Below are 139422 nucleotides of genomic sequence, written 5' to 3' on the forward strand. Positions count from 1 at the left end.
CCACTGTTTTCAGACACCATGGCGGTTTAGATTTAGTGTTGACAATAAGCAACATCCAAAAAATAAAAAGGATTACTACAAAGGGATCCTATGAATCTATACTATCTCAATTTAATAAAATTATGAATAAAATATTGTTAATCTCGATTGATATTTTAGAAAAGTTTCATAAAATAAAATATTTATAAATGGTATTTTGTGATATTCGAGTAAATATTTATACATGAATATTTTAAATGTGAGTTGGGTATATGGATGAACTGAAATTACTTCTGAATGAGAGAGATTTTATGGTTACGTTGGTTAAGAAAGATATTAAAGAATTGAAATTTATTATTCATAGCAACATGATGCACTTTCTCTTTTTTGTTGGTTCGGTCATACGAACTTCAAATTTAAGTGTGTTGTAACAGTCCAAGCCTACCACTAACATATATTGTCCGCTTTGACCCATTACGTATCGCTTTGACCTACTACGTATCGCTGTCAATGTCAACCTCACAATTTTAAAACATGTCTACTAGGGAGAAGTTTAATTTCCACATCTTATAAGGAATGCTTCGTTTCTCTTTCCAACCAATTTGAGATCTCACAATCCACCTCTCTTGGGGCCCAGCGTCCTCACTAGCACACCGCTCGGTAACTGGCTCTGATACCATTTGTAACAGTCAAAGTCCATTGCTAATAGATATTGTCCGCTTTGGCCCGTTACGTATAGTCGTCAGCCTGACTGTTTTAAAACGTGTCTACTAGGGAGAGGTTTTCACACCATTATAAGGAATGTTTCATTCCTCTCTTCAACCGATGTGGAATCTCACAATCCACCCCTTTGGGGGGCCAGCGTCCTTGCTGGCACACCGTTTGGTAACTGGCTCTGATACCGTTTGTAATAGCCCAAGCCCACTTCTAATAAATATTGTCCGCTTTGACCCATTACATATCGATTTCAGTCAAAGATTTTAAAACACATCTATTAGAGAGAAGTTTCCACACCCTTATAAGAAATGTTTCGTTTCCTTCTTCAACCAATGTGGATCTCACATATGTTTTGTTTGAAACAATTCTATGTTTGTTGACATCTTAAAAACATTCTTAGAATCATGTGAGCGACGTCAGAGCATGCTGAAACAACCCAATATATGAAAATACTTTTCACTCTTGAAAGAATGTGAGTGAAGGCAAATCATGCTGAAACGACTCGTATGGGTCGATAAGGATAATTTTCACTCTTAGAAGCATACTGAAATGACTCGTGTTGTTTGGTGAGGATAGTCTTCCCTTTTAGAAACCCTTCAAACAAATCGGTAATGTGGGAATACCGAGACAATCAAACACTAATGTTTCGTCAGTTATTTCTGGAATAGTATAACGAAAAATATCTATCCATGTCTTAAGTGGATATCAAACAAATTAAATGAATTTAGGTGAGTGTACTTAATTCACCCGATTGAGTTGGGACAAATGGTTTTCTAAAATTAATTGCAAATGCTTATGAATTACATTTTCCCGAGAAACAAACAGATGATAAGCTGCATACCCAAGAAGGCATCGAAAATCAAAATACTCTTTGTTTCATAATAAAGATCTTTGTGGTGCTCATTCAATATCAATCCAACCATATCTATATATCTATGGAGATGAAATTTATGGTTATTTTTAGATGTTTTTTTGAAAAAAAAAACACTAAATTGATAAAAATATTCTCAAACTTTGTATTTGTTTAAAAAATATCTTTAAATTTTCCAAACTTTGAAGAAAATCTAAGAAATATCTGTTAATTTTGGATGGAAAATTTTAAAAAAAATTCTTACTATCAATATATGGACGAAACCCGTCTATCGACATCTCTTAGATTCTCTATGAACATTTTAAGATTCGTTTAGAAAGTTTGAGTACTTGAAATGTAGTACTAAAGTGAACCTATTTTTGAATTTTTTTTATGGAGATTTGGTGATTTATTGTTGTGTTAAAAGTTCAAGCTCACCGCTAGCAAATATTGTCTGTTTTGACCCATTATATATCGTTGTCCCACCTCACGGTTTTAAAATTTTGTCAGAGAAGTTTCTAAACTCTTCTAAGAAATGATTCGGCGTTCCCCTCTTCAACCGATGTGGGATCTCACAATACTAATGTGTCTCATTTCTGTTGCTCTACCCTTTTAGTCATTCCAAGATATGTAGGGGAAAATGAATGGTAGACAAATATTGAATGATTATTGGTTAAAAAATTAATTTTTTTGTTCATTAGAAATAAGAAGAAAAATAAAAATATATATGTGGCTATAAAATATTATTATTTTTCTTCATTTTAATGATATTGAGATTAAATAGAAAAATCCCACTTTTCTAAATTTGGGTCTCATCCTTGCAAGTGGAAAAGAAAATCCAAAATTCAAAAGGAAAAAAGCGTTGAAAAATAATCATGAAAGTGAAATGATATGAAGATGTTTTAAATTTGCAATAAATTTTGAATTGATCGAACAAGAACCCTCCCGCTTCACGACCTAAACCCGAAGCTTTTCGAGTGGGGATCTTCTTTTTTGTATACAACCCTAGAGAGTTGCAATGAGGTAGAGTCCTTCCAATCCCTTAATATTAGAGGAAAAGTGGAGACGGAGGAACCTTGCTCGGAAGGGACCCTCTTGTATCATACTTGACTCGAAGTTTGTAAGTTGAATAATATGAGAATTCTTAGTATTAGATATAGTTGAAATTGTTCGTAGTTTAATACAGTAGATGAAACAAAAAGTTACCAATAAGGGTCATTGGCTTGAGGTTGTGTTTAACTAGTAAAAAGTCTATAAATAGGGGACAGGGCAAGAGAGGATTTGGACGGGAACTGAAACATGGAATATAATCTCGTCCTCGACCCCATTTATCTAAGGGAGGAAAAAATATTTTCCACTCAGTCGTCTCTCATTTTTCACGGAGAATCTACTCTTCATGGGTCTACACAAACACCGATTCCATGGATAAAATAGATATTTATAGAGAAGTCATAAGATAAAGAAGGTAAGAGTGTCCTCACATGCTCACATCGATACACCAAGAACATAGTATTTAAAGACTTATAATCTTATTGAACATATTTGATCCCATAATTTGAATTTAACTTATAACGAGTCTATAACGTTTGTAGATGGTAATCTAAAAGGTCATCAAGTAGAGTGGATCAGGCAACATGTCCAATAGATGCATTGAAGCTAGGGGTATGTGTGGATGTTCTTGGAGGGTTGATGCATATTGGGTTAGGGAATCCAGTAGAAAATGCATGCTGTCCAGTGCTTGGAGGGCTGTTGGAAGTTGAAGCAGGCATAACTAAATATACCGTTCGTCACCTGATAGATTCAAACTCTTGCGTGGAAACCCTATGTACTTAGCAGGCACATGCCTTAACCACTCAGCCAAAGTGACAATTGTTTTTAAAGAAAAAGTACATGATAAAAAAGACAACTTATTATATATAAATCTGATAAGAATATCTTTCTAGCAACGCAGGCATAAACCAAGTTCAAGCATAGAGAGGCAACATGACCTCACACAAAGAAGAAGAATCCCATAGCAAAGCATGTAGGAGAAACTTTGATGAGGGAGATGCCAACGAACCAAGTACAACTCCTTACAGATTTGATGAGACTCCGCAACACTGAAATTAGCTGGAAGCCATCAAAGAGACCTAAAAGTCAATCTCAGCCTACAACACAGAGTTGTAAAGAGTCGATTGACAGAGACGTTACCAATTGAGTGGGGGAGGATGTCACGGTCATGATTGTCCAAAGCCTGTTGTCTAATGTCCTAGTCTTGCTTGTTCGAGTCGGTTGATAGAGATGTCAACTAATTGAGTGGGGGAAGATGTCACAGTCATGCATGTCCAAAACGTATTGTCTATGGCCTCATGACAGGTATCCTGGTCTTGCTTGTCCAAGACATGTTGTCTATGGTTGCATGCTCGTTTCAAACCCCTTTTACATGCTTTCATCCTAGATACGTCTTTACAATTTATCACTTCTTCCGGCCCAAGCCGTGGTATTCGTTTCTTTGCTTATAGTCAAACATTCATTTCTTCAATTCTTCAAACCGGTTTCCAATATATTTCTTCGCTCACATTTTCTAAACCTTTTCTCGTAATGTGACTTAAGGCCCACATATGTCGACGTTGTTCGTGACGTTCGAATTTCTCAAGGCTAACTTGTTCGCTATCAAAAGAACGCAATTGTCCCAAAAAAATATATGATAAAAATGAACTCGGCCAAAGTGACCTTTGGCTTTGAAGAAAAAATACATGATAAAAAAAGACAACTTATTATATATAAATATTTGTATTTTTTATCTAAAAAGTGTATATGCTCTCTTCGTCGCTTGAGAGATTCGAACTCTCGCGAGGAAACCCCATGTACTTAGCAGGCACACGCCTTAACCACTCGGCCAAAGCAACATTTGGCTTTGAGGAAAAAATACATGAAAAAAGACAACTTATTAAATATAAATATTTGTATTTTTCATAAAAATGTATATACTCTATTCGTCGCCTGAGAGATTCGAACTCTCGCAGGGAAACCCCATGTACTTAGCAGGCACACGCCTTAACCACTTGGCCAAAGCGACATTTGGCATTGAAGAAAAAATACATGAAAAAAGACAACTTATTAAATATAAATATTTGTATTTTTCATAAAAATGTATATGCTCTATTCGTCGCCTGAGAGATTCGAACTCTCGCGGGGAAACCCCATGTACTTAGCAGGCACACGCCTTAACCACTCGGCCAAAGCGACGTTTGGCTTTGAAGAAAAAATACATGATAAAAAAGACAACTTATTATATATAAATATTTGTATTTTTCATCTAAAGAGTGTATATACTCTGTTCGTCGCCTGAGAGATTCGAACTCTCGCGGGGAAACCCCATGTACTTAGCAGGCACACGCCTTAACCACTCGGCCAAAGCGACATTTGGCTTTGAAGAAAAAATACATGATAAAAAAGACAACTTATTATATATAAATATTTGTATTTTTCATCTAAAGAGTGTATATACTCTGTTCGTCGCCTGAGAGATTCGAACTCTCGCGGGGAAACCCCATGTACTTAGCAGGCACACGCCTTAACCACTCGGCCAAAGCGACATTTGGCTTTGAAGAAAAAATACATGATAAAAAAGACAACTTATTATATATAAATATTTGTATTTTTCATCTAAAGAGTGTATATACTCTGTTCGTCGCCTGAGAGATTCGAACTCTCGCGGGGAAACCCCATGTACTTAGCAGGCACACGCCTTAACCACTCGGCCAAAGCGACGTTTGGCTTTGAAGAAAAAATACATGATAAAAAAGACAACTTATTATATATAAATATTTGTATTTTTCATCTAAAGAGTGTATATACTCTGTTCGTCGCCTGAGAGATTCGAACTCTCGCGGGGAAACCCCATGTACTTAGCAGGCACACGCCTTAACCACTCGGCCAAAGCGACGTTTGGCTTTGAAGAAAAAATACATGATAAAAAAGACAACTTATTATATATAAATATTTGTATTTTTCATCTAAAGAGTGTATATACTCTGTTCGTCGCCTGAGAGATTCGAACTCTCGCGGGGAAACCCCATGTACTTAGCAGGCACACGCCTTAACCACTCGGCCAAAGCGACATTTGGCATTGAAGAAAAAATACATGATAAAAAAGACAACTTATTATATCTTTGTTCGAGCATTCTAGGTCTCTATTCATCTTAGGGCGGCAAAGCTTCCAAGGTTATGGTCATTGTTGGTTGATATCAATTAGGAGGTTTACATTGATGCCTATAATGCTTGCTCTGATCTCGCTACAAAGACAAACAGCAGCTTCAAGGTCAGCTAGCCCTTGAATCAAATTACAATAAGGAGTTTCAGGATGAGGGTAAGCACTCTAGCACATGCGTCTATCTAAAAAGTGTTAAAAGATCATCACTAGTTCAATAGAGTCACGAACCCATAAAGATATTTTAGAAATAAATATATCTAAATATTTGAAGAATAAATCGTCTAGCTTCTAATTATAAATACCCTATAACTCTCCACCCTACTATGTTTTTAGTCCCAAGCAATCTCAAACAAAGCAAAGTAGTTTTTAGAGGGTTTTATAATCTCTTATTGATTGACCTTAATAAAGAGTGATCATTACCTAGATTGCTGCCGAAATCGAGCATTCACCCGAGCAAGGACACGGGAACCTGGGCTTGGCTTTGGCCTTGTTCTAGGGTGAGAACATGTGCCACAAGCAATGAGAAGGGAAAAGGAGAGAAGGGAAAAGGAGAGAAGGTTGGGATAGAAGAACAAAGAAATCAAACAAGATCAGATGCATGGACAACTTTGTCAGAATCATCAACGCTAAATTCATCTTAACAAGACAAATGATGCACCAGCCGAGAATCAAACTCGAGTTTGTACCGTGGCAGAGTATTATTATACCACTAGACCACTAGTGCTCGTTGAATATCTCATTTATTTAAATAAAGCATAATTTAATTATTTAAATTCGATAAGAATCTTAACCATTTTATTTTATTCATACAACTTTTAATCATATCAATCAAATTTTGTAATTTTCACTACGTTAAGAATTTGTTTTGTTCCCCCTTGTCCCGTTGACAAGACACTTCGTCACATACTCAGTAACGTTATGATGCATGATCAATCATAAACTACATATAATTACAAAGAAAGCACAAATACTTTTTTTACTACATTTTTCACTTTTTACAAAGTTAAAATACATGAGCTATATATAACCTCAAAATGAAACCCTTCCACTTCCCCTTCCCCTTCCCCGAGTCATTCCCGAGTCATTTTGGTGTAGCCATAAACATCAGCAAACTGATTCTTTTGAGAAAGCAAGCGATTTAGATATGGAAAAGTGGGCATAGACAAAGGGCATCACACCCCATATGTTCATTTTATTTATACACACTGATAGCCATTTTTGATATACCAGACCAGAAGCATGTTCAACCAAGTATATTCAGTAAACTGTAAACATATTCAAAGGTATACAAACTACCCAATACCTGCACCGCACTGAAATGCTGTGTTTTTAACAAAGAAATGCTGCACTTGAGACAACTCTTACTATTCTTCTATGAACTCGCACCAAAAACTCGGATTCTCTGTTCTATCGGAACCCGACAACACGGGCATGCTGCTTTACCCTTTTTCCCGTAACTATCACTGCAACTCGCACACAGAACTTGGTGAGCGCAAGGTAAGAAAACAATGGAGACCTCACCTCTCATACATATCATGCATTCGCGGTCGTGGTTGACGCCTTCCTCCGTTGATTCCTCATAGCTATCTAATTCCCGAAGCATTTTCGCGATTGTTTCTCCCTGGGGTTTTACGCCCTCGGAATTCCCTCTAGGTGTGTTACTGGAGGGTTGGTGTGAGTCAATAGATTGTGCAGATGCCTTTAGACGCAAAAGTTCTTGTTCAAGCCTTTGGAGATCATCCTTGTGGCGCTGGAAATCTATCTCTATCTTAAGTCGTAATGCCTCGAGCTTTCTTTTACTACTCGCCTCTGCTGCCTCTTTACGAAGTCTTTCGTCTTCCACTTGTGCCATGGCAGCTTCCTTAGCATTCAACTCCTGCCTCCACCTAGCCTGTAAATACGTCATCATTTGCACAGTAGATGATAATGAAGACTATATGAAGCGATTTCAGACTCGAGAAAATAATCATCAATAAATAACGTGCTATTTGTTAATTGCCAAATGATGAAGGAAGGGCAAGGTGTTTGATTGAACAAGGAATGCAGGACAAATTGACAGCTACAATTCAACTATCTTAAGAATAACTTTCATAACTCCATCTCAGGCAAACATTTGATTGAACATTTAAAAGAAAAAAGAAAAGAGTGATTAGAATCAAAATTACCATATACTATATGCATAATACAGAACAAACAAAAATGCAGATTCTTTGACAAATAACTAAAGCAAGGGTATGAACATCACAGAAGCAGAATCACTATGGTTCCGTGAGTCGGAAATTGGCTGAGCGATAAAAATTATAATAACAAGTTTCACATGGCAGTTCCTGTAACAGCTCAAGTCCACCACTAGCAGGTATTATCCTCTTTGGACTTTCTCTTTCGGGTTTCCCCTCAAGGTTTCTAAAACACGTCTGCAAGGGAGAGATTTCGACACCCTTATAAATAATGCTTTGTTTTCCTCTCCAACCGATGTAGGATCTCACAATCCACCCCCCCTTCAGGACCCAACGTCCTCCCTAGCACTCATTCTCTTCTCCAATCGATGTGGGACCCCTCAATTCACCCTCTTTCAGGGCCCAGTGTCCTTGCTGACACACCTCCCCGTGTCCACCCCCCTTTGGATCTTAGCCTCCTTCTTGGCACATCACCCGGTGTCTGGCTCTAATACCATTTGTAACAACCCAAGCCGACCGTTAGCAGATATTGTCCTCTTTGGACTTTTCCCTTCGAGCTTTCCTCAAGGTTTTTAAAACGCATCTACTAAGTAGAGGTTTCCACACCCTTATAAAGAATATTTCGTTCTCCTCCCCAACCGATGTGGGATCTCACAGTTCCAACTTGGAACTTGTAATGAAACATTATTTCATGTGATATGAAAAACAAGCAAGAATAAAGAACAGCCTCGTAACTGTAATGATTTTGAATCATAGCCTTCAATGTTCAGTTGTCAACCTCAGATGACACAATCAGCAAAAAAACTAAGACCTCTTGGGTTATATGACAATGCAAACCTTGGATTATGGAACTATTTTCTGACAATATCAAGCCCACAGCTCCCAATCCAGTTGGGTGGTCAGAAAAATAGTAAATCATTAGGATGAAAGAGGGGTAAACTGACCACTAATCCTATCCTAAATGGAGCTGACAGCTGATTTACGACACCATGCTATTATATGACTTGTGTTGATTCATTGTTCATTGTTTGTGTAAATATATAACTATTTCTAACTTGAATATGCTGTTTTAATTGAATATCAAACAACAGGAATGGCCTAGAAATTAGGACAGTGTAAGAGGAACAGGAAAGAAAGATGATTTCTTACCTCAGCCTCTTTTTGAGCTACCTTGATCATCTCCATTTCATCTTGCAACCTTGAAATCTTATCCTTCTCCTCTGCAATCTGCTCCTGTAATTTTGTTTTTTGCTTTTCCCAGGCCAATAGTCTCTTTAAGCTTTTTTTCTCCCTCTTTGCAACCTCCAAACAAGTTGTGACAGACTCGGAGGCACTTAACTTTAAAGCTTCCATCTCTGCTCTAATTTCTGCATTTTCTGTCTCAAGTCGTCGTACTGTTGAATTTGCACGGTCCACCTGACCACTGGCCTTTCTCAACGCATTCTCCATCTCAGATAGCCGTTTCATTGTTGTGTCCTCCAAAGTCGGTTTGCCATTTTTCATGCGTTGGGTCTCTTCCCTTTCTATCCTCAACGTTTTAAGCTCCGTGAGATCATGACTCAGTTTCCTAGCAGCTTGCATTGCCTTTTGATGCGCCCAATCTTTCCGCTCCTTCACTTGTCTCTCAAGCTCTTTAATCTGATGCAAGAGATTTACAATCACTTCATCCTTTTTATCGTCTGCCACAAAATCCAAATTCTCATAAATCTTCAAATCGCGAAATTTATTCAACATTGAATTTACAGCATCTTGGTTCTTTGGAATCTGGGACTCCTCACTTTTCTCCACTGGAACTACCGAAGCACCTTGTACGACAGGGGGAATTTCACTTGGCAAGACAGTTGCACAAGCTTGAGTCTGTGCTGTAAGGTGTTTCGAGTTTGCTCGAAAACCAGCAGCAAATGCAGCCACATTCCTCTTCAACAACGACTTCATTGAAGGAGAAAGATTAAACCTCTTTGGACACTCAATATCTCTATGTAAATCCATATCAGGAGAATAAGACAGAAAACCATTAGCAGAGAATTCAGAACCTCCACTGTTTCCAAAACCTGAACCACCATGAAATTTACAAAGAGATGGTTCCAAAAATCCCACTGGTTGGTTACTAACATTCTCACCATTGCCACCAGATGCGTCACCATTAACATTACTTGGTGCTGAAGGAAGCACCGGAATTTCCATGGTGCTTGCCCGACCGACATGAAGATCACTCATAAGCAAACACCACATAGCATCTCCTTTAGTCAACTGTGGCCTAACTTGTTGCAACAAACATACCATACCAGCCAAAGAATACTCCTGCAATTGCCTTATATCAGAGAACGCAGGCTCAGGATCATCCACAACCAAATTAGCATTAACATTATCAATAGCAATACCATTACCATTACCGATGGGTCCAATACCAACACCATCAGCAGAAGCGGCCGCAGCAGCGGCAGCGGCAGCAGCAGAAGCAGCTGCAACAGCCTCGCTGCTAGCACTATCAGAGTTGTTGTTACCATTCAAAAACGACAGCGAATTATGCAGCACATTTGTTAGAACATCCATGGTACCATAGCAATGCCCATTTTGCAAAATCGCCCTCATCGCAGCATCCTCATCATAACCCAATGCAACAAGCTTAGAAATAGCTTCAGTATAAACAAATTGCAAATTCTTCATCAAAATTTCCTCCAATTGCTCCTCCGTACAGTAACCCCATCCAAGATCATCCAAGCTGGAACCGGAATTACAGTTTGAGGTAACAGCGTTATCCTGGTTCGAATCGTCAAGCCCTATATGATAATCCAACGGCTTGGAACCCGATTCAAGTACAGATTTGGGAAGTGAAGCTCGTTCTTGGTGACAACACGGATCGAATTCGGGTTTTACCGATCGAGGCCTCCGATTCGTACGAACATGCTTATCTCTCACCGTGCAACCCATTTACAATCGTTTGAAAATACGAATGAAAACAAGGGAAACAAAACTCAAAGAAGAGATTGAAGAGTCGTGGAGATTTACAGTCGATTGAGAAACTGATAGTATTTCAATCAAAATTGGAACGTAATTAATGAAATTATTGATGAATAACCAGAGAAACTCACTGGGTTTGAAGAAGATCGGCGATTGATTTGGTGTGAGTTGCTGAAATTGAAATGGGGGCAGTGCGCAAGAGAGAGAAAGGTATATAATGGGGAGGATGAAGAGAGAAGAGAAAGGACATGCAGAAGAGCTTATTCCGGGTCGGGTATGCACAAACCCTCTGTCCAAACAAGTAAATCAGCAAGACCAAGTATGACCAATTGTGGCCGTCTTATTTAATAATTTTGGATTCTAATAATTTTAGAGGAACAATATCAAAAAAGTGAATTAAACCATGGTAATCGTCTCTCGTAAGAAATCGTTATAGCAAACATGAGCTGGAATGAACAATGACATTGAGTTTCGTTCATGAGTTCGAGTCAGGTAGCATTCAGGTCTTCAGTAATGTCTCGTGAAGCTCAATATCGTTGTTTGGTCCAAAATCAATGAGAATGAAAAAATTTATACTTCTAATGTCTTGTTTAAGGAGAATTTAACCTGGTTTAGGTACGCTCAGTTTAACATGCATATTATCGATGTATCAATTTGTTCTCTACGTCTTGGAAAATTAGAGTAACTTCTTGGTTGAATAAGATGCATGCTTTAATCAGTTGGGTGTTCATGAGGCGTCGTAGGAATGAAATTTGGATTAAAATTGGATTTCACGACATAGAATGGATCAAAAAAACTGAACATGTTTCTAATACTGATAGCAACCCCCTTATTGATCAGCCCCATCCGGGAATACTCCTCTTGGTTTCCAAGTGACAAAGAAAGAATAGGAGAAAAGAGTGTCGTATTCGTATGGGTCATGTTAATTTCTAACCTCTCAATTAATGACAACTTAACCAAGTCGAGCTATATTCGTTTTAACAGACTTTAACCGGTTTAGATGTTCACAAGGTGTCATAGGAATGAAGAGGACTACTTCTTCATGCCCACTATATTTTTCATTAAATTTTAATTTTGCGACATGGAATGGATCAAAGAACTGAACACGTTTCCAATACCAACATTAGTTCCCCTCCCGCTCAATCCACCCCGAGAATACTGCGTGTGATTTCCAAGAAGTGAATAGAAGAAAAGAGGGTAGAATTTGTATGGTCACATTAACTTTTAGCCTCTCGACGATTGACGATTGACGACAACTTAATCCATGGGTCACCATTGGGTAGGATTTATAAGTGTCGACCCACTATGCACTATGCCTGAAGGCTGGCCCAAATAGACGAGGCCTTAATGCGCTTGAGCCCATGGCCATCGCTTAACACGACGTCGTACGAATCATTCTTGGCTGCCTCACTTGGTCCAGTGCTCGTCGTGCTTGGAGGGAATCAGAGGTTTTTCGGAGCAGAAAGCTCCATTTCATCACTCCACAGTCTCCCTGTTTGTCGAAAGTAAACACTCTCAACGTTCATAATCTTCTTATGTTTCCAATTTCTAAGTTCCTTTCTGGATAATGAATCATGATCAAGGCTACTGCTCAATCTTGGGTTCGATTGAATTTCTGATTCACTGTCTTCTTCCACTTCAAATTCTCATGTTCTTCCTGTGTTCTGGGTTTCTCTTCTTCACCGATACTTTTTGCTTTTGATTTTAGAATATAATGAATGAATGTTTCTTATACCAACTTGTTTTCAGCTGGGTGTTGTCGGGATTATACAATTAAACATCCTTTACAATGATTAGATGAAAAAAAGAGGAAAAAAAATCCCTTTGAGTTACTGTAGTTGTCTTCAATATGACTTTGATTGTTGCTGTGCTTAACTAAAAGCCATTTGTTTCGTTCTAGTTTGATAACCATTGAAATTTGATTAAGATTTCAGAATCATGTTCAAAATATGATAGATGTGATATCCCCATCGGTTGGGGAGGAGAACGAAACACCCTTTATAAGGGTGTGGAAACCTCTCCCTAGCAGACATGTTTTAAAAACCTTGAGGGTAAGCCTGAAAGGGAAAGCCCAACGAGGACAATATCTGCTAGCAGTAGGCCTGGACCGTTACAAACGGTATCAGAGCCAGACACTGGGCGATGTGCCAACGAGGAGGTTGGGTGGGCCCCCAAAGGCCAGTGAAGACAATGGTTCCTGAAGGGGGGTGGATTCTGACATCCTACATCGGTTGGGGAGGAGAACGAAACACCCTTTATAAGGGCGGGGAAACGATGGATTTGGTAGGGGTCCCACATTGATTGGAGAAAAGAACGAGTGCCAGCGAAGACGCTGGGCCCTGAAAGGGGGTGGATTGTGACATCCCACATCGATTGGGGAGGAGAATGAAACACCGTTTATAAGGGCGTGGAAACCTCTCCCTAGCAGACGCGTTTTAAAAACCTTGAGGGTAAGCACGAAAGTGAAAGCCCAAAGAGGACAATATCTACTAACGGTGGGCCTACGCAGTGACAATCACATAGTACATGTTACAATTACTAGAAAAGATTACATATTACATGTTATTTTAGAAGCATTCTTTTCGTCGAACTCGAAATAAAATTGTTATCAAATTGAGTCTTAGCGGTGTAATTTTTCATTTGAAGTCCCATCAACCTTTGTTTCCAGCATAGGCCAGCACAATGGAAGACAGTAAAAACCATTCTTCTGAAGAAACTACAAAGGGGTTTGCTAAAAGCACCAAAGATCAAAAACTAAATGTGTATGTGTGGGACATGGATGAAACTATCATCCTGCTCAAGTCTTTGTTGAATGGGACATATGCTGAGGCTTTTTGTGGTTCAAAGGATATTAAAAGGGGTGAAGAACTTGGCAAAATTTGGGAGACGCAGATTCTTGATCTGTGTGATCATCACTTCTTCTATGAACAAGTAAGGTTGAGATTTCTTTCCATAATCATGTTCAAACAACTCCACGATATAATGTCTCGAAAGTTGAAGTCCTTGTTACATTTTTATGCAGATAGAAAACTATAATCAACCGTTCATTGATGCATTGAGTGAATATGATGACGGCCGGGATCTTTCCAATTATGATTTTGACCAAGATGGGTTTGATCCACCATATGATGATGGAAACAAAAGAAAATTGGCTTTTAGGCAACGTGCTATAGCCAATAAGTACAAAGAGGTATCAGGAAATCGTCGTGTTTGTATTTTCATTGACTTTTTTCAGCATCGGGATGTTTTCTATACTAGAAAGATAATGATGTCTAGGCTTTGCTCCTTTTTGCTTTCAACTAGTCATATAACTTATTGTCTGTTTCTTACTGTTTGGAGCTCTTACTTTTTGATGTAGTTTCAATGTTATTCTAGATGGGTGCTGTAAAAGTCTTTTAGATGTTCTTCTACACATACATTATGGGGGAAAATTCAATATTTACCACTGTACTTTGACTCATTGAATCAGTTTAAACTTCAGCTTTCAATTTGTTAAATCCTAAAGTTGAATAGGTGGTGAAATCAATGCCTTCAATTAGTTAAGCTTCTATCTTCTTGAAAATTTCTGGTTAGTAATGAGTATTATGAGATCTCATATCGGTTAGAGAGGAGAACAAAACATTCTTTATAAGGGCGTGGAAACCTCTCCTTAGCAGACGCGTTTTAAAAACCGTGAGGGGAAGCTCGAAAGGGAAAACCCAAAGAGGACAATATCTACTAGTGGTGGGCTTGAACTGTCACAAAAGGTATTAGATTCAGACACCGAACGGTCTACCAGCAAGGATGCTGAGCCTCGAAGGGGTGGACACTGAGCGGTGTGCCAACAAAGACACTGAGCACCGTAGGGGAGTGGACACCGAGCGGTGTGCGAGTGATGACGTTGAGCCTTGAATAAGGGTGAATTTGTGAGATCCTACATCGATTGGAGAGTGGAACGAGTGCCAGCGAGGAAGCTTCTCTCGAAAGGGGTGGATTGTGAGATCCCACATTGGTTAGAGAGAGAGTGAAACATTCTTTATAAGGGTGTGGAAACCTCTTCCTAAGAGACGTGTTTTAAAAACCTTGAGGTAAAGCCCGAAAGGGAAAGCCCAAAGAGGATAATATCTGCTAGCGGTGGACTTGGACTGTTACAGTATTCTTGTGGTTGGACAAAAGTAATTTTGTGATTATCGATTTTTCTAGTTATATTTGATGTTTCTTAACTGGATAAGAGCATGTGGTTTGATTTAAAAGAAATACTAGATTTAATACGCTACTATATCATGTGCTTATGCATTTAAACTGGATGTTTATGGATGTGGAAAAGGTAGATAGCTACCGTCAAATGGATCTTTAACTTTTGGTTTTTCCTTTTGAAGATGTGCATCATCTTTTTCTTATCCCAAAGAACACATTTTAAAAACTGTTTGCTTCTCCAGGGCCTGCAGAATATCTTTGATGAGCAGAAGCTGAAGTTCTGGGAAGAGTTATATGAAATGACTGATGTCTATACAGATAGATGGTTCTCCTCAGGTATTCTACTCATCGTGATGTAGCTTTGAACCGTTTGATGCTCTCTTTTGATGATTTTGATGTGTGAACCGTTTGATGCTCTCTTTTGATGATTTTGATGTGTGCTATATACCCTTACATACTCGAACAGTTCAAGTATTTCATTTCCTTTTATGAAGGAGATAGGCAATGTCGTGTAAAAGGATTACAATTTCAGTAGACTACATTATCCTAAATTGTTGAATTTTGCATTGGAAATAAGCACTAGCATTTCTTGCCGCTACTCCCCATTAACTCCAAGGTTTTTAAAACGCGTCTGCTAAAGAGAGGTTTCCACACCCTTATAAGGAATACTGTTGTTCCCCTCTTCAATCGATGTGGGATCTCACAATCCATCCCCCTTCGAGGCTTAGCATCCTTGTTGGCACTCATTCCTCTCTCCAATTGACGTGAGATCTCATAATCCACCTGTCTTTGGAGTCCAGCTTCCTCGTTGGCACACCACTCGATGTCCACCTCCTTCAAGGTCTCAGCGTCCTTGCTGGCACACCACCTAGTGTCTGGCTTTGATACCATTTGTAACTGTCCAAGCCCACCATTAATATATATTATCCTCCTTGGGCTTTCCCTTTCGGGCTTCCCCTCAAGATTTTTAAAACGTGTCTGCTAGGGAGGGGATTCCACACCCTTATAAATAATGTTTCGTTCCCCTCTCCAACCGATATGGGATCTCATAATCCACCCCCTTTCGGGGTTTAGCATTCTCGCTGGCACTTGTTCCTCTCTCCAATTGATGTGGGATCTCACAATCTACCCACCTTCGGGGCTCAACATCCTCGCAGGCATACCGCCTAGTGTCTGGCTCTGATACCATCTGTAATAGCCGAAGCCCACCGCTAGCAGATATTGTTCTCTTTGAGCTTTCACTTTCGGGCTTCCCTTCAAGATTTTTAAAATGCATCTACTAGGGAGAGGTTTCCACACCCTTATAAAGAATGCTTCGTTTCTCTCTCCAACCGATTGCAATCGCACTTGAGGAAATCTTGCATAGTAGTTGACACATGGGTGCAATCTTGCATAGTAGTTGACACATGGGTGCAATCTTGCGTACTAAACTATATCTGATATTTGGACAATATTTTTAATACCACCACCCACCGTTCTCTATTGTACTTAATCCTCTAGCTAAAGTTTCTGTTGCTTCTCTATACACCTGCAAATGGTCACTCTTATTTTTCGCTATTCAAGCACGAGCTTTCTTGGAGGAGTGTGCATTTTCAGACGAACCACCACTCGTGTCTGCTGATCGGACACGTAACAGTACTTCTAGAAGTTCTCAACATGTTAATATCTTGGTGACTTCTGGATCATTGATACCCAGCCTTGTGAAATGCTTACTATTTCGGCTTGATCATCTAATAACACCCGGAAATGGTGAGTCACTCCCTTTTTAATCTCTTTTTGATGTTTCCTTCAACTTATTTACAAAGTTGTCTTAATTATCGACTTCAAATCGGTTACTTTCCAGTTTACAGTTCGTGGGAAGTAGGAAAACTACAATGTTTCAAATGGATCAAGGAGCGTTTTAACAAGACGAATGTTCGTTTCTGCGTACTAGGCGACGGATGGGAAGAGTGCGAAGCTGCACAGTCCTTGAAATGGCCATTTGTTAAGATTGAGCTGCAACCTGGAAGCCCTCACAGATTTCCTGGTCTGTCTTTGAAAACACTTGGCTTTTACTTCTCTGTTATTTATGGTAACTCTGATTCATCAAGTGATGAAGAATAGCTCACATAATCGGTAACAGATAAGCTAATCATTTTCCATGCTTCATCTCTGTGTTCTTATGAAATACAAGAGTTAAGTATTATGGCTGTCTTTTATGTTCAAAGATGATATGCATAATCACAATCATTAGCCGGCCATAATAAGTCTGTATTTTTCTTCCATACTGTACTGTACTACTGCTTGTATTGATCAATATTCAGTGGCTGTAATCTTTGTTCTGAGAATGCAAAACTTGGTTATCTTGAGCTGTTGTTTGCATTTGGGATGAGCTAAATTTAAGCTTCGAGGTTTGTATAGTTTTCTTGAGAACTCTGCTTTGATTTGAATGGTTTCTTTGGAGTCAACTTATAATGAATGACTGTCTTGCCTGCAACTTCATGAACTCATTTTGTGGATCATTGTGGCCGTTACTTCCCTATTAGTAGTCGAAGCTCACCGCTAGCAGATATCATCTTCTTTGAGCTTTCACTCGAGGTTTTAAAATGTGTTTGCTAGGGAGAGGTTTTCACACTTTTATAAAAAATACTTCGTTTCTCTTTTTAACCGACGTGGGATCTCACAATCCGCCCCCTCGGGGCCAGTGTCCTTGCTGACACTCGTTCCCTTCTCCAATGGATGTGGGATCTCACATCCATATGCTCGGTTTAAGATTAAAACATCTTAGTATTCAGATCGACTAACCTAGTAGGCAACAATTCACTCGTCTCAATGTTTTAGTTTATTAAGAAAGACAAAGATATGTTATTATTGGAGCGAAGCTATGAGACAGATAGGGAGTTGAGTGCCAAACCCAAATCCCCAAGCTTGATATCAAGCAATATTAGTAGAAAAGAAATGTGCACCTTGTTAATATAAATAGTAACTTTCAATTGTTTTAAGTCTTTCTTAGTCATTATATCTTCAGATCGCTCATAAGTTCATTTATATATTCCTCTTCTATTGTGTATCACATACCAGAGTAGAAAGTTATGATATTAAAATTTAAATTTTTGAAAATTGTATTAAACATTATATTATATTTTTATTGAAATATTAGTTGAAAAATTCCCTTGGTAGAATAATGGATCAACAAAACAGAGAAATAACAACACGTGGGACATTAAAGGGCATGCATGGCTGACAAATGGCAACCAACGTGTAATGCTTTTAAACCCTTTTGATCACTATAAAATCTGTCTTTTATCATTTTCGAATGATTGAAAATTGGGTTTTTTAGTGCAAGAAATTGACACTTAGAACGCAAACATAATGCAGTCTGCAATGGAGAAGCTCAGCAATATGGGAAGTGTTGCCAAAAAGAAGCTCAAAATTTGTAGAGCCAAACTCAACGAGAAGGTGCAGAAAGCGTCGGCAAAGACGGCGGAGGAGAGAAAGATTGTGGAGGAGAGGAGGAAGGCGGCGGAGGCGGAGACGAAGCGGGAGCTACACGAGGCGAAAGCTCGACATGCTGCTCAAAAGCTAAGAACTAGGCAGTCACATGTACTTGGCCACCGTTTACACCATCAGCCACCGGTGGAGGAGGGCAGCGCCGCCAATGTTCCGGCTTATCCTATAGCTAGCCCGGAGGGCTACTACCCTGGACATAGAATTTAACCTTTCTAGAACTTATTGATGTAATTATTGCATTATTGGGTGATTAAGAATATGTACTATTATGAGTTACTACGTATTATGTTAAAGATGATCGGTATTATGAGATCTTACATCGGTTTAGAGAGGAAAACGAACGACGTGTTTTAAAACTGAAGTCAAAGTGGATAATATCTAATAGTTATGTACTCGAGATGTAGCAGGCAATGAGTTATATTAAAAATGATCGGTCTTGATTGTATTCATTTTCTTCATTTGGGTCTTTTTCTTTGTCTAAAATATAATTTAATATATTTTAAAATATATTTTATATGTCGATAATGGTAGGTAATTTCTTCTAATTGGTTGATAATTTCTTCTAAAGATGTTGATTTAAATATAATTTAACTGATTAAATTAAAATATAATATTGAGAATAGGATTAAATTTTCAATTTTTTTTATTTGAAAAGTTGATAGTTTTGAGATTTTGTTGGACAATTCAAGGCCATAATTATTACTTGATTTCTTTAGGTACAAGTTTAGTTCGTCAATTACTTCATTAATCTTCATCTTAGTTGGATAATTTCTTTTATGAATAGCATTTATATTTAATCATATGAAACATTGGTTGAAGCACCAAGTTCGGATTCGACAAGACGTAGTTGGATGCCGGCGCTCGACTCAAGTGCCCTTCGAACATTGAAATTGAGTCGATCTTTAGTTCAACCATTTGTGATCTAATTTGAGTAGTAAAAGATATCTGGATCGGTTAAGTAATGTGTTGTTTGGTTATCAAATAATAGAGTTCTAAAAGGGATAGATATTCCATATTTTACCATCTATTTACTTTATACTAAATTCAATTTATTAATGGTAAGATATTAGTTGGTATTCATTTGTGAGATTCTACATCGGTTGGGGAGGAGAACGAAACATCCTTTATAGGATGTGGAAATCTCTACCTAACAGACATTATAAAAAATCTTGAGAGGAAGCCCAGATCAATAAGCAGGACAATATCTATTAGCAGTGGGTCTGGACCGTTACATATATGTTCATTTTTAATATACGATTCTGAGGATCCGACGAAATTTGGAAATAGCTATCAAATCACAACTCTATTGGATGGCATATTTGGGAAGCTTCCAATAATTAATAAAACCAATTGTCTTCGTACCAACCCAAGTGCTTGACAAACTACTATGCCCCTTGTCTTTTCAAAACCATGTTCTCTAGTTTGTGTGAATGGAATATAGTTAATACCCGTTTGGTTAAATATCGCTATCAGCTTCACAATTTTAAAATGTATCTATTATAAATAGGTTTCTACACCTTTATAAAAAAATGTTTTGTTGCCTCACGATTTTGTTACATTGCTAGTACACCGTCCGATGTCTAACTTTGATACTCACTGCTAACATATATTGTTCGTTTTGGCCCATTACGTATTATCATCAGCTTCACGATTTTAAAATGTATCTATTAGAGAGAGGTTTACACACATTTATTAGGAATGTTTCGTTCTCCTCTCCATGTAATTTTTTTTTTTACCATTTTGATGAATTTTCGTTTGAAGAATTGTTAAAATAGAGTAATAGTACACATTTAATGAATTATAAAACATGTTTGTTAGAAATTGATAAGAAGAGACGTTTTTTTTTGTTGAGATTATTCAATTTTACAAAATTACTCAATGGTTGAATAATGACTTTATGGATACTTCAAAAATATTAGGTGAATTAGTGAAAATTAAATATTTTTATGAGTCTCAAATTCAATTCAATAAAAATTAAAATTTAGAATAAATGAATCGTTATTATTCTAAACGTAAACGTAAATGATTCATGTGACACTCGAGTAAATTAGGAATACATGAACGAACCGATACCATATCTGAATGAGAGTGATTCTATGGATATGATGGGTAAGAAAAGCTTAAAAAGAACCTGAAGTCACTGCCTATACTAATAAAATGCATCTTTCTTTTCACTTGCTCAATCATAGGAATTTCATAGTTAAGTGTGTTTTGCTGAAAGCAATTTTATGATGTGTTACCAACTGGGTCATTAGGTGCTGAATTCGTATTCTGAATCTTAATTCGATTTCTAGACTTGGGTCGTAAAAATAGAAAATATATATGGTCGTTGACACAACAGATGAATTAGAATTTACACATTGTATTGTAAAAATTTTAAAAATGTCAAGAAAGTATGAATGTTATACCAAACGAAATATGTTAGGAGTAGCAAATATGAAATAACAATAATTTTGGGTTACAACTTCAACAAAAATACAACTATCGTAACTTCAATTTCATGGTCTCCACAACATCGTCGTGATTCGTACAAGTGTGTTTTACCTTTACCTAAAAATAAGAGTAACGCGTGATTTAAGTATTTTAAGAAATACTCGGTGAATAACTCCTTGTTGAGGTTAAGAAATGCATGCACAAGCAATCATTATGAGACCTATTCTTTTATAAAACATCATAGCATCACTTTATGTTTCGCTTTCTAATCTAGATAAAATTGGATGTGTGATAGTTCCTCGGACACCGCTCAAACATAATTCAATGTATATCAGTCGTTGAATAACTTATTCATTTTGGTTGAAACTTGCTAATTGAGATAATTAACCTAATTTGGTTATTAACAAGTTAGGTAATGTTAACATTTTCCATTCATGCTTATAATTGAAAATTTGATTCAATTGTAACTAATTATAACGTATGAGGTAAGTTTATGTTTAAGTTTTAACTAACTATAACGTTTATTTTTAATTATAACGTGGCTTGAGTATTTAAAAATACTGAATAAGTAGGCTGTAATCGAGAAAATGCAAACACAAACGTAAAAAAAATGTATATGAATGAATTGAGATCATTAAACGAGAACAATTTTGAAGTTATGACTAAGCAAGACTTAAAAGAATCGGAAGTTACTAGATATATCAGTAAGGTGCCCATTTTTTTTAACCGTCAAATTATAGGAACTTCAAAATTAAGTGTATTTTCCTTAGAACAATTCTAAGTTGGATGATACTCTGAAGATTTTTGTTGTATGTGAGTGAGGACAAAACATGTTGAAAGGACTCGTGTTAGTTGGTGGGATGATTTCACTCTTAGGAACAAAAAGTAAGTAATGTGATTATATCGAGGGGATACAGAAAAATATTGTGACACGCAGGTGCCGAATATGAATTCTAAATCCTGATTCAAATCTTGGGCATTGAACATTCCCCATATTATAAAAATCGAGAGGAAGTAGACATAATTTTTACGAAATTTCAAATTTCAAATAGCTATCAAATCACGACAGGGATGGCATATTCGGGAAGCTCAATAATAATACCAATTGTCTTCGTTACCTACCCAAGTAATTGACAAAACTACAATGACTAAAGACAGTCTTTTCAAATCCATGTTCGCTTCTAAAATTTCGATGTAAATTAATATTTTTAAAAAATAAATGGTTGAAATGTATTAGTTATATTATATTCTCGTTCGTGGCATTTTTCTTGATGAATGAAATAATGAATTTGTCCACATCAAAATCATGAACATGTCGATATCAAACTCATAAACGTGTACGAACATCAATAGAAATTTAATACCTTTTCTATGCTTGATCCATCCTTATCTTGGTGTCTACTATAGCCCATAGTTTTTTTTTATTCCAATTTGCAAACCAAGTTCTTGCCTTGTTTCACGTGTTTTATTCATCTCTATTAGACCATATAACGTTGAAGAACATCGTATTTTCACTTTTCACGAAAAACTATGCCAAATCCATCACGACTTCAACTAGGTGACATAATGTATGTACTTCTTTGCCTAACTGTGATGTTAAATTTCAATCAATATTCCGATATTACGATATTCCTTCAGTAGTTTTTTTGGTGATTAATTCAAGTATAACTCAGGTTTAGAATTCAGATTTGGCGCCTAATGGTCTTGAGATTTCCCTACATCAACCGTAAGCGGACTCAAATTCTTAACTTTTCAAAAACAAAACCGAAAAAATATAACCCAATACAACGTTTATATTTTGATATTTTGAGTAAGATAATTCTAATGGGTGGGATTCTTCAATTATTTGTACACCGCTATTTTAAACTTGGAGATTAAACAAAATGCACAATAAAAATTCCACGTCATATTTTGAGGACAACATTATCTCCGCGTGGCAGAATTTCATTGGTTGACAGGATATCCCTCCGACATCCTCACCCTCTACTAGCTAAAATAATCCTGAGCTTTCCCGAAAAGTCACTTTCATGAGTGGACCCCACATCCTAATCTTCCCACCGTCCGATCTGCCATCAGGTTAATCGGACGGCTAAAAAGCAATCCCCACAGTTTATCTCTCTCGTTAATCCCCGTAATTCGATCAGTCAACAAAGTTCTGAGTCTCGAAACAAGATTCCCAACTCAATGAAGAAGACGAAGCATTCTCTGTTTCGGACTTCCAAAAGACCCGAAATTTCAGTTTAAAAACCCGGTTCCCGACCCGTTTTTCACATAACCAAAAAAAAGAATGGAGCTTTCGATTTTCTCTGTATCTTCAAACACTTCAACGATGTCGTTTGGTGCAAGAATTGGGATCTGTTCCACTTCAACCTCGAGGATTTCCCATTTCCCGGTCAGGAAGCGCGCCGTCGGGAGGGTTCGGTTGCCGTCCGGCGTCAGGGCGTCAGCGGAGCCGAGGAGTGAAAGATTGGAGGAGGGACAGACACGTGGGAGGTTCACCGGACCAGCCATGGAAATGACCACACTGGATGCGAATTTCAGAGAAACAGAGTTCCCTGTTTGGGAGAAGATTGGTGCTGTTGTGAGGCTCAGCTATGGTGTTGGTGAGTCAAAATTGATTCCTTTAGAGATTTAAATTTGTGGGTTTCTTTTATTTTTATGTTTTTCATGGAGATTTGGATTGAAATCTGTGTTTTTGAGTTTGTTCTTGGTGTTCTTGAAGGGATTTATGGTGCAATGGCTCTGGCTGGAAGGTTTATATGTTCAATATCTGGGATTGATTGGATGGGCGGGTTCCAACCATCTTTGGATGCTATTTTGGGAGGGCTTGGCTATGCTGTCCCTCCAATTATGGCCCTGCTCTTCATACTTGATGTAAGCTTATTTCTTAAGTGAACATGTTCTTTAGCTTGATTGGATTTGGATAAGATGTGTATGTTTTGAGTTTCTTGATGGATGGAGTTTTCATTTTCTTACAAAAGTTGTTTGGTTGGTTCTGATTTTTGAGTGGAAAATATGAACAATGTAGGGATTGTCTTGTAATGGTTTTGGTTTGGAAGCTTTTTTGGGTTGTAATCTGCTTTTGGGAAGGTTTTTTGATGCTTCTTAGGTTTCAAGTTACTGTTTAAGGTTTTGAAAAGTTTTGTCCAATACTGAAAAGAACTTTTTCTGATGACATGAAATTGGGATTGTATGTAGGATGAAGTTGTGAAGTTATCGCCACATGCTCGTGCAATTAGAGACGTTGAGGACGAGGAGCTTCGAAGCTTCTTTTACGGAATGTCTCCATGGCAGGTAAATGGTTTAATCGGTGAGATCCCATATAGGAGAACGAAACATTCTTATAGGGTGTGGAAACCTCTCCCAAAAAAACATGTTTTAAAAACGGTGAGAAAAAGCCCAAAGAGAACAATATCTGCTAACTAGTGGTGGCCTTTTGTGGTTACAAATGGTATTAGAGACAAGCACTGGACGATGGTGCCAGCGAGGAGGTTAAGTCCGAAGGGGGTGGTCACGAGGCGGTGTGTCAGCAAGGACGCTGGCCCCAAAGGGGGTGGATTGGGAGGTCCCACATCGATAGAAGAAGGAGACGAGTGCCAACGAGGACGCTAGGCCCTGAAGGGGGCAGTTGGGGAGGAGAACGAAACATTCTTTATAAGCATGTGGAAACCTCTCCCTAGTTGACGCGTTTTAAAAACCTTGAGGGGAAGCCTGAAAGGCAATATCCGCTAGTAGTGAACATAGGCCGTTACATAATCTCTCTCACTTGCTAGCTGCACAAGGAATGAGAATGCTTTTGTTTACTTTGTGTTCCAAATTTTGCAGTTCATTCTGATCGTCGCAGCAAGCTCGGTCGGGGAGGAGCTCTTTTACCGAGCAGCCATTCAGGTTCGTTCTCTCGATACTAGACATTATTCACCAGTTCTATATATGCAATTGTTGGATGCTGATTGAACATTTCTCTTCCCTTTCTTAACATTCTAGGGAGCACTTGCTGATATATTCTTAAGAAGTACTGATATTGGAGCTGATGTTCAAGGAATGGCATCTCTGGTATGCAAAATTGTCCCTTTTTATCTCTTCAGTTCTCGTGATGATATCGGTTTTCTCGTCGTATATAACTTTGTACCATGCTCCTTCGATTGTAGACCGGCGTGCTGCCTCCATTTGTGCCATTTGCACAAGCATTTGCAGCTGTTATCACAGCTGCTCTTACAGGTTCACTCTATTATGTCGCTGCATCGCCGAAAGGTTGATATCATATCATATCAAATCAAATTATTTAAACGACACTCGGTTTTCAATTTGGTTGATAGTGAATTCCTTGTTTTCTTCTCCAGATCCTACTTATGTAGTTGCTCCGGTTTTGCAATCTCGTTCTAGTCGCAACGATCTTAAAAAGCTTTTCGCAGGTTCGGTTCAATCGTAGTTCACTTCATGATTGTGCTATGCATACTTGAGAAAGTTGAACAAAATGACAATCTCTCTATTTTCAGTTCATCATAAGAACGTTCTTGCTCGACATTAATATCTTTTTCGTGTAAACGTCTGCAGCGTGGTACGAGAGAAGACAAATGAAGAAGATCTACTCTCCGCTTCTCGAAGGACTCCTCGCTCTCTATCTCGGTATCGAATGGATCCAGGTAAGAACTTTCCTAGCGAAGCTACACAATGTATTAGTTTCATGAGGCAAGAAACTTACTTAGTATGTGTTTTGTGATGACGTTTTCAGACTGATAACATTCTTGCTCCGATGATCACGCACGGGATATACTCGGCGGTGATATTGGGACATGGACTTTGGAAGATCCACGACCACCGGAGAAGGCTACGACAGAGAATTCAGCAGCTTAAGATGGAAGGAAAAGGCTCAGATGGTTTGTGAAAGGGAAGGGGAAGAGTTTATATAGAGAGCAAAAAGAACATGTAAATTATAGGTTGGCAGAGCCAAAATTTTCCATCTTAGATCACAAGTTGTTCATACAAGAATTGAAGTATATATTGTATGGATCAAGAGACTTAAACGTGTGAATATGAAGAAAGTTATAGTTGTAGAAATGTTTTTATAGAAGGTAAGAAATTGTAAAGATATTGTCTGTTTTGACTTACAGTTTTAAAACGTGTATGCTATGGAGAGATTTTTATACCCTTATAATAAATGTTTTGTTCTCTTCTTCAACCGACGTGAGATATTATAATCCACCATCTTGGGGATGTTGACACATCGCTCGGTGAGTGGCTTTAATACCATTTATAACAACTTTAACCCACTGCTAGTAAATATTGTCCGCTTTGACTTGTTACGTATTGTTGTTAGTCTCTTGGTTTTAAAACATATCTATTAGGGAGAGGTTTTCACACTTTTATAAGAAATGTTTCATTTCCTTCTCCAAACGACGTGGGATCTCACGAAAATTTAATAAATCATTCGACATGTGAGGGTGGTGGCTTTGACTGGTGCCCCTTTAAGAACCCTGGTACACTTCGATTCGTGGTAGGGGAGGGCTTTGCCTTGATTTTTTTGGAGAGCACGATATCACCTCTTCATCAATAAAAAAGGAACACACAAAGATTCGATCTGACCCAAAGAGACAAATTACCATGTGTATTAAAAAAAAATTGTCAAGTACAAGTGACAAAGACGTAAAAAATTGGTTCTTAGTCAAAGCATAAAACTCATCTTCATTTCAAATTCATGGGGGTAGACAAACATCTTTTTGGTTCCTGAAGTAAACAACTGATTCTTAGTCAACTCGATTAGCTTCCTCTGCTTTCGGTGGTGGGTCAACCACTGATACAGACAAAAGCTAGATAATGTCTCTCTAACTAGCTCTACCCGAGTCAGAGGATCAATGATAAATAGGATGGTTCTTCGATTTTTTGTTTGGATTGTTTTCCAATTCAAATGGCATCTAAATGGATGTGGATTTGTAAAAATATTAGAACTACAAAATAAAATAAAAGTGATATAAAATCTAGACTAATTATGTGATAGCCTACTCAATAAACAGGGTTGAGATGATTAATTAAGTTGATAAATGTATGTAAAGTTTTGATTTTTTTCACCACTTTCTAAAAATTCAAATCCCAACAAAGTTACATATCTGATTTGTGTGTGTTTCAACATTAAGATTTGCTTGTCATACACACTCCTAGGCTTAAGTTAGAGAGGAAGAGTTCAACAAGTTTACGATTTAGAGAATGAATGATAAACTTCTTTCCCGTTACTTCATAACGAATTATTTTTAGGAAATTTAACTTAGAGCTCCTAAATCAATATTTTGAAAACATTTCAGGTTTACTCGTGGTAGCCTCCGTCTTGGTCGAGGTTGTGCACATAAATTTGGGGCTTGGGCTTAAATTTTACTCTACTCGAGTACTATTTGGCCCTTACCCATAGTAGCCTCAGCCTTGGTCGAGGTCAAGTATATAAATTTGGGCTTTGGGCTCAAATTTCACTCTACTTAGGTCACTTTGGTCCTTACCCTAGTAGCCTGTAACCGCCTAAATCCACTACTAGTAGCTAAAATTTAAATGGCATGTTCTAGTTCATGTGGCTGATGAGCAGGGCCCTCGAATGATGATGGGCTAGTTCTTCACTAAATGATCAAAGCTTTCTTACTCACTAAGAAAATGGAAGAAATTAAACATAAAAATGGAAGGGAAGATTGTGATCATTACCCCAAGTGGCTCCTTTAAGAAAGGAATAATCCAACCTTTTTCTAACCCTAGGAGGAGAAGGGCTATACTTAATTCAAAAAGTATTGAATCTAAATGTTGGGAAAAGCAAAAGAAATAGGTTTAAATATTATCGGGTCCATAAACTTTCGGCTCCCTTCGTTCATTTTTGTTCGTGTACTTTACAAATGTTCATTTTAGTTTCTGTTCTTTAACTTTGTATGTATTTATAAAGTATTCGTTTGAATCCTTGATATCTTTCAAACGGGATCGTATTTATCTCTATTTACAAAATTTCAATACAAATTTAGGGTTATATTTTAAGAAATTTAGTAAATGAAATGATATCGTGGAATGAACACAAGTTAAAATGATATTAAAACAAAAAGAATAGTGATGTGCATGGTGATATCAAGGCAGCCATGTGAGGCCTAAAAAGCAAGTATGCCTTGTCTACTTGAGCAATATGACAATGAACTTCTATCCCATACTTCAGTGTTCTTTCCCTCCTATTTCTTAAACTTCCAAAATTCTATTGTGTTGTTGATGTCATTTGGTCCAAGATTTTTTTGAGTCCTCTCGACAAGAAATATATGTTCTAATGTATTCTATTCGATCTTGTTTCAATGATTTAAAATATATGAGAAAAGATTATATACTTTTAAGACATCAAATATGTTATTAACAGATATTGTCTGTTTTGATCAGTTACGTATCGTTGTCAACCTCGCGATTTAAAAAAAGTTCATACGCTTATGAGAAATGTTTCGTTCTCCTCTCGACCCGATGCGGGATATCACAATCCACTCCCCTTAGGAGTGGCTCTGATACAATTTATAACAACTCAAGCTCACCGCTAACCGATATCCTTCGTTTTGGCACATTACGTATCGCTGTCAACCTCACTATTTCAAAAGCGTTTGATAGGGAGAGGTTTCCACACCAATACTTCGTTTTCTCTTCAACCGACGTGAGATATTACAATCCATCAAGAATCTCAACTGCACCCGAGGTAGTAGGGTTACAATTTGGCCAAATGTTTCGAAATTACATGTTATTTTTGGCACACCATTTTTGTGGTTCCCATCAAACAATATTCACAATGAAGAAGTAAAAAAGTAGGGTTAAAAGAAAAGGGATTTCTCGATAGCACCAATAGTAGATAGAGAGAGAGATGAATGGTCGAAGAAAATACATAATTTAATGTACGGACACATCGTCTTCTCTGCAAGTTGGAACACCATTAATGGAGGAGATTACAGGCTGTTCCACATGCTCCATAAAAACGACAACTCGATCGTTATCAGCCACGTGGGTTGCTTTTAAATTGCACTTTCTTTCGGGGAAGAAAAAAAAAAAAAAAAAAAAAACCCACCACCACCACCACCACCACCACCACCTTACTTTATTTTAATAATAATTTCTGATTAATTAAGATTTTAAACACCATACGAATCTAATACCCCACCATGATGGGTTTTCATTGTTTTGTCGTGTTTTGAAACCCACCAGCTTTGAATGAAACCAGGAACAATTTTTGGTTCATGTTCTTCCCTTCATTATTTCCTAAGTCAAACTTGTTGAATATATATAATTTGTGGAAATTTGTGGAAATATTAAATCTCTAACCTACATGTTTGGCTTATCGTTTATGCTACTGAATCTAAGTCGAGAATCTAAGTCGAGAAGTTTAGGGTTGGAAAGTCTGAATTTGTATAATACGTGATTGGATGATACAAACAATAAAGGAACAAAAACATGAATTAAAATGAGTGATAGGATTTATATTTATGTAAGTTTGTCATATTTATGCTAAGTTTGTGTAATGACTCGAAGTTGAAAGTCACATATTTTTTCTTCGTTTACATGCTTTCTAAGAAAAAACACGTTTATAATAACTTTCTATTTTTTATAAGTCTTTTTTAATTATCCTATTTTCAAGATTGCTCTCATTCGGATGTAATAATCGTGATTCATTTATGTCTTCCTCCTTAATTTGGGTAAGATTTTTGAATGAATTCATTATAGAATGAATATTATAAGTTAGAAACACATCGCTGCTGACGTTGATGATAGCATGTTGAAATTCTCATGTTTTTAGAGTTCATATTTAATTCATATGACCCCATAAACAAGTACCAACTACAGATAAGATATGAGCGGTTAACGGATAAGAGTCTAGAGAAAGTGGCATGCTGGGTTAGGGTTTGATGAACAAATAGTCACGCCTCTAGTTTTAGTATCGACCCTTTTTTCGTTCCTAGGTTATACATTCTAAATGTGAAGTCATCGAACATGAATAATTATTATGTTTTATAAAATTAATGACATGACATGTATATCCATAAAATTGAAAATTCATATCAACTTACTCTTATGACTTGACTTTTTAGCTAACCTAATCCAAAATAGATGGTCTTTGCGTTGGTTTTGAAAAGAGGGTATTGGTTGGGTTTTGACACTTGAAAATTGCAAGTTGTTTGAAGAAGTATGTAGTAAGAGTTAATATCTTGCCTATTGCTTCAAGAAATGACGTATCTTTTGGCCTTTGAAAATCATATTATCAACTCTTTCCTATCAAAACAACAACTCGATCCGGGATTGTTCGCAAGACGAGCAACTTCTCATGAATTTGGTGGTGAAAGATGAATCGAACTACAGGGTTCTTCTCCCAAATTGAAGTCGTGATTTGATTTCTTATCATCCATGGATGTAAATGTGATACCCGAGTAAAAAAGAAGTACATGAATGAATTGAGATCACATCTAATTGAAATGTCTGATGATAGGATGACTAACAAAGACTTAAAGAAAATGAAAGTTACTACTAATACTAATAAGGTGCACCTTCCAAGTTAAATGTGCTTTGTAAGAAGCAATTTTACGTTGAATGATCTTAAAATTTTTCTAAGATGCATTGAACGATAACAAAACATGTTGGAAAGACTCATGCTAGTCTCTTAGAACAAAACATGCTGGAAACACTCGTGCTAGTCTTTTATAACAAAACATGCTGGAAACACTCGTGCTAGTCTCTTAGAACAAAACATGCTGGAAACACTCGTGCTAGTCTCTTATAACAAAACATGCTGGAAAAACTCATGCTAGTCTCTTAGAACAAAACATGCTGGAAACACTCGTGCTAGTCTCTTATAACAAAACATGCTGGAAACACTCGTGCTAGTCTCTTAGAACAAAACATGCTGGAAAGACTTGCTAGTCTCTAAAAAAAAATGGTTCACATTTTTAGTATGTGTATCAACGACATTTCTTAACCATCATATCTTCAAAATCACTGTGATTCATATGCAGTCTCTATTCAATCATGTATTCCTCATTTACTTGGATTTTACTATATTTACCTCATTTTCCCTTATAAAATAATTTTAACCCATAAAGTAAATTATTGTCAATTATTTACCGGACAAAAGAAAGTAACTTTAGGCATAATTATCAATGGCAATAGAATGAAGTAATTTTCAAATGTTTATTTATTTGTTAATGAGTACCTTTTTTTTTATTTATTTAAATTATAGTGCTATCATATGTTAATTTAAGTCTAGATTGATATAAAACAATATCTAAGGCCAAACTTAATATTTTACAATATCTATGAAGATTTACTGGGATCCTACAACTTTTATTGGAAAAGAAAAAGAAAATAATATAATCACTTCCTCATTAAATACATATTTTGACCATATATTAAATATATATAAGCTATAATAATGCATTTAATCCTCTCATGTCAATTATATTATAAAGTTCAGGATATATACTATTTTTAAATTTATTGTTAATGAAAAAAGTAAAGGGAATTACATGTTACTTTTATAATTTAAACTAATAAATAGCTTTCTGCCCTTTTATTTATTTATTCATTTATTTAAACATATAAAATAAATTTATATATTTAATTGTTGATAATAATCTTAAAATTAAAAAAGAGTCCCAAAAGTGATATTATGTTTTTTTTTTTTTTTTAATATTTGAGACTTCTATTGGTCAAAATACAAAAGTTTTCTTTAACATAAATGATATAGTTATACATATATACATTGAAAATGTAAATTAAAAAATTAAATAGATATTTAATTATTAATTATGGCGATTAACACTGAACTACAGACGCATCTAAGTGAGAGCAATCTTGAGGATGAGATGACTAGAAATGGGTCACTGCATTCCTTTTTTGTGACTCAATTGTAGAAACTCTATAATTAAGTGTGTTTTTTTAGGATGCATGTGCGTGAGAACAAAGCATCCTAGAAAGACTCGTGTTGGTTTATGGGGATAATCTTCACTCTTAAGAACAAAGAATAGGTAACATGACCATATCATGGGAGATTCATGGAAATGTAAGAACCATCAAATGTTGAATCCAAATTTCGAATCTTGGGTATGGATCGTTACAGACCTCTTTCTAAGAATAAGTCGATCTCTTGAAAATTTTCTTTAGAAGGAGTAGTTTTCACCCACAAAAACACTTTAAGAAAAGAGGGTAATAGTAACACAGTAGAGAAAAATGTCAAAGCCATCACGTATCAATCTGGATTCCAAATCTTGATTCAAGTCCTCGACATGGAACCCTACTTCTGTCTTGATTCGTTCTAGTTTCGAGGTTAATGATTCAACCAACCCATATACCATTATTAACTAAATTGATGTTGTCATGGACAAGGCCAAATTGTTGTTAACTTATTGTTTTGTTTTTTAATTACATTCATAACGACAAATTAGCCGCTTTTAATTGGTCTTCCAAAGGGATTAATTGAAAGAACAAACCTCTCGTGGCCTCTCAATTATTTGAGCAAAGTCAAATTAGACAAATAAACAACTTGCAATTAATTAAATATTTTAAATTTCCCTAATCGACAAAAGTTTACATATGCAATTATTTAATGATAAATAATTTCCAACAAACATGAATTTGCAAAATTATATGGTCGTAAGCTTCACAATTTTAAAAACGTGTTTATTAGTAAGAGGTTTTCACACTCTTACAAGGAATGCTGACTCTAATACCATTTGTAACGGCTCAAGCCCACCGCTAGTAAATATTGTCCGCTTTAGCTTTTTACGTACCGCTATAACCTCACGATTTTAAAACGCATCTATTAGGGAGAGGTTTTCATATTCTTATAAAGAATGTTTTGTTTCAATCTCCGATGGATGTGTTGATTTATACTTTGTAAAGAAGATTACCTTAGCTTCCTATAAAAAATTTAAGGTTTTTTTTTTCTTTTTATCAGACTCGTCATTTTTATACATCTCATGGGACATGACCATTAGTGATGGACTTGAACCGTTGTAGAATTTTGTTGTGTTTATGCGATGAAGTGATGTTGTGAATCTCCACAGCAAATGTATTGCAATTGTTTTATTAATAGGTTGCAAAGAGATTTCAATCCCATTTCTCTCTTTCTCTCTCTCTCGCTCTCTTCATTATATTAATCTTTGTCTTCGACAATTCTTAAAGGTTGTCTTAAGATTATCATGAAGGGACAAGAAAGTGACCGTTTGTGTTCTTTATTCTTTTTTGTTTTTAAGACACAACCCTTCATTCATATCCAAGGCATGCCTTCTCTGTCGAGAAATTATTAGAGGAATTGTCACTGAGTGACTGTATCAGATCTCACATTGGTTGGAGAAGGAAATGAACATTCCTTGCAACAGGGTGAAAACCTCTCCCTAACAAACTTATTTTAAAATCGTGAGGCTAACTACGATACCTAACAGGCCAAAAAAGATAATATCTGATAGCGGTGAGCTTAGGCTATTACAAATGGTGTTAGAACCAGATATTGGACGGTGTGCTAACGAGGACGTTGGGTCTCCAAGAGAAGTGGATTGTGAGATCCCACATTTGTCAAGTATTTCTCATACATAAGAATTTGAAAACCTGTCCATAACATGGTGGATAATTATTTAAAACATTAATTAAATTGACAGGTAATTACGTTACATGAACCTAACGGTTGAAGTTCTATACATGGTCATAGAAACTTTTTTTTTTGCTTTCCTTTTTAGACTTCCCCTCAACGTTTTTAAAATGCGAGGGAGAAATTTTCACACTTTTATAAAAAAATGTTTCATTTCCCAATCTAACAATCCACCTCTTTTCGAAGCCCAGCATCCTCGCTGACACTCGTTCCTCTCTCCAATCAATGTAGGATCTCACAGTACAGGAGTCGCAGCTATGTTTTACTTAAACGCAAGAAAGGTTTTTTCACGAATACACGTAACTTTGCATATCAAGGATTTGGATAAGAATTCAAAATTGAAAGAGGGTCGAGCACTCCAATGATTGTTAAATCAAAATGTGTTTAGGTAGGGAGAGAGAGATGGATAGAGAGTTGACATGTGATGTAGACATGAAGGATATGGTTAGGGAGAGAGTTGGTGAAGTAAGAAGAAAGGGAGATTGGGGCACACACTCTTAAGTCAGGAAGGTTGAAGGTTTTAGGGTTCCCTCGTGAGGTTGTCTTTTTATGAGATGGAAGGAAGTAATAAGTGAGCTATGAATCCAATCCAATCCAATCCAATGGAGAGAAGAAAGAAAGTAAGAGAAAGTAAGGGTATGGGTACCATAAATTTCAGAGGGGGCTTTTTCAAGGACACATCTCCGACACTAAACATCTCTCTCCCTCTCTCTCTTCAACTTTTACCTAATCCAGTAGAGAGAGAAGAGCTTGTTTCCATGGTTTGCTGACCGTTGACTGTCCAATCAAAACAATTCATTTGCAACTCACGCGCTTCCCCGCGAGTCTACTCACACAACACAACATAAAATACCATCTTAATTTCTTCCCTTCCCTAATATTTACTTTTTAACCTTTGTTTGCTTCTTTTAATTATTATGGTAAAAAGTTTCTTTCATACGGCTAGAGATAGAAAATACTTTTTTGTCCCCATTCTAATTCAATTATATACTGTGAAAACTTCTCCCTCTTAGATATTGTCCGTTTTGGCTTGTTACGTATCGTCGTCAGCCTTACAATTTTTAAAACATGTCTACTTGAGAAAAGTTTCTATACCCTTGAAATGTTTTGTTCTCTTCTTCAATTGATGTGAGATCTCACAATCCATCACCCTCTTGGGGGCTTGATGTTCTCGCTGATACATTGCCTTGTGTTTGGCATTGATACCATTTGTAACAGCCTAAGCCCATCGCTAACAGATATTTTTCGCTTTGACCTCTTACGTATCACCATCAACCTCACAATACTAATGAGAAATTTTCTCACATTTGTCTAAATATTCGTTCCATTCTTCAACTGACGTGGGATCTCACAATTAATTTTACATAATATATGACTAAAATGTGTGTTTTTTAAAATATTGAGGGTGGAAAAGAGAATTGAAAGAAAATGACCCAAATGAAAAAAGAAAAAAAGGGTAATTGGTGGCAAGTGGAGAATTTTATAGGGACGATGACAGAAAATACTTCTTCATCCCCATCCTATCCACCACTAACAGGTATTGTAAAACGTATCCACTAGAGAGAAATTTTCACACCCTTATAAGGAACGTTTTGTTCCCTCTTTATCTGATGTGGGATCTCATAATTCACTCCTCTTAGAGGCCAACATCCTCACTGGCACATCACATGGTGTCCGATTTTGATACCATTTATAACAGTTAAGCCCACCGTTAATCGATATTGACCCGTTACGTATTGTCACTAATCTCACAATTTTTGAACTTCGTCTAGGTATTATAATGAATGTTTCGTTTTCTTCTTCAACCAATATATATAAAGACTAGAAAAGGACCCAAATAAAAAAAAGAGAAAAAGAAAAGGGCCATTAATTGGTGGGAAGTGGCAATACATTCCCCAAAAGAAAGTGGTGGTAAGCAAGGAGGTGTCATTAAAGGAGCCCCCGGGATTCAAGGGGACTGAACCTTTCTCTCTTTCGTCTCTAATTCAATCTCCCACACGCAGACAGAGAGAGAAAGAACAGTTCCCAATGAACCCTTGCCTTGCCCTGCCTTGCCCTTGCCCTTGCCTTCCCTTGCCTTGTGGCCGACAGCTATAGGCTGCCTTCGCCTTTCACACCTCTCCCTGCAAATGCATATCTTCTCATCTCACCCCGCACGTGACTCTCTCTCTCTCTCACTTCCTAGATGCATGCACATTCCTCATTTCTATATACTATCAAACTTACAGCAATTATAGATAGATCCAAATCACTCCTTAATTTCTGTTTAATCCTTCTAATCATCTTTAATAGCCTTAAAAATAGCGTTTAAAAGTTGATTTTGAGTATAATAAAAGTGGTTTTAATCCTCTTCAAACATGTTTTCACTTCAACTGTGTCCTTTAATTTAGTTTCTACTTATAACGATTCATGCCCAAGATTCAAATCATCGTTTGGATTAAGCTCATAATAGTTCCGACATTCTTTTGCGACATAGTTGAGTTACTTACTTTTCGCTTTTAAGAGTAAAAACTACTCTCACTGACTCAACACGACTTCTTTTAAAATGCTTTGTCTTCACTCACATGCATTTTATGAAAATTTTCAAGAACATCCTGTTTCTGTGCCTCTCCTCCTTCTCTCTCCCTCCTAAACCGATTATCAAAGGAAAAAGCCCACTCAACATAGATAGCAGTTTTCATTTCCTTTAAGTTTTTCTTAGCTACCTTATCTTCGGGATTGTTCTCATTTAGAGGTAGTTTTAGTTCATTTATAGACTCTTCTTTTACTCGAGTGTCACAATAATGGTTAGAGTATATTGATTGACGTTTTAGTATAGAAGTTATTAATTTGTAAATTTATAAGCCTTTTTTATGAACTTTTTATATGGGTATTTAATAAATAATTAATTTTATTTAAAACGAATCATGAGTGATTTGAAAGTTGTTGAAGCATAAGTTAATGGCTTTTTAAAAGATGGTAAAAGGATAACTCTTTTCTAAAAGTTATTTTCTTTAATTGATTCTCATGAATGTCTTGTTTAATAAAATAGTTGTTCTTGTCCTTTTTCACAAAACTTATATATCATCCTTAATTTATATTTATTCTACCAATTTTCAATCACAAATTTTTAATTTCATCCCATCAAATAGTAAATTTAGAACCTTGTGTTAAATGAACACGACTTTCTATAATGATATGATATTGTTCCGTTTGAATATAAGCTCTCGTACCTTTGCTTTAGGCTTCCCAAAAAGCCTCATACCAATAGAGATAGTATTTCTTGATTATAAACCCATGATCATTCTCGGCTGGTACATCAAAAAAGTTCCACATTGACTAATTTAGGGAATGATCATGGGTTTATAATCAAGCAATACTATCTCTATTAGTACAAGCCTTTTTGGGAAGCCCAAAGCAAAGTCATGAGAACTTATAAGATGACTAATATAGTGAGGTTAATTTTCTAATTTTTAATCATTATCGATACTTTGAAATGACGAAACTAAGCCTATTTTAATATTTTTTTTTTTTTATTTTTTTAATTGATTGCAATGATTGAATGGGAAGAGGATTACTTTTAAAATAATTTACTTTAAGAAAGCTAAATAAATAATCGATGTAAAGTATAAATTAATTAATATGTCAAAAAAATTTAATGAAGGACATTTTAAAATATTAGAACTCCTATGTAAATAGAAGCCTTGTTTTAAATTATATAAAATTAACTAATAATTAACATAAAATTCACGTGGTCGAGTTAGAGATATTTTCTAGATTTAATTATTAGTAAATGAGAGATACATAAATAAAACGAGACCACATTTAAATGAGAACGATTATAAGAATAGGATGACTAAGAAAGTCACTACATATACCAATAAGGTGCACCTTTCTCAGCTCAATCATAGGAACCCTATGGTTAAGTGTGTTTTGTTTAGAGCAAAACAAAACATGTCGGATGTTGGAATGACTCGTGTTGGTTTGTGGGAATAGTTTTCACTCTTAGAAGCGAGGAGTAAGTAACGTGATCATGTCGTAGGGGATGTAAGAAAATGTTCAAGTCATCATATGCCAAATCTGAATCTCGAAAAAGACTTAAAATTTTATTTTTAAGAGTTTATGAGAGACCATATCATAAATTAGGGTCGATTTTGAACCTATCCCACTTCAAATAAGTTGCTACCTAACCCGTGGTTAATCAGATACTTCCGATCACCGAATTTTTTTAACACTCTTATCATTTCTAATATAGCAACGGTTCTAAGTTCTCTAGTATAACACGTATCATTTCGAGTATTATTAAATGCAATAAAAAAAGGGTAAATATATTCTTAATTAAAGAAAAAATAGAATTTTTTAATCTTATATTAAAATTATTCCAAATCTAAATAAATTAATTAGAGTACGGACATATACTTTATGGTACTAAATTTAAGATTATTTAACTCTGCGTTTATATTAAGTAGATCTAAGTGTTTTTTTTTTTTTTTTTTTTTCCAACAAGATTTTCCAATCGTTGGTTCTTCTTTTTATTTAATTATGGGACCCTTATCATTATAGTTTATTACTTGCAATGTGTTATATATTAACATTTGTATGATTGTAATGCTATTTGATATAAGATCTAGATTTTAACAATTTTAATTTAGAAATAGCGCGTCAGACCATTCGACATAGAGTTGTTTCAAGATCAGTATGCTTAATTTTGGAGTTCTTATGATTGAGCCACTCCAAAGAAAGATGCACATTATTGGTATATGTAGTAACTTTCAATTCTTTTAAGTTTTTTTTTAACCATTATATCAGTGTGTCTTGGTTCATTCATGCACCTTCTTTACTCGAGCATCACATGTTCACCAACTTATGTCTTTGTTTGTCCCTAGACGACATCCTACAGGGAGAAGTTCACTCCGAGAATTGTGTGCGTTTAAAAAGTAAAGACTTTTTGGTCTTCTTTAAGTTTTCTCTTTAAAGGCTTCCGTTCAAGATTTTAAAACGTGGGTTCTAGAGAGAGGTTTCTACACCCTTAAAAAAAATGATTTGTTCTCTTCTACAACGAAAGTGGGATAGAATAAAATTGTTTATCTACTCACTATTTTCATTTCATGCTAGATGCGTTTGATATCCCTAATTAAGATAAAGGGTGTCTTTTAACACCAAAATCAAAACAAAATCATTAGGGATAAGATTAGATATGGTATAAGATCAATTAATTTGAATGGGTTGCAACTAAAACTTGGAATTAAGGGTTTGATGGTTGAATTTGAGAAGAAAGAAGCATCCAAAGAAGGTTATTAGTTGGGGAAAGGCCGTACTAGATGGCCACTAGGATGAAACAAGACAAAAAGCCACCTCCCACTTGTCATGTTTCAATAAAAACCCAAGCTTTTGGTCAAACTTGTTCCCATAAACCATGGGTTTAGCCTCTAAAGCTTTCAAAGTTCCAAGATTGTCATCTTCATTAAAATCATTTCATATGCCATCTTCGTTCCCTACAAAAACGTTCAACCAAAATGACCTATAAAATGGTTAGATCCCACGTCATTGAAGTGGGGAACTAAATATTTCTTATAAATGTGTAGAAACCACTTTGTAGAATACGTATTTTAAAACCATGAGACTGACGGGTGATACGTAACGGGCTAAATGGGACAATATTTGTTAGCCGTGGGTTTAGGCAATAAATGATATCAGAGCCAGACATTTGATGGTATGCGAGGACCCTAAGCCTCCAAAGGGGGTGGATTGTGAGACCTCACATCGGTTGGAGAGGGGAACAAACTATTTCTTACAAGAATGTGCAAACTTCTCACTAGCAGATGCGTTTTAAAATCGTGAGGCTAACGACGATACGTAACGGGGCAAAACGAACCATACATATTATATTGAAACACAATAATTCAGATCTTACATTTCTGAAAAGAATAAAAAAAAAATTAATCATAAATTTAACGATTAACAGAGTACTCTGCAAAAAAAGATCTAATCACATGAAAGAAGAAAAGAAAGATTCAGTTTTCGATTAATATGATTAACCTCAAGAGAAAGAATGCCTCAAACCAGACTTTTTTAGATATCCCACAATTAGATCCAATTGTTCATGGAAATCGTAAGGTGCTGCACTTTGACCTAACCCAGAGCGAATTCAATAAGAAACCATATGATTTAGGGATGAACAAAGAACTATATGCTCTCTATCGTTCAACAGTGGGAATAGATGCGAGCGCAACCCAAAATAAGAAAGGAATTGGTGCAAACGCAATGTAGCTTTTAATCGCAGCTTGTTAACTTCAATAATCACGACGCTCAACCTATTTTCGAAGTTTGAACCCTAATGGTTTAGTTCATCATCATGGCTATCATTTCAAATAAGAAAGGATGAGAATTAATTTGGTTACATTGCCCCATCATACACTTACAAATCTAACCCTAATTTGAGAGAAGAAAAGAAAAGTACCCCAAAACACTACTTTACTTTGAAGCATATATATATATATATATACACACACCATCGCGTTTGTTCCACGCTCAACAACTGAGAGTAGTGTTATTAGGACGTGAAGACCAATAAGAAACAAGATTTATTTAAAAGAAAATTTGGACCAATTAATGATTTTTGCATATAAATATTCATAGACTGCGATTTGAGTTTCTTCCTCCATTTTCTCTTCTCTTTCTCTCTACTCCACCATTGTTCTTATCATCAAGAACCCTCCATTTTCTTCATCAATTCCATCTAATTTTCCATTTTTTTTTTTTGTGGGTTTTCATAAAAATCTAATTTTTCAAAAGGGTTTTTTTTTTTTTTTTGGGGGTAATTTTCTTTTGGATGTTTTGATGGCTGGATTGGATTTAGGAAGCCGATATCTAAATCACCTTCAAACGGGTGTAGATGATCCACTAAATCGCGGTGGTCATTTCTCCTCCGGCGACCACGACGACGACGACGATCCCCACCAAACCCTAGGTGGTCCGGGAGATGTGGTTGGCCGCCGCCCACGCGGCCGCCCACCAGGCTCCAAAAACAAGCCAAAGCCGCCAGTAATCATCACCCGAGAGAGCGCCAACACACTACGTGTCCACATCTTAGAGGTTGGCAGCGGCTGCGACATCTTTGATTGCATCGCTGCCTATGCTCGCCGGCGGCAGCGTGGGATCTGTATTTTGAGCGGTAGTGGAAACGTCACCAACGTCGGCCTCCGTCAGCCAGCGTCGGCAGGGGCGGTGCTAACACTTCAAGGGAGGTTTGAGATTTTGTCACTGTCCGGATCGTTTCTTCCGCCGCCTGCTCCACCGGGTGCCACTAGTTTGACAATATTTCTCGCCGGAGGACAAGGGCAGGTGGTGGGAGGGACGGTGGCCGGAGAATTAACGGCGGCAGGGCCAGTGATTTTGATTGCAGCTTCTTTTACTAATGTGGCGTATGAAAGATTACCACTTGATGAGGAGGATCAGCAGCAAGCTCCGACAGGCAGCGGCGGAGGCGGCGGCGGCGGAGTGAGTAACAACAATAACAACAACCCATTTCAAGACCCATCAAATTCAGGCCTTCCATTCTTGAATTTGCCACTTCATATGCAAAATGTTCAACTTCCACCCTTTTGACAAAGCATTCAAACCCTTAAAATTGGACCAAATTTAAGGGTTTGATACCAAAAATCAAAGCAAGAACAGCCCATCAAGGTAAGCCATTGAATTTTCATATGAACATTTCTTCTTCTAATTCTTCTTCTTAGGAATCTTTTCTCAAGTAATTATGTAATGGGTGTTTGTAAAAGAGCTAAGAAACAATTTCCTATGGATCAAGAAAGAGATTTCTCTATATTATATGTGGATTTTTCAGCTAAAGATTCAATCTTTTTTATTTGGGGTTTAATTTTTTTGAAGTAAAAACTAATAGAATAATATTGTTGTATGGGATTGTGTGGGATTGTGTTTTTCTTTCTCTAACTCCTAGGTTTTGTCTCCATGAACAACACCAATTATAAATTTATGTTTGGTTTTTGACAAAATTGGTCGTGTTTTTTTGTAATACCTACGAAAGTAAAATGTAAATTAGAGCTATCTACACTTTATGTTGGATTCCTTTAGCTTGAATTAATGATGTTTAGGTTAAAAGAAGAGACTAAGGCTACCCAAATATAGGTAGCCAATGAAAGTAAATGATGAAGAGGAAATTAATGAAACAACCTTAAAAAATGAGAGTAGTTAAGTTGTTTGGTTTTTTCATTTCTTAACTATAATGGCTAAATCTAGGGATTATTTGGATAAGAGTGGTTGTTTTTCTTCTATTTTCCATATAACTAAAGCTTGTTTATCAACCTTTTGTTTGTTTTATAATATATGTTTTTTAAAATTTATTAAATTGCACGTTTGGTTCGGGAACTTTTTGATTTGTGTTTATCTGGTTGATGAACTTTTAAAAATGTCTAATCGGTACACTTCTCTTTGATGTTTTCTAAAATTTACTAACCTATGAGATATTTTTTAACGTTGAACAACTTATTAGACACAAATCCAAAAGTTAGAGAGATCTTATTATAAATATTTTAAAATTTCGGGACTAATAGACCTAAAAACTAAAGCTTTTTTTGTTTTAATATTTTAAGCTCGATTTTATATTGAATTTATATCCGTGTTTCAGGTACAGATATTTTTCACTAATTCGAGCATACCTCAATAAATAAGACATAAATTGTCGTCTTAAACGTTGATGGTTCGATTACCAACCTCGCAACGAAAAAAAAATAAAATTGTTTTACAAAACGATGTGAAGATGAAAATAAACGATTCACAAAGGCATCAATTCTCCAAAAATTATACATTTTTGTTCATGAAATTTAACTACAATTATACCAAGTATTTTGGAATGTGAAGAACAAAGTATATAATATCGCATAAATGTTACATGAGTTAACAATCAAAGCTTAAATCTTTTCTTAAAAAAATTGGCTTAGCAAATTGAAATTAGATGCATATGTTTAACTATTAAAGCTTAGTGGTTTGAATGCAATTCATATAAACATTGAGCTAAACAATAGAATACCTAAACCCATTGCTATATTCGAGTCGATGAAGAACGGTTTAATTTTTTTATTTTTTAGGTATAACTCGAGTTTGAGAGTTTAAACACTCAGCCTTGGATAAAAGATAACGCTTCAAGTACTACTAAATCATGTTTGTTTTGTTAAATTAATTAATTTTTTTCTCGGTTAAGCTACATACACAACTACACAACTAAGTAAGTGAGGTATAACTCAATTCGAGCATAGTGATACCAATTATCATTTTAATGATTAATGGTTCATCGTCCTAACTTTTAGTCAATATTAAATGCTCGTATAGTAATCAAATTTTTATACAAATTCAAGATCATTCTTAAATATAAATTTAATTGGATCAAAACTCACATATATTCTCAAGAAAACAAAAAAAAATTACAATTATCGATTGCTATTAGTATGAGGAATGAGAAGCGAAAGTAAAAAGTATTTTTTATTTTAAAACGTCACATCATCTTTCAGATTGTAATTAACTAAAATTATTCAAACGTCACGAGTAAAGTTATTCGGTTTGAAAACTAGGGACCAAAATTGTATTTTTTTTTTTTTTTCTTAGAAAAGTATTTAAATTTATATCGGAACTTTAAAATAAAATAATAAATTTTTAAAGACTATTATTATTATTATGAAACTCATACCTTATAACTTTTAATTTTGAAAAATCAAATAAAAATAATCCAAACCCAATTTGTTATTATAATATTTATTTGTTTTTTTGGGGAATATCAAATCTATTTTCATTCCAACCTTTTCTTTTTTTTTTAAAAAAAAAAAAAAAAAAAAGAATAATACCTTTCCCTAATTTCAATTATTTTATAATGAAGTTTTCGTAATATTATACTCATAATTGAATTTTTTTTTTAAGAAATTGGCTTAGAATTTAAACCTTGCATAAATAAAGACAAAAACAATGGTAAATAAATAAATAAATTTGCAATTTTGAAAAATAGAAAATTAAAAAAATAACTATCAAATAAAATATTAATTTGTAACGAACTCCATTTTTTAATTTAATTTTTTTAAAAATTAGGATATTATAATTCTTTCCTTCTTTTACAACTTCCCATAATTAATATTTATTTTACTTTTTTCACTTTCAAATCTTTCCGACACACCTGCCTTTTTGGTTGCCCAATCATAGTAATTTCATAACTAAGCGTGTTTTGTTTGGAGTAATTTTTTTTGTTTGCTATGTTAGTGATGACAAAACATGCTGGAAAAACTTGTATTATTTTAAAAATGAGGAGTAAATAATGTGACTATATCGTACGAGATGTACGAAAATATCGGGACTATCAGGTATCGAATTTGGATTCTGAATCCTGTACATGGGTTGTTACCTCAATAAACTTCGGGTTATTTCCAATTCTCGTTCATTATTAATTATGAATATTACTAAGCATTCCCGCAACAATATTTATCGATACTTACCACTCAACCATAGCAGCTTTAGTATTTCTAGAAAGAGTGATTCAGAAGGGAAGAACTTGCATCACTATAGCTTAAACGAAATGTAACTTAACAATAATTGTAATAACCCAAAAAGAAAAAAAAATTGTCTCACATCGCTTAATTGTAAAAATGAGGTCCTTTGCTTCCTTTCATCTTAAACGATTCGAAATCAGTCGGAGAATACATTTCTAATGGCTCCAAGCTGGTATTTCAACTGATTCGGCTTGGATCTCATACATTCGAACTCTTTCCCACTAGTTTCAACTCTTAGAAAGCATTTAAGATTAGTATGACTATATTTTAGCTAGTTTAAATTATTTTAGGCAAAATTAGGTGAATCAATTACCCTAATAGAATTCTAGTTTATGATCGTAGGATTTCTTTGGTAGAATTAAATTTCAGAGAGAACGTTAAGCTAGTATCAAGAGGTCGTAATAGTTTCAGCCTAGGCTAACCAAGTAAGTAGCTCTACTATCGGTTTGGTTAGAAAAATTTCTTTATGCATAATGTCACGTGCCCAATAGTCATGCATGTGTCATATGTTTGATATGTTAGATGATATGATATGTGTTGCTATGATATGCCAAAATATGTCAAATAGCATTATGCTATAAGTAAAATGTCAAATTATGTTACGATGAATTATGTTATGTTATGTTATGGGATGACATGATGTATTATGATATTAGTATGTTAGGTCATGATATGTTTTGACGTGCTGTAATGTATCTACAATAAGGAATTTTATGATACACAACCCCTAAGCTATGATTTGAAAGTTATGTTAAGAATGAATATGAAATGATTTATGAAAGTTTAATGTATGCATGTTACTAAATGTAATATGTGAGGAATGAACGAGGTTATCTTGCCTGATTTATTTACAGTGAAAAATATGGAGACCTCATGTATCATTTTCGTATAATTTTTTCACGAGATGTGTAAGCAATTACGTGATGATTGGTATGTGAGGGCTAGCCAATGTGGGTTTGACCAGGGGAAATCAGGAGCCATGCATATACAGATGATGGCTGGAGCCATTGAAATCAAAAGAAGAAGACATTGGAAACTCGAACAAATCTTATGAAAAAGTGAGATTTGTTGTAACAGTTAAAGTTTACCGCTAGTAGATATTGTCCACTTCGACCTGTAATGTATCACCGTCAGCCTACGGTTTTAAAACGCAACTACTATTGAGAGGTTTTCCACCCCCTGTAAAGAATGCATTGTTCTCCCTCTCCACAACCGACATGAGATCTCACAATCCACCCCTCTCAATGTCCTCGCTAGCACACCGCCTAATGTCCGACTCTGATACCATTTGTAATAGTCCAAGCCCACCACTAGTAGATAACGTCCACTTCGACCTATATCACCATCAACCTTAGTTTTAAAACGCATCTATTAGGGAGAAATTTTTGACACCCTTATAAGGAATGTTCTGTTTCCCTCTCCAACTAACGTGAGATCTCACATCGGTAGCAGTCGAGAAAACATCCCATTTGAATGAGTATGCTAGGACAGGTTAATGAGTCTTTCAACTCTTACAAGGTCATTGATCACGTAACCATGAAGTTCCACTTAGGTTGACCTAAAACCTGTTAGCTCGATACAAAACGGTATACATTTTCAGTGAATGTACATGTTCGACATATAATTGTCGAAACGATCTAATGAAATTATGTTTAGAACCAAGAACAAATACAGTTTATACATGTCTAATAGGGTCAGCAGAACATCATATCTGGTGCACAAATGAATTTTGAATTTTACACAGCTATTCAAGTAGAGCTATCATAATTCTCACAGATCACAGAATCACCTATTTCAGCGCAACCAAATCCAAAGATATTAAAGAATTCTCCTAAAAATGATATTAAAATTGAATTAATGGGACAATCTTGATATGAACCTAAATGAATATCATATCATATGAACTCAACTTCATGGCTTTTCCATGAGAAAAGGAGACATCCCAATCTGTATATGATTTACCACAATCTTCAGAAACTCCTCGTTCATGGAGTAATGTTAAAGTAGGCAAATTTGAACTGACTATAAATAAAGCTAACCAGCAGCTGAAAGATCAATAGAGAATCTAGAAACGTTACGATTACGGTTGCGCAATTCATGTTAGGGACAGAATCCAGCACTAACCTCTATACATCGAGATGCAAAACACTAACCCCTTCGACGACACCGAATGCAGTACACTGTTAAGTTGGGCGAGCAAGCAGATTCATTATTGATTTCGACTACCCCATAATTGATACATCTGCATATTATGAATTGGTTGGTTGGCGTTGGTGTACATTCCCGGCCCCCGGCTTAAAGGGCTTCCACCATTGTCGTCCGATGAATTATTTGAAGCGCCTTCAGAGGGACAGCCTGCTGCCACGGGTGTATTAAAGTTTAACATATTGGGTGATGTAGAAGATGGCCCAGATTTCTGTATATTATCGCCTAGCTTTTTCCCGTCGACGAGAAAGCTACCGACTATGACCTGATTTTGCACCAAAGACATGGTTTAAGGCACAAAATCCATCTAAAAAGGGAAATATCAACATTATGTCAGGCTAATACCTGAACTGTAGATGCTGCTGTTAGCATGTTGGTCACTCCACCAAGAACTTGACCATCTGCACTTGCTAGAGACACACTTAAACCACCAGTTCGACTTCGATTACCATTATTGTCGGAAATCAAGAAGGAACCTGATAGAGATATGATTTCGTAGCGGCCCTGCATTAGATTTAGAAGCAATAGAATTGATGATGCCTTGCACGTACCGAAAATAATACAGCTAGAATAGATTTTATTTTTACTTCATTTCTTGAGTCGAGACCACCAAAAGAATTTTTCTTAACGTTTGGGTAAACTACAGCTAGATTAAGTTCTTTTTCCTTGGACAAGCAATAGAAACTTTTTGAGGTATTAGTGATACAGAACAAATGCTTATATGCATTAAAAACGAACAGCGTTGAGTGCACGTGCTTCTTTTTCTCTCGCTTTCAAAGCATATTTAACCGATAAATAAGATGTACAAAAAGTTGAAACCCTCGCAACCAAGCCAACAGAATATGAAAAGCTTACCAATTGGCAATAATAAATAGAATAGCTGCAAAAGAGTTTAAAAAATTGTAACGGCCTAGGCCCACCGCTAGCAGATATTGTCCTCTTTGAGCTTTCCCTTGCGGGCTTCCCCTCAAGGCTTTAAAACTCATCTGCTAGGGAAAGGATTTCACACCCTTATAAAAGGTGTTTCGTTCTCCTCCCCAACCAATGCGGGATTTTCACAATCCACCCACCTCCGGGGCTCAGCATCCTCGTTGGCACTCGTTCTTTTCTCCAATCGATGTGGGACCCCCACCAAGTCAACCCTCTTCGGGGCCCAACGTCCTTACTGACACACCATCTCGTGTCTACCCCCCTTTGGGGAATAGCCTCCTCGCTGACAATTCGCTCGGTGTTTGGTTAATGGCTCAGACCCGCCACTAGCAGATATTGTCTTCTTTGGACTTTCCCTTACGGGCTTCCCCTCAAGACTTTAAAACGCGTCTGCTAGAGAAAGGTTTTCACACCCTTATAAAGGGTATTTCGTTCTCCTCCGCACTCAATGCGGAATTCTCACAAAAATATACCCAGAAGAAGCTACAAGAATACCAGTCTCAAAGCTCATCCCTTAGCATATCAATCACTTGGAACATTCTTCCGTTTCTTCCGTTTCTTGCGTTCAAATATTCTAAAGCATTTGAAAAGGATGGAGCACTAAAAAAGATAAATGCTCCCCAAAGAAGAAACTTGAGTGATTGAGAAAGAGTAGAGTCGACCTCTGTAACGACCTTACTGATTCTTTTAAAATAAGACCATTACTACGTGTATGTCAATGACTACTATGTGAAGAAAATCATTTAAAACATTTCATCTTAAAAATTGTCATAGACATAAAAGGTTCATAAATATTGCAAGCATAATCGAAATGGGAAAGAAAACATCCTCAATTAAAGTTCAGAAATAAAAATGCTACTAATCTACTTTATTCAATGGCCTCCACCGTGACATTGGTACATGATGCTCTTGCTTTTACGAGAAAAAATGATAGACCTAAGATGAGTATTTAAAAATACTTCGTAAGCAACTCCACTATTGAGGTCAAAAAATGCAATTACATACAACATGGTTCATGGGGGTGAAACTTACTTTACCTAACTATTCCTTAGATTTTACTCTCTTTTTCAAGAAGGGTTAGATGCATAGTACTTATTTATAAATATTTCACGAACGCACGTAAGAGTCCACTAGGCGGGCTCATATACATACCACCTAGGCCTGACTATGGGCTAGCACACACTCACGCTGCTGGAAACCAACGAAAAAGAAAAAGAGTGCACATAATATTGTGGTCACGCATCCGTATGTAACATATTAGAGAAGTAATTCACGCTCGTGACATACAACATACATGAGGTCCTGCATTGAAAATCATGGTACAATGTAATGATGTTATAGTATTTCCATATTTTTCATGACATGAATTCCTAATGAGACGTGCTTACATGTTCATACATGGTGCATCATAGTATCTCATAGGGCATATAAACATAATCATAGTCATATAGTAAACATGAGTAAAGATCAGGAAGTACATGCATCACGAAGGCTCACTCCAACATCATAACATAGAATAATATCACATAAAAAAGTCATAGTTTACCTGATATTCGTGCTTCGCTTAATTCATCCAATCTATACTTCACTCAATTCATCCAATCTAGTTCGTCATTTAGTAAACCGACTTACAGTGTTAGCCTAAGTCAATGTCATTTACTTCCCTTAGTTGGTAATAATCTAATTGTGTTTGTCGTGGTCTCATTCCACCTATGACGTTTCATGGCATTAAACTTGGAACACATTCAAGAAATTAGTTTCACTTAATTCTCCTAAATTGATCCAAAACAACTCTAAATATATCAAATTGGCAAAACAATAGCCTTACTAACCTCAAATGTCTTCAATTACTTCAAAATCGGATACAAAATGGTCCCAAATAGTGAAATAGGGTCAAAACCCAAAAACAAAGTCGTCTAAGCCAAGGAAGCCGTTGAGCTGAGACGCCATCCAAATGTTTAGAATCGGCTGGAATGAGCCGCACGCAAGCCATGACTGGGGATTTAACTGTTTGGTTGGTGTGTGCGTCGAAAGCGTTGGGTCGTTACAGATGCTAGGTCGTGACTTCGTGGACCTACTAGATGTAGCTGTGAAGGTGCTGGCTGGTCACGAATGCCCAACCCCCAATGTTCGGCTCGCGTCTTGGCTTAACAACTTCCAATTGACTTCCTTGGCTTAGACAGCTTTGTTTTGGATTTTTGACCTTGTACTACCACTATGGATCATTCTAGAACTGTTTTTTGAGTAATTGAAGGCAATTAAGGCCAGTAAAGCAACTGTTTTTCAAATTTGATGTATTTAAAACTATTTTAGATCAATTTAGGAGAATTAGGTCGAGTTAGTCTCTTAAATGTGTTCTAAGTCCGAAGCCATGGACATTATAGGTGGAATTGGACCACAACAAAATTACTAGGCTACTGCCAGCTAAGAGAAAAGTGAGTGACATTAGCTTAGGATAACCTTGTAAGTTGATTTCATGTCGGAACGCCTATGGGCTAAGTTGGATGAATTGAAACATGATTATCAAGTTGGATGAATTGAAACATGATCATCACGTAACCTATGGCTCTTTTAAGTGAAATTATTCTATCTTATTTTTTATTTTTGCTCATGTTTGTTATATTGCTATAATTATGTTTATGCCCTATGAGATGCTATGAACATGCCATATATAATGAGCATAAACGAAATACTATGAATATGCAAGCACATTTCATTGGAAATTCATGTCATGAAAAGTATTGAAGTATTATGTACATCATAACATTGTATTGTGATTTTATTGTGATTTTAAATACAGTACCTCATGCATGTTATATATCACAAATATTAATTACTTCTCCAGTATATTATGTACGCACACGTACACCACGATATAATACATGCTCGTGTCTTTTTTGTTGGTTTTTGATAGTGTAAATGTACACTAGCCCGTTGTTAGACTTAGGGTATATATACGAGCCCACCTAGTGAGTGCATGCATGCGTGTATGAACCTTGTATAGAGAAATACTATGCATTCAACCTTATCCAAAAAAGAAAGTAAAGACCAAGAAACAGTCAAGAAAAGTAAGTCCTACTAGTCATGAACCATGTTGCATGTGATTGCATTTCCCAACCAAAAAAAGTCACTTAATGAGTATTTGTAAATACTCATCCTATGGATCATTTTTTTCAAATAAAGGCAAGGGAGACATATACAGATGACGGCGCCACCTGAGAAGGCTATGGAATAAAGTCAAGTTTTTCGCACTTAGGACATAGTTCCTTTGTTAGGGTAGATTATTAGTATTTCTATTTCTGAATTTTAATAAAGGATCGGACGAAGTAGAACGGTTGCAACCTCCTCCCTCAAGTATCTCATTAATGACCCTTGCCTTAACTTGCCTCGAGATAAATAGTTTCGCTCTAAACTCCATTGGTATATAGTCACTTGTGAGTCTCTCCTTGAAGAAATTGCCATAGAATCTCAAATCCTACACCGTTGCAAGTAGATTTGGAATGAATCTCATACTAAGAAAGTCGAGATGTTCATCTAGAAGCTTTTCTACGAAAACCACGAATAATATGGAAGACCAATATGATATCCTCGTGGAAGTACACGCTCAAATTAAACTTAAGAATCTGAATCCTTCTCCCAATAAGGTTAACAATGTCAGTTAGGTATTTAGAATACCAAAGTCTTTGCTCGGTTATTGTACTACAGTAAACTTAATACCTCAGGCTCAAACTAACCATTGTCAGCCCCTAGTCGGCCGTATGTGCTATGTAAGAACAAGACGGAAAATTACCAACGTTTGTTTATCCCCTGCCCCCTAGTCACTGCTTTATAATACTATTTGACCTCTACCTTCAATCACTCCAGGTGTGCTCCCAAAATCTTAGGGGATTCTTTCTGCAACCACCTTTTGGTCACACCTTCATAAGGCTAAAATCCTTAATGGTCAATGCTAACTTTTCCTTCTTTTAGGACGCTCGAAAAGAAACGGATAAAATACACTACAAGTACTATACATATTAAAAACAGAGGAGATTACCTTAACTTCCATGTAGATAAGCCCGAACTGCTGGTCAGGGGTGACCAACACCATGTACTAGAACGAGCTACGGCAAGAAGGTTAAGAGAGGCAAAGAGTACATATTGGAATAGGATAGCTAGCCTGAGCTACAAGCGTTTGATGTAAAGTGACTCACGCTCCGAAGGAAAACCAAAATCAAGAGTAGAGGAGGGGTGACAGCATTAATAAACAAGAACATGATGTGTATACATATGCACATAAGCTTAAGCAAATCTCGCACATGGATCTTTCTATGTTTTGGAAGTTAATGTGCAGGACAGTACAGTTAATCGACATCAAGACCGTATAACTTAGGAAAATTAAAAACTTGCCTCATATGTCACACTACCAGCTGCAGGTTGGTGAAGGGTAACATTGCAGACAGCACCATGGGCAGAGAGAATACAAATGGTTCGCGGCCCCTGCTGTGAAAATGACATAACTTTTGAGGCAATATCCTGCAAACCAATGAAAAGGCATCCTGTTTTAAACAAGTATCAATTAACCTTCAGACTAATAAACCCATATCCATCTTAAGGAGGGGGAGCAAACTACGAAAACACATTCGATAACGCACAAATCTGTACCATGGAAAACTTCGCTATGATCCTATAAGAGGATTATTGTAAATGCTTTTAAAATTCTGAATTCAAAAAGTCTCTCGATATTGAACTTGACTGACAAAACTATATTTATGAACGATCGTATGAGTCTTAAAAGATATACACCGTCTTATTTCAATTAACTGGTGGCCTATAGAGTTCTTTTAAGAGGAAACCTCAAAATTCATTCCAGTAAGAAAAAGGAATGGGGATTAAGGCATCAGCAAAGTTCTCCAAGTTTGACATCAGAATCATGTTGATGTGCGCAAACATGCCCTCACGTTCATGAACATCCAAAAAATAAAAAAGAGCATGTTTTTCCGAATAACATTTGCTAGAATGTAAGACAATATGTTAACAATATACGATAAAATCATTAAAGAAATATGAAGCTGCTCGACAAAAAAGGATTGAAGGCCTTAAATTTCTTGCCTTGCAGAACAGATCGATTTTCATAAAGGTTTAAAGAAGAAAGAACTGCATTGTTTTAAAATATTATCAGAGCAAAAGAGGTAATCACAATCTAAAGCAGAGGAACACCAGAAGAAACTCAAAATTTTAAGTTCTTCTCAGATAACCCTCCGAGTTTTTACTGCTATTTTGAAAATTTCAGTTTCTCTCCATCCAAACCTCTCAAAGAAGAGCTTTAATCACACAGAATCACGATGGAAAATTACGCTGGACACTACCCAGGGGGTACTAGTGTCTGCAACCAATACAAACAAAAAAGTTTACGGAGCTTTTCCCTACATTTAGACTTTTCATCTAAAAAGAACAAACGGAGCATTCGGAGATGCATCCTACCAGAAAAACAAACCAATTAGTGACGAAGATAACACAAGCGAAAGATATCTTTAGAGTTTCATATGCCAAATATCTTTGTTGATGTCTCTTTATGGGATATCGCTTGGTAAATGGAAGAACGAGATTTAGCAAAAGACTAAGCAATGGAATCGAACCAAACTGAACTAGAAAGTTCCTCAAAACTTCCTTCAAGGAAAGTCTTTTTTCTCTTTCCCAACCAGTCCAAATTCTCCTCCAACTAATAGACCAGTCTCCTCCCTCACACCAAACAATTCTAGACTCTACAATGTCGAAAAGTCTTGAAAACACCAATATAAGAGGTTGTTGAGTGATGAAGTGTCTTCTCGAACCTAATTACAATCACCATCAACATGTACAGTTCATAACAAAGCTCCACTCTGAAACGAGGTTTAGGGAACTGTTTTGACTTTGGATGATCAAATATTAACATTACATATTAAAAATGACAAGAAATTACAATATTGAACTCTACAAATTGTGGATCCAATTCAATGCAAAACCAAAAGAGGAACGTGAACAACGCTTTGAAACGTATAACAGTTTATCCAAAAAAGAAAAAAAAACTTAAGCATCAGACCCCGAAAACTTGCCCGTATAATCGTGTGTGTATATATATATATATATACTTACACATTTACACATGCAGATTCTCAAGGAGTTATGGTGCATCAGCCAGTGTTAAATCTACCATGATCTACCATGATTGTAGAATCTTAATATCTTATCTTAAACAAACAGGCTCCCAGCTCACTTGATTTAATGAACTAATGTTATTTTCTGCAATAGAATCCCAAAAGATCGACCAAGGGAATAAATAATATTGAATACCATTGAATAGACAATAAAAATTTGAAAGAGAACAGATAAGATCAAATCGAATTCATCAGCAATATAATATACAAAAGAAAACAAGTTGCTTATACCTCTCCTGGATTCACCAGAATTACATGCGGAGTAAAGCCAACACCGCCAGTCCCTGTCCACCGGAATAACACCGTTATTCAAGGCACAAAAAAACAAGAAGCAGCAGCAAAGGCATAAAGATGACTACCCAAAGCATCCATTTGCTTCTTCCCTGTACCGGGAGGCCGTCCTCTGTTCTTCTTAGGGCGAGGATCCGACGAGTTCATGCCGGAAGAATCGCCGGGAACGGCGGAATTAGTGATGGTTGTTGGCGCTAAACCCAAGGCGATATTCCCATCAGGCGAATACTTTCTGGGTCGGCCTCGCTTCTTCTTTCCGGAATCAATGTTAAACCCACCAGTCCGCAATTCGGAATGCGATCCATCATAAGAAGCCGTATTGGGAGAGTCGGAGGGCTTAGAAGCGGACCCCATCATGGAGTTGAAGGGAAATCGGGAGGCGGAGGACATGATTTGAGCAGCGGCGGAATTGGGGTTGATCATTTGGGAAGAATTGTTGGTATTGGGTAAATTTGTGGAATAGGAAGCGTTGCCCATCATCCTGTTTGGTGGAGTTGATTGTTGGTGATGTTGATGAACAGAGGGCATCGACCTCTCTCGTGAATCCATGGCGGAAAATCAGATGGGGGAATGTGGGAAGAACGGAGAAAGAATCCTTTCTTGTTTTCGATTTTTGTTGGGATTTAAAAAGGAAGAAGCAAGGAAAAGGAAATTGTTGGTTCAGTGATTCGTGTTGCTAATTTGTTCGATCAGTGGTTAGTGACAAGTGAACAGACAAGGAAAGGAGAGACAACCAAACCGCGAAATGGGTTTTGTCTTTTAGGGTTTTAGTTTTTTTTTTTTTTTTTTGATTCCCAATTCTTTTCTACGTCAGATCTCACAATCTACTCTTTTTTAGGCCCAACATCTTTGTTTGCACATCACCTAGTGTCAGTGTCTACCTATAATACCATTTGTAATAGTCTATGCCTAATGATTGTAGATATTGTTTATTCGGCCGGTTAAATATCGTCGTCAGCCTCATGATTTTAAAGCGTGTCTATTTCAAAGAGGTTTCTACACTTTTTTCTCACTCCAATTAATATGAGATTTCACGCACAAAAATGTCTAACAAACTCTTAAATTTCCAATGTTGAACACAGCCGTAATTCGCCGTGTATTCATTCTCTTGACATCACATATTCAAATCGGATTCCGTCATATTTATTCTACTTTAAAAAATAATAATAATAAGTCATTACTTTTTCAATTTTCATTTACTATTTGTTTGACTTTCCAACACAAACATAGAAATTTTAGGGATAATGATTAATTGTGAATTGAAATTAGAAGAAAATTGAGTTGAATCGTTCATCATACACTTAGAGATCCAACCGAGCCCAAGAACATGATGAACAGCTAAGAACGTCAAATTACTTCTCTCTCCTCTCTGTGCCACCATAAGCATGCGTTGGATTCAACTCAACTGGGTGGTAGAGAAGAATCAGAGGGTAAGATTTCAAGAATTGTCTTCTTCTTTGGGCTTCTCTCAGCCACGTTTGCCTCTTCTTCATCTTGTGAAGCCCAAATTCACTCCCATTATTCTGGGTTTTCGCCCCTTTCCCCCCTTTTAAGATCCCCTCTCTCTAATCTCACCCACAACCCATCGTGACCACTCCAATCCTGTTCTTCACTGCCCTGATTTTGATCTTTCCATTTGTTCTTCGTTTCTGGGGTTCTAATTGCTTTTTGTTCATCAGATTGCATCGTTGAATCCTGTTGAGTTTTGATTTCTTGTTCAAGTTTTGTATCTGGGTGTTGCTTAAATTTAGTTCTGGTAAGGTTTTTCCTGTTTCTGATGTGAAATGTTGACTGTTCTTTGATTAATTCTTTGATGATCACATTTGGTCATAGAATGAATAAAGTTGTTTAGAGTTCATTGGATCTTTGTTGTTCCCCAAATGTATCTGTGATTCAGAATGCAGCTACTTAGCATCACAGGCGATTTTCTTGTTGTCCTGTTTTAAAGGAATACCAGTTCATGAAACCTGTTTAATTCCAAGTTCATAATTGTGTGGCTCTTTGCAATATAGTGTTTCTACTGCTTCTTGGATGACTTGCCAAGTAAGGCTGCATCTGTTGTGTAAAGAACTAATCTGATTTCTGATTGTTTATGGAGATTGATTGAATAATATAGCTATGGGACTAGTAGATATTGTTTTCTTTGGGTCTTCCTTTTCGAGCTTTCTTTCAAGGTTTTTAAAACTCATTTGTTAGGGAGAGGTTTCCACACCCTTATAAAGGATACTTCATTCCCCTCTCCAATTGATGTGCGATTTCACAATCCATTCCCTTTGGGGTCAGCGTCCTCGCTGGCACTCGTTCTTCTCTCTAATCGATGTAGGATCTTACAACTCATCCTCCTTTGGGGGCCAGCGTCGTTGCTGGCACACCGTCCGGTGTCTAGCTGTGATACCATTTGTAACCGTTCAAACCCACAGCTAGCAAATCTTGTTCTCTTTGGGGTTTTCCTTCTAGAATTCTCATCAAGGTTTTAAAACACGTCTGTTTGGGAGAGGTTTCCGCATATGTGGGATCTCACAATCCACCCCCTTAGGGCCCAGCGTCCTCTGTAGCACACCGCCCGGTGTCTGACTCTGATATCATTTGTAACAGTCAAAGCCCACCGCTAGCAGATATTGTCCTATTTGGGCTTTCCCTTTGGGTTTTTTCTCAAGCTTTTAAAACGTGTCTGTTAGGAAAAGGTTTTCACACCCTGATAAGGAATGTTTCGTTCCCCTCTCCAACCGATGTGGGATCTCTCAATCCACCCTTGGGGACCCAGCGTCCTCGTTGGCCACTCAGTCTGGCTCTGATACCATTTGTAACCACCCAAGCCCACCGCTAGCAGATATTGTCTTATTTAGGCTTTCCTTTCAAGGCTTCCCCTCAAGATTTTAAAACGCGTATGTTAGGGAGAGAGGTTTCCACACCCTTATAAGGAATGTTTCGTTCCCTTCTCCAACCGACGTGGGATCTCAAATTTCATCAGGTTTCAGCTGGCCTTTGGAGCAAATTATTGTTATATGCGCTAATCTCCAACGGATGCGTATATGGATTAACCTTTGAAGGGACACATAACACAAGTTTGTAAACTAGAAACTGAAGATTTGGGGTATTGAGTCGGTCTTTGTTGAAGGGTTGTCATGTGTGTTCATTTAGTGATGAAGGATCTTTTTCTTGTATTACTCATTTGTTTTAATGCTTCAGATTCACCAATTCAAAAAGACTCAAAAACTCCATTGTTGTCTCACAGCTGACCAGTGAATTATAACATTTGAATCTGTAAGATGGGAGACGTGGCCAAGGACCTCACTGCCGGGACGGTCGGAGGAGCATCGCAGTTGATATGTGGGCACCCGTTCGATACTATAAAGGTCAAGCTGCAAAGCCAGCCTGTTCCACTTCCTGGCCAGCCTCCCAAGTTCTCTGGCGCCATGGATGCTGTCAAGCAAACTATAGCAGCTGAAGGCCCTCGAGGGTTGTACAAGGGTATGGGAGCTCCGCTCGCGACTGTGGCAGCCTTCAATGCCGTTCTCTTTTCGGTAAGAGGACAACTGGAAGGACAGTTAAGGTCTCAACCCGGCGTTCCCCTAACTGTCAATCAGCAGGTGGTTTGTGGAGCTGGGGCTGGGGTTGCTGTGTCGTTTCTCGCTTGCCCTACTGAATTAATCAAATGCAGGTTCGTCGTGTCGATTCTATTAAAATCGCTTTACCACTCCGCCTTAACTATAAAAGATGGTCTGCTGTTACAGATTGCAAGCTCAAAGTGCATTGGGACAATCCAGTTCAGCTGGTGTAACAGTGAAGTATGGCGGGCCAATGGACGTTGCTCGACACGTCCTCAAGTCGGAAGGTGGTGCAAGGGGTCTATTCAAGGGACTGGTTCCGACTCTAGCCCGTGAAGTACCTGGAAATGCTGCCATGTTCGGTGTATACGAGTTGCTGAAGCAGCAGTTCGCAGGTGGTACAGACACTTCAAACCTCGGAAGAGGCTCACTGATCGTGGCTGGAGGATTGGCTGGAGCTACCTTCTGGTTCTCCGTCTACCCAACCGACGTCGTCAAGAGTGTAATTCAAGTAGACGATTACAAAAACCCGAAGTACTCGGGTTCTATCGATGCATTTAGAAAGATCCTAGCGGCGGAAGGAGTTAAAGGGCTATACAAAGGCTTTGGCCCTGCCATGGCCAGGAGTATACCTGCAAATGGAGCTTGTTTCCTGGCTTATGAGATCACTAGATCAAGCTTGGGATGATTACGAATCCCTCGAGTTATGTATTCCTTCCGATATTTGATTGAACCATTAAAATTCTTCATTTTTCATGTCCAAATCTCTCGTAAACATGTTTTTAATCATTCAAATCGATTTTGATAATATGAAAACTACGATTAGACGTGTAAAACTAAACATTGTAGTGATTTTGAATGATGAAAAGCATGGGCATCGATCAAACCGTGTACAGTTGATATACATTATAGTGATTTTGAATGATTAAAAGTATGATTTGGAGTTCAGACGGTATAGGGTATTGATAAGACAGTGTAGGGTTGGTTTCGAGGCATCGAGAAAATGAGGCAAAGTTAGATGTGGATTCTTAATGTACGTTCGTAATTATACGAAAATTTATTCTTTTTTTAAATATCATAATTTTTTATAATTTCTTTATTGATGGGCTAAAATAATATTTATATTATAGAAAAGGAATAAAAAATAGATATTGGTGATGGCTGCTAGCCAATCACATTATTCAATTGGATGCTTCATGTGCAAATCAAAGCAAAAAGATTTTTTTTTTTTTTTAATTACAAAAATTAAGCCATTTTTTAATTGAAAAAAACAACAAATTGCATCAAAAGTTGAATAAAAAATGTGGTAGATATCATTCGAGCGGTCGGGTCACATGACGAATAACTACCTTAAGAGGAGCCACGAGGAGGTAGAATCCAGCCCTCAAGTTTAAGTCGTGTAAATTATTTTCTCGAAACTAGTCAATAATGGAGAATAAATATTGCTACTAATCGAGATGCTAGTAACTCTAATGCAATAGTGACAGGTACACTTGGACATGTTACCACAAGTCGAGATGCTAGCAACAAGTGTTAGACGAACACGACTCTCCACAATGGTATGATATTGTCCACTTTGAGCATAAGCTCTCATGACTTTGCTTTGAGCTTCCCAAAAGGCCTCATTCCAATGGAGAGTGTATTCTTAGATTATAAACCCATGACCATTCCCTAAATTAACCGATGTGGGACTTTCATCATCTAACACCTCCCCTCGAACAAAGCACGCCTCCCCTTAATCGAGGTTCGACTCCTTTGGAGTCTTAGTCATTTTTGACTGCCTTCGTAAAATTAGCATTAATTGAAAAACACGGAACGTATTATAAAAACACTAGAAATAAACTAACATAAATTTTAAAAATAAAAAATAATCAATCGAATATTAATTAATACGTAATCGAGCAAAGGCTGATAGTAGAACACTGTGTGGTATACATGGAGTCGTGTTTAATTGAAAAACATAAATCATCCTAATTGTTTCAATTGGTTTAGACATATATTATCGGGAGTTAAATATTGAAAACATATATTTTGATATTCCCATTTTACCCTCAGAAATCGAAATCACAAACGAACAAATAATGAAACAAAGAAGAGGTGAGGTCCTTGCTCTCTTTCCTCTTCCTCTCACTCATCTTTATATTCCGCAAAAAATTAAGAAAGGCGTGAGAAGAAGATTTTGGAGAAAAATGGAAAAGGACTACAGCGGCGAAGGCGACGGTGAGGTCTCGGCGGTAGTGACGGAGCAGCAGCAGCAACCAAACGCCGATGAAACTTATCTCACCACTTACCATCTCGCCGCAACGCCTTCCGGTCTGACTCAGGACGAGTTCGACGAGTTGAGGGACTTAGTAGCGGAGTTCCACATGTACAAACTCAGCCGCGGCCGGTGCTCCTCCTTACTGGCGCAGCGCGTGCAGGCGCCACCGGATACCGTGTGGTCCATCGTACGGCGGTTCGACAAGCCGCAGAGTTACAAGCACTTCATCAAGAGTTGTACGGTGAGCGAAGGATTCACAATGAAGCTAGGTTGTACGAGAGAGGTTAATGTAATCTCAGGCCTACCAGCGGATACTAGTAAGGAGAGACTCGATATTCACGACGACGAGCGGCGCGTCATCGGATTCAGCATCATCGGCGGTGAGCACCGCCTCCGGAATTACCGTTCGGTGACTTCGGTGCATCAGTTGGAGCGGGACGGCAAGATCTGGAGCGTGGTTTTGGAATCGTACGCAGTGGATGTTCCGCCGGGGAATACGGAGGAGGATGCTCGTTTGTTCGCCGATACGGTTGTGAAACTGAATCTACAGAAATTGGCGTCCGTCGCCGAAGTGATGAATCGTGGAGATAATCGGTAAAATCTTCTTCCAGCGATCTAAACAATGAACATCTCTCCGTATCAAGAACAAGTAAAATTTGAAAACGAAAATGAATTTGAGATCGGTTGATATTAATTTCTCTTGATGATTTTGTGCATCTTCATCTTCATCTTCTCGAGTTTTGCTCGTCATTTTCTTGGAAGATTCTGGATTTTTCTGCTTCTTTTGGTTTAATTTTTTCGGTTTGTGGAAAGTACGAAAATGTCCTTGATTTCAACAGGTGAGTCAAGGGCACCAAGAGACCTAGTGGGCTTGGATTGCGGTGTACAAAGCTCCCGAAACGGTGTCGTTAGTAAATTTCTTCTCTTTTATTTATTTTATTGTGTAAAATATTTGAGAGTATTTGATCATCGTGTCTGATTTAACGTGGAATAATTGTGAAATTAAAATTATCATAAAATTATTCTTTAATGGTAGAGATAATTAACCTATTATAACTAAAAATTAGAACTCAAAAAATAAATAATAAATTAACCTATTTAATTTTATATTTATTAAAAAAAATTAATATAATTATGTATTTTAAAATTTCATCCTACATTTGTAAACCATTTATTTATGAATTATTTGATTTTATTTCATCCTTAAAATTAGCTATATTTATTTATTTATTTATTGTAATAATTGAGATGGATTGATGATAGGACGGCTATTATTTGAAAATCTCTTTAAATGCTAAAAACCTTTTATAATTTGCAAAACTCATTAAATAAATTAATAGACTAAATGGCAATATCCTACTTGTACCACAAGGAATCTTTGTTAATAATGTTGTGCCTAACTAATTAAGAATTCAAAATAAAAAATAGAATCCACTCGTTCACGTTTGATTTGTTGTTATGTACCTTCAAACAAATGAAAGACACATAATGAATCGATATCACATTCAAATTGCGACGATCCTAATATATGATAGTTAAAAAAGATTTAAAAGAATTGAAAGCTGTTATTTACGTCAATCATAAGAATCTCATAGTTAAACGTTCTTCGTTTAGAACTATGTTTGTGTAGTTTTCACTCTTAAAAGCAATAAGTAGGTGATGGTTATGTCGTAGGGTATGCAGAGAAATGTAGGAGTCGTTAGATATTATATTTGAATTTTAAACCGGAATTCAAATCATGTGTATGGAACGTTATATTAAAGTTCTCAAAAATCTAAGTTTGTGTAATTAGTGTTTAGTTTCTTTAACGCATATATATCGAGCGGTAAAAAGTCAACATCCCATTAAAGGAAAATGAGCTTTAGATATAGAGGTTTCAGAATAGCAAAACTATGGGACGTCTCAATTTCAACCGATTGAGAGTCGATTTCCTAAAAAATTCTAACTTTCACCCTTTTTTTCTTTTTTCCTTCATGTCTCAAATCACCTTTAAAGTGATGTGTATGAAAAAGGAAGGGTATGTTCATGCATGTGGGTCATAAGGGCTAACCCCTTGAAACAATTCATCATATATCAACCATTCAATTTGATTTTGTTTAGATTTTGGAAATTGAAATAGTCAACATCCAACATTGGATATTAAATCGCACCCGAGTTGAATTCCTAGCTTCGCCCACTAACGAGATTCTTACCATCGTCAACACACATACATACGTACTTACTACGATAGCTCGGTGGTAAAATAATACCCATAAATCATAAGTTGAATGTTCAAAATTCTGACAACTAGATATGATCTCAAAATAACATGGGTCAAGGTCGGCTAGTGAGACAATGGGGTATAAATTTCATCATTGCAGGGAAACAGCTCGGATCACCAGCTAAGGCCCCTAAATGACCGCTCAGTGATAAAGAAGGTAGAGGTGCAGAGATAGCCAAAAGGTTAGCCTAGAAGCAATCACTTTAGAAAGAGAGAATAATAGCTTGCTAATCGAGCGCTCTTGCGCCGAAGATGAACGGAGCTAAGCGATCTATCAAAACTATGGGGTGTAAAATGCATCAATAGAGAAGCGTTCCGTCGTAGAAGGAAGCATTTGCGCTATCTAGAAATTATTTTGTATTGACGGGGAGGTAACACGCGATCCACAACAATGCTATAACAAACATTAATTGATTCATAAAAGATATTCAATGTCAACGCATAAGCTATCGATTACGTTCTCACAAGTCGAAAATTGAGACCTACGCTCTCACAATTTTAGGTCATGAGAGAAATGGGAATTAGGGAGGTGGTGAAGGTGATAGGGGTGAAAGTGATGCAACTTTAAATCATTATCTCAAATTAGGAGAGAGAAACCATTTTTGCATTGTTTGTGGCCTTCTCCTTGTCTATGAGTGCTACACTTAAATGGAATTGCATAATTGGGATGGGGAGGGCCCAATTTTAGACCCCTTGCATTGCAACTTGCCAACTTGCCCAATAAATAATGCATTTTCATTCATACTATTATACGCGCACCACACCCACCAAACGCACATATAGATAATAGGGTTGGACTAGGCTCGAGACCAACCGACCTAAACATTTGTAAAGGTTTGGATCAGATCGGATTATGCTTATGATCTAATCAGATCGGATTATGCTTATGATCTAACCATAAACTTAACTCGTTAAATTAGTTATAATATCACTTTGGTCCATGTACTTGAGAGTTTTATTCTATTTTAGTCCATTGCTTTTAATAAGTCTTAAAATTAATATTTGTAAGTTCTCCACAATAGTATGATATTGTTGTAGCTTTGCTTTAGGCTTCCCCAAAAACCTCATACCAATACCAATACAGATGTATTTCTGAACTCATGATTATTCCCTAAATTAACCAATGTGGGACTCACTGCCAACAATTCTTCCTTCAAACAAAGTACACTATAAGTCTCCCATGAGGCTTATAGAGCTCTCAAATAGCCTCCCCTTAATCGAGACTCGACCCCTTTCTTTGGAGCCCTCGAACAAAATATACCATTTATTCGACACTCTAAGCTATGCAAAAAAAAATTTAACATTTCAAAAATTTAACATTGAAATGTTAAGATTAATTTATTCCACACAAACAGAAAACTTTGAGATGATAATGAAGAGAGAGAGAATAATTTAAGATGAGAGAGAAGATTACAAAAGGAGAAATTTATTATAAATTGAGGGAATTTTTGCTTCACGTTCATACATCGTTTTTTGGATCTTTGAAATGGAAAGCTCATAATCTTATATGATATTTTTTTGTCCCTTCAAATCCTCAAAAATACAAAAAAATTCAAACATTTATTTATTTATTATTCTAAAATTAAGAGAAAATTACACTTTTGGTCCCCGAATTTTGGATTTAAGTAGCATTTTGGTTTCCGAGTTCTTAAACTCGACAATGTTACCCTAGTTTAGACCATTAGTAATTAGCATAAAACTCTTCGGATAGACCAAAATGTATTAAACTTGAACTTCGAACATTACAATGTCAAGTTCGAAAACTCTACTTTTTCATGACTTTTATTTAGGTCTCTAAACTTTTGTTTTTCCTCCCTATTTTAGCTCGAGGAGAAAGTAATAAATTTCTCTCTTGGGTCACCTAATTTCTTCTCAAAATTTCTACTTTTACTAGATATCGTGTTAGGTTTATAACCCGTTAACTTTAACATTCTCCGATTCACAGAAACAATTTCAAGCATTCCTTTCCAACCGGTAGGGCTAACAGAGCCACTCTCATGATCATTTAAACTTTGTATAACAGAAGCAAGCAGCTACAAGAATGGAAGAACAGCCACAAAAGGGTAATATGAAATGATAAAGAACAATAAAAAGGCATAAAAAATGCACAACTTCTACATTTCCCTCTACAAGCCAGCTAAAAGAAGAACTTAGATACCAAACAATATTCGTTCAATCAATCTTACAGAATTGGACTATTATTCAACTAGACCGACCGACCCACCAACCATGTTATCAACTCGACATCTATGATCCTATGTCTAAGGTTACAGCTCTGTTCTTCCTGTTACAAATAGTATTACAATTTTGGTGGCTTGATCTTCACTATATATTGCCTACTAGGAATTACAGAAGTTACAGAATCAGATTTTCCAGACCCAAAATGAGAAGCAGAAGGATTTTACAATTTAAAATGTTAAAAAGATTAAACTAATAGAAAGATATAAAACAGAAAAAGGGCAGCTAGGTAGCTTACACCATGAGCTTGGTAACCATCTTCACAAGCAGATGAAAATGTCAGCAGGCATGGAACGATTAAACACGAAAACGCTTGGAGGGTTATTGATCTCTCCATCTTGGACTCAAGATGGGAAAAAACCCGGAAGGAGACAATGGGAACATAACCCCTGGGGAAGGTGGTGGATGAGGCCCTGGACCTAAGATCCCTGATTGAGGCGTGGATGGAAATGAAAAATTAGGAGTCAGCGGCGGAGAAAACTGTATTCCTGGAGAAAGTAATGGATATGGTGATTTTGGGGACAACAAATTGTAGTAGCCAGTAGGAGAAGGCAATAGAAACTGGGAAGTTGGGGACGGTAAAAGGGCGGGAGCGTTCCAGTTCGGTGAAGGAAAGTTTGGCACGGGCGGTGGAGGACCGTTTAATCTCGAGGGTGGAAGAGCAGGAACAGGTGGATTAGGATAAGGCAATAAACCAGATGGTGGTGCTTGAGGAGGATGCATTTGACCAGGAATCTGCGTTTGTGGTAACTGGTTCGCCATTGGAGATGGATTCATCATTGAATTTTGAAGGTAACGCATGTATGCTGAAATGGGGGACTCAGCAGCAGGGTTCGGCCAAAGCGAGTCTCCTCCCGGTGCCAATGGTGGTAATTGTCTAGGAGGTGGCTGAGCAAATTGTGCAGGCCTTGGCACATTATTAGTGAGTAGAGCCTGGGGTGGAGGCACAGGAACAGGGGCAGGGATAGGAGCAGGCATGTTCGGTCGATTAATCGGCGTTAACGGAGGAGGTCGTATTCTCTGCAACCTCAAGCTTTGGGGTTTTGGTGGATTTTGTGGAGCTCTAGGAGGGTGAGGGTCCTGAGATGGTGAGCCTGTAAGCTGCTGAACAATGTTCCTAAAATCATTCTTGCTTATATTGTAAATTTGTGGCTGGGGTTGAGGCCTAGCAGCATTATTTCCAAAATTTGGCTGGTGAATTGGGCTCTTCCTAATGTTCTTCCCCAATTTGTTCACGCCTAAATTCTCATTCTGCCTATTCCTATCCATTTCCACAAGAACTTATCCCAACAAAACACCAAACAAATCAAATTTCACTTCTCTTAACAATCTAAACAATCACAATCCTCCAACAGAAAACCTAGAAAACACTTTCTAAATCAAATCTCACCAGAAATTTCAAGATTCAGGCCGAACACAACAGTAAGAATTCAACCACAAAGCAGAAAAACGAAATCATACCCTTACTTTGATCGTCCTCCGCAATTTAAAAATCCGTGAAGCAATCGACCACCGCATGGTCTCCGCGAGCAACCAAATCAAATAGGCTTTCAAGAAGACAAGGATTCTGACGTCTTGAACACTATGAAGAACACGGAGAACAAAAATGAAGACCGAAGGGTGGGAACTGGGAAGTTGAAAGAAATAACGCGGTGAAGTTGAGGATCTGAGACGACGAAGAAAAGGTCCAAAGCCGAAGGAGAGAGAGAGATCAAATATATGAAGAAAAACCTAACAATCGGATCAAAAGGACAAGAAGGCCAAACCCAATTTTTGATTGGGAAGTCAACGGGAAAATTGAAGGAAAATCAACAAATGGAATGATTCTGTATGCTATGGCCAGATATTTGTTCTACAGATCAACCGGCGATGGAAGAGAGAGAAAGAGCCCAAGTTCTCAAGTATTTGTGGGCTTTTGATAGCCCGCCCACCTGCATGCGTCGTCACATGGCCCGTTACGTTACGTATAATTGTCGGCCTCATGATTTTAAAATATTGTCTATTAAAGAGAGGTTTTACGTAAAGAATGCTTTGTTTTCCTCCCTTTGGGGTCAGCGTCATTGCTCGATGTCTGGCCCTAATACCATTTGTAATGGCTCAAGCCCACTACTAGAATATCCAGTGTCGGGCTCTGATACCATTTGTAATGGCTCGAGCCTACTACTACCAGATATTGCTCATTTTGGCCTGTTGATATCATTTGTAATGGCTCAATCCCACTATTAGTAGATATTGTCCAATTTGGCCTGGCTCAAGCCCACTACTAACAGATATTGTCCGATTTGACCCTTTACATTTCGTCGTCAGCCTCACAGTTTTAAAACTCGTCTACTCTTCACCCAATGTTGGGCTTTGATACCATTTGTTATGGCTCAAGGCCACTGTTAGTAGATTTGTCCACTTTGGCCCGTTGATACCATTTGTAATGGCTCAAGTCCACTGCTAGAATATCCGGTGTCGGGCTCTAATATTCATTTGTAATGGCTCGAGCCCACTGCTAGCAAATATTGTTCATTTTGGCCCGTTGATACCATTTGTAATGACTCAAGCCCACTACTAGCAGATATTGTTAGCTTTGACTCGTTACATATCGTCGTCAGCCTCACAGTTTTAAAACTCGTCTACTCTTCATCCGGTGTTGGGCTCTTATAAATCATCTACTCTTCACCCAGTGTCGGGATCTGATACCATTTTTTATGACTCAAGGCCACTTCTAGCAGATTTGTCCACTTTGTTGATACCATTTGTAATGGCTCACCTAGTTTTTAGTGCAACGAGATATTGATAGAATTATACATCATGTCTATCAAAAGCACCACACCACGTGATAATATACATGTATCTATCTATCATCACGATTATCAACCAATCGACAATAAAATCTTTCAAATGGTACGATGAATCCTTCCGAACATAGTTGCAAAATGACCCAAGTGGTCCATGTCGAAAGAATAAAACCATCTAGCATACAACCAATGCTTATACAAAAGAACTGTCCTTTCAAGAACATGATTCTAAGGATATAGTCGTTAACTGATCTCACACCTTAAGGATATAGTCGGAATTAAAAGTTGAAAAGTCAAAATAAAATAATAATTTAGTTTTTATAATAATACATTATTTCATCATTGTAAGTCCAAATAAAACACATGTGATGAAATTTAAAGAAAATAAAAAACATAAATATACATATATTATATGTATATGTATATGTATATGTATATGTATATGTATATATATATACACATATACATATATTAAAAATAAAAAAGAAAAAAATAGAATGGGTCTAGTGTGTGTATGAGACGGTTATTTTTCCTCTCGAATGGCTCTGAGATCCTCGAAGCTCCAATCCCTCCTCATCCCGGAGCTTCGAACCAGCTTCGGCTCCTTGCTGCCCAAAGAGATGGGGCCGGAGCTATGAAGACGGCGGGGGGCGACGGGAGGCGCCTGGTCCTCAGGCAGGGCTCGAAGCGCTTCTTTCTTTGGGCGATCGGGAGGCCGGAAAGAGAGGTTGCCGGACCAGCTTCTCCCCGACGGCTCTATCTGACCGGAGTAGTAGTTTTGGAGCTGCGGGTCGGGGTCTCTCTCGGAGTCCGTTCTCTGTAAGAGTTGACAGGAGAGGCAGTTCAGAGTCATGGTTACGGAGGAGGACGACGGAGGGGAGCGATTCAATTTGGGGGAATTTTGTACAGAAATTTAGGGTAACAACTCTCTAATTTTAGGGCTTTCCATTGCCTTAACGCTTTAATTAACCCTCTAATTTTAGGGTTTCTTGTTGCCTCTCATCTCAATTTCAAAATAGTTATAACACCTAAATTTATTGTAGTCAATTTCTATGGATACCTCCCGTTGGCTGCTTGTTGAACTTGGAAGCCTGATTTGCATGTCTCTTCCGTCTTTGCATGCCCATCACAGATCGTGTTCTAATTACTTGCACTCTTGTAATTGGTAGGAGTAAGCGCCAACAATTTGATGTTCATGTTCGAGCATTGAGACTATAAATCTAAACGACCCAAATCACCACTCATGGGTCGTACGCTAAAAGTAGACATTTGACTCTTCATACTTTTGTAAGTGGGAGTGCAAAGTCAGCGTGTGTGTGTGTGAGATCTCGCATGGATTGGAGAGATGAACGAAGTATTTGTTATAAGGGCGTGAAAATTTCTCGTAATAAACAGGTTTTAGAACTATGAGACTGATAATGCTACGTAATAGGCCAAAGCGGACAATATCTACTAAGAGTGGGTTTGGGTTGTTATAAATTGTAATGATGTTGGCCCCAAAGTGGTAGAGAGGGTAGCAGAGCATTATTTACAAGAGTGTGAAAACCTCTCCCTACGACACCTGTTTTAAAACAGTGATGGTGACAGCGATACTTAATGAGTCAAAGCTAATCACGATGTGAAGATACTTAACCGGTCAAAGGTAATCAGGGTGTTAAGATACTTAACGGGTCAAAGCTAATCAGGGTGTGAAGAGTGCGAAAACCTGAGAGCTCACGTTAATTGGGGAGGAGAACAAAACACCCTCTGTAAGCGTGTGGAAACCTTCCCCTAGCAAATGCGTTTTAAACCTTTGAGGGAAAGCCCGATGAGGACAATATCTGCTAGCGGTAGATCTGGGTCGTTACAAAAACTCTCATAGTAGACCAGTTTAAAATTGTGAGACTGATAGCGATGCGTAACGGGTCAAAGCTTATGAGAGTGTGAAAACCTCTCTCTAGCAGACGTGTTGATGACGATGCGTAACGAGCCAACGCAAACAATATCTGCCGACGGTGAACTTGAGATGTTAGAACATTGGAAGCGTATGTGTTTTTTCATAACTCCGAAGGTCTTTGATCCTCCATTTAGTTTCCATAAGGAACAAAACTACACATAAACTCTAATTATTACACTAAATACAAAGATGAAGAAGAGAGAATGCTAAAAATAATCTAAATCTACCAAATATTAGATTCCCTCTATTAATCTCTCTCTAATGGGAGCCTCAAAAACGTCCCCTCCCACTCCTAATTACACACACCCCTTTCCCCTTCTTCTCTACATCGATCCATGGTTACCGCCGCCGCCGCCGACTCGGGCGATCAGAGCCATTTTCAGCTGCTCCTGCGTGTAACATCTGCTCCCCATCTTCACTGTCGCCTGTTGAATCATCAGATCATTCACTACAGACACACTCGCATGAAGCATTTCCAAGTCCAAATCCTTCAACGCCGTCATCAATCTCGCCGCCGGATGATTCTTCTTACTGCTTTGAATCCGTATCATTGCGTCCCATCCCATGATTTTAACCTCGATTTCTATTTCCATTACTTTTCTGTTCCCTGTTTTTAGATCTTGATCGATTGTGTTTGTGTAATGCCCTAGATCTTTCCCTCCCATCTCCTTCTTCATGAACTCTAGATGTTTTCCCATCTCTGTTTTCTCTGTTTCTATGATTTGGAGCTTCGATTTGAGTTCGTTGATGTATGAAACTGCGTCGCCGAGCAGCGAGGCCTTGTCCATTTTAGATACGTTTGGAACTACGGCTCGGAGAGCGTAAAATTTCTGGTTTAATTTCTCTCGTCGTTGTCTCTCTGCTTCGACGTGATTCAGTGGCTCTTCTCTTCCGTTTGCTGGTTTTCTGCCTCGTTTTCTAGGTCGTTTTTCGGGTTCTATGGATTTTGTACAGCTATCGACTTCTCGGATCACGGAAGCTTCCAGATCTGAGTGATCAGAGTCGCCGGATTTCACCTTGCCGGAGGAGGGTAAAATCACGCCGGAGGTGAACGAGAGGATTCCTTCGTCGTTGCTACTTCTAGAAGGAGGGGATCTCTTTTTTTCGTTCTGTTCGTCTGTTATGTACTGTGCGTGGCTGGAAAAGAGATTTCCGCTCCCGAAGTTCAGCATCCCGCCGGATTCCGGCTTGAATGACGGGGTGTTGGTGGTGGTAGTGGTGGTGGTTGTGTCGGTGGTGATGCTCTTTGATGGATTTGATTCAAATCCGTAGTCGGAGAAGTTTAAGAAGCTTTGGCTCTGTTTTTGATGGGATTGTTGTTGATTTTCCGATTGGGTTAGCTTCCTCGGAACGTCGCCGGAAGGGACGGTGGTGGCGATTGTACTCGACGGCTCACTAATCCACATCGAGGACGGGTCGTTTTCTCCTTCGTCGGCAGTGGAAGCAGCGGCGGTGGTTTCCGATATCCAAGAACTCGTTTCAAGATTGTTGAAATTGAACAGAATCTTGACTTTGTTCATCAAATCGGACGTCCGGTGAATCAATTCCGTCGAACCCATTTCGACAACGCCGTTTGGAGAAGGAATACAAACCATCGTCTGTAACCCAAAAACCTTCCCCTGTCTTGCCCGTTCACAGGCCGACGCCGACAACCGATCAGCGCCGGAGATCCAAATCGGCGTCGAGTCAAAGAACGCCTGACTCGGTAACCCCACTCCATTAACAAACGACTGAGTCATGGAAACCAAAAAGAACCACTCCGTATCCGTAACCTCCTCATCCACCGCATCGTCCGGTCCGGCGGCGGATCCAGAAATCAAAGAGTTAAGGTCCCGGAGAACCTTCTTCCGGTGAGCTTGCTCAGCCGCCGACGTCACTACTTTCGCCTTTCCCTTCCCTTTATCCTCCTCCCCTTTGTAATACCCATCTCCCCACCCCAAAACCGACCCATCGGGGTAATCGTACGACGACTGCCAGAAAATCGCATACGTCCAGCTCTCCCTAGCGCCGTCGATCAGCGCCTGGAGGCGCTGCTGCAGAGTCTCCTGATTGAAAACGGCGACGGATTTAGGGGGATCCGGCGGCGGATTGGAAGTTGAGGCGGAGGACTGCGGCGGCGGTTGGTTGTGGAGAGAATGAGACGACGCAGCCGATGGAGCCCAGTAAGAGGAGAGATCGGAGTTCATGAAGGCCTCCATCAACGACGCGTTTTCGTCGGTCCAAAGATTCATCGTCGACAAACGATAATCTGTCATGCGATTGAAATTTGGAGAACACAAATCGGAGAAGAAAGGGAAATTTGGTCTTAAGAAATGTCGGGCGATCGGATTGCCATTTATTTGGGAGCAAACTAAGCTGAGGAAGGCACGACGACGCTTCTTTTTTTTTTTTATCGCCGATTTAATCGTTCAAAAACCCGGCGTCTTTTTCAACTCCTCGCTTAGAACTGTACTAGCTCTAGCTGCCAGAGGGTTCGGTTTAGCTAGTCCGGTTCGGTTCGGTTTGTTTGACACGTGACGTCTTTGTCGGTTCGCTAATGGGAGTTTGACACGTGTCTGCTTTATACCGGGACGTGATTATTTTTTTCATTTTATCTAAAAAATTAAAATAGTAACCCCATAAAAATATCTATAATTTTATTTTCTCAAAATCTATAATGATATATGATTCCAATTATTCCTTTTAAAATTTTGTAACAATTTATTGAAAGAAAATATTATGATTTAATGAAAAATGATATAGGTCACACGTGCCTATGCTGCATCTATGACTCCACTAGAGGAGTTACTTACTCTCCAATAATTTTTTTAATTATAAAATATTATTCATTATTCTCGAATTTTTCTTTTATTTAAAAGTCAAATATGTAGTTTTTGCTAAAAATAAAATAAAATAAAATAAAATTTATCTACTTGTCACAATCGTACTCTTGATGGCAGTAGATTTGCGATTGTGCAGCACTCACTTTCTAACGACGACAAGTGAGCTAAGCCAATTTGCTTTTGCGTCCGCCTGTGACCAAGCGACGTATGCTCGAGCCTCTAGCCTCGGTTTTAGAAAACGAGGGTAGAAAGAGATTTTTGAAAGAGACGTTATATTAAACAGGCAAGAGAGTAACAACAACGGCTCACAGTATATAACCTTGGATAGGGAGAAGTTGATTACATAGTATTTAAATGACATGAGAATCCAACCAACTTGATGTACTCTGTTGAGGATTATTAGGAGATTTATAAGTAAGGAATACATGTTCATTGATATGAAGCTTTTTATGAACTCCAAAGCAAAGCCACAAGAGCTTATACTCAAAGTGGACAATATTATACTATTGTGAAGAGTCGTGATTCTTAACCTACTTAACTCAAACTATGAATTGAATTAAAAAAAATATACCAGATTAATATTAAGAATATTTGATGTTTAATGATGTTTTTAACCCGACCCATCAAAAAAAAAACACCTAAAAGAAATAATAAAATACAAAGAAAATTCACTTAAAAATATTTATGACAAGCAATAAATAGAAATTTTCACACTCCTTAACTACAGTATGGTTAACTTAACTACAGCTAGTTTCCACGAAGGAGCTGCTACGCGGATTAAAAAAAAAAAACCAAAAACTCGGCGGCCAAAAAATCGTCTTCCTCGTGGACCCCATTTACTCGTATCAACATTATAATAATTACCACACGGCTTCGTAAAGCAAGAGACTGAACAATGGCCGTTGGATCCAAGGCAGCGTGGGGCTAGAGGTTAGATAGAGCGACCAACGGCGGAGATTTCGAGATTAGTTTAATTAAATTTTGGATTAATTAATTAACATATTCAGCACGTTTTTTTTTCTTTTTGGAAACGTGGCATGATAAGGACGTTTTGTTTTTATTTTTTTGCTTTATGTCACCTCATACGCATTCGTCACTTTTTCACGTGCGAAAAAAAAAATCTTTCCTTTTTTTAGTTTTATTATAAATATACTCTTTAAATTTAATCCTTATTTTTAAATCATTAATATTAGTTTTTGATATATAAAAAAAATAATATTTAGTCGAAAAAATATATTTAAATCCTTAAATTTCTTTTAATTTTTTTAAATAAAAATTCAATAATATTATTACTTTTATCACGTTTCAAAAATTGTATCTACATACTAACGATACACCTATTTTTAAATTTTTTTAATTTAACACCCGAGTAAATAAGAAGTACATCAATAACCAATATCATATCTGAATAAACTTTTCTTTTCGTGGCTTTTTTAAAAAATATTCTCATGGTTGATACACGTCTTAAAAGTACTTATAACTTTTTAAAAATAACTTTAACACCTTTGAATTTTATAAAAACAAAAATTACAATATCGGCTAGTTGTAGAACTCGAGTGGTTTTAATAACATTATTTTTTGGGCAAATAAATTGTTTTTTATTTTAAAAAATAAGCATTCACTGTATATTAAATGTATTTGAATTAAAGTTGGAAATAATTAAACATAAAAAAAATAAATTCAAGCTGTTTCTTTTGGACCTTAAATCAGAGGCTGACGTGGAATTTTTAATCTGAAAAAAATACATATTATTTAAAAAACTCAGTAAAATTCTTGTCCGACGAAAAAATAGTAGTGGGGTTTGAGTTTCCATTAAAATTTTGTCGTGAACGCGTCAAAATCATGAAATCGCATAATTAAAAATGTACGACTCATTAAACATGAAATAAATCATATCCATACATAATGACAGTCTACTGATTTACTTCCACCAAAGATAATCTATGATTTCATGGTTTGTTACAATTTAATCTTCATTATACACATCTATAAATACAAGAGGTCGTGATCCATATAGGTCACAGCGCCATTCAACCTAACACAACCTTAAAAAAAATTACATAAATTTCAAAATATAAAAAATATAAATAATTATCCAATCTTTATTATTTTTTAAAAATATTTGACTTCTAAGAGTATATATCTGTGAGCTATATCCGATCATGAAACATATTAAAATATATCTGCTCAACTAAAACAAATCAAATAATTTCACATTGATTTAACGACAATGTTCGTGTATTTTATTTTTCTAATTAACGGTGCCTATAGTTTTTTTAATTAAAAAATCAAATATACCCTTCAACTTTTAAATTATTGCACAAATGCCCATTATTTAAAAAAAAATTATATTAAAAATATTATGAAACTTTATATTTTGCCCAAAAATATTGGCATAAAATTTGATTATAATGTCGGTAGCTAAAAAGTAGAATATTGAGCTATTATTATTATTATTATTATTACTATTTATTTATTTATTATTATTGTTAATTATTAATAAGTGTGAACCAATTGGTTCAAAATTTTGACTCTGCCACGCTTATTGAAACATAACTCTTGTGGTTGGAATATTTTCTCAGCTTTTATTTTTGTCCTTTTTTGTCATAAATATTTTTGTTTTCTAACCAACCCTTTTAAATTACATTTAATATTAATATAGTTCGGATGAGATAATGTATCAATTGGAGAGAAGAACGAAACATTATTTATAAAGGTGTCAAAACCTCTCCCTAACAAACGCATTTTAAAAATCGTAAGGCTAACGACAATACGCAACAAGTCAAAACAGATAATATGTACTAGCGATGAACTTTGGTTGTTATAGTTCATGTCACAACCCATAGTCAGGGGTTCGTAAGTTGTTTTATTTTGTTTATTTATAAAAAAAAAAATCATACTTATTTACACTACATGTTGTATTAATAATTAAAATCTCATAAACTGATTAACATCGCATTACTATCGGTTATAATCGTCAAATATTTTTAACCTTCATGGTGGAGTGACCGGACCAAAAAAAATGTTAGCCTACAAACCGACTTAAATTTTCGAGTTTTCAAAAATTCAACCCTAAACCCGAACGCAAAATAATACAACTTAACCAAATCTTTATAGTTTGGGTTGAATAATCGGAGTTAATTAATAAATTAGAAATAAATATACTAATGGTAAATTTAATACATAAATATTATGGACTTTAGAATAGAATTTGAAGTTTCGGTTCGGGTTTTCACTTATTTGAACTCGACTCAACTCAAATAATTTCATGACCCAACTTAAATTGTACGTGATGGGTTGGGTTAATCAAGTTTTTTTGGGTCATCGATTTTTTTGAAAACTCGTAATTCATTTCATTTGAAAGTCTCGATTTATTATAATACTCATTATTTATTCGAACGTCGTGAATATAGGAAAAAATATTATTTTATAATTAAAATATCGATAAAATGTTGTTAAAGATTAAAAATATGATTTGAAACGAACTTGACTAATTGGAATAAAAAAATTATTATTAGTCATTATAGATATGCAATTTCTCATGGCTCACATTTTTGTTGCTAAAATCTTCAATTTTGCTTTAATCACCAAAAATAACCTTTTCCATTTCTATGATTAAACTAAATTCAATTTGATTTTTAACTCTGGACACGTTTCCCGGTATGAACTGTTAACAAACAAAGTGTAAAAGACATAACTGAATTATTTGAACGGGAGGATGAGCTCATAGGAACCTTCGATGAAGTTAGATATCGTAAACTAGTAATTGAGTAGGATGTGTGACATAAATGATTAAGATAAGCTTAGAAGAGCTAGTTAACAGGAAATCAATTATTGAGTAGGTCGTGAGATATCAATGATTGAGATATAAGCTCGAAGGAGCTAGACTATATGATACCGATCGTTAGGTTGAGTCAAATGATTCCACTGATTAAAATAAGTTCATACGAGCTCAAATATGTGAATCCAACCATTGGGTTTGACCATTTCATATAGACAATCGAGGAAAGCTCGAACGAGCCAAATGCGATGATATTAGAAAGTGAAAACCCTATTTGTGAGCTCATGAGTTGAGTTAGGAAGACCCGAACATGAGACTTTCTAGTATTATATTGGTTGAGAGGAGCTGACGTAGTCTTACGCACGCGATGGATGACCGATGATTAAGAGCTACTTATTACCTATATTTTTGTACTACGCCTAAATTTGAAAACTAAATTTTTTTACTAAAAACACTAATAATTTTAAATTTTTTTATTCAACTATACCTAAATTACTTTACAAAATTTCGACAATTATTTTTTTATTAAAGAAAATAATAAATTAGTGGACTGTGATGATTTATATGTTACAGTCAACTGAGCTTATCCATTCCATTGAATTAAAAATAAATAAATAAATAAATAAATATATATTGTCGTTATTTAGAAAATTGACACAGAGTAATGGTGGGTCCCAATTGGGAGCAGAAAAAAAACGTGGGATTAAACTGTAAAGTGGTGGGACCCGGTTTCAGAAAATGGCCAATCATGTTAATTTCAATTTGTCCACGTCACTCCCCATACCCTCCACCTCATCCGCCACGCACTACGGCATATCCACGTGGAGGGCTATCTTTGGCTGTCTTCTTTTTTATGTTATCTTTGAAGGGGTACCGTCCATTTTAACCTTTGTCAGGTAGGTTGAATTGGGCTAGTTCAAAATTGGAGAAGGCAGCTAGATAGGTTTTGTTCTAAGTTATGCTATGTCACCGTCCATGAGCACGAGAAACTTTTTTAATACACTACGATAGTGAGAATGTTATTTTCATTCATTATTAATTGGGTCAACATATTCACGTGACTCGAGTTCGTAACGTTTAAAATTCGAAAAGACAACTAGGTTGATTTTGTTGTAAGTTATCCACCGTCCACAAAAATGAGAAACATATTTAACACGCTACAATATTATTTATAGGGTCAATACAACTCGCATGAATCGAGCTCAAATAGTTTAAAATTCGAAGACGGGATTATATATATACATATATATATATATATATATATATATATATATATATTCAGAAAAAGCCCAATATGAGGCCCATCTTGATTCAGAAGCCCTAGAGCAATTATGGGAAAAGGCCCACGCCAAGCCCTCCAATATAGTTTAATTACCATTTTGTCCTTGAATTTTTAAGTTTATTTAATTTTAAATCCTAAATTATATAGTTTATTTTATGTTGGTCGTCTATTTTTAGTTTATTATTAAAAAATAAAAAATACTTAAAAAAAACAATAAAAAAAATCTAAACCAAAATTTTAAGTGTTAAAATAAACATTTTAAGAGATGAATATAAAAAATAAAATTTAATAAAATTTAAGAAAAGGAATTTTATAATTGAATGAATGTATTTAATTGGATCTAAAAAATTTGTGGCGTTGTTAAGATACTAAAATCAAGACAAAAAAAAAAAAGTATTTTTTTTTATAAGCTTAATACTCGAGTCACCTTATTAGAGATGCCCGTTTAATATGTGGGACCAGGGCTCGACCAAGACCCATTAAATAAATAAATAGATAAGGAGTGGAAAGAGATTTCTGCTCGTTAGTTAAACTGGGATAAGGAAAGTGTTGATGATGAAAGTCCTATACTTCTGCTGCTAATGGGAAATTAATGATTTTTTTTTTTTAATTTTAGATAAATATAATTTTAATATATTTTTTTGAAAGTTAAAAATTTAAATATATTTTTGAGAGATAATTTGTTATTAATTTAGCCAATTTGAGTGATTCAACTGATTGTCAAAGATATTCTTGTTGACGGCTTAATGCCACCGTCGTGGGTTGTTAGGGTTAAATTTGAAAGCTGAAATCCAAATTTGTGTTCACCCACCCGTCTTCTTCATTTCAATTTCCCGAAGGAGGTGTTCCTTCAAGCACCTCTTTGGGGATTTTTCTCTTCCAATTCCTCTCCAATGGCGTCCGACACCTTCTCCGACAAGAACGTCGTCTTCAGGAAACTCAAAGCCAAGTCCGAAAATAAGGTAGTATTCCCTTTTCCGCCCTCCATTTCCGACCATTTTCCGTTGCTTTTTCCGATTCCTCTTCGTTTCATTACGATTTTGAGTTTCCTCCCCCCGATCTGTGTGTTTCATCTCCAGATCTCTGACCCACTTCCTTGATTCTGGTTATTTTTTTTGGATTCCAGACGTGTTTTGATTGCAATGCTAAGAATCCGACTTGGGCTTCTGTTCCCTATGGGATCTTCCTCTGTATTGATTGCTCCGCTGTGCATCGCAGCCTTGGCGTACATGTTAGCTTCGTCAGGTGAATTATTACTATTATTTTGTTTAGGGTTTTGATTCCAGGCACTCTTGTTTTGATTTCTACTTCTGAATTCACACTTCTCGAATCATTACTATATTTTTGTTTTGCTAATAGAGTATGTGTTATGTGTAGTTATTAGAAGTGCATTGCATTGCTTTGCACAGTGTCTTATTCTCATGCCTCTTCCATGTGTTTAGTCGTCTATGTTGAACCCTGTCCTCCTACTGCCTCGCCAAGCCTTACGCTCTAAACATGTTTTTAGAATGTATGGGTTGTCATTTGTAGACACCTTTAGATTATTTCCTAGAAAACTCAAATTGGGTGATGAGAATTACAATATACCAAAGTGATAAGAAATAACAAATGAGAAGTGATGAGAGTGATGTAAATTATATGGAAGTCTTGTGAATGTGCATATGTAAAGGCCTCGCTCGATGATCACTTGGTTTTTAAGGTTTAAAATCTAAGCTTTAAAATACTAGTTCCACTTATGGAGTTTCTTCGTTTTGTCATCTACTTCCTTCTAATGTTTTTAAAATACGAGCCAAGTTGTGAATATAGAAAAAACATGGCTACTGTAAAATATTACCAAGGCGTACATTTTTATATATCAAAACTGTTGCCTCACAAAAGTGTAAATACACATGTATCTTTATGTATGAGAACAAGATGAGGTTCGGGCTAGCACTGTACTGGCCATTTATTCTTGCAGGATAGTTCTGCAATAGACATTTATTCTTTTTGTGGAAAGACAGATTTTGGAGACATATTTTGTAACCTTCCTTACCTCGGGCAAGGACTGATCCCCAGTCCTTCTGCCTTATCATTCCAATGTGGTAGATCTGCCAACTGTTCGTAGACATGCATGACTATGATTATGTAAAAAAAAATATTTGCTCCATCTGAGATTTTGAATTCTTCACCCTTTGGATGGCATATTCGTTTGTTGTTCTTCATTATTATAAACGTCAATGGTCATATCACATGATAGTTGACATTAGTGCATCTAAATGCATATTATCCACATCTCCCTGTGTTAACAGCTTGTCAGTTGCAAATTTATAAACTGCTGGTCCAGCTTGGTTTTGCCACCATGTCGACGATTTAACATTAGTTCATTGTCTCCTCTCATGGATGTGTTCCTTTATACTTGTTTCTTTCTGACCTCTGCAAAAAAAAAAAAAAAAAAAAAAAAAAAAAAAAAAAAAAAAAAAAAAAAAAAAAAAAAAAAAAAAAAAAAAGACCTAAATCCCTTTGGAGAAATGCAGTTTCTTCTGTTTGTAGGGTCAGGAAATTTAGAAAACTAGGAATAGTTGTCTTTGTAAAGATAGCAAGGGGAGTTCACAGAGACTTCAGATATAATTATTTTAGTACGTATATATGAGTGTATAATGCGAAATGATTTTGTTGCTGCCCCTTCTTAATTTTTGCTGGTTAGGTGCCTTAGTTTCCCCATTTTATTCCCTAGTCAAGTTACTGGGGACGCGAGGCTGACTTTGAGTCACACAATCCTCTTCTGTCAAAATTTTGCAGTCTATTACTTGTCAAAATCAACTGTTAGTAGCCTAAAAGAAAGCCCTACATGTATTGAGTCAACAGAACTCTTAGTTGCATTTTGGATAACTGTAAGTGTAGTTTATCTCTAATTTCTTTCCGATTCCTGTTTGTATTAACTACATGTGGCTTGCATAAACATGCTACTCAGGGTTTCAAGTGAAATAAAGCGTCAAAGGTTATGATAGTCTTGAAATGTATCTGAGAGTACAAGTCCCTTATGATGGGAATGATTTTGATGTTATTAGGTTCTTCAATTATGTAGGTCCACAAATTTAGATTCTTGGACTGTGGAGCAGCTTAAAACAATGAGCTTTGGAGGAAATAACCGAGCACAGGTTTTCTTTAAGCAGCATGGATGGTCCGACGGAGGCAAAATCGAGGCCAAATATACATCAAGAGCTGCTGAATTGTATAGACAATTACTTTCAAAAGAAGTTGCTAAAAGTATGGCAGAAGAGATGGCGTTGCCATCTTCCCCAGTTTCTTCTCCGTCAGGCCAAGTAACAAATGGACCTCCTGATGTCAAGACTAATGAAATTGCTAAAGACAATGTCTCTGGAAAGCAAGAAGCTCCCGAAATTTCTGCCTCACCAAAAGCTTCTCAGACGGTATTCTCAAGTACTGTGAAGAAGCCCATTGGTGGGAAGAAGCCAGGGAAAACTGGGGGACTTGGTGCCCGAAAGCTCACTACAAAGGTAATAATAATGCGTTCTACCACTGTGAATAGACCGTAATTTGCTCATGGATTATTGTTATTTTGGATAAAGTCGTTAAACTAAATTTCAATTAACCTCGAATATTGTTTTTGAGAAACATTTAGCTTGACTGTATAATTTGCACTCCCTGCAGCGAAGTGAAAATTTATATGATCAGAAACCTGAAGAACCCACAGTTCCAGTTTCATCTTCAACCGCAATCAAAACTCCTGCAACTGGTTCATCTGTTGCATCTCGCTTTGAATATGTAGAAAATGTCCAATCATCTGACGTGAATTCTAGTGGCTCTCATGTAGTTAGCCATGTGGCTCCTCCAAAGGCAACGGGATTCTTTGCTGAATTTGGAATGGATGGTGGTTTTCCAAAGAAAGCGAGTTCCAGTTCCTCGAAAGTGCAGGTTAGTAATTGTACTTCTGAGTTTGTAATGAATTTAGCATGCATCAATAAATCAACCATGGGAAAATGAGGAATTGTCTAATGTAGGCCGTAAATCTGAAATTCTTTGCTTTTGTCATCCTGTCATTATTCATGAATCATGTTTATCCCTAGCCGTGCATAATTGATGTTATGTCTTTATGCATCCACGACTAGCTTTTTGCATCTTGTGTTTATTCTTTTTTGGTGTCTGAGTATGAAATTCTCTTTTATTGAACACTTTTGGTACTAAAAAATGAATTACTCTGAAAATTCCACATCTATTCCCTGATTTCAAAAAAACCTCGTTGCACTGGTTGAAATTTCATGGGGTAAAAATTTTCGGACAATGTCTGTTACTCGTTGCACTGGTTGAAATTTCCTTTTTCGGGTAAGTTTCGTGAACACGCCTTTACGATAATAAGCAATTTATTGCTAGTCAAACAGAACCCATCAGAATTCCTAAAAAAAACCTCAGTAATGGCATGCACAAACACGTATCATGCTGGTTGATGATGACATGGGTCCATAACATGTCTCTTCATTTGGTCTCTGTTCTCATCTCACAATATGATGATGTCAGATTGAAGAAAGCGATGAAGCGAGGAAGAAGTTCTCCAATGCTAAATCTATTTCGTCAGCTCAATATTTTGGTGATCAGAACAGAGCTGATGCTGAAGCTCAGGCCTCCCTGCAAAAGTTCTCGGTATGTACCTTTATCGTTAATGAAGCGGAAATTGTTGTCCAGACTTTTCTAGTCGTACCTTTGTATACTGACCTCTTACCATATGTGACCCTTCAATCCTTCATAATGGAACCTGAGATCCTTTGAGTTAAGCTTCTTTCACTTTCTGTATATGGTATCGTGGCACGACGAACGATATTTTGTTTCATTCGTTCCACAGATTGGATGCAAGTCGTTTCTTTATACAGCCAAGATCTCTGAATGTTAGTTTCTTTCCTCTTATTCTCCATCCTTCAATTCGCAGGGTTCGGCTTCCATCTCTAGTGCCGATCTATTCGGTCACCAACAAGATAATCTTTCCGCTGATCTTACTGCAACCGAGTTTATTAACCGGATTTCTATTCAGGTTCTAAGCTATCCTTGCTTGTTCTCGTGACCTTCTAAAACTATTTAGTGCATCTTAGCATTATGTTACATACATCCTTATTTAAATTGGCAGGCACAGCAGGATCTGTCTTCTCTCAAGAACATTGCTGGAGAAACAGGGAAGAAGCTAAGCTCTTTGGCATCCACATTAATTACAGATCTTCAGGACAGAATCATCTGATACAGTTTTAAGTCTTCGTTCTCCATTGTAGAATTTGGCCCAAACTCAAAACTCGAACTCGATACAGTTTTTTTTTTTTTTATTATTACCAGTCGATTTTATTACTGAGGAATGTAAAGAAAATTCAGTCTACAGATTCTTTCAAAAACGACGTTTTACCCAGGACTTGAATTGGGTGGTTCCTATGTTTTTCTAGCTTGCTGCATTGATGAACCATGTGCTTTAGTTCTCTTTACAGCAAACATACCATATTTTCACCCTTTCTCATAATAGCTTAGGACCTCAATTTGTATTGAGTTTTGCTTTTAGTTTAGAGTTTATTGTATGTGTTTCAATAATAATTGAGTGCTATATTTAAAGAACTAATATATAATTCTGCTATGTTCATTTTCTATTTGGAGTATGATTCGATGCGTTTTATGATTATTTAGTCTCGTTATTAAAAGGTTTAGGAGACCGTTGATCTATGAGATTAGTTTTAAGATGTCTCTCTAGTCTACGAAGTTTAGCAAATGGATTTGATCGTTCTTGGTTTCGGGAAGGAACTTGAGCATTGTACAACTGGTTTGGACATACCGCACAACGGGTGTGGACATACCGCCTGACCTATGACAAAACAAATTGGTCTTTTGTGCACGTTTATATTTGATGCTACTAAAATTTTATTATTATTATTTTATTTATGTGATTTTGAATTATTTTAAAAGAAATTTATTTGGAAGAGTTGTAAATTATCAGTAGAAAATTTGAATTGTTAAAATTTTTAAAATCTTGATTTAATAATTTAAGAAAGGAAATTATTCAATAAAGGAAAAATAGAAGTTAATTAGTGTGAAGAGTAACGAACTTTAGGGTTTTTAGAGAAAGGTGTAGTTGTTGAGATTTGAGTGAGATTGAAATTGTCAGTCTCCACAACGAACTGTTGAGAAAGGAATTAAAAAACGAAATCAACTGTCGATTATCGTCCTCCGCGTCCTTTCCTCTAATTCTCTCTTCAAATTTTCGTTTTCCCCCTTTTGTTCTGAAGCGGAAAGGTCCAATTTTTGGGAGTTTTTGAGTTTTCCCTCCCTTTTCAAATCATACCTTACAACCCCTCCAATTGATTTTCGTTTTCCCTCTCTTTTCCGGTTCCCCCGCTCCAATTTTCCCCTGAAATCTTCCCCCTCTTTTCTTTTCTCTCCAATTTTCCATAACCCATCTCTGTTTCGTTTCATTAGAGCTCGTTTTTTCTTGTATTCAGCGTAATTATCTTGTTCCACTCTCTTGAATGGCGACCCATCTGGCGGAATCTCAAGAAGCCGATAGATATTTGGTTCCTCCGTTGGAAATTGAAGGTGGGTATTGGCAGTCGACTACTGAAGAAGCCCTAACTCAGCAATCTCTGGCTCCGCCTTCGTCTTGTGGAGATGGGATTTTTTCTTTTTCGCCTATTGACGGCTCTGCTAATCAGTCTTGGGGTACTTCTTCGTTAAACCCTAATGAGTCTTCCTCATTTTCAATTTACTCGTCTGATTCTGATGGAATCGTGCCATTGCCCTCGTTGCCCGTTTCATCATTCGTTGACAATTCATTGAATTGTTCTTCAGAACAAGGTTTCCCAACAAGTTCAGTGGCTGCCCAAGAAGCCAAATCTTTGTCAGTGGTGAGTCCCTCTTGTAATTACCTCTTTGCAATTCGTTGTAATTGACAGTTTTTGGGCTTTGATTTTGGTTATGTTCTTATATGTAGGGTGCGGGGCTTGCAAATATGGGTAATACTTGCTTTATAAACGCAATCCTGCAGTGCCTCACTCATACTGCTCCATTTGTGGAGGGTCTTCGATCTGTCACTCATGATATGCCTTGTAACAGTAAGATCTCTATCATTTCCGATGTGTTCTATCTATTTAAGAAATTTTATTTATCCAATAGTTAAAGATTGCAAAATTGCACCGCAGGTGAAGATCTTTGTGTTCTTTGTGCAATTCGGGATCATATCGAGCTCTCCTTAACATCTATGGGCGGGATTATCTCCCCACTTCGACTTGTCGATAACTTGAACTGTATCCTTTTCTGTATTTTTTTCCACAAGATTTGTTTTCTTTCAAATTTCTGTTAATTAGTGCTTTTTGTCTGTTGTGTGATGTGATTATCTATGATTTTTGGATATGAATGGTTTGTGTTGCGTGTATTTGATGTTACAGTTGTTTATATACTTCTCTATTTGATCATATTAGCATTTGAAAACTTGGTATACTGTTGTTATTCTTAAGCTATTATTAGACTTCTCGTCTTGTTTTCGGAGATACCAGCAGGAAGATGCCCATGAGTTCCTGCAGTGCTTCTTGGATAAACTTGAAAGATGCCTGGTATCAGAAGTCAAGGATCAAATTTCTTTTGAGGATGATGATGATCTAGTGAATAATGTGTTTGGTGGTCGTCTCATAAGCAACGTAAGAACAATAATTATCTGTCCTGTTCTGTTTTGAGTATTGAGCTTCTGTTTCTAGTCATTTAACAATTTGCGTTATATTCAGCTATGCTGCTGTAATTGTGGCCATTGTTCTGAAACCCATGAGCCTTTGGTCGACCTGAGCTTGGAGATTGAGAATGTCGACTCCCTTTCTAGTGCTTTGGAGTCTTTCACCAAGGTGGAGAAGATTGGTGATCCAGAGACAAAATTCAAGTGTGAAAACTGCAAAGAAGAGGTATTGGTGGAGAAGCAGCTTAAGCTCGAAAAGATCCCTTTGGTTACTACATTCCACTTAAAGAGATTCAAGGCTGATAGTTCTTTCATTGAGAAAATCGAAAAGCACTTGGAGTTTCCGTTAGAGTTAGATTTGCAGCCGTACAGCGTGAGAGGGCGTGATGCAGAGGTGAAGCCTAAATTTTCTTATCTTAGGGTGATGCCCCACATTTGGTTTTGAGGTTCATTACTGATGTTTTCTCTGTCCTTCCCTTTGATGATGAAAGGTGGAGCTCAAGTATGAATTATATGCAATTGTGGAACACACAGGGTTTTCCTCTACTTCTGGACATTACTTCAGCTTTGTTCGCTCGTCTCCCGATACATGGCACAGAATGGATGACTCAATGGTATAACATTTATGAACTATTTTTCAGTTTTGTTTAGATTGGCAATAATTGAGTTAGTGATTAGTTTCCTTTCCATTCGTACTTCGTTTCGTCATCATTTTCAAAACTTTAGTAGCCGTTATGTATTTTTGAATTACGACATGTGATCTGATGTTGTGCTGTCGTGATCTTTTCGGCCTTGTGGATAATTACTATCAAGTGTATGCTTTAGGGAAGTGCAATAAGCTTGTTCTGAATAAGAAAAGCTCTCTGGTTTTGATGTTATGTAGGTTACTCCAGTTAGTGAAGATTATGTTCTGTCAAGGGAGGCCTACATTCTGTTATATAAGAGGAAGGGAACTTCATGGTTCTCGAGTTTAATCCAACAACGAGATCCTTGCTTAAATTCATGTTCCGATACTTTGCAAAGTATGGATACTGTTCGCTCTTCGTTGTCTGCTGAATCTATCGTCAATTGTGAAACTATGAATGTGCCTGTGGATATGTTGCGGCTGAGTCCTGCTCAGTTTTCTGTTGAAATGGGGGAGCAAGATACTGTTGCCAATGATTTGGGAAATCCTACCTCTGCTAACTTGCATATATTTGAGAGTGCAACACTCCAGTCTTCTCCCATCGTATCTAAGAACCTCTGCTCGAATGGAAATGATGAAGGTGTTGATGGTTTTCGTCCTCTTTCACCGACGAGATCTCCCAGCCCTGATATCGTTTTCCAAACTCCAGGTAAAGCGTTGTTCTTATCTTTATATGTTTTCTATTTGATATTGGTTGGACTGTATTGATCTAGGAAGTTTATATTTTGTTCAGAACCACAATACCAAATCCCAGTCAGTCATCTGAAGACCGAAAAGTGCTCGACGTCTGGAAGGCCATCGAACAAGGGTGTGGAAGATCCTGAGAGAAAAGCAGCCCTGAGATACATTAAGAAGAGCATGCCGGGTTCGAGAGGGTTGAAAATGATCAATGCTATATTGGGACCTCAAAATGAAGGTCCCTTAAACAAGAAGAAGAGACTAAGGTCATTGCCATGCAAAAGGTCAAGCCCGCCGAACAATCGTCGCAAAACGAGTATAGTTTTGTGATGCACTTCGTAGCCAGCCAAAACCGAAGTGAACCGAGTTGATAGATTTTGCTAAGTAGTTCCCTTGCCTTTTACCCTTCTTTTCTGTTGTTTTAGAGGTAAATATGTGGTGGAAGACGTTTAAAATTTATTTCTAGCTATCATAAGTTTGGGTTTTGGGTTCGACCTCGGTGAATCGAGATGCTTTTTCAATCTGTATAGAGAACGTTTTCAGTTTGAATGCTCTACATGTTATATAATCAAATTCTGTGTTGACAATCTGTTCCAATTTATTACTACTTTCTGATCTTGAATGATTCTTCAGAGATGATTACTATGCTCAATAGTGAAGAAAGTGTAGATTTTGACAGAATCAATGAGAATGTTTGTTGGTTTGTTGAGGAGAATCCAACACATTCTTAAAAGCATCAAAACTTGTTCTTTAATATTCTGAAGCCAGGTAAACATGAACACTACCTAGTCTTCCAACAACATTCTTTCCTTTCCTAATCTTGTTGTCTTGTGACATGGCAGAGGCTGGAGACGAAGCCATGGGAGACGACGATATGGCTACCCCGACTCCAACCCCGAGTTTCAGCTCATCATCAGAGGCTGCAAACAGACACATAGTGGTTGTCATGGACGGAATGGAAGAGTTCACGACAAAGCCACTCGAATGGGCGTTGGATAACATCATCAAGCCTGGTTGCGTCGTTACTCTCATCGGCGCCATGCCGTGGCTCAACATTCCTCGTTAGTAATCAAGTTTGTTTTCCTTTCTCTTGCACAATCTTGTTGTGTTTTCTTAAGATTCTTGTACTGTTCTTGATGAAGTTTCTTCCAAAACATGGTTGGATATTTGGCCGTTCAACTTGGAGGAGATGCCATTTGTGAGAGGGGAAAGGGAGTGTATCACTGAACCCAAGTATGCAAAACTTGAAGCTGTGCTATCTCTCTGTACACAATATGGTGTATGTATATATATCTATATATCTATGTATATATGTATATATGTATATATGTATATCATCGAGTATTGTTTGTTCTTCAGGTTGTGCCACAAAAAAAGGTTATAATGGGTCATCCACTTAGGCTGCTGATTGTTGAGCAAATCTCTGGGCTTCATGCAACATGGGTCGTATTTGACAAGTAAGCTATCTATCAATTGTGTTTGTTGAAGCAAGTTATTAAGAGAACTGATAATATAACAACAACAATGACAGGCATCAAAGAAATAACAGAGCCTTTTATGCCAAGAAAGTTAAATGCAATATGGTGATGCTCAAAGAAGATGGAGGTGTTGATATGATCAATAGAGAGCCTGAATTTCCTAGTGCTTCCACTTCTGATTCCAAACCCTCTTATTCTACATTAACTAGTTGAATTGTTGTCGTTTAAAGTTTCATACAACTTTTGATCTAGTTGAATCGAAGTTATCATGACTCAATCGGTTGATTTCGGGTATGCTCATGTTTAGCATAATTTGTGGGGATGTGTATTAGAATAGGAGGTGATAATATCTGTGCCTGGCTCCATAGACATCTCGACTCGTATACAAATTGAAAAGTAGTAAATCACACTAGAATTCGGATTACATTTCAGGAATGTTTATGAATCAATTAAGGGTACTTTATGTCCCGTTCTTTGATCATCACAATAGTAAACTTAATATTCATTAAGAACAACACAATTTTCATGGTGCATACCCACCACCATGTCCTCCGCCTTGTCCGCTGCCTCCGCCAGCTCCATATCCACCTCCTTGTGCACCTCCACCACCATAGCCGCCGCCGGAGCCGCCGCCTACTCCGCCTCCATGTCCTCCTGCTCCACTTCCTGAGCCACCTCCTTCTCCTCCGCCACTTCCGTATCCACCTCCATTTGCTCCTCCACCACCATATCCACCACCGGAACCGCCACCTCCGCCACCTCCATGCCCTCCTGCTCCGCTCCCCGAGCTGCCTCCTTGTCCTCCGCCACTTCCGTATCCTCCGCCACTTCCGTATCCACCGCCATTTGCTCCTCCGGCACCATAACCACCACCGCCTCCACTTCCCCCACCACCTCCTCCTCCATAGCCTACTCCCCCGCTACCATAACCACCACCTGACCCAGCTCCACCTCCACTTCCATATCCACCACCGGGGCCATAACCACCACCGCTACCACCTCCACTTCCTCCACCACCACCACCACCATTGCCATAACCACGATCTTCTCCACCCCCATATCCAGCGCCACTTCCTTCACCTCCACCATTTCCATATCCAACACCTCCATATGCAGAGCCACCTCCACCTCCGCGTCCTCCTCCACCACCACCGGCATATCCAGCGGTAACTCCATATCCGCTACCGCCACCCTCTCCACCACCATATCCAATAGAAACGCGGCCTAACACTGGGACTTGGACATTGGCATCATAGGCAACAAGGGTTCTGGCTGCAGAAGCTAACCCAAAACCCAACAAAGCAAAGAAAACAAGGTATTCGATTGCATGATTCTCCATGGTATTCAAAACACAAGATCTATGTCTATAATGCATATTCTGATCCCTTTATATAGGAATTGGTGGAGTGAGGATCAGCTTCTAAGTGGGTTAAAAAGCACATGCAAACGTGGCCCAATATCCATTACCCATTAGTGTGCCTCAGCTGTTTCCCATAACTGTGTTTCACCAAACAATCGACTTCCAATCAATCAAATTTCACCTTCACTTTCACCTGCTCATCTACTCATGCTTTGGTCCATTGCCGGTTATCGTTAGTTTTACGGTTTTCAAATGCGTATACTAGAAAGAGATTTTCACACTCTTATAAGAAGAACTGGTATAAACGCTCAGTATCTGGCTCTGATACCATTCGCAGCCATCTAAACCTACCACTAATAAATATTGTCTACTTCGGCTTGTTACATATCGCCGTCAGCTTCTATAAAGAATGTTTTGTTCCCTTCTCCAACCGAGTGATATAATCATTTTTCATATAGTAAATTTCTTTTTAGCGAGTCATTGTTCATGGTTTTTCCCATTTGGAAGTTTTTCACGTCAATTCCTCCACCTTAATCCAAATATTAAATTTTTGTTGCATAAAATTAATGAATCAATTAATAAATTTAATGGATTACAAAATAATAAACATAAGAACACTAAGAACAATGCTTAGATGGATGGGTGCGACATTCAACAAATAGTTGGATATGTGCCACTTCATTTACCTATTAGTTATCATTAAATGAATCGATCTCCATTCTATATCTATCTTGGTTCATACTTGAAACCAAAAAAAATGGACTTATTTGAAGAGAAGTTAGGTCACCACTTTATTAATCTTGAAAAGTATTAACTATTCTCGATCGACTTTTCTTGAATTGTTTTTAAGAGTAAAGATCGTTCTCACAAATCGACATGAATCCTTTTAGAATGCTCTTTTCTCATTCATATGTTTTTCTAGAAAAAAATTTCGAAGGTCACATGTCATTGAATTAATTTTAGAGTTTCTATGATTGAACCACGAAAAAAAATGTGCACCTTGTTGGTATAATGTGAGATCCCATATCGGTTGGAGAGGGGGAGCGAACCATTCCTTCTAAAGGTGAAGCTTTTACTCTATTAGGGGTGAAGCTTGCCCAAGCAGAGGTGAATATAGCTTCTTCCTTTATAGAGCATGTGTAACGGTTGAAGCCCACTGGTAATAGATATTGCCCTTTTTGAGTTTTCCGTTTCGAGCTTCCTTTCAAAGTTTTAAAACGTGTCTTCCCGGGAGAGGTTTTCACACCCTTATAAAAAATGCTTCGTTCACCTCTCCAATGAACCGTTACAACATGAAAGCTTAGTGTTGAGGATTGTTGGGAGAGAGTCTCACGTTGGCTAATGTAGGGAATGATAATGGGTTTATAAGTAAGGAATACATCTCCATTGGTATGAGGCATTTTGGGGAAGCCAAAACGGAGATTGGTATGTGGCATTTTGGGGAAGCCAAAACAAAGACATGAGAGCTTATGCTCAAAGTGGACAATATCATACCATTGTGGAGATCCGTGATTCCTAACACTTAGATCTGTGGAAGAAACTTTAAAGGCTAAAACAGAACAACGCAGCTAAACTCTTAGATGAGGAGAACAAAACATTTCTTATAAAGGTGTAGAAATCTTTCCCCCTGAAAGGGAAAGTCCAAAGAGAACAATATTTGCTAGCGGTGAGCTTGAGTTGTTATATAAAATGCTAGAACAATGTTAGGAACCATGACTATCCACAATAGTATTAATTGTCTACATTGAACAAAAGTCTAATGACTTTGAATTTTTTGATGAAATGTGCACTCTTGTTTCTCAACACAACTCGCAAACAAGTTAGACCCAACAAATAAATGATGCTCGTTCTCATGTGCGACCTCTAACTTTATCTATTTAGCATTGTTCTAGATGAAAGTTAGCACGGTTCTAGATGACTCTTCTACCACAAATCTTCACTAGAACTACACATTCGAAATTTATAACTTTTTTGTTCGAACACTTGAGAATTCTATTGATATGGATACCATTTGATAGGAACAAAAACTTCCTCAATGATATGATATTGTCCAATTTGAATATAAGCTCTCCTTTTGGTTTCCTCTAACAGACTAGACGGGTATAAACTAATATGAAACTTTAACAATTCTCAACAAACCACCATAATTCTCGAGTTTATGCAATATATGAAGGTGGGATCGAACTAATCGTAGCAAATTTGAGAGAAAGAGGGTAGTGTGAACTATGAAGTAGAAAAGTAGCAGCAAAAGAGAGTGTGTAATGGACACTTATGAATTCCCACAAGCTAATGCCCAAAACCCTTTGCCTTTATGGTTTGATGGATCATTGTTTTTGAATCATAACAACGTGTGGGTCTCTCTCTCCATTATCTCATATTGCTTCCTTTAGTGGACCTCTCCTTTTTGTTCATGCTTCAACAAGCTTTGTATTTCTACACTTTTCTTCTTCTTTAATATGCTTTAAATGCATCATTTCTGACGTCTAAATGAAAGTATGCTCTTCAAATCCCATTCTCGTGGTATAGAGATCAAGCTCGATCTGAGAATATTTGTGAGATCTTACATCGTTTAGATAGGTAAACAAAACATTCTTTATAAGGGTGTGGAAACTTTTTCATAACAGATGTGTCCTAGAACCTTGAAGAAAAACCTAGAAGGGAAACATAACCGCTTATGAAATTTGTTCAAAACTAAATCAAGTTGGAAATAACAAAGAGCTCAACAACCAGTTTTGGACCTAATATGACTCAATTTTTCATCCTCATTTCGATTTCGAGATTTGTTTGTTCTGATTTTCCCGAGTTTTAGACTGATTTTAATTGCTTTTCAATTGTTAGACACTCTTTTATTGTAAGCGCACACGTAGATTATTGGTCATTATGTTATGGACATAGAGTAAATTGTCTATTTGTGTGCATAAGAACTTTACAATTTCTTCGGATCGAGCTATGCTCGTAGCAAAAACTATCATGCTTTTCAAGTAAGTGGCGCTTCAAAATTTTGGCTTTGGCTATGCTTGTAGTATGTATGAAAGCATGATATAAAAAGGAATTTTATAGAAATTTGAGCCTAAGCGGAATTGATTCAATCCATGAAACAAGTATGCCGAAGTTATATGAGGCATGTTTTTCGAGAAATGAATTGTTAAGCTCTTATTTGGATGGACTTGAAAACATGCCTTTAGTATGATAAAGAGTACGTTATAGGAACTTGTTATAAATATTTAAGCATGAGATGATATATGTTAAACGTTATTATACATGTTTTTCTAAGAAAAGTATGAATTGAACTATGAACGGTATGATTTTGAAATTTTGAATAGGTGCCCATGTTAGGTCACTATGCTCTGTCTCTATTGTATATGTATATGTATATGTCACGACCCAAATTTTTACAGTGAACCGTGAACGACAGTGTTGTGTAGTGTGTCTGGATGAAAAACTCGAAAAGACATCAACACAAAAATCATTTATTTCATAAGAAGAAAGTTTAATACAAAGAATCAAATTGTTGACAAGTTTTTACAATGAAAGGTTGTGAAAATAAAAGACTAAATTGATGCCCCGGAACATGCTTTCCTCTGTGACCATCCACGTCTCTCATTTGGTTCGTAGCATCACGAATCTAAAAAGAAAAATGTAGCAAGGATGAGTATAAAAGTTATGCTTAGTAAGTTACTTACTTGTAGGCTCTCATCGCGTTCTAGGCTGAACAGATTTCCACGGACATACAAGCATTCTATACATCATGCTTCCATATTCTTGATTCTCTAATCACCTAATTTCATTTCATGGTAAAACTATCCACTTAGGGTAATTATTCTAGCATGCATGCAATTCAAGCGAATCCTACCTTCCTAAATACCATGAGGTGACTTACATGATTGATGAGTGCCTTTTTGTTTAGCGTTTCTACACAAATAGGGTGTCCAAAAAGTGTGATTTTCATTGATTAGGTCCTAAGTCACATAAAAATATGGTTAGAATTGGAATTGGGATAAAAATCAAGCAAACGAAAGTCGAACGAACTGAAAACCCACTTACACACGTCGGCACGCGTCAAGAGAAGTCTTACTCATGGCTACGCGCGAGTACCACGCACGTGACAACTTTCTGCAGTTGCAGGTTAGGCATCTGGTTCGTGTCGCTCGAGTTGGACTGATGGGTTGTGGGTTGGATCGGGTCGGTTGGTAGATTGCGGGTTGATTAGGGTTTGTAGAGGCTGCGTGTCATGGAATGAACAAAGCTGCGTTGCTCCACACGACGTTCGACGCATAGCTCCACTCGTTGCCTGGCATTTTTCTTACGCCTGGTAGTATATGCGATTCCTTTCACCTGTTGACGCATGGCTCGCCGAAAATTTTTCTCTCTCCTAACGGATCACGAAATTGATTCTAGTTAGTTTTCATTTTCTGTTCTTCATATCTTTTGAGTCTTATCTCGAATTGAAATGTTTCATTGACCAAAGTTATAACATGTAAATCCATCTATGCCACATTATTTTTCTTGAATTTAAACATCAACCACAGACTGAGTTACGAGTCAGAAATAGGTTACTTTTGGATTGAGATCTCGACCATACTTCTTCACAGATCCTATAGAAGTAGGCGCTATGAGGGGCTATGGAGTTTTGGACTTATCAGCCACTTTGTACTTCTTTTGACTATGTTTTTGGAACCCTTGGTTTTTGTATTTTTAGACTATATGAACCATGTTTTGGGTGTGCCCCTTGTGTACTTTAAACGTTGTTTTAAGATTGAATTAATTTTCTTTGTGTGCATGTAAGTTTAAATAGTTAAACTAATGCATGTTTTTAAATATTCCACATCTTTAAATAACTGTATGTAGCTTGAGTTCCTCAAGACGAGTCGTTACAGAAAACTATCTCTACAAACCAACACGAGTCATTTTAGCATGCTTTATCTTCAATCATGTGCTTCTTAACAAAAATAAAATTCCTAGGAAGTTACCTAATATAAGATTACTTGAAGCTAACCACGTTTCATTTTGAAATATCTATGACTCGACCACTTAAATGGAATGCAAACCTTAATCGGTACCGGCATAAATTTCAATTCTTTTAAACCCCCAACCATTTTATCTTTAGGGTTCAATTTGGTATGGGTTATCCAAATTTGTTTTATCATTAAACCATTGATTCGAATTTGACATTCGTTCGACATAGATTCAGAAAACAACATTCTCTAACCCAATTTCTTTATTTTGTTAACATAATGAATATTGGGTTCATTACTTAGAAAGGGTTTCAATTCTTGTTTGAGATGGAGTTTGTGAGTGCATATCCACCGTCATAACCTCCTTCTTCTCCACTTCCTTTGCTATTATCATGCTCTCCTCCATGACCTCCTCCACTGCCGTAAGCACCGCCGGCCCCAATTCCAGAGCCACCAGCATGGCCTCCGTAACCACCGCCGGCGCCAATGCCAGAACCACCTGCATGGCCTCCTACTCCGTCTCCCCTTCCATACCCACCGTCGACTCCTCCACCATTTCCATATCCATGGGAATCTCCATACCCATTTCCATTTCCATTTCCATTTCCATTTCTACTTCCATAGCCGATATCATGATCTCTTCCTTGCCCATACCCACCATTGCCTCCATTTTCATAACCTCCACTTCGCCCACCACCGTAACCAACACCATGATCTTCTCCACCTCCATATCTACTCCCACTTCCATATCCTGCTCCTCCTACGCCCGAGCTAACCCCTCCTCCGTATGCATTTCCTCCACCGTTACCATATCCCGAACCCCTTACTCCACCACTTCCATAGCCTGAACCTCCCAGAGCCGACCCTCTGACTCCATATTCTCCACCCGATCTTCCACCATATGCATTATCATAGGATTCGTCACGATGCCCTGAATCGTACCCTTCTCTAGGGTTAGGGCGATCGTAGCCATAGTGACGTGTTCGGGGATCATAATCAAGAAGGGTTCGGGCAGCGGAAGCTAAACCCAACCCTACAAGGAGAAGAAAGGTAAGGCACAAGACTCTAGTGATAGCCATGGAGAGAATTTGAGGATACCTAGAATGAATCCATTGATCTCTTTATATAGGAAATGGTGGAGGGTTCATCATCTTCTCATGGGTGTGCTTAATGGTAAAGAGGGCGCCACATGGGGAAATAAAAAACAATTTGGATATGTATCTCCACAAATGTCGATGAGGCAAGCACTATAATGTGCCTTTTCTCCTATTTGGCTCACACATTAGATTTGAACTAAATTCATATGAATATTTAAGTAAGGTTATGATCCCATCCTCCATTTACAAGATCCTACAATATTTTGTAAGATTGAAAACGGAAGGTCACTTAATTTACTTTTATCTGTTCTTCTTACTTCACATTAGTTAAGGTTGTTTTTTAATTTAACCGAACGATGTTTGCAACCATTATTACAGAACTGTTTTGTGATTGAATTTCAAGCATTTTCATGTTGAGTTTGTCATTTCTTAATGGTTAGATTTTGTTGTTCTAAATGTTTTCATTTTTAAGCTTAGGCCTTCTCTTGCTAAGTTATTTGGTTACATCGAATATGACCCTCCAATCTAAATTTCTCTTCTTCAATAAGGATTAATAGGAGCATTGTAGAAAGATATTTGTATGATTAAATTCACAATGCCTATAAAAATCCACTACCTAAAGAACATATATTAAATTAGGGTTCTTTATCCCTTTTCTTACTTGAACCGCCATGAGATTTGATACATGAAATAATGGATTATGAAACGACATTGCATTACTATAATATCTTTTTCATATCATATATGCATGTTTCCCTAATTCCCACTTGAACAAAATACATTAAATAATCTCTCACTTGGAGTACAATAATGGTGGAATAAATCATCACATTTTAAGGATATTAAATTTCATCATGTTTGCACTCAAAATAATAATAATAATAATAATAAAATTTCTTGGTGCTTTAATTGAGAGTGATGCACTTAATTTTACTTTTCAGATATATTATCCTTTCCATAAAATTTTAATCTTTTTCATTTATGGTAAAAATGATTTAAAATAAGCTACAATAGTGGAAAAATTAGAAATCAATAAAATTGGATTTTAGGTGTCTGGTTCAACTGAATCAACCATGTCATCATCTTCTACTATAGAAAAGGGTTAGTGTTGCACATCTCGACCTACTAGAGACTAAAAGTGAGATTTGTCCAAGCATTCTATGTCTTGTCTTGAGGTTTCTTCATCAAACTTGCAGACATGGTATTTACTTGGTCTTGCATGCCTTATTCACTCTCGTTTCCTACTTGCACGGTGGTCCAAAATTTCACAATTTCACTACTCGACCCTAATTCAAGTTATAATAAGCTTACTATTAAAAATGATTTGGAAACAGTCAAATAAAAGGTCGAATCGAATGGGAAAAACTAACCCTTTGGGCATCACACGTGATTGGAAAAACTCTTACATGAAGGTTTCATGCTTTATTGCCACGAGCGGGTCCAAATGCATAGTCGTCGGTGTTCTTTGTTTCGAATCCCAATTGACGTATCTCAAACGAATTTATGGATATCTTAAAAGAACTAGACGCATGTCTAAACTTAATCCTTTGTTACGATGAAAGAAAATATCATGCTCACTGAGTTTTATAGTTAATGTCTCATATAGTTTCTTTTCACCAATACATACTAGAGTTCGAAGTATAAATGAGAATGAGATTTCTCATATCAATTTTAAAGACTTCTAAATCAAAGTCTTGAATCATAACTTCTCTAGTCAAGAAATATTATTGGGTTCAGAGTCTTATTATTCTACTTCACGGTCAAATCTAAGTATATTTGAAGTTTCTTATAAAATGATATTTGATTCAAAACAAACATTTTACCCACTCAAACACTTTCAACCTATTGGATATAGCCCACGATCAAAATATGTTGAAATAAATAAAAAATCATGTTGTTGTAAAGAGCATACATCTCAGGAGTATTTACAGTGGAGAAGTCACAACTAGTTTCCTAAACTTTCCATCCAAGTTACGACCACTAGCAATTTTCGTGAATAAATCATAACTATTTTCTAAACTTATTCAAGTTAAAAACTTTTTTTACCAAGTCAAGATTAATGACTCATATTCTCCCCAGTAAGCTTGATTTTGCTGTAGATTCTTGCTTTCGAATAACTTCTGCATGTTTGTAAAGCTTAACTCTTGCTAAGGCGTTGGTGAGAATATTTGCATGTTGCTCTGTAGTGCCAACATTGCTTGGTTCGTGATCAACTCTGTATTTTTCATAAAAAAATTTAATTCCACAACATGCAATTTCTTCCGCTTCTCTCTTATGTATAGGGACTTCATCTTATAGGGTACTCCTTTGTCTTTCAACCTTTTTCTTTTATACATGCCTCTAGCCTCGTTTGGTTGAGAGGACAAGTTTGATGTCCCATTTTTCTTACGCCTTGGTGGCCTTTCTCTAGGCCTACGTGGTTAGGTTGTTCTTCGCTGAGTGTAGTAGTCTATGGTTTCTTCTTGGCTATGTTCTTCGGTTCCTTTTTCTCTTGACACATTGGTTTCTTCTTCACTTTCTTGTTGTCAACGCCAATGGATACTTTTGAAAGAGTTTGATGGTCTTTCAATAGTATCTTATACCGACAATTTTGCAACCGTTTTACTTTCATCAACAAAACTTAGTTTTTATTGTATATCTTGAGGAACGAGTCAACTATCTCTACTCTAATAATATCTTGAGGAATGTTTATGTTGTCAATTGACTAAGGCTAATAATATTTCTCTTCAACTCGACATGTAATATACTTTAGTTAATAGACATTGATCGTCGTTCTTACACTGGAACAAGATAGACACTATGCCTTGGATCGGTATAATTGATCATTCGCTAAACTTCATGTTTCCAGTGAGCTTCTCATCAAGCTCTTTGAACTTTGCTCGATTTCCGGTCATGTGGTTGCTCGCTCCATTGTCTAGGTACCACATTCTGGTCTCCACTTGATTTTCTCCATCAATGAAGGGGTTTGCAGAACCTTCTCTTCATTGAGCACCAACAAGTTGAGTATTTTCTCGCCCAACATCAATGTGGGCTCATCATCATCCATGGACATGAGGTTTGCCTCCTCATCACGCCCATTGTTGTGGCACTCTACTGCATAATGCCCGTATTTTCCACAAGAGTAACACTTGATCATACTCTTGTCCTTCCGGGGCTTGGCATTGACATGAATTTGTGAGGTATTGTGACAACCTCCTCTACTACCACGTCTACGGTCATGTCCACAACCACGTCTACGACCTCTATTTTTTTTGTTATGGCTCCCACGTCCCCTCATACGTGAAAAAGAAGTGTCATTGCATCTTTCTTCTTCGTCTGTGCGAGCCACTCCTCATGTGTGAGTAAGAGGTATTTCTCATCCTCTTTATTTTCGTAACCACGAAGTCTCTCCTCATGAACCTTAAGATGGCCAATAGCCTTTTCAACCGACATGTTCTTGAGGTCATCGAATTGCTCGATGGAGGCAACAATCTGCATGAATCTTGGGGGAACTGCTCGAAGGAACTTCTTGACGACGGAGGTCTCCTCCACCACGCCACGTAATGAACAGACACCGCTGACAATCATCGTCAACTTCATGAAAAATCTGTCTATTGACTCACTGTCCTTCATGCGGGTAGCCTCGAATCACTCTTCAAGGTCTCTACCTTTTTGCTTCCTTGACACGTTTCACACCCAAATGCATTGTTTGCAGTGCCTCCTATGTTGCCTTTGCCGAGTCCTTCTCTGCCAACATGAGAAGTACGTCCTCCAAGGTTGCTTGATAGATGGTGGCAAGAGTCATCTTGTCGTTATGCTCCTCAACGTCACCATGCTCGACGATGTCCTGCACGCCTTGTGTCTGTAAGTTAACACGCATCTTTATCGACCATTGATAAGATAAGGAATCACTACAAGGGGAGCAAGATTGGATTACCTTGTTGATCGAATATCTCAAGGCAAGAACATTTTTTGAGATTCGAATCACTCCATAAGCAAGATCGATCATGTCTAGCTTGAATGATGCTTGTTGATCAAATATCTCAAGGCAAGAACACTAGTTTGAGATTCGAATCACTCCACAAGCAAGATTGATCATGTCGAGCTTGAATGATTCTACATGCAATCTAAACTACATAGAATTGCAAAGAAACTTAGCCATTGGCTAAAGAAGAGCACAAATGCTTCTTTTACTATATTTTCCGAGTCTTCTTACAAATACAACGTACATGGCTTTATATAGCCTCAAAATGAAACTATTAAAGACATTCCAAGAGGTGTAACCTTCCACTTTATAGCCATAATTAACCATTATATAATTGTAACCTAGAGTAAATAAAAAGTCTTAAAATACATTAATAAAATACAATAACTCTAAATTAAAATTCACTCAAAATTTATAACATGAAACTTCATTTTCTTCAATGTGGCATGAATTGAAATATCTTTGATAATTTCAACAATATTTTCTTCACATCTTCATTGAAGTATATTGTATGATGGATGTCTCTTGGTTCATATCAACCATGTTACGTAGTTACTATTCGTGTGTAATAGGTTCTGGAACGTTACATTCCCCTCCCTTCCACCCCTTATAGTTTTCACTTCTCCAACCGTGACTCTGTAAGGTGACGAAATTTGTTTCGGCATCTTGCTCTAATACCAAATGTTGGATATGACCCACGATCGAAATATATCGAAACAAATGAAAAAAGCAACAAGAGAAACCTAAGGGGAGAGATCTTGTGAAACAAAGAAACGTTTAAACACTGAGCATACCTCTCACGAATATTTATGATGAGAAATCACAACTAGTTCCTAAACTTTTTCTTGGTGTTAAAATCACTAACCACCCATAAATAAATCACAAACTATTTTCTAAACTTCTTCCGGTCAATAGCTCATAGAATCTAATACTTCCCTTTAAAAGTAACCTTAGATTTTGAGTTGCGATAGATAGATGGAGAAAATAAGTATGATAGAATCAATTTGCTCAATACCAATGTAATCCAAATTTTGTTTTATCATTGAACAGTTGATTCGAATTTAACATTCATTGAAAGCGGTTTCGACATAGATATAGAAAACAACATTCTCTAACCCAATTTCTTTATTTTGTTAACATAATGAATATTGGGTTCATTACTTAGAAAGGGTTTCAATTCTTGTTTGAGATGGAGTTTGTGAGTGCATATCCACCGTCATAACCTCCTTCTTCTCCACTTCCTTTGCTATTATCATGTTCTCCTCCATGACCTCCTCCACTGCCGTAAGCACCGCCGGCCCCAATTCCAGAGCCACCAGCATGGCCTCCGTAACCACCGCCGGCGCCAATGCCAGAACCACCTGCATGGCCTCCTACTCCGTCTCCCCTTCCATACCCACCGTCGACTCCTCCACCATTTCCATATCCATGGGAATCTCCATACCCATTTCCATTTCCATTTCCATTTCCATTTCTACTTCCATAGCCGATATCATGATCTCTTCCTTGCCCATACCCACCATTGCCTCCATTTTCATAACCTCCACTTCGCCCACCACCGTAACCAACACCATGATCTTCTCCACCTCCATATCTACTCCCACTTCCATATCCTGCTCCTCCTACGCCCGAGCTAACCCCTCCTCCGTATGCATTTCCTCCACCGTTACCATATCCCGAACCCCTTACTCCACCACTTCCATAGCCTGAACCTCCCAGAGCCGACCCTCCGACTCCATATTCTCCACCCGATCTTCCTCCATATACATTATCATAGGATTCGTCACGATGCCCCGAATCATACCCTTCTCTAGGGTTAGGGCGATTGTAACCATAGTGACGTGTTCGGGGATCATAATCAAGAAGGGTTCGGGCAGCGGAAGCTAAACCCAACCCTACAAGGAGAAGAAAGCTAAGGCAGAACGCTCTAGTGATAGCCATGGAGAGAATTTGAGGATACCTAGAATGAATCCATTGGTCTCCTTATATAGGAAATGGTGGAGGGTTCATCATCTTCTCTATGGTGTGCTTAATGATAATTAAAGAGGGCGCCACATGGGGAAATAAAAAAGAAGATAATTTGGATATACACCTCCACAAATGTCGATGAGGCAAGCACTATAGTGTGCCTTTTCTCATATTTGGCTCACAAATTAAATTTGAACTAAATTCATATGAATATTTATGTAAGCCTTTGATCTCATCCTCCATTTATAAGATCTTGCATGATTTTGTAAGATTTAGAGAAAGAGCAAAGAAACATGATAATTTATTTGGTTTTAGGAAGATATTTGTATGATTAAATTCACAATGGCTATAAAAATCCACTACATAAAGAGCATATATTTAATTAGGGTTCTTTTTCCCTTTTTTAACTTGAGCCGCCATGAGATTTGAGACATGAAATGGGTTATGAAACGACATTGCATTACGATAATATCTTTTACATATCATTAATGCATGTTTCCCTAATTCCCACTTGAACAAATACATTAAATAATCTCTCATTTGGAGTACAATAATGGTGGAATAAATCATTACATTTTAAGGATATTAAATCTCATCATGTTTGCATAAAAAAAATAATAAAAAAATATTGTAGTGCTAAATATATTGGGAATGATTTACTTTATCCATTATAGTTAAAATTTTAGAATTTTAACGCTCTCAAACAATATTTTCTTCTACGATTAAAATGATCTAAAACAAACTACAATACTAGAAAGATCAAATACTGGATAAATTGAATCATGGGTATCTAGTTTAACTGAACCAACCATGTCATCATCGTCTACCATAGAAAAGGGTTAGAGTTGCACGTTTCGACCTACGAGAGATTAAAAGTGAGATTCGTCCAAACATTCTATGTTTTGTCTTGAGGATTCTTCATCAAACTTGTAGACATGATATTTACAAGCTAAGGTATACGTTTCATCTGTTGTAATTAGACTTTAGGTATTTTAAGCTTAGATCTAAAGCTATATGAACTTCTAGGAGACTTCGAAATCTTGAGTCATTCTCTTGCTTGTCACAAACTCAATCGAAGTCAGATAGTTGTTCACATTTTCTAGCGTTGCAGATTTACTAGACTAGCTCATTGGGATTAATTTGATTCTCAGAGCACTAGGGTCTAGACCTCTGATCATTGCTAATGATCTTGAGGTGATCGGTCTACTAGAGGTATCTTGACCTAGGTTAATCGTCAAACTATCCTAACTATAGCGTCTTATTCTTAACTTAATACATTCATGCATGCTCAAATAAGGAGATAACTCAATTAAGCATTAGAGTACAAATCTCATTCTCAAAGTGTACATACATGCTTAGCAGGAAGATAACTTAATCCATCACTTGGAGTACATATCTCATTCTCAAAACATACATATTAGCTCAATAGAGAGATAATTCAATCAATCACCTTGAGTACAATTTCAATCTCAATATAGAGTAACTAATACAACGAAAACATCTCACACAATATACAAATTAGAAATCTCATTCTAAAGACATTTCAAATATTTGTGTGTATCATATATAGCATATTTAAAATCTTAGCTCAATTCTATACCTTAGACATGCATTTTTTAGCTATGTATAGTTGATCATATTTGCATGCTATCAGATTCTAGCGATTCATATAAGTACTGCTCAAGAAAATTTATATGGCTACTTACTTAGTCGTGCATGCCTTACTCACTCTTGTTTCCTGCTTGCTCGGTGCTCCACAATTTTAGAATTTCACTAGCGGACCCTAATTCAAGTTATAATAAGCTTATTATTCAAAATGAATTGAAAACAGTCAAATAAAGGTCGAATCAAATGGGTAAAACTAACCCTTAAGAGGCATCACATGCTATTGGAAAAACTCTTACATGAAGGTTTCATGCACTCCTGCCACGAGCGGATCCAAATGCACAGTCCTTGATATTCTTTTTTTCGAATCCTAGCATACGTATCTGAAACAAATTTATAGAGATCTTATAAGAACAAGACGCATGTCCCATTCACTGTGCGCTCGTCCACACTTCGAGACTAGTCGGAGGTAACACACTGGATTTTTCCCTCGTTTTTCTATGTGCAACATGTGGCCTCCCCAAAACATGCGTATGTTCGCCTATTAGCTCCAACCGTAATAAAAAGGTCATCTTGGGTAACTCCTCCATATCTAAGGGAGAAGCTCATTGTTACTTTCTTTCAATCAAGGTTGTCTAAATTTAATCCTTTGTTACGATAAAAGAAAATCTCTTAGTTAATATATCGTATAGTTTCTTTTCACCAATACATACTAGAGCTCAAAGTTTAAATGAGAATAAGACTTCTCATATCAATTTTAAAGACTTCTAAATCAAAGTCTTTGAATCATAACTTCCCTAGTCAAGAAATATTATTGTGTTTGGAGTCTTATTATTGTACTTCCGGGTCAAATCTAAGTACATTTGAAGTTTCTTATAAAATGATCTTTGATTCAAAACAAACATTTTACCTATTCAAACACCTTCAAACGATTGGATATGACCCATGATCAAAATATCTCGAAACAAATAAAAAAAACTAAAAAGAACAACTTGAGGGGAGAGATCTTTTGAAACAAAGAAACCTTAAGTACTTAGCTTTTCAATTCTGTTTGTTGTGGTAAAGAGCATACATTTCATGGGTATTTATGGTGGATAAAGCACAACTAGTTTCAACTTTCTCTCCAAGTTAAAACCACTAGCAATACTTCTAAATAAATCACAACTATTTTCTAAACTTATTCAACTTAATATCTATTTTTACCAAGTCGATTAATAACTCACATTCTCCTGCTTAAGCTTGACTTTACTTGAGATTCTTGACTTCGAATAACTCCATGTTTGCAAAACTTAACCCTTGCTAAGGGCTTGGTGAGAATATTTGCATGTTGCTCTGTAGTGTCAACATTGCTTGGTCCCTCATCAACTCTGTATTTTTCATAAAAAAATTTAATTCCACAGCATGCAATTTCTTCCGCTTCTCTCTTATGTATAGGGACTTCATCTTATAGGGTACTCCTTTGTCTTTCAACCTTTTTCTTTTATACATGCCTCTAGCCTCCTTTGGTTGAGAGGACAAGTTTGATGTCCCATTTTTCTTACGCCTTGGTAGCCTTTCTCTAGGCCTACGTGGTTAGGTTGTTCTTCGCTGATTGTAGTAGTCTCTGGTTTCTTCTTGGCTATGTTCTTCAGTTCCTTTTTCTCTTGACCCATTGGTTTCCTCTTCACTTTCTTGCTGTCAATGCCAATGAATAATTTTGGAAGATGTTGATAGTCTTTCAATAGTATCTTATACAGGTAGTTTTGCAACCGTCTTACTTTCATCAACAGAGCTTCGTTTCTGTTGTATATCTTGAGGAACGAGTCGACTATCTCCACTCTAATAATATCTTGAGGAATGTTTGTGTTGTCAATTGACCAAGGCTAATAATATTGCTCTTCAACTCGGGATGTAATACACCTTAGTTAATAGACATTGATCTTCATTCTTACACTGGAACAAGATAAACCCTGTCTTGGATCGGTATAGATCATTTGCAAAACTTCATGTTTTCAGTGAACTTCTCATCAACCTCCTTGAACTTTGCTCGATCTCCGGTCATGTGGTTGCTCGCTCCATTGTCTAAGTACTGCTGGACTCCACTTGATCTTCTCCTTCTATGAAGGGGTTCACATAACATTCTCTTCATTGAGCACCAACAGATTGAGTATATTCTCGGCCAATCAATGTGGGTTCTTCATCATCCGTGAACATGAGGTTTGCCTCCTCATCACGCCCATTGTTGTGGCACTCTACCACATAATGCCCATATTTTTCACAAGAGTAACACTTGACCATACTGTTATCCTTTTGAGGCTTGACATTGTCATGAATTTGTGAGGTATTGTCATGTCCTCCTCTACCACCACGTCTACGGTTATGTCCGCAACCACGTCCACGACCTATCTTTTTCTTGTTATGGCTCCACCGTCTCCTCGTACGTGAAAAAGAAGAGTCATTGCATCTTTCTTTTTCGTTTGTGCGAGCCACTTCTCATGTGTGAGTAAGAGGTATTTCTCCTCTTTTTTGTCTCCGTAGCCACTAAGTCTCTCTTCATGGACCTTAAGACAGTCAACGACCTTCTCAACCAACATGTTCTTGAGGTCACCGAACTGCTCGATGGAGGCACTGTATGAATCTTGGGGGAACTGCTTGAAGGAACTTCTTGACCACGGAGATCTCCTCCACCACGTCGCGTAATGAACAGATGCCGCTGACGATTGTCCTCAACTTCATGGAAAATTTGTCTATTGACTCATTGTCCTTCATGCGGGTAGCCTCGAACTCACTCTTCAAGGTCTCCACCTTTGCTTCCTTGACACATTTCACACCCAAATGCATTGTTTGCAGTGCCTCCTATGCTGCCTTTGCCGAGTCCTTCTCTACTAATGAGAAGTACGTCCTCCGAGACTGCTTGATAGATGGTGGCAAGAGTCATCCTGTCGTTACGCTCCTCAACGTCACCATGCTCGATGATGTCCCACGCGCCTTGTGTCTGTAAGTTAACACGCATCTTTATCGACCATGTTACGTAGTTACTCTTCGTGTGTAATAGGGTTTAGAGCATTACACTCCCCTCCCTTCCACTCCTTATAGTTTTCACTCCTCCTTCGGTGACTTTGTAAGGTGATGAAATTTGTTTCGACATCCTGGCTCTGATACCAAATGTTAAATATGATCCACAATCGAAATATATCTAAACAAATAAAATGCAACTTAAGGGTAGAGATCTTTTGAAACAAAGAAACGTTTAACACTTAGCTTTTCAATCCTCTTTGTTGTTGTTGTAAAGAACATACGTCTCAAGAATATTTACAATAGAGAAATCACAACTAGTTTTTTAAACTTTTTCTTGAATTTAAAATTACTAACCCCTCCTAAATAAATCACAAGACTATTTTCTAAACTTTTTCGAGTTAATAACTATTTTTAATAGAAAATAAGTACGATAGAATCAATTTGCTCCATACCAATTGTTAAGGATAGTTGACCGTTCATTAAGGCAAATATCTAGATATTTGCCTTACATTACGGGTTACCATATTTTCTCTTTTACTAAATGCAAATATATTGTATTCATTTATTATTCTTTCCTTTTATCGCTATTTCCTTATTATTTGTAATTTACCTTATTTCTGTATTCTGTAAATGATTATAAATAAGAGAACTCTCACCACCATTTGGGTGTGGTGGATTAATCAAACATTCACATGGTATCAGAGCCCTTTCGGTTTAACAACCCTGATCCTTTCTTCTCTATGGCTTCCGAATCTTGTTATCATCTTCTTCCTTTCAATACTCTAATCCATATGATCACCATCAAACTTTCTTCCTCCAATTATCTTCTTTGGAAAAGCCAACTTCTCCCTCTTCTTGAGAGTCAAGACATGCTGGGCTATGTCGATGGAACTATGGTTCCACCACCTCGCTTTGAACCAGAAACCTCCTCAACATTCAACCCCAAATATTTGGCATGGAGAGCAGCCGATCAACGACTTCTCTGTCTCCTGCTCTCCTCTCTCACTGAGGAAGCCATGGCTGTTGTCGTTGGTCTCTCTACTGCACGTGATGTTTGGCTTGCGTTGGAAACTACGTACAGCCATCAGTCAAAAGCTCGTGAACTGAGACTCAAGGATGACTTGCAGTTGATGAAACGTGGCACAAAACCTGTTGCTGAGTATGCCCGTGCCTTCAAAAAAATTTGTGACCAACTTCATGCCATTGGCAGACCCGTCGAGGACATTGATAAAGTGCATTGGTTCCTTCGTGGACTCGGCACCGAATTTTCAGCTTTTTCTACTGCTCAGATGGCTCTCACCCCTATCCCCTGTTTTGCAGATCTAGTCTCTAAAACTGAAAGTTTTGAGTTGTTCCAGCGCTCCCTTGAGTCCTCTGACTCCACTCCTACAGCATTCATAGCCACTAATCGTGGCCGCACCCATGAAAGTCACCCTGCTTCCTTTACCAACCAGCGAGGTCGTTCTTATTCTCACAAAAACAACTCTTCTAATCGAGGACGAACCCACTCAAGTCAGGGTCGTCGACCACCTCATTGCCAAATATGCCGCAAAGAGGGCCATTATGCTGACCGCTGCAACCAACGGTATGTTCGACCTGATTCTTCTCATGCTCACCTTGCTGAAGCCTTTAACACGTCATGTTCTATTGCTGGACCCGATGCTGCTGATTGGTTTTTGGACACTGGAGCTTCGGCCCATATGACTGCCGACCCATCAATTCTGGATCAGTCTAAAAATTACACGGGTAAGGACTCTGTGATTGTAGGAAACGGTGCATCCCTACCCATTACCCACATCGGTACTCTTTCTCCTGTTCCAAATATTCACTTATTAGATGTCTTGGTTGTCCCTCACCTCACTAAAAATCTTCTTTCCATAAGTAAATTAACGTCTGATTTTCCTCTCTCCGTTACATTTACTAATAATCTTATTACTATCCAGAATCATCAAACAGGAAGGGTGGTGGCAACCGGTAAAAGAGATGGAGGGCTATATGTGCTGGAGCGCGGCAACTCTGCTTTTATTTCAGCCCTTAAAAACAAATCTTTACGTGCTTCATATGATTTATGGCATGCTCGTCTGGGTCATGTGAATCATTCTGTTATTTCTTTTTTAAATAAAAAAGGTCATCTTTCTCTTACGTCTTTATTGCCTTCTCCATCATTATGTAATAGTTGTCAGCTTGCGAAAAGCCATCGATTGCCTTATTCCCGCAATGAACGTAGGTCGTCTCATGTGTTAGATCTTATTCATTGTGATCTTTGGGGTCCTTCTCCCGTCAAATCAAATTCGGGTTTTCTTTATTATGCTATTTTTATTGATGATTATTCTCGATTCACTTGGTTTTACCCTTTAAAATTTAAATCTGATTTTTTTGATATTTTTCTTCAATTTCAAAAATTTGTGGAAAATCAATATTCTTCTCGTATCAAGGTATTTCAAAGCGATGGTGGTACCGAATTTACTAGTACTTGTTTCAAAACTCATTTACGTAATTCTGGCATCCACCATCAACTCTCTTGTCCATATACACCTGCTCAAAATGGTCGTGTTGAGAGAAAACATCGTCATGTGACTGAGACTGGCTTGGCCCTTCTCTTTCACTCTCATCTTTCTCCTCGTTTTTGGGTTGACGCCTTCAGCACTGCAGCTTATATTATCAACCGGTTGCCTACTCCACTTCTTGGAGGTAAGTCACCCTTTGAACTCCTTTATGGCTACACTCCACATTATGACAATTTTCATCCCTTTGGTTGTCGTGTTTATCCTTATTTGCGTGATTATATGCCTAACAAGCTTTCTCCCCGCAGCATTCCTTGTATTTTTTTGGGTTATAGTCCTGTTCATAAAGGGTTCCGCTGTCTTGATCCCGCCACCACTAAGCTATATATCACCTGCCATGCTCAATTTGATGAAACTCACTTTCCTGCTATCCCTAGCTCCCAAGCCCAACCTCTTTCCACTATTCCTATTTCAAATTTCTTGGAACCACATCTTCATCATATTGATTCATCCCCCCCTACCACTTCATCACCGCACATTCCTCAATCCAGTTCATCCCCGTGTGATATTTGTTCTGACCTTGTAGATGAGTCTGTGCAGGTTGATACTTCTCTTGCAGGTTCCACTTTGTCACCCTCGACTTCTAATTCAACCTCTATTGAACCTCCTGTTGATTTCTCTTCTTTGGGCACTCATCCTATGATCACACGCGCCAAAGCTGGTATATTCAAGACTCGTCATCCAGCAAATCTTGGTATGTTGGGCTCATCTGGACTTCTCTCTGCTCTTCTTGCATCCACTGAGCCAAAAGGATTCAAATCTGCGGCTAAGAATCCTGCTTGGGTGGCTGCCATGGATGAAGAAATTCGAGCGTTACAACAAAATGATACTTGGACTTTGGTTCCTCGCCCTGCCAACACCAACATCGTGGGCTCTAAATGGGTGTTTCGTATTAAATATTTGCCCGATGGATCCGTCGAGCGTTTCAAGGCTCGTCTCGTTGCCAAAGGTTATACTCAGGTTCCTGGTCTTGACTACACTGACACTTTCAGTCCAGTTGTCAAAGCTACCACTGTCCGTGTTGTGCTTTCTATTGCAGTCACAAATAAATGGCCTCTTCGACAACTTGATGTCAAGAATGCTTTTCTCAATGGAACGCTTATTGAACGTGTTCATATGGAACAACCTCCTGGGTATGTTGATCCTCGATTTCCTAAGCATGTTTGTCTATTAAAGAAAGCTCTCTATGGCTTAAAGCAAGCTCCTCGTGCTTGGTTTCAGCGTTTTAGCTCATTTCTTCTCACACTTGGGTTTTCTTGTAGTCGCGCTGACACGTCCCTTTTTGTCTTTCATCAGCAATCTAACCTTATCTATTTGCTTCTTTATGTTGATGACATTATTGTTACCGGCAACAACTCATCTCTTATTAACAGCTTTACTCGCAAGCTTCATTCTGAGTTTGCTACCAAAGATTTGGGTTCTCTCAGTTACTTTCTTGGTCTTGAAGCTTCACCCACTCCTGATGGTCTCTTTATCAGTCAGTTAAAATATGCTCGAGATATTCTTACTCGTGCTCAGTTGCTCGATAGCAAACCAGTTCACACTCCCATGGTTGTTTCTCAACACCTGACTGCTGATGGTTCTCCTTTCTCTGATCCTACTCTCTACAGATCTCTTGTTGGCGCCCTTCAGTACTTGACTATCACGCGTCCAGATATTGCCTATGCTGTCAATTCTGTCAGTCAATTCTTGCATGCCCCTACTGCAGATCACTTTCTTGCTGTCAAACGTATTCTTCGCTATGTCAAAGGAACACTCCACTTTGGTCTTATCTTTCGTCCATCCACTGTTCCTAGTACGCTAGTCGCTTATTCGGATGCTGACTGGGCTGGTTGTCCCGATACTCGTCGTTCTACATCCGGCTATTCTATTTATCTTGGTAACAATCTCATTTCTTGGAGTGCCAAAAAGCAACCTACTGTATCACGCTCCAGCTGTGAATCTGAGTATCGTGCTCTTGCCACAACTGCTGCTGAACTTCTTTGGGTTACGCATCTTTTGCATGACCTCAAGGTCCCTATTTCACAGCAGCCCTTACTCTTATGTGACAACAAAAGTGCTATTTTTTTGAGCTCTAATCCTGTTTCTCACAAGCGGGCCAAGCATGTTGAACTAGATTATCATTTCCTTCGAGAACTTGTTATCGCTGGCAAACTTCGTACACAATATGTACCCTCTCATCTCCAAGTTGCTGACATCTTCACAAAGAGTATTTCTCGACCTCTCTTTGAATTTTTCAGATCCAAGCTTCATGTTCGTTCAAATCCGACGCTCAGCTTGCGGGGGGGTGTTAAGGATAGTTGACCGTTCATTAAGGCAAATATCTAGATATTTGCCTTACATTACGGGTTACCATATTTTCTCTTTTACTAAATGCAAATATATTGTATTCATTTATTATTCTTTCCTTTTATCGCTATTTCCTTATTATTTGTAATTTACCTTATTTCTGTATTCTGTAAATGATTATAAATAAGAGAACTCTCACCACCATTTGGGTGTGGTGGATTAATCAAACATTCACACCAATGTAATCCAAATTTTGTTTTATCAATGAACAGTTGATTCGAATTTGACATTCATTGAAAGCGGTTTCGACACAGATATAGAAAACAACATACTCTAACCCAATTTCTTTATTTTGTAAACATAATGAATATTGGGTTCATTACTTAGAAAGGGTTTCAATTCTTGTTTGAGATGGAGTTTGTGAGTGCATATCCACCGTCATAACCTCCTTCTTCTCCACTTCCTTTGCTATTATCATGTTCTCCTCCATGACCTCCTCCACTGCCGTAAGCACCGCCGGCCCCAATTCCAGAACCACCAGCATGGCCTCCGTAACCACCGCCGGCGCCAATGCCAGAACCACCTGCATGGCCTCCTACTCCGTCTCCCCTTCCATACCCACCGTCGACTCCTCCACCATTTCCATATCCATGGGAATCTCCATACCCATTTCCATTTCCATTTCCATTTCCATTTCTACTTCCATAGCCGATATCATGATCTCTTCCTTGCCCATACCCACCATTGCCTCCATTTTCATAACCTCCACTTCGCCCACCACCGTAACCAACACCATGATCTTCTCCACCTCCATATCTACTCCCACTTCCATATCCTGCTCCTCCTACGCCCGAGCTAACCCCTCCTCCGTATGCATTTCCTCCACCGTTACCATATCCCGAACCCCTTACTCCACCACTTCCATAGCCTGAACCTCCCAGAGCCGACCCTCCGACTCCATATTCTCCACCCGATCTTCCTCCATATACATTATCATAGGATTCGTCACGATGCCCCGAATCATACCCTTCTCTAGGGTTAGGGCGATTGTAACCATAGTGACGTGTTCGGGGATCATAATCAAGAAGGGTTCGGGCAGCGGAAGTTAAACCCAACCCTACAAGGAGAAGAAAGCTAAGGCAGAACGCTCTAGTGATAGCCATGGAGAGAATTTGAGGATACCTAGAATGAATCCATTGGTCTCCTTATATAGGAAATGGTGGAGGGTTCATCATCTTCTCTATGGTGTGCTTAATGATAATTAAAGAGGGCGCCACATGGGGAAATAAAAAAGAAGATAATTTGGATATACACCTCCACAAATGTCGATGAGGCAAGCACTATAGTGTGCCTTTTCTCATATTTGGCTCACAAATTAAATTTGAACTAAATCATATGAATATTTATGCAAGCCTTTGATCTCATCCTCCATTTATAAGATCTTGCATGATTTTGTAAGATTTAGAGAAAGAGCAAAGATAAACTTAAAAATAATATCTATGATTCACTACTTAGTTTAGTTTTATCAATTCTTCTTGCTTCCCATTAGTTAAGGTTGGTAATTTATTTGGTTTTAGAAAGATATTTGTATGATTAATTCACAATGGCTATAAAAATCCACTACATAAAGAACATTTATTTAATTAGGGCTCTTTTTCTTTTTTCCTTCTTGAGCCGCCATGAGATTTAAAGACATGAAATGGGTTATGAATCGACTTTGCATTACTATAATATCTTTTACATATCATTTATGCATGTTTCCCTAATTCCCACTTGAGGGATTCATTAAATAATATCCCATTTGGAATACAATAATTGTGGAATGAATCATCACATTTTAATGATATTAAATCTCATAGTGTTTGCACTCACAGAATTAAAAGAAAAAAAAGTTAAGAGTAATGTGTTTCTAGCTCCGAGTGTGAAATTGAAATTCATCCTAGCATTCTATGCCTTGTCTTGAGTTAGTTTTTTCATCAAACTTGTAAATTTTACGTTTATGAAGCTAAAAGTATAAGTTTCATCAAATGTAATCTACTTACAAGGAGAAATCATCGAAGGAAGGAAGGCACGATACTCACTAGAAAATTTCTAGATACCAATGAGATCCTTTTACTCCGATCTTGTTTTCTAGGCTTTATATTCTTTCAATTCCATCTACGAAAGCTATAGATTTTCTTCTAGACCAACCTCAAGTCTTATTGTCTCTAAATGGGGAGAATTTTTTTGTGAGATACCACATCGGCAATCTACAATAGGGTGAATTGTGAAATCTCACGTTGGTTGGAGAAAGGAACAAAATATTTTTTTATAAGGGTGCGAAAATCTCTCGCTAGTAGATGCTTTTTAAAACCATGAGGCTAATGACGATATGTAACGAGTCAAAGCGAACAATATCTACTAGTGGCATCAGAGCCAAATACCAGGCAGTGTGCTAGCAAGGGCGCTGGGCCCCCGAGGGGAGTGAATTGTGAGATCGCACATCGGTTAGAGAGAGAAACAAAATATTCCTAATAATGATGTGGAAACCTCTCCCTAGTAGGCGTGTTTTAAAACTTTGAGGCTGACGACAATACGTAAGAACAATATCTACTAGCAATGAGCTTGAGCTTTTACAGTTTTGAAACTTAAATCTCGTGTTTCTCAATTCGAATTATCATTTGATAACTCAAATTGTGGAGCATAAAATGTGTGAGCTAATAAATTTGAGTTTGTAACAAGTTACTTATAGAATTGGTAGAAGTTGCCAAATTGTAGACCAAGTTTTGTGGTTCTGGACAAAGCTTTATGTTTTAACTAGGAAGATTGTTACTGATTTTAACATGGAGAGAAAGTTTAGGAAGCAAGTGAGTGTTTTCTCCCATGTAAATACTCATGAGATACATGCGTTTTACTCAACAACAACAAAGAGAATTGAAAAGCTAACTACTTAGGTTCTCCCCTAGGGGTAAAGCACTGTTTCGGGGTGAGCCGTGAGAGCGGTACCAAATCGAGGCAAACTTTAAATACTAGATATGATCTCAATATAACAAGGGTCAAGGTCGGCCAGTGAGACGATGTGGGATAAGCTTCATCGTTGAGAGGGAAACATCCCGGATCACCAGCTAAGGCCCCTAAATGATCGCTCAGTGTTAAAGGAGGTAGAGGTGCAGAGACAACCAATTAATCTAAGATAGAGAGGGACAAATTTCTTTTTTAGTAGACCACTTGATCTTATGCTCTACTATGTTTATGAAATATTTACACACATGGTCTTTATGAAATATGTTTATGAAATGTTTATACGTGTTCTCTTCTTTTATATAGTCTTTTACTTGTTCTACATACACCCGACCAAGCTTAAGGATATGAAATTAAAGTACATGAAATTATTTTATGAAAGAGATGTAAATCCCGAAAAAAAAAAAAAAGTGAATCCTAAAGCCAGATTTTAGGTCACAACACAGTACTAAAGTACATGAAATTATTTTTTAGCTTATTAAGGATATCTTCATTAGGTAAGAGAAAGAACAACTTAAGTAGTTTACCATGTTTGCTATAGAGGCCGCTTCACTCTAAGCCTTAAGCTGAGTTATGTTTAAATGGATCACTTTTTTTATCCTTTAAGTTTAATATTATAATGTAATAACTTGGTTTTTGGTGTTTATAGGTTAAATATTGTATCTTTTATTAATGTAATAAAATTAATACTTTAGAATAATGTTCAATTCTCTTGACAGCCCTCTTCCTTCATCAGATATTTGCATGATTAATATACGTTTTGCCTATACAAACCCACTAAGTAAAGAGAATATTTTATTAGGCTATCCATTAACTTATCTTTTCACTTAGCATTTATGCTCGTTCCCCTAATTCCCACTTAAGAGATTAAATAATTTCCCCTTTCTCATAAAAAGTTGGAAAATTGATCACTTTTCAAAGAGAATATGAGTGTTGAACATATTCAAATTTGCTTAGTAAAAAAATTAGAAAAAAGAAGAAGAAAGTTTTAAGAAAACTTTGGATGGGGAGAAATGTTAGAGATCACGGAGAGTATAAATTTTAGCATGGGACTAGGGATGGTCACAAAAATTTGATGAGCTGAAACACCCAATCAATCTAATTGAACTCGTTCGTTGAACTAAATCAATCCAATCTCATTTACCTCCGTAGATGAAGGTATAGAATGCTAAGGTCAACCTTACTTTCATGCCATTGAAGTTAGAAACATGTGACTTTTAACTTTAAGGTAGAAGATGATGACATGGATAGTTCAATTGAATCGATTACCGATGATTCTATTGACTCAGGTTCTAGCTTATTTTGGATCATTTTTATCTTAGATTAATTGAAAAGATAATGTATCACTAAATATGATTACTGACCCAACTGTTTGACAAACTACATCGCTCTCAAGTGCTTAACCACTATGAGATTCTTTTTAATATCTTAAAATGTGATGATTTATTCCACCATTAGTGCATTCCATAAGGAAGATTATTTAATGAATGTATCAAGTGGGAATTAGGGAAACATGCATAAATGATATGTAAAAGATATTATAGTAATGCAATGTCGTTTCATAATTCATTTCATGTCTCAAATCTCATGGCGGCTCAAGTAAGAAAAGGGATAAAGAACCCTAATTAAACAAATGTTCTTTATGTAGTGGATTTTTATGGGCATTGTGAATTAATCATACAAATATCTTTGTAAAACCAAATAAGTTATCATGTTTCAATGCTCCTCTTAATCCTTGCTGATGAAGAGATATTTAGGTTGGAGGGTCAACTTGTAGAAGACGCCATAGTCAAATGACTTAGCAAGAGAATATCTAAGTTTCACTATGAAAATATTTAGAGCAACAAAATCTAACTAAGAAGTAACTAAACTCGACATGAAAATACTTGAAATCCAAAACACAGTTGGGTCAAATTCAAAAAGAACTTTAGCTAATGGAAAATCAGAAGAATTGAAACTAAGCGTGTGAGCTTATAAACTTGACTTAGTAGAATAAGTCACTAACATATGAATTAACTTTAGGATAATTGTCAGTATACTTAGTAGAATAAGTTACTAATTTATGAAACAACTACGATAGAATTGGTACTAGTTGCCAAATTGTAAACTAAGTTTTGTGCTTTAGTTAGGAAGATCATTAGTGGTTCTTAACTTGAGGAAAAAATTTAAGAAGCTAGTTAGTGCTCTCTCCATTATAAATACTCACGAGATGTATGATTTTTCGCAACACTAAAAAGACAGTTGAAAAGGTAATTACTTAAGGTTCTACTTCTTTTAACTTGTTTGGACATATTTCGATCGTAGGTCATATCCAACAAAATCAAAATAGATATTACTTTCAATTACATTTGTAAGCTTTTCTTTGCACTTTCAATTACACTTGTAAGCTTTTCTTTGCTCTTTCTCTAAATCTTAAAAGATCATGCAAGATCTAGTAAATGGAAGATGAGATCAAAGCCTTACCTAGATATTCATATGATTTAGTTCAAATTTAATTTGTAAGCGAGATATGAGAAAAGGCATACTATAGTGCTTGCCTCATCGACATTTGTGGAGGTACATATCCAAATTGTCTTCTTTTCTTTTTATTTCCCCATGTGGCGCCCTCTTTACCATTAAGCACACCCATGAGAAGATGATGAACCCTCCACCATTTCCTATATAAAGAGATCAATGGATTCATTCTAGGCATCCTCAAATTCTCTCCATGGCTATCACTAGAGTCTTGTGCCTTACCTTTCTTCTCCTTATAGGGTTGGGTTTAGCTTCCGCTGCCCGAACCCTTCTTGATTATGATCCCCGAACACGTCACTATGGCTACGATCGCCCTAACCCTAGAGAAGGGTACGATTCGGGGCATCGTGACGAATCCTATGATAATGCATATGGTGGAAGATCGGGTGGAGAATATGGAGTCGGAGGGTCGGCTCTGGGAGGTTCAGGCTATGGAAGTGGTGGAGTAAGGGGTTCGGGATATGGTAACGGTGGAGGAAATGCATACGGAGGAGGGGTTAGCTCGGGCGTAGGAGGAGCAGGATATGGAAGTGGGAGTAGATATGGAGGTGGAGAAGATCATGGTGTTGGTTACGGTGGTGGGCGAAGTGGAGGTTATGAAAATGGAGGCAATGGTGGGTATGGGCAAGGAAGAGATCATGATATCGGCTATGGAAGTAGAAATGGAAATGGAAATGGAAATAGAAATGGGTATGGAGATTCCCATGGATATGGAAATGGTGGAGGAGTCGACGGTGGGTATGGAAGGGGAGACGGAGTAGGAGGCCATGCAGGTGGTTCTGGCATTGGCGCCGGCGGTGGTTACGGAGGCCATGCTGGTGGCTCTGGAATTGGGGCCGGCGGTGGTTACGGAGGCCATGCTGGTGGCTCTGGAATTGGGGCCGGCGGTGCTTACGGCAGTGGAGGAGGTCATGGAGGAGAGCATGATAATAGCAAAGGAAGTGGAGAAGAAGGAGGTTATGACGGTGGATATGCACTCACAAACTCCATCTCAAACAAGAATTGAAACCCTTCCTAAGTAATGAACCCAATATTCATTATGTTAACAAAATAAAGAAATTGGGTTAGAGAATGTTGTTTTCTATATCTATGTCGAAACCGCTTTCAATGAATGTTAAATTCGAATCAACTGTTCAATGATAAAACAAAATTTGGATTACATTGGGATTGAGCAAATTGATTCAATCATACTTATTTTCTCCATCTATCTATCGCAACTCAAAATCTAAGGTTACTTTTAAAGGGAAGTATTAGATTCTATGAGCTATTGACCGGAAGAAGTTTAGAAAATAGTTTGTGATTTATTTATGGGTGGTTAGTGATTTTAACTCCAAGAAAAAGTTTAGGAACTAGTTGTGATTTCTCATCATAAATAATCGTGAGAGGTATGCTCAGTGTTTAAACGTTTCTTTGTTTCACAAGATCTCTCCCCTTAAGTTGTTCTTGTTGTTTTTTTTATTTGTATCGATGTATTTCGATCGTGGGTCATATCCAACATTTGGTATTAGAGCCAGGATGCCGAAACAAATTTCGTCACCTTACAAAGTCACGGTTGGAGAAGTGAAAACTATAAGGGGCGGAAGGGAGGGGAATGTAACGCTCCATAACCTATTACACACGAAGAGTAACTACGTAACATGGTTGATATGAACCAAGAGACATCCATCATTCAATATACTTCAATGAAGATGTGAAGAAAATATTGTTGAAATTATCAAAAGATATTTCAATTTATGCCACATTGAAGAAGAATGAAGTTTCATGTTATAAATTTTGAGTGGACTTTTAATTTAGAGTTATTGTATTTTATTAATGTATTTTAAGACTTTTTATTTATTTTAGGTTATAATTACATAATGGTTAATTATGGCCATAAAGTGGAAGGTTACAACTCTTGGAATGTCTTTAATAGTTTCATTTTGAGGTCATATAAAGTCATGTAAAGTCATGTACGTTGTATTTGTAAGAAGACTCGGAAAATATAGTAAAAGAAGCATTTGTGCTCTTCTTTAGCCAATGGCAAAGTTTCTTTGCAATTCTATGTAGTTTAGGTTGCATGTAGAATCATTCAAGCTCGACATGATCAATCTTGCTTGTGGAGTGATTTGAATCTCAAACAAACAAGTGTTCTTGCCTTGAGATATTTGATCAACAAGAATCATTCAAGCTAGACATGATCGATCTTGCTTATGGAGTGATTTGAATCTCAAACAATGTTCTTGCCTTGAGATATTCGATCAACAAGGTAATCCAATCTTGCTCCCCTTGTAGTGGTTCCTTATCTTATCAATGGTCGATAAAGATGCGTGTTAACTTACAGGCACAAGACGTGCGGGACATCGTCGAGCATGGTGACGTTGAGGAGCATAACGACAAGATGACTCTTGCCACCATCTACCAAGCAGCCTTGGAGGACGTACTTCTCATGTTGGCAGAGAAGGACTCGGCCAAGGCAGCATATGAGGCACTGCAAACAATGCATTTGGGTGTGAAACGTGTCAAGGAAGCAAAAAGGTAGAGACCTTGAAGAGTGATTCGAGGCTACCCGCATGAAGGACATTGAGTCAATAGACGGATTTTTCATGAAGTTGACGATGATTGTCAGCGGCGTTTGTTCATTACGTGATGTGGTGGAGGAGACCTCCGTCGTCCAGAAGTTCCTTCGAGCAGTTCCCCCAAGATTCATGATTGTTGCCTCCATCGAGCAATTCGATGACCTCAAGAACATGTCGGTTGAGAAGGCCATTGGCCGTCTTAAGGTCCATGAGGAGAGACTTCGTGATTATGAAAACAAAAAGGAGGAGAAATACCTCTTACTCACACATGAGAAGTGGCTCGCACAGACGAAGAAGAAAGATGCAATGACACTTCTTTTTCATGTACGAGGGGACGTGGGAGCCATAACAAGAAAAACAGAGGTCGTAGACGTGGTTGTGGACATGACCGTAGATGTGGTGGTAGAGGAGGTTGTCACAATACCTCACAAATTCATGTCAATGCCAAGCCTCAGAAGGACAAGAGTATGATCAAGTGTTACTCTTGTGGAAAATACGGGCATTATGCGGTAAAGTGCCACAACAATGGGCGTGATGAGGAGGCAAACCTCATGTCCATGGATGATGAAGAGCCCACATTGATGTTGGGCGAGAAAATACTCAACCTGTTGGTGCTCAATGAAGAGAAGGTTATGCGAACCCCTTCATAGATGGAGAAAATCAAGTGGAGACCAGAATGTGGTACCTAGACAATGGAGCGAGCAACCACATGATTGGAAATCGAGCAAAGTTCAAAGAGCTTGATGAGAAGCTCACTGGAAACATGAAGTTTGGCGAATGATCAATTTTACCGATCCAAGGCATATGGTCTATCTTGTTCCAGTGTAAGAACGACGATCAATGTCTATTAACTAAAGTATATTACATCCCGAGTTGAAGAGAAATATTATTAGCCTTGGTCAATTGACAACATAAACGTTTCTCAAGATATTATTAGAGTAGAGATAGTTGACTCGTTCCTCAAGATATACAATAAAAACTAAGCTCTGTTGATGAAAGTAAGTAAAACGGTTGCGAAACTGTCGGTATAAGATACTATTGAAAGACCATCAAACTCTTCCAAAAGTATCCATTGGCGTTGACAACAAGAAAGTGAAGAAGAAATAAATGTGTCAAGAGAAAAAGGAACCGAAGAACATAGCCAAGAAGAAACCAGAGACTACTACACTCAGCGAAGAACAACCTAACCACGTAGGCCTAGAGAAAGGCCACCAAGGCGTAAGAAAAATGGGACATCAAACTTGTCCTCTCAACCAAACGAGGCTAGAGGCATGTATAAAAGAAAAAGGTTGAAAGACAAAGGAGTACCCTATAAGATGAAGTCCCTATACATAAGAGAGAAGCGGAAGAAATTGCATGTTGTGGAATTAAATTTTTTTATGAAAAATACAGAGTTGATCACGAACCAAGCAATGTTGACACTACAGAGCAACATGCAAATATTCTCACCAACGCCTTAGCAAGAGTTAAGCTTTACAAACATGCAGAAGTTATTCGAAAGCAAGAATCTAAAGCAAAATCAAGCTTACTGGGGAGAATATGAGTCATTAATCTTGACTTGGTAAAAAAAGTTTTTAACTTGAATAAGTTTAGAAAATAGTTATGATTTATTCACGAAAATTGCTAGTGGTAGTAACTTGGATGGAAAGTTTAGGAAATTAGTTCTGACTTCTCCACTGTAAATACTCCTGAGATGTATGCTCTTTACAACAACATGATTTTTTATTTATTTCAACATATTTTGATCGTGGGTTATATCCAATAGGTTGAAAGTGTTTGAGTGGGTAAAATGTTTGTTTTGAATCAAAGATTATTTTATAAGAAACTTCAAATATACTTAGATTTGACCGTGAAGTAGAATAATAAGACTCTGAACTCAATAATATTTCTTGACGAGAGAAGTTATGATTCAAGACTTTGATTTAGAAGTCTTTAAAATTGATATGAGAAATCTCATTCTCATTTATACTTCGAACTCTAGTATGTATTGGTGAAAAGAAACTATATGAGACATTAACTATAAAACTCAGCGAGCATGTAACAAAGGATTAAGTTTAGACATGCGTCTAGTTCTTTTAAGATATCCATAAATTCGTTTGAGATACGTCAATTGGGATTCGAAACAAAGAACATCGATGACTATGCATTTGGACTCGCTCGTGGCAATAAAGCATGAAACCTTCATGTAAGAGTTTTTCCAATCACGTGTGATGCCCAAAGGGTTAGTTTTTCCCATTCGATTCGACCTTTTATTTGACTGTTTCCAAATCATTTTTAATAGTAAGCTTATTATAACTTGAATTAGGGTCGAGTAGTGAAATTGTGAAATTTTGGACCACCGTGCAAGTAGGAAACGAGAGTGAATAAGGCATGCAAGACCAAGTAAATACCATGTCTGCAAGTTTGATGAAGAAACCTCAAGACAAGACATAGAATGCTTGGACAAATCTCACTTTTAGTCTCTAGTAGGTCGAGATGTGCAACACTAACCCTTTTCTATAGTAGAAGATGATGACATGGTTGATTCAGTTGAACCAGACACCTAAAATCCAATTTTATTGATTTCTAATTTTTCCACTATTGTAGCTTATTTTAAATCATTTTTACCATAAATGAAAAAGATTAAAATTTTATGGAAAGGATAATATATCTGAAAAGTAAAATTAAGTGCATCACTCTCAATTAAAGCACCAAGAAATTTTATTATTATTATTATTATTATTTTGAGTGCAAACATGATGAAATTTAATATCCTTAAAATGTGATGATTTATTCCACCATTATTGTACTCCAAGTGAGAGATTATTTAATGTATTTTGTTCAAGTGGGAATTAGGGAAACATGCATATATGATATGAAAAAGATATTATAGTAATGCAATGTCGTTTCATAATCCATTATTTCATGTATCAAATCTCATGGCGGTTCAAGTAAGAAAAGGGATAAAGAACCCTAATTTAATATATGTTCTTTAGGTAGTGGATTTTTATAGGCATTGTGAATTTAATCATACAAATATCTTTCTACAATGCTCCTATTAATCCTTATTGAAGAAGAGAAATTTAGATTGGAGGGTCATATTCGATGTAACCAAATAACTTAGCAAGAGAAGGCCTAAGCTTAAAAATGAAAACATTTAGAACAACAAAATCTAACCATTAAGAAATGACAAACTCAACATGAAAATGCTTGAAATTCAATCACAAAACAGTTCTGTAATAATGGTTGCAAACATCGTTCGGTTAAATTAAAAAACAACCTTAACTAATGTGAAGTAAGAAGAACAGATAAAAGTAAATTAAGTGACCTTCCGTTTTCAATCTTACAAAATATTGTAGGATCTTGTAAATGGAGGATGGGATCATAACCTTACTTAAATATTCATATGAATTTAGTTCAAATCTAATGTGTGAGCCAAATAGGAGAAAAGGCACATTATAGTGCTTGCCTCATCGACATTTGTGGAGATACATATCCAAATTGTTTTTTATTTCCCCATGTGGCGCCCTCTTTACCATTAAGCACACCCATGAGAAGATGATGAACCCTCCACCATTTCCTATATAAAGAGATCAATGGATTCATTCTAGGTATCCTCAAATTCTCTCCATGGCTATCACTAGAGTCTTGTGCCTTACCTTTCTTCTCCTTGTAGGGTTGGGTTTAGCTTCCGCTGCCCGAACCCTTCTTGATTATGATCCCCGAACACGTCACTATGGCTACGATCGCCCTAACCCTAGAGAAGGGTACGATTCAGGGCATCGTGACGAATCCTATGATAATGCATATGGTGGAAGATCGGGTGGAGAATATGGAGTCAGAGGGTCGGCTCTGGGAGGTTCAGGCTATGGAAGTGGTGGAGTAAGGGGTTCGGGATATGGTAACGGTGGAGGAAATGCATACGGAGGAGGGGTTAGCTCGGGCGTAGGAGGAGCAGGATATGGAAGTGGGAGTAGATATGGAGGTGGAGAAGATCATGGTGTTGGTTACGGTGGTGGGCGAAGTGGAGGTTATGAAAATGGAGGCAATGGTGGGTATGGGCAAGGAAGAGATCATGATATCGGCTATGGAAGTAGAAATGGAAATGGAAATGGAAATGGAAATGGGTATGGAGATTCCCATGGATATGGAAATGGTGGAGGAGTCGACGGTGGGTATGGAAGGGGAGACGGAGTAGGAGGCCATGCAGGTGGTTCTGGCATTGGCGCCGGCGGTGGTTACGGAGGCCATGCTGGTGGCTCTGGAATTGGGGCCGGCGGTGCTTACGGCAGTGGAGGAGGTCATGGAGGAGAGCATGATAATAGCAAAGGAAGTGGAGAAGAAGGAGGTTATGACGGTGGATATGCACTCACAAACTCCATCTCAAACAAGAATTGAAACCCTTTCTAAGTAATGAACCCAATATTCATTATGTTAACAAAATAAAGAAATTGGGTTAGAGAATGTTGTTTTCTGAATCTATGTCGAAACTGTTTTTAATGTATGTCAAATTCGAATGAACAAGTATCCCACTCCAAAATTTGAGACTCGATTTCGAGCGACCCTTAACATACTATGCAATGAACCATGAAAAAAGAGATAAGCAAGAAGAAATTGCTGAAAATTTTTAGCAATTAAGAACAAAAAATTTAATCAAAACAAATTGTCAAGAGTTTCATTAAAGAAGTTTGTGGGGTACAAAATGTACAAAGTAACTATGCATGACATGTATAGACTTCTAGATGGCTCGGGACACTCCTCTGTGGCTTTAAGACTCTCGAACTCTCTCCCGCCTTGATCCATGGCTTCACTCACCTGAAAAAGAAGAGTAAAAAGGAATGAATATAAGAATAACCAGAAAGCAACCTATTTGTAGGCTATTTTCACATTCTTATCTCAGTAGGTATCCACAAACTTGTCATGGTGTTCTAGGGAGTATGAACTAAGCTCCAACTCTCTTTTCTACACCTGAGATGTTTCCTCATCTTGTGCACTGAATGATCAATGATCAATGTCTTGGGATAAGGCGCGACCTCATGAATAAAATTGAGGGGACAGTATGGCTAGAACTGAATAGTATCACTCTCAAAACATCATTTGTAGAGATTAGCTGACAACCCACCACCAGACCATGCTACCACTAAAATTGGGGGGTTGTGATCCTTGTGTGTCAGTCAGCTACTAGTCATCCTACATGGTCCCACACTTCCCCACTCAGGGATGTGTTTTTACAGCTCAGTGGTTCTGTTTGGAGACCATTTAGCTATCACCACTAGGTCGGGGAACAAATCACAATACTCCATCCGGCTTTGCTTGGTTCAACGATTTTGGTATCAGAGCAGTGAGGAAAATGAAGCTTCTGAGCTACCTCGGTTGTCTACAGTCACCGTGGTGTCTTACTAGATCTTTCTAGTGCAAATCTTGATGGCTTAGACTTGGATTCATTCATCTCTAGGATTCTCGCGCAAGGTCTCTCAAACCTGTCATGGTTTGGAATACTGGGGTCTGGGTCTGCTAGTCATTCTTTTGCGAGCCTGAATGCGCGGTATCCTAGAGGTATCCTATTCTAGGTCTTTGTCTAGCCTACTTAGTCTCAAGCACCCTAGTCTCACCTCATCGTTTCTCCCTATACTCATTCAAGGAAAAACAACACAAGCAATCACGAACTTGAGTTAACATGTAACCGTTCATGTCATATTAACAAATATGCTCGATGTTCATCTTCACCCGGAGCCTAGATTTCACAAATTTCTCTTCCTCCTCTCACATGCAAACTATATCACAACCTCATCCTAAAGTAGTTTCATAGTCATCGATTCTAAGTACGATAGTGCTTGCAATAGTTTTCACAATAGGTTTTCATCGACAATTGACAATGAGATTCTGACATTCTTTCCCCTTACTCTCACGATTTTTTTGACATTTATTCTCATACGATCAATCTCTATTTTTCACATGTGTTTTGTTAAAATATCATCATTAGCCCAACGGGGTCAAGCCCAATAATTGTATTGAGCTCATTATCTATATATTTTTTAAAAATGATTTAGACATTTTAGTAATAAAGGTAAGGTATATTTGAAGAAAATGATTTAGATATTATAGGACCCAATGATCCGATATTTTAGAATAAATTATCTAGCCTCTCTTATAAATATTCATCCACTTTATTAAGGTTTTCATCTCAAGAAGTCCTAATCAGTCTCAAGCACAGTAGAGGACATAGTTTCGTAGTTTTTACCGAGTATTTTTTAATTTCTTTTTATGTTTCCCACAAATAGTTATATTCAACATGTTCTAAAAGAGTAATGACGTTTTTCTTCTTCCTCTACGGTCATGCTCGCGGGTTGTGTAGCTATTAGATCAGCCGATGTTGACCCACATAAGCATTGTCGGCCTTCTCAATGAGCATTTCGTTAAAAAACCTTCATATTGCTTGTCTTTTCTTTTATTCAATTCTAGGAACCGATCGACTTCAAATGGGATTACCCACTTCATTTTGATATTAAATCTACAAAATCGAACAAGTTTGATCACTGTCCGACAAGGGTTTAGACCATTAGAACGAGCCTTTGTGGATGACATTGCTTATAATGTTAATTTAAATTCAAGACATATCCTTATTTTCAATCCTTTCTTTATTGATGGCCACGAAACTAAGGTTTAAAACCCTAATTTCATCTTTCTTTTTACTCCATCGTCGCTTTGTACTCTTGTAGCAGCAAGCTTACGGTCTTTATTATTGTATCTTCATACGAAACAGCACTAGCGTATCATTTGTTGTCGTTGTGTAGTTAGTTATCATGTCAATTTAACACACTGAATGTCTCCAATTCAAGTCTAGGGATGCCACTTATGATGCCCCACATTGGTTGGGAGGAGAACAAACCACCATTTATAAGAGTGTGGAATCTTCCACTAGTAGACGCATTTTAAAGCCTTGAGGGGAAGCTCGAAAGGGATAATATCTGCTAGCGGTGGGCATGTGTCTTTACAAATGGTATCAGAGCCAGGTTCCGGATGATGTGCCAGCCTTCTCGCTGTTTCCCAAAGGGGGGTAGACACAAGGCGGTGTGCCAGTAAAGACACTGGATCACAAAAGGGGTGGATTTGGAGCGGTCCCACATCGATTGGAGGAAGGAAAAAGTGCATGACGTTAGGGAAGGGGGTGGATTGTGATATCCCACATTGGTTGGGGCGGTGTGCCAGTAAAGACACTGGGTCACAAAAGGGGTGGATTTGGAGCGGTCCCACATCGATTGGAGGAAGGAAAAAGTGCCAACGATGACGCTAGGGAAGGGGGTGGATTGTGATGTCCCACATTGGTTGGGGTGGTTCCACATCTATTGGAGGAAGGAAAAAGTGCCAGCAAAAACACTGGGGAAGGGGGTGGATTGTGATGTCCCGCATTGGTTGGGAGGAGAACAAACCACCATTTATAACATTTATAAGAGTGTGGAGACCTTCCCTTAGCAGACTCGTTTTAAAGTCTTGAGGGGAAGCCCGAAAGGGAAAGCTAAAATAAGACAATATCTGGGTCGTTATACCACTGATTGACTAATATCTTTTGAGCATATATCAATGATTAAATAGAAGAGAAGATAATTCTTTTTTTCTCTCTCGATCATTCCCGAATAATAAAAATCGAGGGAGAACAAGAAGAAGAATAAAAGGTAATAATTCAATACAAAACAATCAAAAAGATTGAAAGAGAAGAATCTAAAGAAAAAGTTACAAGTTATTAGGTCAATGTCATGTCTCTTTATCCACATGAATCTAAGCTTTGAACTTGACCATCTTTCCCTCTTCACCTCTTCAAATTCACAACTCCATTTCCCAAAGGACATTGCCCAAGTAGCTAATTGGTAGGCCACAACTTTAAAGAGAAAGAGTCCATTTTTGCGATCATGTGTGGTGGGGAATCCCAAACTTTTGTTCTTTGTTTCAAAGAAAAATGTGCTCCGGTAGGGTCGAGAAATATAATCTACTTTTCAATGATTCAATAGTACACCTCAATAAAATTATTTTGGGTTTCATTTTTCTCGATTCAAAATCAAAAGTTGTTTAGTTCAACAATTGCAGATTCAAGTATCAAACAATCGATCTGCTTTGATGTTTGCTTTATCGACTTAAAAGTATTATTTGAATTACTCTTTAATCAAGTATAAAATCCAAAAACATTCGACATGTGGTATCGAGAGTTTTTCAAAGAATACTTCTAGTTACATTGATAAGGACAACAAATCTCCACGTATCTTCACAATGATATGATATTATCCACTTTAGTCATAAACCCCTCACAGTTTTGTCTTTGAAACTACCCAAAAAAACCTCGTACCAATGAGTATATATTACGGATCTCTCACGTTACGTTCCTAACTAATGGAAGACATTGTTTTAAATAAACTCAAAATATTCTTAATCTTAATAATAATCTTAAAAGTACATTAGGGTTGGGTTGTAACCCTATTTTCGGGTTGGTCGGATTGATTGAACCAAAAAAGTGTTAACCCATGAACCAACTTGAGTAGGTCAGGTTGGTCGAGTTTTCAGGTCATATGCACAATTCTAATTGCATACGCCTAACGTACATTACATTCAAACATAATTTCTTGCCATATTCAAAAATATTGTCGAACAATATGCTCAGTCTTAATCGAAAAAAGATACATTTTTCGAGATGAAACTAGAATTAAGAATTCCTCAACTTCTTAAACAACGAGTTTCGTTTACGTCAATTGGAAAAACCTAATGAATTAAGCATGCATGACACACGAGGTCGTGATCGATGAGGTTCTTGAAGAATAACGAGACAAATATTAATATTTTGAAAGGTTGGTATTGATTTTGATGAATCCAACAAGGGAAATGAAGATAACAATGGTGTATTATTGTAGTTTTGAAAGGCCAAATCCATTGGATTTGTAATACAAATAATATACATTGAGTTGCCGTTTTCACCAGGTTGGCTTTGCTTTTCTTGTCCCAAGAACCTTTATTTTGCTTTTCCCTATCTTCCATGAAAGAGGAAAAAAAAGCATACACTATACTATAAAAAAAAACATTTTTAAAACATGGGTGGAATTATATATATATATATACCAATGTATATATATATATATATATATATATATATATATATATATATATATATATATATATATATATATAATATCACAACCGTTAGCAAATATTGTTCGATTTGACCCGTTAAGTATTGTCATTAGCTCACGATTTTAAAATTCTTCTACTAGACAAAGGCATCCGCACATCACCTTATAACGTATGTTTTGTTCATCTCTTTAACTGATGTGAGATCTCACAATCCACCTCTTTGAAGACCTAACGTCCACATTGACACACCGCCCGGTATCTAGCTCTGATATTATTTGTAATAGTCGAAGCCCACCACTAATAGATATTGTCTGTTTTGAATTGTTACGTATCGCTGTTTTGAAATGTGTGTATTAGATAGAGATTTTCGCACCTCACCCTTATAAGAAATGTTTCGTTCTCCTCTCCAAACGATGTGGAATCTCATAATCCATCCTGTTGGAGTTCAACGTCCTTGCTCGCATACCATTCGGAGTATGGCTCTGATACTATTTTTAAAGATTAACTAGCAAAATAAATAAATAAGATTGGAATTATTATCAAACAAAACCTTATCGAACCAACCTTGAATTCATGATCGATTCTAATACACTCGAACTACTATTATAATTTATACACCATACACAATTTTTTAAATTAATATAACAATATACGTGACAAAATATATAAAAAAAATAATATGTATTAAAAAGAAATATATCCAAAAAAAAAAAAAAAAAAGCAAAGACACAGTAAACAGGGTCCGACAAAAAGCTGTTGCCGTGTAGGACGCTCCAAATACTTTGATGCCACGTCATCCAAACCTCTTTATTATTATTATTTTATTAATAAAATAACAAAATAGATTTTTTTTTTTTTTCTTTTTGGGGGAAAAAAAGGGCAAAAGGCGTCTCCGTGTGCGTATGTCTGTCTTCATCCGGAATTTAATTTCTTTTTTAATATATATATATACATATTCATTTAATAAATATTAAGGAAAAGACTATTTTACCCTTGTTCCTCTTATTGAGCTCCAAGTTGGAGCTTGTGAGTGTGTAGAGTGGGCCCATTTCCCCACATGATCTGTTCCCCTTCTCTGGGCCCCACTTCATCCACCGCTTCCTCTTTGGCAACTCCATATCCATCCACTACTCTACACGTGTTAACTAGACATGTGGGTCCCATGTCTAAAATACTTTTTTAAGCTTTATTTTATTTCAAATAAAATAAATGGCCTGAAATAAAAATTAAAAAAAAAATTTATAAGTCACAAAATTTATAGTCACATTTACGATACTATTGATAGACGTTGGTTCGCGAAAGATAGACTAAATCTTAGTTTTGATATTAAGTTCATGAAAAGCTTCTATCATGTATAGATAGAAACATTATCGATAAATATATAATGTTCGTAGATTTTAATCAACATTAAAATAATAGCTTCAATAAGTGTTCGATCGACATGGTTGTGATTGAAGTCAATTTATTGATAAGCTATTGTCGTAGATGTATTTAAATCATATATAATAATTCATCATTGATTATAACTTCTAACTATATACATAATACATCATTGATAAGTTTCTATCTCTCATCCACGTATATTAATGAGTGATTGATGCCTATTGAAGATACTTCATCTTAGTTATTATTAAAGTTTATCGGTAAATAGACTCTTATAAAAAAATATACTAATATGCTGAAGTTTATTTGGAATAGCTCAAGCATATCGTAGCAGATATTGTCCGTTTTGGCCTGTTACGTATCATCATCAGTCTCACGATTTTAGCACACGTCTACTATAGAGAGATTTTTCACACTATTATAAGGAATGTTTCGTTTATCTCTCTCACCAATGTGGGATCTGACAAGTATTAGAGCTAATCACCAGAATAATGTGGGACATTGGTCAGAGTAGGGCTAGACCTTCTCCATAGTAGACGTGTTTTAAAACCGTGGGGTTGATGGTTATACGTAACAGGCCAAAGCGGACAATATCTGCTAGCGATGGATTTGTGCTGTTACAAATAGTATCAGAGTCAGACACTCGCTAGGTTCTGAAGGGGTGGATTGTGAGATCTCACATTGGTTGAAGAGTGGAACGAAGAATTCCTTATAAGGGGGATGTAAAATCTCTCCCTAGTAGATGTATTTTAAAATCGTGAGGCTAATGGCGATACGTAACGGGCCAAAGTGAACAATATTTGCTAGCAATGAGTTTGAGTTGTTACATTATTAGTGATAAAAGTTATCACTAATAGATTTCATGGTTGAGTTTGTATTTTCCTGTATGCTATATAGGAGTGTTCATATGACTCGATAGTTTGACCTACTTAGACTACCTAACCCAAATCATAAAGATTCAGTTAGGTTAGATTTCTTTTATTGTTTGAATTCGGTTGAATTTTTTGAAAACCAAAAGTTCGGGGTATTTCGTAGGTTTACATTTTTTTAGTCGGTCAACCCGACCATTCCAAAAATAGAGTTATAACTCAACCGAACTCTACACTGCTTATTATTATGAAAATTAAAAATATGTTACGTTTGTTACTGATGTTAGCGATAAGTTGTAATTTCTCAATGTTAGATATATGAGTTTTATTATATTTTAGTTATTAATGTAACATATATCGTAGATAAGTACAATTTTTATTAAATAATTAAAAAGATAACCTGAGAACTCAATCCAAAAATAGAGGATTGTGAACTCTATTCCGATTGTTTAGATCATTAGCCTAACCAACCTAAAATTTCGAGTTGATTCAAAATTATTTTTCAATTCCATAAGGAAAATTTTAATTAACTCAACCTAATTTATAAATTTACAAATCTATTAATAAAAAATTAAAAATTTAGCGTTTTGAAAATAAGGGATCAGAGTTACCATGTGAATGTTTGCTTAATCCACCACCCTGGCTTTGACACCGCAAGGCAAGTTTCCATGACTGCCACATGTAGGGTCGATTAATTACTTTTCGGCTCCACCCTTTTTGATCTTTAAATCACCATTCGCCATACTTTGTACATACAACCTCACATTTTCCAACACAATCGATTTTTTCTCAACCAACATAGTCTATTTCATTTTCTTCCCAATCTTCCATTTATCCTTCACACAAACTCTAACATAAACCTATCAACCTTCTGCTGAGATTTACCTTTGGAATCTTGACACCGCACAGGCCTCTTCGCCAACCAAGTTACGCCTCCCTTCTAGCCAAAATTGGCTCCTTCGCCTACTGTGGCGACTCTTCCAGCTTCAACATTGTCTTTGTCCCTTGCTCTAGGTTTCCCCTTCTACTTCTTGGATTGACATATTCTCACTAGAGCCAAGGCAGCATCGTCGGTAAGCGACAATCCCTCTTCATGAGTTAGACATATTCTCGCCGAAGCCAAGACAGCATCGCCGCTGAGCAACGATCCCTCTGCAGTTTTCGATGGCCAAGAAAGTGTTTTTCTATGCCTCCTCCGAACCAGGTTGTTGACATATTCACGAAAAGTGTTTCTAAACCTCTATTTGAATTTTTCAGATTCAAGCTTCACGTTCATTCAAATCCGACGCTTAACTTGCGGTGGGGTGTTAAGGATATTTAGTAATAAATTATAGTTTACCATATATATATATCATATTTGATATTTTATTATAATGCAAATATCATATATTTGTCTTTTTACCTTAGGTATCTTTCCATTTATAGTTATTTCTGTTTATTACTCTTTCCATATCCTTGTAATTTATTTGATTATAAATAAGATAACTCCTATACCAAAATGTTTGCTAAATCCACCACACTCAAATGGTAGTTATCTTATTTATAATCAAATAAATTACAAGGATATGGAAAGAGTAATAAACAGAAATAACAATAAATGGAAAGATATCTTTGGTAAGAAGTCAAATAGCTAGATATTTACCTTGTAATAAAATATCAAATATGATATATATGGTAAACTACGATTTATTACTAACTAAATTATCAAATAAATTATTAAGGATATATTTGACTTATAATAAAATATCAAATATGATATATATGTAAACTATAATTTAGTACTAAATATCCTTAATACCTCCCACAAGCTGAGCGTCGGATTTGAACGAACGTGAAGCTTGGATCTGAAAAATTCAAAGAGAGATCGAGAAACACTTTCCGTGAAGATGTCAACAACTGATTCGGAGGAGGTGTAGAGAAACACTTTCTTGACCATCGAAAAGTGCAGATGGTTTGCCGCTCAGTGGCGATGCTGTCTTAGCTTTGACAAGAATATGTCTATCCCATGAATAGAGATCGTCGTTTACCGACGATGCTACCTTGGCTCTAGTGAGAATATGTCAACCCAAGAAGTAGAAGAGGAAATCTAGAGCAAGGGACAAAGACAATGTTGAAGCTGGAAGAGTCGCCACCGTGGGCGAAGGAGCCAATTTTGGCTAGAAGGGCAGTGGCAACTTGGTTGGCGAAGAGGCCAGTGCGGTGCCCAAATTCCAAAAGTAAATCTCTGCAGAAGGTTGATAGGTTTAGGTTAGGGTTTATATGAAGGATGAAGGGAAGATTGGGAAGAAAATGAAAGAGACTATATTGGTTGAGGGAAAATCGATTGTGTTGGAAAAGGTGATGTTGTATGTACAAAGTATGATGAGTGATGATTTGGAGGTCAAAAGGGTGGAGCCGAAGAGTAATCAATCAGCACTGCATGTGGCAGCCATGACGACTGCCCCTGCGGCGTTAAAGCCAGCAGTGGTCATGGAGAAGAACAGTAGAAGATTTCAAAAGCCATTAAAAGAAAGGATTGGGGTTGCTAAACCAAAATGGTTTTTATATCGTGTGTGAAACTTTTTCATTTATATTTGTGATATATATGTTAAAAAGCAAATATCTATATATTTGTCAATTCTAATAAAATATTAAATATGATATATAGTTTAGTACTAAATATCTTTAATACATAAAATTTAAATTTATATATAATAGAATTTATAATTTAAAAATATATTTTATTTTGATTTTTCAAAATAAATGAAGAAAATATTATCAATTTTTGTTTTAATTATTTTTAAATCCTAATTTGACTGATCACGAGGCATTTAGAAAATTTTATTATATTATATATTTTAGTCTCCAAAAATTCCAAACACCCAATCCGACCGCCGGATTGACTTTGACTTTCCATGCCATTTATGTTTGACCTTCCAACATATTTGAGATTTTTATTTTATTTTATTTTTATTTTTAGAAATGGGAAATTAGAATTCAAATTCTAGGATTTTATTTTATTTTATTTCTTCGGGTTTCAATTTTATTTTAACTTACCTAATAGAAATCCATATAAACCATACAAATAGAACGGAAAATCTCCATTTAAATAAAGATTGAGAGAGAATTTGGAGAGATTTCTTCCCGTTGGATGATGAAATTCCCACATCCGCTAATTTAGGGAATGATCATGGGTTTATAAACAAATAATAGTCTCTCCATTGGTACGAGGTCTTTATGGGAATCCCAAACCAAAACCATAAGAGCTTATGCTCAAAGTGGACAATATCATACCATTGTGGAGAGTCGTGTTCATATGGTATCAGAGCAATACCCTAAACTTAGTTGTGTTCATCTAACATGGTATCAAAGTCAGACCTCCTCAAAGACAGTAAAAAATGATCAAAGTCATGAGAAGTTATGCTCAAAGTGGACAATATCATACTATTGTGGAGAGTCGTGTTCATCTAACAAAGACAAGATTATATTCGATCACTACCCTACCCCATCTAAATAAATAAATATTTTTTATTTATTAGAAATTGTGTTTCCTTTGTATATTAAAAAAAAATATAATAGAAGATAAATTAAACAATGGTTTGGAAAAGAAATACATATATAATTAATTAATTAATTAAGATCTAACCGAAAGCATAATTGGAACATTAGAAAATTACTAATTATTTTAATTAATTCATATGGTAATGAAAATAATTTGCATGTGCTAAGGTTCCAAGTAATTGAATACTAAAATTCAACTATAGTTTGTTTAATTAATCTTAACTTTAATTATTAATTGCGCCGTTACAATATGATTAGCAATGTAATTATGTGGTTAATAAAGTTGATTTGTTGAATATTCTAAATTAAAGTTAAATTAGAATCTTAATTAATATTATTTAAAAAGAGAGAGAATCTTTATTCAACCTTCGCCACCTCATACACCATTTCTTTACAAATATCATGATTGACGTAAAGATCAACCTCACTTGTTTCTTCCAATTTGTCAAAAAAAAAAAAAAAAATATAAAATATACCACTAACCGTCGGTCAAACCTAAAGTAGTTTATTCGTTGCCTTTGGTTGGGATAAAACGATACTTATTCAGACACGTAACGGTTGAGGATTATGATTATTGAGAGTGAGCCTACATTGGTTAATTTAGTTGAAGATCATAGATTTATAAATGAGGAATACTATCTCTATTGGAAGAAGGCTGAGAGCTTATGTTCAAAGTGGACAATATCATACCATTCTGGAGAGTCGTGATTTCTAAAATGGTATCAGAGTCATGTCATAATCTTAGTCATGACAATAGATTCCTCAAATATCATTTAGGAGAGGCTTATAGTGTACTTTGTTCGAGGGGAGGATTGTTGGGGAGGATTGTTGAGGATTATTGGGATAAAACGTGGTTTATAAGTGAGTAACCTTAGCATCCGTCGTTGAACTAAATCAACCCACTAACCAAAAATTCAATTCTAGTTTGACTCTCAAATCCGAGTTTGTCAAGTTCTCAAACCATATGAACAACCCTAATTGAAAGAGATCGATCTTGAACTAGGATAGAGCTTCAACGTTCATGTTGCAACCACAAATTTAAAAAGGGGTAGGGCCAATAAATAAATAAGTTGCAATATTATGAAGAAAAAAGAAATGCTTTACTTAGAAACAATTTCTCTCCCAACTTTTTTTATTAAAAAAAAAAAAAAAGTTTGGCAAAATGTCACAAAATCAAAAATATTGTAATGTCCCATTTGATTTGAATGAGATGAGATCCCTATTTTCTAACAATTATTGTCACTTTTTCTTTTTCCTTATATCTCCAAAATTGCTATTCCTGGCCCCTCATATTATTCATTTTACTATTTGTTGCCCCTATCTCTCTAAAATTGCAGATAATGTCACTATTAATTAAACAATTTACACTAATTACATTCATAATTTCTTTTCATTCCACAGAATTTCTAGACGTAATCAGAAAATGATAATTCAAAATAGTAATAATAATTTTAATATATTTTTTTCTTCCGATTTCTATTTTCATTTCGGAATCTGAAAATGCGAAAAAGTAATTTAAATTCAACCTCTGTGTAACGGAGACCGTTCCGTGAGAACGGCCTTGGAAACCTTCGATTGCCGGAAAGCTTTGATCGGACTTGGAAAGTACCAGGCCTTTGCCTTCACCGGCGTCCGAACGAATCTCCCGCTGGAATCGGAAACTGCAACCGATCTCGACCGGATCATCAACGTTCGTCTCATCGCCTCTTCAACTTCCGCTACTTCCTTCGCTCTCCGTTTGAAATCGAATTCCACCGCTGCCTCGATTCTTCCGCCGTCGCGACTCTTCTTAGTCTTCGACCTGAAAATCGACCAAAACGACGACGCTCTAGCGCTATTACCGGATGAAGAGCAGTCATCGCCAGAATCAGCGACGAACCGCGATCTCGAACGGAGAAACGGAATCGCTGCGAGAGAGCGAGAGCGGCGGAAAGCCGGCTCGCCGTCGATGAGATTGGAGAGGCGGCCAACGGATCCGAGAGAGGCGAGGTCGGCGGAGGAGAAACGAGAGAAAGAGGATGAAGAAGAAGAAGAAGAAGAAGTGGTTGTGGTAGTGGCGCAACAATTGCAGGGACGGACGTTGGCGCAGTCAGGGCAGAGAGAAATGAGGCGGTCACGGAGACAGAGAGGACAGATTCCGATCCTCCGCCGTTTGGAAGGGTGTTTTGGACATTTCCATACGTCGTCTTCATCGCCGTAGAACGCCATTTTTTCTGTTCTCCGTTGATGAATTTGTGTAGTCGCTTTTGCGCTCTCTGGTTTTGAGTTTCTTTCTGTTTGGTTCTAAACAAATGTCTATGGCTATTACTGCCTCAAGCTTTATAAAGGTTCAACCTGTTAGTGGGGCCAGTTTAACCATGGTTAGTTTTAATCGAACCCTGGTTCAGATCCTCGGGTTAGCCGTTCGACCTTCTTTCCTTAAAAATACCATTGGAATCAGAACGTCGCCGTTTTGGTTTTTTTATCTCGATATATTAATTACCATTTTTTTAGAAATTAAATTATTAATTTAGTTTTAAACTTTCTTAAAACATTATTTTCACATTTAAAATCGTTTCGATTTTTTAAAAATAAATGCATGACACGAAACCCGAGGAGGAAAGCTCAGAGAAGATAATATCTACTAGCGGTGGACCTATGTACCCTATGTACCCTTCTTTTACTCGTTACTCGGGTATCACATTGAATGTTTGGATTATCGTCTAAGCATAACTTATTAAACCCAGTTTTTGTCTATTTTAGTCGAGTTTTCTTAGTCTATCGTACCTTTCTTGTCCTATTTTGTCTTACAAATGTTGGTTTTACATAAATTCTTGTAAATTTTAAGGTACACCCACGGATTCACATGTTATTTAGAAGAATGATGTGACCTTTTACCTGTCATCATTTCTATCTTGTTGTTACTTAAACCACTCGTTTTTTTTTACTATGTAATCCTAAAGAACATGAAGATTTTAACCATCGGTGTCAATTAAGTGTGATTTGTGGACGTTTTGTTACTCCCGACAATGTTTTCAAACATATAGGCTCAATGTCTTGTCGGTTTGAACTTTGCTTAATTAGTTATCATCTTAATACTATTACTTAAATGTCATAACGTTTTGATTAGACAAATAAATTTGATTAAACGATAAGCAGTACGAGGAGACCAACTATAAAGTTTAACGAAACGTCATTGATTTTTTCATTTGTGCATTTCTTATCGAGCTACTTTTTGTCATATTGTACTAAGTCATCATTAATTAATTTAAACACTGTATTCATCAATAAACCGCCTTTAATTTTTCTTTAGAAAAAAGTTTTAAAATATTTTTATGGAAAAATACCTATAAAATTTTTACTGTTATATATATATATATGGACGAAAACTATTTACACCTAAGCACAAGAAAATGCTCATTACCTTTCTAAAGTAACATTATTCAAATCGCTCACTAAATCTAATGTTTAACTGGTTTAATTGAAACTGCTTCTTCAACCAGACGTTTGGTGCAACTCACACGAGCCCCACGTGCTCCAAATGATGTTTCTTTTTCCAATCTTCCCTTGTTCGAGTTTCGACTGCGTGCAAGGAACACAGTGGCGGAGTCCATGATGACATGAACCTAAAATGGCAATGCATGAAGGCGAGGCGTTGGCAGCTGTTTGTGAGTAGAGAAAGAACAAAACCAGTCTCGAATCCTCATAATCCAAATCGAAGATGAAAATGAATGAAGCTATAAGAGAAAATGAACTTACAATCTCGACTTAACAAAAATGCAGTATGAGGCTCAAAACCGTACAGTTTTCAAGAACATAAAAATAATAAGAAAAAAAGTAAAATGGTAACCAAACGAACGCTAAATGATTGATTTTGATTGAAATTCTCTCGACTCAAAATCATTTCGTTTTCATCATATCCGTACGATTCCTTGAAGCAACACACTAATGTAAAAAGACAATAGAGAAAAAAACAAATCGAAGAGAAGAAGATAAACGAAGTAAAGGGAAATTTGTTTGTTGGGATTGAAAAATTTGCAAACTAAATTTACAAACACATAAAAACAAAACACTTTTTCACTCATCATATTGCTTATAGGTATACATTCGACTCGACAATTTGACAATTCTAACTCTTTTATAGTCGTCTTACGCCAGATACGGGTATACATTTGACTCGACAATCCAACAGTTCGCACTCTTTTATAGTCGTCTTACACCAAATACGGGTATACATTCGACTCGACAATCCGACAATTCGAACCTATCCAATTTGAACTATTGAAGTTTGGGTTGGGTTGGATTAGCATTTCGAGTCCAATTATGTTAACTTTTCTTAACCCCGATGAATTATACATATATTTCAATAATTTTAAAATATATTGTTTTCCTTTAGAATTTCTATTTTTGTGTTAGTTTATCTAAGATTGTATCGAATAATATTGAATTGAGGATAAATATATTTTTTTAAAAAAATTTAACAACCGACAACCCGACCTGAAAAATATAAGGTTGGGTTGAGTTACCAATCGAACCAACTCCAACTTTTGAGTTAGTCCAAAAAATTCTTTCAACTCAACCCAATCTCCGGACTCATGTATACCCTTAATACTGGAAAACAATTTGATTGGCGGCTAATTTTGAAATTTTATGAATTGAGTTGGTTCGTACGTTTTCTTAAGTTGAGTTCATTGTCGGTTAGGATGGTTCAGGTTGAAAACTTTTGCAACCTAAAAACTTAGATCAGATTCAATAATATCATATGCTCATAAACGGTTTGGTGTGATTCAATTATGTCCCTAAACTTTAAAATGGTTCCAAAACATCGTTTTCGAGAGATTTCTTTTAAATGATGAATGAAATTAATAAGACCATTCGCGTGTGAAAAATGAAATGCATACATGACATTATATACAACATTATTCATGTAAATTGAATAAAAAATCTTTAATCGATTTCCTCAGCTTGGTTTGGCTCGGTTGGCCAATTTCAACCATTTTGGACCCTCTCGAAACTATTTCTGAAGTAATTAAGGTAAGAAAATGTCGGTATAGCTACTGTTTTGAAAAATTGATAATACTTGGCATTGTTTAGAGCGGAGTTTAGAATAGTTAAGTTATATTAACTATATGAATAGAGCTTGATTTTCTGAATGAATTGAATATCGTAGGTGAAACTGAATTCTAGTCGAGCTTAACTTAGGAGCTTAGAAACATCGAATTGAATATGAATATCTATGCCGAATTAGGCTATGTCAGTAGTCCGGTATCGTTCAGTTGGTAGAGCAGGGGACTCAAAATCTTCGTCTCACGGGTTTGCTATGAAAATAAATACGTCTAATGTGTCGGAACTGGAACTGATTCTACATCTATGCCCGACTCAAACGAGCTGGGGTGACTTGCAAATTCTCTATTTGAAAAAGGGTGGTTAACCTTTTTTTGATAAACTATGGACCAAGAAAATGTGTCCAATGGAGGCCCAATACATATAAATGAGAGCCCATTAACTTCATACATTATTGAGCCCAAAACTTAATTGGGCCCCAAAGCCCACAATTTTTCCTCATCAAAATGTCTTTCCTATCTAAGATATAGTTGATTTTATTTACTATATTTTAAAATTTTAAATTTCTACCTATGTTCCCTTATATATAAAATTCAAAATTTTTATCTAATAAATTGTGGGATCACACATCGGTTGGAGAGAAAAACGAAACATTATTTATCAAAGTGTAGAAATCTCTCTTTGCGTTGTAAAATCGTGAGGCTGATGACGATACGTAACATGCCAAAGTGAACAATATCTACTAGAGGCTAATTGTTACAAATGATATTAGAGCCAGATACGAAGTGATATGCCAGTGAAGATGCTAGCCCCCAAAGGGTGAATTGTGAGATCCCACATTAGTTGGAGAGGGGAACGATCGGGTGGCGTGCTAGCAAGGACGTTGTGTCCCAAGGGGTGGATTATGAAGAGGGTGTACCAATGAGGACGCTAGGCCCCCAAGAGATGGATTGTGAGATCTCACATTAGTTGGACAGGAGAACGAGTGGACAGTGTACCAACGAGGACGTTGTGCACCCAAGGGGTGGATTGTGAGATACCATATTGGTTGGAGCGAGGGTGTACCAGCGAGGACGCTGAACCTCCAGGGATGGATTGTGAGATCCCACATTAGTTGAAGAAGGGAACGACCGAGTGGTGCCAGCGAGGACGCTGTACTCTCAAGAGATGGATTGTGAGATCTCACATTAGGTGGAGAGAGGAACGAAATATTTGTTGTAAGCGTGTAGATGGTGTGTCAGCGAGGACGTTGTGGCCTAAGGAGTGGATTATGAGATCCCACATTGGTTGGAGTGGGGGTGTACCAACGAGGACGCTAGGCCCCCAAGAGGTGGATCGGGAAACGAAAACATTCTTCATAAGAGCGTGAAAAGGGAATGAAACATTCGTTGTAAGCGTATGGACGGTGTTAGTTTTGTTAAAATAAAATAAAAAATAGAAATATCCCCCAACCCCACATTG

At 37.1% G+C, this 139422-nt stretch overlaps 20 protein-coding genes, 1 long non-coding RNA gene and 8 other non-coding genes across 38 annotated transcripts; 12 read left to right on the plus strand and 17 right to left on the minus strand.

Moving 5' to 3' along the window:
• Positions 1-4352: 4352 nt before the first annotated feature.
• On the minus strand, positions 4353-4434 carry TRNAS-GCU. Its single transcript has one exon. It is a non-coding gene; the product is annotated as a tRNA-Ser (tRNA).
• An 88-nt stretch (positions 4435-4522) lies between these two features.
• TRNAS-GCU lies at positions 4523-4604 on the minus strand. Its single transcript has one exon. It is a non-coding gene; the product is annotated as a tRNA-Ser (tRNA).
• Positions 4605-4692: 88 nt separating this feature from the next.
• Positions 4693-4774, minus strand: TRNAS-GCU. The gene has a single exon. It is a non-coding gene; the product is annotated as a tRNA-Ser (tRNA).
• A 93-nt stretch (positions 4775-4867) lies between these two features.
• TRNAS-GCU lies at positions 4868-4949 on the minus strand. Its single transcript has one exon. It is a non-coding gene; the product is annotated as a tRNA-Ser (tRNA).
• Positions 4950-5042: 93 nt separating this feature from the next.
• On the minus strand, positions 5043-5124 carry TRNAS-GCU. The gene has a single exon. It is a non-coding gene; the product is annotated as a tRNA-Ser (tRNA).
• A 93-nt stretch (positions 5125-5217) lies between these two features.
• On the minus strand, positions 5218-5299 carry TRNAS-GCU. The gene has a single exon. It is a non-coding gene; the product is annotated as a tRNA-Ser (tRNA).
• A 93-nt stretch (positions 5300-5392) lies between these two features.
• Positions 5393-5474, minus strand: TRNAS-GCU. Its single transcript has one exon. It is a non-coding gene; the product is annotated as a tRNA-Ser (tRNA).
• Positions 5475-5567: 93 nt separating this feature from the next.
• TRNAS-GCU lies at positions 5568-5649 on the minus strand. The gene has a single exon. It is a non-coding gene; the product is annotated as a tRNA-Ser (tRNA).
• A 1251-nt stretch (positions 5650-6900) lies between these two features.
• LOC111500244 (MND1-interacting protein 1-like) lies at positions 6901-11164 on the minus strand. The gene is made up of 2 exons (XM_023151945.1): positions 9068-11164; positions 6901-7632 (listed from the first exon to the last, which is right to left on the minus strand). The coding sequence occupies exons 1-2, from the start codon at positions 10847-10849 to the stop codon at positions 7114-7116; spliced, it is 2301 nt and encodes a 766-aa protein (XP_023007713.1). The 5' UTR covers positions 10850-11164; the 3' UTR covers positions 6901-7113.
• Positions 11165-12248: 1084 nt separating this feature from the next.
• On the plus strand, positions 12249-17418 carry LOC111465071 (eyes absent homolog 4). Of its 2 annotated transcripts, none has more exons than XM_023109339.1 (6): positions 12249-12384; positions 13526-13810; positions 13902-14069; positions 15298-15391; positions 16619-16804; positions 16899-17418. In XM_023109339.1, exons 2-6 carry the CDS (start codon positions 13562-13564, stop codon positions 17156-17158), a joined length of 957 nt encoding a protein of 318 aa, XP_022965107.1. In that variant the 5' UTR covers positions 12249-12384; positions 13526-13561; the 3' UTR covers positions 17159-17418. The 2 variants fall into 2 exon arrangements, with proteins under 2 accessions (XP_022965107.1, XP_022965108.1); XM_023109340.1 differs by having other exon boundaries at positions 12261-12384; positions 13548-13810.
• A 783-nt stretch (positions 17419-18201) lies between these two features.
• On the plus strand, positions 18202-18858 carry LOC111465145 (late embryogenesis abundant protein 6-like). 2 transcript variants are annotated; one of them, XM_023109463.1, is made up of 2 exons: positions 18202-18295; positions 18413-18858. In XM_023109463.1, exon 2 carries the CDS (start codon positions 18419-18421, stop codon positions 18749-18751), a length of 333 nt encoding a protein of 110 aa, XP_022965231.1. In that variant the 5' UTR covers positions 18202-18295; positions 18413-18418; the 3' UTR covers positions 18752-18858. The 2 variants fall into 2 exon arrangements, with proteins under 2 accessions (XP_022965231.1, XP_022965230.1); XM_023109462.1 differs by lacking the exon at positions 18202-18295 and having other exon boundaries at positions 18407-18858.
• Positions 18859-23108: 4250 nt separating this feature from the next.
• On the plus strand, positions 23109-26027 carry LOC111465053. The gene is made up of 9 exons (XM_023109316.1): positions 23109-23580; positions 23700-23851; positions 24176-24271; positions 24803-24865; positions 24962-25030; positions 25126-25228; positions 25318-25389; positions 25532-25620; positions 25710-26027. The coding sequence occupies exons 1-9, from the start codon at positions 23265-23267 to the stop codon at positions 25860-25862; spliced, it is 1113 nt and encodes a 370-aa protein (XP_022965084.1). The 5' UTR covers positions 23109-23264; the 3' UTR covers positions 25863-26027.
• Positions 26028-40262: 14235 nt separating this feature from the next.
• On the plus strand, positions 40263-41400 carry LOC111465093 (AT-hook motif nuclear-localized protein 23-like). Its single transcript, XM_023109382.1, has one exon. The coding sequence runs from the start codon at positions 40416-40418 to the stop codon at positions 41181-41183; it is 768 nt and encodes a 255-aa protein (XP_022965150.1). The 5' UTR covers positions 40263-40415; the 3' UTR covers positions 41184-41400.
• A 4437-nt stretch (positions 41401-45837) lies between these two features.
• On the minus strand, positions 45838-54276 carry LOC111465055 (AT-hook motif nuclear-localized protein 8-like). Its single transcript, XM_023109319.1, has 5 exons — positions 53796-54276; positions 53668-53720; positions 51650-51775; positions 46676-46834; positions 45838-46595 (listed from the first exon to the last, which is right to left on the minus strand). The coding sequence occupies exons 1-5, from the start codon at positions 54274-54276 to the stop codon at positions 46335-46337; spliced, it is 1080 nt and encodes a 359-aa protein (XP_022965087.1). The 3' UTR covers positions 45838-46334.
• Positions 54277-55002: 726 nt separating this feature from the next.
• LOC111465076 (mitochondrial carnitine/acylcarnitine carrier-like protein) lies at positions 55003-58161 on the plus strand. 6 transcript variants are annotated; one of them, XM_023109357.1, is made up of 4 exons: positions 55036-55157; positions 55407-55483; positions 56963-57388; positions 57462-58161. In XM_023109357.1, exons 3-4 carry the CDS (start codon positions 56997-56999, stop codon positions 57961-57963), a joined length of 894 nt encoding a protein of 297 aa, XP_022965125.1. In that variant the 5' UTR covers positions 55036-55157; positions 55407-55483; positions 56963-56996; the 3' UTR covers positions 57964-58161. The 6 variants fall into 6 exon arrangements, with proteins under 6 accessions (XP_022965121.1, XP_022965127.1, XP_022965125.1 ...); XM_023109353.1 differs by lacking the exon at positions 55407-55483 and having other exon boundaries at positions 55003-55157; positions 56997-57388; XM_023109359.1 differs by lacking the exon at positions 55407-55483 and having other exon boundaries at positions 55021-55157.
• A 1179-nt stretch (positions 58162-59340) lies between these two features.
• On the plus strand, positions 59341-60585 carry LOC111465092 (abscisic acid receptor PYR1-like). Its single transcript, XM_023109381.1, has 2 exons — positions 59341-60129; positions 60375-60585. The coding sequence occupies exons 1-2, from the start codon at positions 59357-59359 to the stop codon at positions 60376-60378; spliced, it is 777 nt and encodes a 258-aa protein (XP_022965149.1). The 5' UTR covers positions 59341-59356; the 3' UTR covers positions 60379-60585.
• A 3303-nt stretch (positions 60586-63888) lies between these two features.
• Positions 63889-65862, minus strand: LOC111465073 (protein HAIKU1). 2 transcript variants are annotated; one of them, XM_023109344.1, is made up of 2 exons: positions 65495-65862; positions 63889-65113 (listed from the first exon to the last, which is right to left on the minus strand). In XM_023109344.1, exons 1-2 carry the CDS (start codon positions 65549-65551, stop codon positions 64355-64357), a joined length of 816 nt encoding a protein of 271 aa, XP_022965112.1. In that variant the 5' UTR covers positions 65552-65862; the 3' UTR covers positions 63889-64354. The 2 variants fall into 2 exon arrangements, with proteins under 2 accessions (XP_022965112.1, XP_022965111.1); XM_023109343.1 differs by having other exon boundaries at positions 63889-65862.
• Positions 65863-67314: 1452 nt separating this feature from the next.
• Positions 67315-67724, minus strand: LOC111500186. Its single transcript, XM_023151840.1, has one exon. The coding sequence runs from the start codon at positions 67670-67672 to the stop codon at positions 67343-67345; it is 330 nt and encodes a 109-aa protein (XP_023007608.1). The 5' UTR covers positions 67673-67724; the 3' UTR covers positions 67315-67342.
• A 1103-nt stretch (positions 67725-68827) lies between these two features.
• Positions 68828-71058, minus strand: LOC111500264 (transcription factor MYC2-like). The gene has a single exon (XM_023151976.1). It carries the CDS (start codon positions 71008-71010, stop codon positions 69079-69081), a length of 1932 nt encoding a protein of 643 aa, XP_023007744.1. The 5' UTR covers positions 71011-71058; the 3' UTR covers positions 68828-69078.
• Positions 71059-77377: 6319 nt separating this feature from the next.
• On the plus strand, positions 77378-82057 carry LOC111500159 (probable ADP-ribosylation factor GTPase-activating protein AGD8). Its single transcript, XM_023151818.1, has 7 exons — positions 77378-77602; positions 77767-77885; positions 79705-80137; positions 80292-80555; positions 81156-81278; positions 81562-81663; positions 81757-82057. The coding sequence occupies exons 1-7, from the start codon at positions 77534-77536 to the stop codon at positions 81862-81864; spliced, it is 1218 nt and encodes a 405-aa protein (XP_023007586.1). The 5' UTR covers positions 77378-77533; the 3' UTR covers positions 81865-82057.
• Positions 82058-82793: 736 nt separating this feature from the next.
• On the plus strand, positions 82794-86274 carry LOC111500158 (ubiquitin carboxyl-terminal hydrolase 20-like). Of its 2 annotated transcripts, XM_023151817.1 has the most exons (9): positions 82795-83321; positions 83451-83506; positions 83593-83713; positions 83801-83905; positions 84126-84295; positions 84380-84718; positions 84816-84938; positions 85208-85658; positions 85743-86274. In XM_023151817.1, the coding sequence occupies exons 1-9, from the start codon at positions 83132-83134 to the stop codon at positions 86015-86017; spliced, it is 1830 nt and encodes a 609-aa protein (XP_023007585.1). In that variant the 5' UTR covers positions 82795-83131; the 3' UTR covers positions 86018-86274. The 2 variants fall into 2 exon arrangements, with proteins under 2 accessions (XP_023007584.1, XP_023007585.1); XM_023151816.1 differs by having other exon boundaries at positions 82794-83506.
• Positions 86275-86465: 191 nt separating this feature from the next.
• Positions 86466-87614, plus strand: LOC111500162. The gene is made up of 4 exons (XM_023151821.1): positions 86466-86748; positions 86830-86966; positions 87047-87144; positions 87219-87614. The coding sequence occupies exons 1-4, from the start codon at positions 86523-86525 to the stop codon at positions 87376-87378; spliced, it is 621 nt and encodes a 206-aa protein (XP_023007589.1). The 5' UTR covers positions 86466-86522; the 3' UTR covers positions 87379-87614.
• On the minus strand, positions 87563-88542 carry LOC111500160 (glycine-rich cell wall structural protein 1.8-like). Its single transcript, XM_023151820.1, has one exon. It carries the CDS (start codon positions 88538-88540, stop codon positions 87689-87691), a length of 852 nt encoding a protein of 283 aa, XP_023007588.1. The 5' UTR covers positions 88541-88542; the 3' UTR covers positions 87563-87688.
• Positions 88543-93791: 5249 nt separating this feature from the next.
• Positions 93792-98189, minus strand: LOC111500187 (glycine-rich cell wall structural protein 1.0-like). Its single transcript, XM_023151841.1, has 3 exons — positions 97857-98189; positions 97500-97731; positions 93792-94513 (listed from the first exon to the last, which is right to left on the minus strand). Exons 1-3 carry the CDS (start codon positions 98187-98189, stop codon positions 93792-93794), a joined length of 1287 nt encoding a protein of 428 aa, XP_023007609.1.
• A 12170-nt stretch (positions 98190-110359) lies between these two features.
• LOC111500188 (glycine-rich cell wall structural protein 2-like) lies at positions 110360-111127 on the minus strand. The gene has a single exon (XM_023151842.1). The coding sequence runs from the start codon at positions 111125-111127 to the stop codon at positions 110360-110362; it is 768 nt and encodes a 255-aa protein (XP_023007610.1).
• Positions 111128-115652: 4525 nt separating this feature from the next.
• LOC111465170 (glycine-rich cell wall structural protein 1.8-like) lies at positions 115653-116628 on the plus strand. Its single transcript, XM_023109481.1, has 2 exons — positions 115653-116278; positions 116324-116628. Exons 1-2 carry the CDS (start codon positions 115672-115674, stop codon positions 116482-116484), a joined length of 768 nt encoding a protein of 255 aa, XP_022965249.1. The 5' UTR covers positions 115653-115671; the 3' UTR covers positions 116485-116628.
• Positions 116629-121642: 5014 nt separating this feature from the next.
• On the plus strand, positions 121643-122410 carry LOC111500189 (glycine-rich cell wall structural protein 1.8-like). Its single transcript, XM_023151843.1, has one exon. The coding sequence runs from the start codon at positions 121643-121645 to the stop codon at positions 122408-122410; it is 768 nt and encodes a 255-aa protein (XP_023007611.1).
• A 2477-nt stretch (positions 122411-124887) lies between these two features.
• Positions 124888-125543, plus strand: LOC111465192. Its single transcript, XR_002714165.1, has 3 exons — positions 124888-124917; positions 125153-125158; positions 125474-125543. It is a non-coding gene; the product is annotated as an uncharacterized LOC111465192 (long non-coding RNA).
• An 8697-nt stretch (positions 125544-134240) lies between these two features.
• On the minus strand, positions 134241-135208 carry LOC111465171. The gene has a single exon (XM_023109482.1). The coding sequence runs from the start codon at positions 135124-135126 to the stop codon at positions 134440-134442; it is 687 nt and encodes a 228-aa protein (XP_022965250.1). The 5' UTR covers positions 135127-135208; the 3' UTR covers positions 134241-134439.
• Between the last annotated feature and the right edge of the window lie 4214 nt (positions 135209-139422).

This window comes from Cucurbita maxima, unplaced genomic scaffold (assembly GCF_002738345.1).
Source record: "Cucurbita maxima cultivar Rimu unplaced genomic scaffold, Cmax_1.0 Cma_Scf00028, whole genome shotgun sequence".
Classification (NCBI taxonomy): Eukaryota; Viridiplantae; Streptophyta; class Magnoliopsida; order Cucurbitales; family Cucurbitaceae; genus Cucurbita; species Cucurbita maxima.

Bases quoted from the DNA above. Each gene is read 5' to 3' on its own strand.
- LOC111500159 (XM_023151818.1), top strand. From the start codon at position 77,534: ATGGCGTCCGACACCTTCTCCGACAAGAACGTCGTCTTCAGGAAACTC. The intron at 77,603-77,766 runs GTAGTATTCCCT...TTTGGATTCCAG, and splicing joins AAGCCAAGTCCGAAAATAAG to ACGTGTTTTGATTGCAATGC. The intron at 81,664-81,756 runs GTTCTAAGCTAT...TTAAATTGGCAG, and splicing joins TTAACCGGATTTCTATTCAG to GCACAGCAGGATCTGTCTTC.
- LOC111465071 (XM_023109339.1), top strand. From the start codon at position 13,562: ATGGAAGACAGTAAAAACCATTCTTCTGAAGAAACTACAAAGGGGTTT. The intron at 13,811-13,901 runs GTAAGGTTGAGA...ATTTTTATGCAG, and splicing joins ATCACTTCTTCTATGAACAA to ATAGAAAACTATAATCAACC. The intron at 15,392-16,618 runs GTATTCTACTCA...TCGCTATTCAAG, and splicing joins AGATAGATGGTTCTCCTCAG to CACGAGCTTTCTTGGAGGAG.
- LOC111500244 (XM_023151945.1), bottom strand. From the start codon at position 10,849: ATGGGTTGCACGGTGAGAGATAAGCATGTTCGTACGAATCGGAGGCCT. The intron at 7,633-9,067 runs GTAAGAAATCAT...ACGTATTTACAG, and splicing joins TAGCTCAAAAAGAGGCTGAG to GCTAGGTGGAGGCAGGAGTT.
- LOC111465073 (XM_023109343.1), bottom strand. From the start codon at position 65,302: ATGGATAGGAATAGGCAGAATGAGAATTTAGGCGTGAACAAATTGGGG.
- LOC111465053 (XM_023109316.1), top strand. From the start codon at position 23,265: ATGGAGCTTTCGATTTTCTCTGTATCTTCAAACACTTCAACGATGTCG. The intron at 24,866-24,961 runs GTTCGTTCTCTC...TTAACATTCTAG, and splicing joins TTTACCGAGCAGCCATTCAG to GGAGCACTTGCTGATATATT. The intron at 25,621-25,709 runs GTAAGAACTTTC...TGACGTTTTCAG, and splicing joins TCGGTATCGAATGGATCCAG to ACTGATAACATTCTTGCTCC.
- LOC111465093 (XM_023109382.1), top strand. From the start codon at position 40,416: ATGGCTGGATTGGATTTAGGAAGCCGATATCTAAATCACCTTCAAACG.
- LOC111500158 (XM_023151816.1), top strand. From the start codon at position 83,132: ATGGCGACCCATCTGGCGGAATCTCAAGAAGCCGATAGATATTTGGTT. The intron at 83,906-84,125 runs GTATCCTTTTCT...AGCTATTATTAG, and splicing joins ACTTGTCGATAACTTGAACT to ACTTCTCGTCTTGTTTTCGG. The intron at 84,296-84,379 runs GTAAGAACAATA...CGTTATATTCAG, and splicing joins GTGGTCGTCTCATAAGCAAC to CTATGCTGCTGTAATTGTGG.
- LOC111500162 (XM_023151821.1), top strand. From the start codon at position 86,523: ATGGCAGAGGCTGGAGACGAAGCCATGGGAGACGACGATATGGCTACC. The intron at 86,967-87,046 runs GTATGTATATAT...TTTGTTCTTCAG, and splicing joins CTCTCTGTACACAATATGGT to GTTGTGCCACAAAAAAAGGT. The intron at 87,145-87,218 runs GTAAGCTATCTA...CAACAATGACAG, and splicing joins ACATGGGTCGTATTTGACAA to GCATCAAAGAAATAACAGAG.
- LOC111465055 (XM_023109319.1), bottom strand. From the start codon at position 54,276: ATGGATTCACGAGAGAGGTCGATGCCCTCTGTTCATCAACATCACCAA. The intron at 51,776-53,667 runs GTATAAGCAACT...ATTGGTTTGCAG, and splicing joins TTCTGGTGAATCCAGGAGAG to GATATTGCCTCAAAAGTTAT. The intron at 46,835-51,649 runs GCAAGTTTTTAA...AATCTAATGCAG, and splicing joins CTGGTAGTGTGACATATGAG to GGCCGCTACGAAATCATATC.
- LOC111465076 (XM_023109353.1), top strand. From the start codon at position 55,113: ATGCGTTGGATTCAACTCAACTGGGTGGTAGAGAAGAATCAGAGG. The intron at 55,158-56,996 runs GTAAGATTTCAA...TGAATCTGTAAG, and splicing joins TGGTAGAGAAGAATCAGAGG to ATGGGAGACGTGGCCAAGGA. The intron at 57,389-57,461 runs GTTCGTCGTGTC...CTGCTGTTACAG, and splicing joins ACTGAATTAATCAAATGCAG to ATTGCAAGCTCAAAGTGCAT.
- LOC111500187 (XM_023151841.1), bottom strand. From the start codon at position 98,189: ATGAAGGACAGTGAGTCAATAGACAGATTTTTCATGAAGTTGACGATG. The intron at 97,732-97,856 runs GTATGAGGGGAC...GTCAATGCCAAG, and splicing joins CAATGACACTTCTTTTTCAC to CCCCGGAAGGACAAGAGTAT. The intron at 94,514-97,499 runs GTACCTAGACAA...TTCTCCTTGTAG, and splicing joins CAAGTGGAGACCAGAATGTG to GGTTGGGTTTAGCTTCCGCT.
- LOC111500264 (XM_023151976.1), bottom strand. From the start codon at position 71,010: ATGACAGATTATCGTTTGTCGACGATGAATCTTTGGACCGACGAAAAC.
- LOC111500188 (XM_023151842.1), bottom strand. From the start codon at position 111,127: ATGGCTATCACTAGAGCGTTCTGCCTTAGCTTTCTTCTCCTTGTAGGG.
- LOC111465145 (XM_023109462.1), top strand. From the start codon at position 18,407: ATGCAGTCTGCAATGGAGAAGCTCAGCAATATGGGAAGTGTTGCCAAA.
- LOC111465171 (XM_023109482.1), bottom strand. From the start codon at position 135,126: ATGGCGTTCTACGGCGATGAAGACGACGTATGGAAATGTCCAAAACAC.
- LOC111500186 (XM_023151840.1), bottom strand. From the start codon at position 67,672: ATGACTCTGAACTGCCTCTCCTGTCAACTCTTACAGAGAACGGACTCC.
- LOC111465092 (XM_023109381.1), top strand. From the start codon at position 59,357: ATGAAACAAAGAAGAGGTGAGGTCCTTGCTCTCTTTCCTCTTCCTCTC.
- LOC111465170 (XM_023109481.1), top strand. From the start codon at position 115,672: ATGGCTATCACTAGAGTCTTGTGCCTTACCTTTCTTCTCCTTATAGGG. The intron at 116,279-116,323 runs GTTACGGAGGCC...GGGCCGGCGGTG, and splicing joins TGGCATTGGCGCCGGCGGTG to GTTACGGAGGCCATGCTGGT.
- LOC111500160 (XM_023151820.1), bottom strand. From the start codon at position 88,540: ATGCATTATAGACATAGATCTTGTGTTTTGAATACCATGGAGAATCAT.
- LOC111500189 (XM_023151843.1), top strand. From the start codon at position 121,643: ATGGCTATCACTAGAGTCTTGTGCCTTACCTTTCTTCTCCTTGTAGGG.